Here is a 118,446-nt window from a genome sequence, read left to right on the forward strand (position 1 = left end):
GGCAATTTAAAAATATGTAAATGTTTTAAGTGATAGTACAGTACATTTGAAAATTTTTGTTGCCAAACTAAGAATTCCTAATTTCCTCCATAAATTCTGCTACATTTCCCTCTACGTAGGTTATAAGTTTTGGAAAAATTACTAGAATTGAGTAAAACATAAGCATGGTGAAAAAATTTAATCATTTTCAAATCTTGTAAGAAGACTTTTAATATTTCATTATTTGAAAGAAAATGTTTTTTGGAGAAATTTGTTGTTTGTCAGTGCTGCTTTACCATAACTTTATTTCTGCTCAAAACTGTAATTTTATCATAGGGATAACAAAGGGATAACCAGGTAGATATTCACAAAAGTTTGTTGCACGTTTTGTTGCACTTCCAATACGTACGACATTGTGTCAGTGTCGTGTAGTAGTCTCTGGTAGTCCAACAACCATATATTTTTGATAAAGAACCTTTGACTTGTGAGTCCTGGAAAATTAAAAAGTCTTATGTTTGAATGTCAGTAAATAATTGTTAGGGTACTGTACCTGGATTATCCCTTTGATTACCACATGTAAACCTAGGAAAAAGAAAGCTGAAATGAAAAAAAAAACTCACAGTCCGTAGTGTTTGCAATCTGAATACTCCATTCCTAAAATTGAATGAGTTATGAATAGGAAAAGATAACAAATCAACAAGTTCTGATAACTGATGTTACTTACAAGATTTTCCATCTTCTCTTGCCTCTCAAATCAAAACAAAAGACAACCAAAAATGAGCCAACGAATTTTGCATATGCAGAGAACCATGAAGAAAAGCCACATATATATACACAAAGAAGAGACTCATCAAATAAGAAACAAGAAACAAAACATCTATTCAAATAAAAATTTCCACTAGAAGTCAGCCATTTTTCTTCCAATCACTCACTCCTCAAAAATCAAAACAACACGATCTGCGACTTTGACGGAAGTTTTCATTTCTCATTTCACGAATTTCTCAAAGTTCATTCATTTCTACAACGCCGAAATCTGGCGTTGTAAGATTGGGGCTTCAGCTTAGCCGTTTTTTCCTTCCTGGGGTTTCGCTCCAGTCGGGCTTTCAGCCCTCGCCGCCGACAAAATTTCTTCCTACGCTTACCTAACTCCTACGCTCACTTTTCCCGCGTGATACCGTTCCAGCCCGACTGGCGTGCCAGTCTAAGGCCCACTACGCTGCGCTGCTGGGCCAACAAGATGCAAATGAGATTTTACCCTTTGTGTGATCGGAGTATTTTCAATCAATTCGCTTTTCTTTTGCTCAAGCCAGATCTTTCGTTTCCTATGACAACCTTCGACAAATGTTCTTGGTAATAGCCACGTTAACTCTTTATAACTGTAAATTTTCATCAAATCAATAGGTTCTTGACTTCTTGGGTATCTATGAATGTTTAACTCTTGGAATACGATTTTATTTTCTTCAGGATTTCGCGATGCCGTTTAATTTTTTCTAGTCCGTTTTCGAGCAATTTCATGGGGTTGATACCATTTTCTCGGCAATAATTTTCGATTCTCTCATTGAAATGTTTGTTAGCAGCTGCATTGGTATCCTGAGAGGGCTTTTCCAGAAATAGTCCGTGCCCCCCCCCCCTGTTGAGGATATCGGATATCCAGGGAGTTAATGATTTTTGTTTAAAAGTGGATATCCAGGGGGTAAAGTGTCTTTTCAAGTAAAAAATACAATATCTAGGGTAAGCATCTTTATATCCAGGTGGTTGAGCATATTTTTAAGAGTAGATATCCAGGGGGGTTCGATGCTTCAAAAAACCAATATCCTCAACAGTAGGGTAAATTTTTTTCTGGAAAAACCCATTTGAAGCCACTTATTCCCTACATAAGTTGCGTGACTTGGTGTGGTTTTGATTCAAAGTTTGAATATGATTGAAAGTGTCAGTATTGTTGCATGGCATGACATCTATATTAGTGGTAGTCCAACGTGCGCAACGCACTGGGCTCAACTTCAGTGCCCAATTGTAGAACCCCAGATATTCACCCAAGGAACAAGTGTGCCAAATTTCAGCCAAATCCAAGCATTTTTGAAGTCTCCAGGCTGCCCTAAAGTTTTTGTGACAGACAGACACACGGCATTGTCAGATTGTAGCTCAACTGAAGTTGAGAATAACAGTGTAATAATAAGCCAAAATGTATGAGCGATTCATAGCGGCCCATGTGTCCGCAAGATTGCCTGCGAATTTGTTAAAAGAAACTTTGTACATACTTACAAGACGGAATCATATATCATATTCGAATGGTATAAAATTCGAAAAATAAACATACGATATTTTCATCTGTGACTGTGATAATGTGTCCATTTTCCTTCTGAATCCTTAGTTTCTTGTTACGCCTGTAATGAAGCCTGTTTAAACGCTTGGAAAACATTCTCAGGAATAATTCCATCCAATTTTGTATACACTCCCGAGCGTTCCGATCCCAGAATGTTGGCGAATTCCCAAGTTGGATCAGTCTTCTGAGCATTTTGATTTGAATTCGAACTTTCTATATTTTCGTCTATCATAGTGCTGGATGTTGGCGAAAATTGTTTATCATTTTCATTGTTAGTAATATCGTCATCGAACTTTCGCTTTCCAGATGAAGATGGTGTTTTTTCTGTTGTAACTTCCATATTGTCTATGTATTTTCTAGGTGCTGTAATGCATTTTTTTTATTTTCCACTGTAACATAAAAAGACACGTCTATTTAATAAGTAGTACACCTTTTTACGGTTAGCTGCTTCGTATAAAAAGTCACCAAAATTTCAAGTGAACAAACCATCTTATTGGCTAAAAGCAAAAGTCCAAAAGCAAATGTCCAGAGTAAGAGCACAGAAAGCACATTTTCCTCATACTCTGCACATTTTTTTGTTTACATCTTTGTTTTAAGCCAATGGGATGATTTGTTTACTCGAAATTTTGGTGACTTTTTATACAAAACGGCTATAAACCGGAAAAAAGGTGTATTGACAAAAACAAAGGAAGAAGTAGTGATTAGAACAGTGGAGACTAATGTCAAGACAAATTGTACAAACGTTTAGAACATAATAGTATAATATAATAGCAGTGGGTTTTAAAAAGAATCGCCAAATGACAGTACTTGAATGGGACAAAATTTCGCAGATTTTGCGGAATAGGATGTCATCCGCGAAATTAAGTCCCAATGGAAATTTAGAAAGGCCTTATTCGTGAACATATCCAACATATCCAACATTGACATCCTGAAATATCAGTATTAGCAGATTTAATTTACCTTGTCTTTATACTTCTCTTTGAAAAATGTGACATTGATTTCAATGCAATGAAAGATTCAACAATGTGATTGGATATTATACCAGAGAGATTAGTCCTCGAATATCTGTGGGTACTAGATTGCTGGCCTTGATGAGCTCTGCTGTTTTGTTTATTTATGGCCTTTGTTGTGATGAAGCGGTAAGAAAGCTTGACTTGACAGAAATGAGTCTAGATTATACTTTAAGGGCAGAAAGTTTCGCGAAGTCAAAAAGTTGCGAAATTTAGCGAATTTAAGTTTCGCAAATTATGGTTTTAGCCGAAAACAGATATAAAACTTTTGCGAATTCATATAAAATTTACCTTTTTTGGTAACAAAAACTCATAAAACACGCAAAAATTTAGCAAACAGTGCAAAACTGAGCAGGAAAAATTATTATTTAACTTTTTTTCAATTTAACTTACACGTTTTTCAGGTTTACTTTCTTACCTGGCAGAAACTTTCGCGAAAAAGGATCAAAATTGCGAAAAACGCGAAAGTTTCTGCCCGCGAAAGTAAACATTTGGCTTCATTTCCACATCTCTTAACGATTCTGGTTCTTCTTGTTTCAAACTGATTTGGAAATAATCTCTCTTCGATAAGTGACTTGAATCTTAATGAGTGTATTGCAAACAGGGGGGGGTCAATCAGTTAGTACAAGACATCATGCCTACTAAGTGATTCTTTGGAGGAAAGAGGCCACACCACCACCCTTTGACAGTTAGTATGAAATATACTAAGTGATTTCAAAGGAAATTCACTAAGGACCACCCCTTAAAACCTATCAAACGAGAGTGTGATATTTACTTTTTGTCAAACCATGTTCCCAAAATCAGAACCAGTTACATTTTCATTATTATTTTAATTTTCATTATCATTTTTGTTTTCGTTTTTGTTTTCGGTTTTATTTTCGTTTTTATTTTTATCCATTTCCTTTGTCTTATTTTTTTCAAATATCATAAACTTCTAATATCGGACTCTCGCAGAGGTTTGGCAAAAGCAAAACATTCGAACATTTCTAAGAAAAAGATGCATATTAGACAAAATAATCATTTCATTAAAAATTATCACTACAACATCAAGCTTTATTCCAACACCGTGTCTATTCTACTAATAACACAAATATCAAACCAATAAGTGTGACATCATTTAAACACAAAACTTTTCTTAAGTACAGGGAATTACCCTACGAACATTAGGGGAAAATCAACTGACTTTTTCTTTTATTTATCAATCTATAGTTAGGGATTCCCCTGATATAGTGTTTAACTAAAGGGTAATACCAAACAAACTCCAAAGGGGAAGACTTAAATGTCTTAGGTTCTTTGATTTCTCTTATGGAGGGGGATTTCCCTGATTGCTTTTAGTATTTATTTTTAATATTTTTCTAGAAAAGGTAAAAAAGTAGCACTTAGTATTCATTTGTACTAACTGTTTTCCTAGATTTTTTACTTGACACCACCCTAGCAGTCACTTAGTACCATCAAGTACTAACTGATTTTTGAAAATTTTGTAGGTATACCACCACGGTACTAACCGGCATGATGTCTTGTACTAACTGCTTGACCCCCCCCCCTGTTGCAAAGCATTTATAAGAATTTCTGATTCATCGTGGTTACTTTCAACATCAATATTTTGTTCATGCTTAATTTCAATTGGTTGTTTGATAAGGGAGGTTTTCACTTGAATCGTTTCGATGAGAGCTGTTATCAAACTGTTGTTTTAGCTCATCGATTGTTCCTTGAAGCGATTTTTTTTCGCAATTTCAATCGAAGTATCGAGTACTTGGAATCCTCGAATTGATTTTCGGCATTTTGTTAAAGAATCATCGAATCTCTGACTCGCAACTTTGACGGAAACATGCAACATTTCTGTAGCATTTTTAATTGATTCATCAAGTTTTTGTTGGAGTATTTCACCTGAGCCAATATTGGTTATTTTTCTTGTTTTTCTTTTTACCTTTTTCCCTATAAAGAAGATATGATGTTTAAAAAATTACATCGAATGTATAGTATTCCAACTCAAAAGTAATTAAAGCGCGGTTGTATTAAAGGTTTGTTCCAAAGGAGCCAATCCAGCATCACAATCAAGCAATCAACTTGACCTTTTCCAGACGAGAGAAATGCACTTTTGGAAAAAATAAATAAATATTTTTGACGACGTCTTGCGCACGCGAGACGATTGTTTTAGAGGTACGGTGCCCCCAAATAGACCTATTTTACTCAAAATTGTATGCTCTTTCTAACAGTAGCTGAACGAGCTCTTGGGAAAGCTTGGTTATCGAGATATATCCATTTAAAATTTGGTCTCTAGTTTAGGCCAGCCGGTGGCCCACTCGTCCAGAAAGGGTTAAGAGAAAACACCACAAGTATTCCAGTTGATAAATAATACTAAATAAAAATAATAAAGCACTATCATAAAATATATTAAATGTAATTCGAACTTTGATATATACATGTTTCTTGATGGGATGGTTTGACTTTGGAATTATTTGCTTTTGACTAACATGCCGTTTCTTTCTTGCCTCCTGACATTGCTGAATAAATGACTTTGGTACAATGTCCTTCATTTCAGCATCAGTATACATTATCATTAAATTAATCGGTTCTTTACTCCTTGGGAATGTATGTAAATTGATTCCTGACCCAATGAGGACGTCTTTCGCCAATTTCATACATCCATTTAAATCGTCTTTAAGATCAGTTTCACTTTCGTTTTCGAGAAGTTTCATAGGAGGGGCCCCCCAGCGGTTTGCGTGAATGCGTGAATGGGCTGTTTTGGTTGCGTGAATGCGTGAAAATCGAAAAAAATTGCGTGAAAGCGTGAATTGAAAAAACTTGCGTGAACGTGAAAATTCATATTTCTATTGCGTGTATGCGTGAATCTGCCCTGTTTTTTGCGTGAACGCGTGAATTTTTCCTTTTCACAAAGGTGCACACCTATTCCAAATTCAAGGGATGCCAGGTGAAGGTGTACAAAAAAATCAGCAACTTTCAAATTCTCTATTTTATAAGACGATTCATGATTTAGATGCGCTTTCTAGCAATCTAGACACCTTAAATTCCCAGATTTTTTCGCTTGGGCCAAACATGTATTGGCCCTCGAATCTTAAATAACTCTAATTTGCCCCCTCGAAAGTGTTTGTTTAAGATAAAACCATGGTTATGCATGATGAGTGATCCAGGGCCAGGGCCAGAGTCACTGGGGCAGGAGGCGGCCATGACTTCACCACGTTTTTGCAAATAAAAAGAAACTTATTTCAAAGAAATTTTTACCCATGATGTAGACTTTCGATAACCTGATTTCTTGGCAAAATTAGTCTGAAATGGAGTCGTATCAAACCCTGGTCGTATTTAAGCACATCAGAGGGTTAAAATAGAAATTTTCTCCTGTCGGCGCAAAACATGGTTGCGCCTCCTTAGTCACTATGTTTTCGGCCCCTCCACGTTAGGAAATTAATTCGTGAGCCCTGATTAAAACCTTTCTTTTTAATGTTCATTCTTTTACCTCATTTTACAAGCTATCAAGCGATCGTACCTTGCCTCTAACGAATTTAGACTACATTCTTTTTCAATTGTGTTAAAGAGAGCATTTTTAGCCAAACGCGAGTGACAGAAATGCAAAAATTTCCTCTCTGCGTAAACCATGGTTGCGCCTCCTTACCCCTGAGCTAAGCATCACGGTGTCATACTCGAGTTTGTTGGACCTACCTCCGGGTGCCCCGGTGGAGGTCCTATAAATTAACCCACGTTCGTTCGTTCGTTCGTTCGTTCGTTCGTTCGTTCGTTCGTTCGTTCGTTCGTTCGTCTGTTACCAGCTTTTCTCAGGATTGGCTCATTAGTTTTTTTTGATTTTTGGCACAATGATGCAAAATGGTAATGCCCAAAATGTGACGGAGCCCGATTTTCGAAAAAAATTCATTTCCGGCCGAAAATGCCGGAAATATGCCGGAAAAACCGGTTTTTTGGCATTTTCTCAAGATTTCATCTTTAATTTTTTCTGATTTTTTGCAAAAAGATGCGTATTAGCAATGCTCAAAAAGAGTGTGATTATTTGCGTGCCTTGCGTGCCCTCGTGGGTCTCGTGGGTTACGTGGCTCGTGCCCTCGTGGCTTACGTGGGTCTCGTGTCTTCGTGGGTAACTCGTGGGTCCAAAAATAATTTAGGTGGGTATCTCGTGGGTGCAAAAAAAAAAATACGTGGGTCCGAAAAAGATTTCCGTGGGTATTTCGTGGGTCCAGAAAAATATTACGTGGGTATCTCGTGGGTCCAAAAAAAAATACGTGGGTATCTCGTGGGTGCAAAAAAAAGTTACGTGGGTATCTCGTGGGTCGAAAAAAAAATTACGTGGGTATCTCGTGGTTCCAAAAAATTTACGTGGGTATCTCGTGGGTCCAAAAAAATTATGCGATTAGTCCTTAAAATTTGACATTAAATTTTTACGAATTTTACGTGAAGAAGCTTGTTTTAAGCTTACAAAAACCTAAAGAACATAACCGATAGCGCTTGATCTAAATTTGTTTTTTTTATTATCTTGATCCAGAGGCTTTTTTTCTTTCGATAATTTAATTTAGTAGGATTATACTGCAGATTGTTTTCCTCGGTGGATGGAGGCCTTACAGTACTCCACGTAAACACAAAATTTTAGAAGTTTGCTAGGATTAGATCCCGTGATTTTGGGTCTTCTTAATAATTCGTCGGGATTTAATTTCGCGAATCACAATATAATAATTTGAATGTTTTGAAAATTAGTCAAGACAATGAAATGGGAAATCTCTCTTGAAAAAGAAAGAAAGTTTCCCATAATACAATAACGCTATCGAGTGTGTGCAAATTTCAAAGTGGGATGAGTAGTGGACAAAACGATTAAAACTCAAAAATAGAAATATATTAACTTTATCACTATCAGTAATTTTTTGTGGGGGAAATTCAATCCCTCCAAAATTTTATCCCATTAAAGAAGACGAATTTACGTCTCTTGTAATAAAAGATATACGTTACGATTGTACACACTTTTGTAGGAAAACAGTCTCTCATGAAAAGTCTTACAAACTCTAAAGTACTTAAATAACTGCATAAGGTTTTTTTTCGGCGCGAGTCTATACCGAGTCTATACACAGAGTCTTGGCGCAATTTTTTGGACCCACGAGATTAGTACCCACGTAAATTTTTTGGACCCACGAGATACCCACGTAACTTTTTTTTGCACCCACGAGATACCCACGTAAATTTTTTTTGGACCCACGTAATACTTTTCTGGACCCACGAAATACCCACGGAAATTTTTTTTGGACCCACGTATTTTTTTTTTGCACCCACGAGATACCCACCTAAATTTTTTTTGGACCCACGAGATACCCACGTAATTTTTTTCTGGACCCACGAAGGCACGAGACCCACGTAACCCACGAGGGCACGAGCCACGTAACCCACGAGACCCACGAGGGCACGCAAGGCACGCAAATAATCACACTCGCTCAAAACATGGCCGAGTTCGATTTTTGAGAAAAATTTCTTCTGGTGGAAAATTGTCGTATAATTTGTAACCCGGTATATACTTATGTTAGTTGCCTACTCGGCGCACTTTGTACTTATGCACGTGTTTATACTTGAAAGACCAGTTCATGATTATACTTTATACAACATGGTCCATACCGAACTGGATTGAACTCGTTTTTTAAATTTTACAAATTGAAATGCCACTTGGGGCATTTGTGTTTTGGTTGTTGGAAGAGATATAGAAAACATACAACAACAACAAATAAGAAAACAAATTTTGATTATTTGATTATTTGGTTATTGAGTTATTGATTTAAAATGGCTGAGAAAAATTCAAAGAGACAGCGTGCTGGACTTGTCTCGTATGTTAAGAAATTATTAGAAGGAGATATCAAAGAGATTATGACTACTGAACAGTCAAAGTTAGTGAATGACAAAATTGAATATCTCGTTGTTTTGAAAAACACTGTCAAAGAAAAATTGAAAAGTATCATGGAGTTATACCAAGAAATTGCAGATGAAGAAACCGAGGATGATGATTACAATTTGATTATGAATGACGCATTGGATTACGAAGTCAAAACAAACTACGAAATACGTAAGATTGAGAATTTTGTTACCAAATTTTCTAGGGGAAAGAGCACTGGTGGGGGGTCTTCAAATGTCGAGCTTTCTACTCCTGTAAGTTCTGTCCAATCTGTCGCAAAAGCAAAAACAAACGTGAAACTTCCGACTTTGAAAATCAAACAATTTTCTGGGAATCCTGCTGATTACCAGTCATTCATAGAATCGTTTAACGTTGCTGTTCACAATGAAAAAAGCATCCCAGATGTACAAAAACTTAATTATTTGTTGGGTTACCTCGAAGGAGAGGCAGAAAATTTATTGAAGGGATTTCATTTATCGAGCGAAAACTATTCAAAAGCTCTAGAACTGTTAAAAGAGCGTTTCGGCAACAAAGAAAAACTTATATCGTTTCATATGGGGAAAATTATTGAACTTGAATCGGTATCTAATATCAATGATTTGAAAGCTCTACGAAACCTTTACGACACCGTTGAAACTCAGCTACGAAATTTAGAAACCTTTGAAATGAAAAATGAAGAATATGGGCCACTTTTGATCCCACTTTTGATGAATAAGATGCCTGGAGAAATGCAACTTATTATCTCAAGAAACATTTCGAATGAACAAAAATTTGATTTATTAACACTTTTAAAAACATTCAAAAATGAGCTTGTAGCTCGCGAAAAAATCTCTTCAAGTTGTTTACAAGAGAGTAAATTTACTGGAAGTTCATTGTTAGGTCACACACAAAGATCTAATCGTCATGACAACGCCTCCTCAAAAAATCTCTCTACGAAGACAAGTGAGCGAAAACAATGCATCTTTTGTAAACGAAATCACAAAGAACAATATTGTGATATAGTAGAGAATAAAGAAATCAGAAAGTCTATAATAATAAAGGAAAGACGTTGCTTTTGTTGCTTCAAGATCGGCCATTCATCAAAACAATGCCGAACGAATATGAAATGTTTTGTGTGTAAAGGAAAACACCACGTCTCGATTTGTACAAACAATGAACAGGATAAAAACATTGAAACTCTCACGAAAGAAAAAGAGAAAGACAGTTCAAATAAAAAGGAGGGAAACGATGAAAGTGTTTCGTGTGTAGCTGGGTCAAAGAATAATAATGTATTTTTACAAACTGCTACTGCTACCGTTTCGAGTAAAACGAAAGAACAGAAAATGAGAATTCTTTTTGATTTGGGGTCACAGATTACGTATATTACACCGAAAGCTGCTGAAAGACTCGAGCTAAATGAACCCATCGCGACTAAAGATATATGTATTAAAAGTTTTAATGATAACTCTACAAACAAAACTCTGAACGTTTTCGAAGTTACCGTGAAAGGAAAAAATTGTGAAATTCCAGTGACTGCTTTGTGCAACGAAATTTGCCACCCACTGAAGAATCAGAATATTGAAAGTGTTTATGAAATTCCTGAGTTTGCTTCGTTAGATTTTGCAGATTCGAATCCAAAGAACTCTCCGTTAGTCGTTGACATGCTGATTGGTGCTGATAATTATTGGAGATTTTTCAACGACCACAAAGTCAAAAATTCCAAAGGAACTTTGGTTGCTATTGATACAAAGCTAGGCTATGTTTTGTCCGGCTCTATTAACAAAAATCCGTTAGAATCAAACGTTTTGACCACGCATGTTCTAGAGTGCCAGTATGAGATACGCGAACCGAACACAGATTTACAAAAAACTTTGAACAAATTTTGGGACTGTGAAAATGTCCAAGAATCGAATGACGAAATTAAATCTACTGCTATTGAAAATTTCGAAAATGATATTTCTTTTAATGATGAGGCTAAACGTTATAAGGTCTCCCTACCATTTCTCGAACAGTACGAAATTTTGAATGATAATTTTGAAACCAGTAAACGTCGACTCAGATCAGTGCTTCTGAAACATTTCAAATCGAATGAGGAACTTTTGAAAACTTATGATTTTATTATCAAAGAACAGATTGAACTTGGTGTGATTGAAGAAGTTCCAACTTCAACCACTCCAGAGAAAGCTTTTTACTTACCGCATCGTCCTGTTTGCAGAGACGACCGTATAACTACAAAGGTCAGAATGGTTTTCGATGCTAGCTCTACAACTTACGGTCCTTCTTTAAATGACTGTTTAGATCCAGGACCTTCGCTCACAACGTCATTATTTGGCATTCTACTCCGTTTTCGTGCTAAGAACATTGGTTTAGTCGCAGACATCGAAAAAGCTTTTTGGCAAATCATGCTGAACGAGAAAGATCGTGATTTTGTTCGTTTTTTATGGTTGAAAGACACCAATGATATTGATTTTCAGAACTTTGATAACAATCAACTCGTTACTTATCGTATTTGTCGCGTTTTATTTGGAGTTACTTCTTCACCGTTTCTATTAAATGGAACACTGAGATACCATATTAATAAGATAAAAGATACGTCAGTTCGTGACCTGCTACTCCGCTCCTTACACGTCGACGACCTTACGACAAGTCTAGACACTGAAGCTGAAGCCTGTGAATTTTATACGTCCTGTAAAGAACATTTTGCTGAAGCCAATTTCAATCTTCGTAAAGCTCAATCGAACTGTGAATCGCTCGAACGAAATCTGAAAAAACTTTTTACAGGAGAGAATCAAGTCCTCGACAAATGTGACCTCACTAAAGTGCTCGGCCTCCCTTGGAACAAAGGTAATGATAAGTTCTTTCTTAATTTCCAAAACTCTTTACACTCAGCTGAATTTTCGTTACCTACAAAGAGAAATGTTATTCAATTTACGTCGTCAATTTTCGATCCTCTCGGACTTATAAATCCTCTTATCGTGAAATTGAAAATTTTATTCCAAGATATTTGTATTTCCAACACTGATTGGGATGAGACTATTCCCACTGAATTAATTTCTGTCTGGCAGCAAATTTTACTTGATTTGAAGGAAATTAAAGATATTAGTTTTCTGAGACCGTATTGTTATACTACAAATGATGATCCAGTCGTTTCTCGTGAACTTCATGGATTCAGTGATGCTTCAAAAAGAGCATATGGTTGTTGTGTTTATCTAAGAACTGAATTTGATTCTGGTCTTGTAAGCACATCGTTAGTTACAGGCAAATCTCGTATTGCACCCATAAAGGGTAGTACTGTCCCCAAATTAGAACTGTGTGGGGCTCAAATTTTAACTATCATCATCAATCAAGTGAAGTCTGAACTGAAAGATACACTTTTTATTGAGAAAATTTATGCTTGGATAGACTCCACCGTCGCTTACTGTTGGCTCAAAAACGAAAATAAAGTTTACAAACAATTTGTTCAAAATCGAGTAAATGAGATAAGAGGGAAATCAAAAACTTTTGTTTGGAAACTAATTGACACTTTACAAAATTCTGCTGATGATGTAACCCGGGGTTTATTGTTATCTCAAATTGTACAAAATAAGAGGTGGTTGAATGGCCCCGAATTTTTATCTCTCTCCCAAGAACACTGGCCAGACCTAAAGCCAGGTGATAACTTTTCGAAACAAAATGAACATTCTACTACAGAAACTGTTAATCTGTTTGTTGGAACTGAATTTGAATTCTCTGACCTTGATGATGAAGAGAAAGTTACTTGTTTAGCTACTAACACTGCATTTAATCTCGTTTTATTTAACAGTTACAATATTGTTCGTGAGTATCCTGATCCAGATTCGTGTGAAATACCACAATCTGATGAAAGTCATACAATTTTTAGTGATGGGGTCGAGGTCCCGAATTTACTGGGAATCCTCGATCCAAGAAGATTCGGTTCGTTATCCCGTTTATTTCGGGTGACGGCCAAAGTTTTAAAATTCGTGAGAAACTTAAAACATAGTGTTCAAAACACTAGGCACGATGCCGAAGAATCAATCAATCATCTAGTGAACGCAAAGAAGCTGTGGATCCTTGAAGTACAAAAAGAATACCAATCACCGCGATACGAACAATTGAAACGAAGTCTGGACGTTTTTACAGACGCTAATGGTATTTTACGATGCAAAGGACGGCTAGGAAACGCACCCCTTCCGTTCGACACGAAATTTCCAATTCTTATACCACGTGATTCGAGATTAGCTGAACTGATTGTACTCGAATGTCACCAAACCGTTGGACATAACAAAACGAAAGATACCTTAAACGAAATTCGCTCACAATATTGGATTCCAAAAGGCAGACAACTCGTCAAGAAACTGATAAACTCGTGTTTAGTTTGTCGATTATTCGAGGGTAAGCGATGTATTTACCCTGACCAACCCAAGTTACCATCAGAACGTGTCGATCAAAGTTACGCGTTTGAGAATATCGGTATAGACTACGCTGGTCCGGTATTCGTTCGAAACAATTTTGGTGATCAGAAAACTCTTTACAAATCGTGGATTGCTTTGATAACTTGTTACTCTACGCGAGCTGTATACCTTGATCTCGCTACAAGCTACGATTCAGACGCTCTAATTCGTATTTTAGAACGTTTCTTCAACAGATATAACGCTCCGAAAGTTATTAACTCTGATAATGGTTCGAATTTCACCTCTAATGCTACACAAGATTTTGCAAAATCTCGTTTTATCCGTTGGAAATTTAACATTGAGGCTGCTCCCTGGAGTGGTGGAGTGTTCGAGAGACTGGTTCAGTCTACCAAACGTGTCTTACGCAAATCTCTAAGAAAGGAGATACTGACGTGTGATGAACTTTCCACACTACTTAAACGTATTGAGAATATTCTAAACAATCGTCCGTTAACGCATATTTATGATTCCGAAATCACACAGCCATTGACCCCAAACCATCTGATTTACGGGAGGAAGATTGAGACTTCCGTAAAGAACACGGACGAGAACGAGAACGACAATGAAATAAACTGTGGCGCTATAAAGCGTGCCTTGTCATACTTTTGGGAACAATGGAAAAGTGAATACCTTACAAGTCTACGCGAGAGGAATGTTAAACCCAATCGCAACATGAGAACTGAAACTCTAAATGTTGGAGACGTTTGTCTCATTGATGACCAAGGACCAAGGGTCAAATGGAAGATGGGAAAGATCGAAGAACTCATCAAAGGTAAAGACAACAAAGTACGTGGCGCTGTCGTTAAGACAATGAATGGACAGTTAAAGCGCCCTATCAATAAACTCGTTATTATTCACAGTAACAAAACTGATGAACTTGATTATGCGGGTATCACTTTTGTGCCCAACGCATTAGAAGATATACAGTCCTCTTAAATCGTGTTTTGTTTATATTTTGATAGATTTATGACATTTATTTGATAGTCTATATGGACTTATGAAACTATATTTCTTATGATATTTTTAGGGTCTCTCACTTCTGTGGGGGAGTGTCGTATAATTTGTAACCCGGTATATACTTATGTTAGTTGCCTACTCGGCGCACTTTGTACTTATGCACGTGTTTATACTTGAAAGACCAGTTCATGATTATACTTTATACAACAAAATGCCGAAAATCGCCGTTTTTGCAGATTTTCATTGATGATTATTTCCAATTTTTTTCACACAAAAACATTATTGATAACAATGCTCACCATCAAGCATGATTCAATTGTCAATAAAACTGATTTTTGCGACCAGAACTTTCTATTTATTTTTTCCTTTCAACCCTTTCCTCTCCCCCCCATCAACAATCAATGATGAATTTTTTGCGTTATGCATTTTCGCTAAACGTTGTATTTTCTGACTGATTTTTTTCTTTTTTCTCCTCGCATTGCTATCTAACTTTCATCATCAGGTAGGTCCATTCAGCATCTAGCTTGTTTGACCTATTTTTGATAATGTTTCACCAATTTTTTGTACAAAAATTCGCCTGCGGCGCATATCTTTTCACTTACTATCGCGATACGTTAACTGTAGAAGCTTCACCTTTTCTAAACGATCGTGACAAGTTAGAAGAATCAAATATTTTGCGTGATGGCAAAGTTGAAAAATTACGTAACGCTTTCTATTTGGGGGCTTCTTATGACGCTACTAAACACGGTGTTTTATAGTCAGGTCTACAGGAAAAAATCACTACTGAGTTAAGTTTTTCTCAAGTGCATGACCAGATCCGGTCGAATAATATCTCGAGTACAGCCTTGTCATACTTTTTTATGCAAATCGAACGTTTTACTCCATAACGGCGGAAATTACGTAAATTACGTAACTTAGCGAAATGTGCAAGACCTCTATTTTTGACATTTTCCCCGATTTTTTCCGAAAATCTCCCCGATTTCCCAAAAAATTGGGTTTGTGTGAATTTCGAGAAAAATTTGCGTGAATGCGTGAATTGCGAACAATTTTTGCGTGAATGCGTGAAATTTGGGTCCGCTGGGGGGGCCTCATAGGATCAATGTTGTTTTCAACACAATATTGTTCAATCAATTCGTTGAAAAGTTTGTTAGATATTTGAAACATCTGAATACGAAAAAAAAGTCATGTAAGCTTATTTTGTCACTTGAAGGAAAATTCTTTTTGGTGGTCTTTTCTCACTAGCAGGAGCTGTTTTTGACTTTCCTCCGGAAGCCATACAAGGTGGTTAAATGTGAACCGAACATCCAAACCTTGACCCTTATATCAACTAACTTTCATTGAAAAGGTGATTTGCTACAAGACTGACCTTTAGAATGATAAAGCAAAGTGGAAAACCGTATCTACAAGAGTGCACATACCGAGTGCCCATTTTTGGCTATACAGCCCCTGGAAACCAAAACAGAACTTTTAACTTTAGACCTTTTCCTTTGTGACTGGTTTCCACATGTTACAAAAAGTGCTGCATATTTATCGTGAACGAACTGTAAATTGTCTTTTCCATAAGATATTTTTCAATCACTCATGAAGACAATCAATAAACCAAAGCCACATAAATTTGAACCCTATGTGATTTTGAGTTTCTGAAAAATAGCAGGCAACCTTCATAACAATCAAGTTTAAACATGTTCAAAAGTATGGCTTAATTATTAGCAGGAAATTCGAAAACCGTTTCCAGTTTCCGTTAAAAGTAATGAGATAAACTTATAAACTCAACAAGCGTTTTACGTTAAGTTTCTCGACTTCAGATGGGGCGTTCTTTAATTCTCTCTCCAAGTTTTTATCTAGAAAATCACGTTGTTCTCCTTGAAAAGCAACAATTGCACTGTCAGGTACAATACCACATAGTTCTTTCAATTGATAATACCCCATTGTTTCAAGAGGTCTTTGGCTTCGTAAAAGCTCCTTCGGGTCGACATCGATAGTCTGTGTTGCGTTGATTAAATCCATAGTCTGCTGGCAGGATAATGAACTTGTTTCAGTTTCGTCGCGTCTTACGGTTGGCATTATTCGTAGAGATTTTCCTCCGCTTATAAAGCTTGTAAAGCTTTTTGTATAGCCTACAGGTTGAATATCAGACAAGAAATCGTGATGATAAGAAGATGTTATGTCAATTTGATGCATGAGAGGTTGGTGGTAGCGTAAAGGCGTGTTAAACTCATCGCAATTTACATTTGAAGTCATGATTGTATCAGTGTCTTGTATTAATGGTTGTGCAATGATTCCACGTTCAATGTTTGTGTAGCCGCCAGATTGGAAAATCGGTCCCAGAATTCCTTAAACACTCAGAGCTTAATTGCTTTTGGTTATTATTATTAATTTGGTGATTTTGAGCCGGTGTGCTTCTTTTTCCTTTTGTTCTTTTTGTTTTCGTTGACTGATTTCAAGTTGATGACATGGTTGGTGTAATATTCTTCTATCAGTTCGTTGAAATATTTGAATGATTCGCATGAAACTCTCTAAAAGTTAAAGGTGTGGTGCTCAATAAAAAAAACAGGAAAATATAAACAGAAAAATATCTCAAGCCTAACTTTTCTAAATAAACCAAATGTTTCATAAATTTAAATTCAACTTTCAAATTTAAAAACAATGAAGATAAAACAAGAAAATCAAAAACTCCAAAAAAAGTCAAAAGTATTTTCCCAAACAGCTAAATAGAAGCTTTAAATTAGAAAAAAGGTTTCTGACCCTTTTATTTAGTAATGGGCGTTTTCTCAACCAATTCTTCCATCTTTTGACGGTACCAATCCATTCGTTTATTTTCACAATCTGCGATGAACTTTTTCGGACAAACGCATTTCAGTTCAGCTCTGCTATAAATTTTCATCAAATCAATAGGTTCATGAGTTCTTGGATATTTAAGCAGATCTAGCTTTTGTTTTTCAATTCGATTTTTCTCCCGATTTTCAAGAAACATCTTTTCTCTTCCATTTTCGAGAAGTCTTAAAGGATCGATACCATTTTCCCGACAGTAATTTTCCACCATTTCGTTGAAAAACTTGTTGCATTGATAGCTTGATTTTTGAGGAAGATCATGGAAAAATTTATACTTTCGGCTGAGTGCATTCTCTGCCGGGGGGGACGGACACTCAAGGTAAATGACCTACCGTACGTGCGGCCCTTAAGGGTCTTTTTCCAAGCTTCCCAGTGCACTGTAAGGTCGAAATGAGCAAAAATGAGAAAAAGTGCACTCTAAGGGTGCAAAATTTGAGAAAATATCACCATATTTCACCTGAAAATGGTCAAAAACTTTCAAGAAAATACACCGTATAAGGATCGATTTTTCGACCAAATTCGCTCAGAATGTACTACATTTTTTCTGAACTGTAAGGGTCCTATTTCAAAGGGCTTATTTTGGTCCGCACGAACGGTCGTTTTTGAATCAAGACCCCCCCCCCCGGGTTTTCTGCATATCTTGATAACACCTAGCTCCTTTGATTGACCCCTATTTTGGCTAAAAAAGGTTTCTAAGGCGCTAAAATGAAAGGATTTTCTTTGGCTGTAAAATACCATACTTTACTCCCGACCTTTTTAACATATGTGTTAGCACGAAGGTCCCAGGCCCCCTAAATAGAGCGAAATTTTCACTAGCAATATTTCACTTGGGTTAATCAGGCTGTCTAATATATCTTCATAGTAGGTTGCTAAAATCTTTATATAACGTAACGATTTTTTTTTCGTTTTCAAAAATGCCAACTTCAAATCGAATCAAATCAAATCTCAGACTGGCTTCTGTTGGCTTAGCAACACCAAAAAAGGTTAAGTTAAGTTTTTAAATTAAGTCCTCATTCGAATTCACGGCAGCCGGAACAAAAATATGCGGCAGGAAAAGGCTATAAGAAAAACTATTGGAGAGAAAGAATGTGTATCTTACTAAATTTGTATCTATATTGGAGGGATCTTTTGAATTCTTCGTTCCTCTCTTCAACTGGCGATATTTCTGGTTCTTTTCCTTTTTAAGAGCGTCGACCACATTTTCTGGTACAATTCCATGAAGTTCATATTTGGTATACATGCCCATTGACTTTAAAGGTCTTTCCGATCGCAAAACGTTGGTAAATTTCCGAGACTTTTTGGGGCCATTTTGACATGAGTCCGAAATATCTAATTTTGAAATGTTTGTTTCTTCAACACCTTCGTTGACAATACAAGTTGAAGTGGATTTATCAGAGCTCTTCTCATTTTCACTGGGAACACTTACTACCAATTTCGTTTCATCCAATTTCAGAATTTTCGAAGTTTTCACGTCTCTGTTAGTCGAATTGGATACTTCATTGAAATATCGTTTCCCAGTTGAAGTTGGCATTTCCTGACTTGCACCTTGATATTCTCGTATGTTTTCTTTGATTCTTCATTTATTTTTATCTTGCTAAAAGTAAATAAATCATTTGGTTTATCCATTTGGATAGAGATATAATAACTCTTGAGGCTGAATACTGGAAGAAAAAAAGTTGAAGAATTTATGAAATTACGCGTGAGCAGTGGGGTCTTCACGAAAATTCAATACAAATTTGACAGCAATGGAAACAAGTTTGGAATATAGAAAGACTCGAATAAGAGAAGTGTGGATAAGCGAGAGTGCATTGTATCTTACATATGTATCAAAATCTAGCAGCAAATCTACCTTATTACATGAATATTAGGAGACGTGAAATTAACACGAATTGAAAATTTTCGTGTTAATAAAAACACCGAAGAAGGCTCACTCTAAAGTTTACATCTGCTCATTCGAGTTAAGTAACTTGATGTGTGTTAATTTCAAGGCCGTTATACTTCCATAGTAATTCATGTAATAAAGTAGTTTGTTTCGAAGTTATCCAAATGATAAGAAAATAACATATGAAGATACAGTTGACGCTCTCTAATTCGATCTTCAAGGGGAATTGGACTTTCATCGAATAAGGGAGCTTTGACGTATAAGGGAGCCTATCGAATAGTAAAACATCATCGAGAGCATCAGCTGTACAACTAATTACACTCAAAAAATGTTTTCAGTAAAAATTGGAAAAGCGATCACTTGTATCAGCCTCGTCTTCAAAAGCCAACGAATCATCTTCATCAAATCTTTCATTCTCTCCAAAATCTTCATTTGCTTCGTTATATCCATGAAAACCATCATATCCTGCTAAACTTTCATTGGCAACTGGTTGTTTCTTCCCCTTTCTTTTTTGTTGTTTTTTATCGAAAACATGTTTCCTTTTTTCAGCCCAAGATTTCTCACGATTTGAAATCATTTGGTTCATATCGATGTTATAATGTTGACAATATTCTTCGATCAGTTCGTTAAAATATTTGTACGATTCGCACAATATTTTCTAGAAAGTAAAATCAAATAACGTATTACTTCGATTCGAATGGGCGTTTATTAAAATTTTTTTTAGAAGGGGGCGTTTATAAAATAATTTAAAACCAAGGTCACTTTAACAGTGTGAATTATCGTCAACTAGAAATTTGTACGGGTCTCAATTTCATAGTTCATTTCGAAATGCTTGGAAAACCGTGAAATTATTACCTTTTTTTGATATTGTGAGTTTTGAACTTAATGAGGGGTGTTTTTTGGATTCAACGCGATACGCTATTGGAACATAGACCCAACATAGAGGTATAAAGAAACAGGAGAAGTATGCTATTGTAACCAAGCTCGCCCTACGATTAAACAAGCAACATGCTGAATGGACCTACCTAATAATTGTACAAAAATTCAGAATGGAAAAATAAAGCTTGTGTGTTGAATAATGTAAAATGGTAAAAAGGAATTTCCCCAAATACGAAAATCACTTAAACCATTCAGGCCGAAAAAACCTTTTAAGCTGTTTTTGGCCCAAATTTGCCCAAATATATTTTTTTTCGAAAAATCGGGCTCCGTCACATTTTAGGCATTGCCATTTTGCATCATTGTGCAGAAAATCAGAAAAAAATAATGAGTCAACTTTGAGAAAAGCTATATTTTCTTATTTTGTTAAAGAGAATTTCCCCAAAATACGAAAATCCGTCTTTTAAGGCGAATAAGAATTTTCCGGGAAAAACCACTTCAGCCATTCTTTAGAGAATCTTGCCCTCCATCTTTGTACAAAAAATCAGAAAAAAGTTTTTGGCCCAAATTTGCCCAAATAAATATTTTTTCGAAAATCGGGCTCCGACACATTTTAGGCATTGCCATTTTGCATCATTGTGCGAAAAATCAGAAAAAAATTATGAGTCAACATTGAGAAAAGCTATATTTTCTTATTTGGTTAAAGGGAATTTCCCCAAAATACGAAAATCCGTCTTTTAAGGCGAATAAGAATTTTCCAAGAAAAACCACTTCAGCCATTCTTTAGAGAATCTTGCCCTCCATCTTTGTACAAAAAATCAGAAAAAAGTTTTTGGCCCAAATTTGCCCAAATAAATATTTTTTCGAAAATCGGGCTCCGACACATTTTAGGCATTGCCATTTTGCATCATTGTGCGAAAAATCAGAAAAAAATTATGAGTCAACATTGAGAAAAGCTATATCTTCTTATTTGGTTAAAGGGAATTTCCCCAAAATACGAAAATCCGTCTTTTAAGGCGAATAAGAATTTTCCAAGAAAAACCACTTCAGCCATTCTTTAGAGAATCTTGCCCTCCATTTTTGTACAAAAAATCAGAAAAAAGTAATGACAGGATTTTGCACAAAGTCCAAAAAACCCTATTTTTAGGCAGTTTTTGGCCCAAATTTGCCCAAATATATTTTTTTTCGAAAATCGGGCTCCGTCACATTTTAGGCATTGCCATTTTGCATCATTGTGCAAAAAATCAGAAAAAAATAATGAGTCAACATTGAGAAAAGCTATATTTTCTTATTTTGTTAAAGAGAATTTCCCCAAAATACGAAAATCCGTTTTTTAAGGCGAATAAGAATTTTCCGGGAAAAACCACTTCAGCCATTCTTTAGAGAATCTTGCCCTCCATCTTTGTACAAAAAATCAGAAAAAAGTAATGACAGGATTTTGCACAAAGTCCAAAAAACCCTATTTTTAGGCAGTTTTTGGCCCAAATTTGCCCAAATAATTTTTTTCTCAAAAGATCGGGCTCCGTCACGTTCTGGGCATTGCCATTTTGCATCATTGTGCAAAAAATCAGAAAAAACTAATGAGCCAATCCTGAGAAAAGCTGGTAACAGACGAACGAACGAACGAACGAACGAACGAACGAACGAACGAACGAACGAACGAACGAACGAACGAACGAACGAACGAACGAACGAACGAACGAACGAACGAACGAACGAACGAACGAACGAACGAACGAACGAACGAACGAACGAACGAACGAACGAACGAACGAACGAACGAACGAACGAACGAACGAACGAACGAACGGACGGACGGACGGACGGACATGGGTTAATTTATAGAACCTCCGCCGGGGTACCCGGAGGTAGGTCAAAAAAGTTACGATGTATGCATGCTCGATGAGCTCTTTTATCCATAGATGAAATCTTATTGGCTCATTTAAGCTTTAGACATTAGATGAGACGAGATTCATTGTTTCTGACATCAGTGTAAGAAAATATTTGGACTAAAAAAGGCCTGTAAACTTGGCAATCCTTCATCAAATGAACAGATTTTTCGATCAATGTTTTCTTTAAGGTGAACTTTATTGCTTGATACTTTCCTCCAAAATTCTCCAGCGACTTTATGTCTACAAATTGAGTCTGAAATCGTGTGTGCTTAAAAAAAACTTTTCATTTTCTGGCTTGAGAAAATATCTTTTCAAAACAAAATTGAACAGATAGCGAAATGAAACATAAAATTATCTAATTTTCGTATATTAAAAGGCTAGAATCTTCAATACTGATTATTAGAATGTTCAGAGCAAACTTGAGTTCTACTAAAAAGTCTTATTTCATCGGGCGAGCTTAGAATTTCTTTTGATAATTTTATAAAAGAAATCAAAAGACTTTAACGACCAATTACCGACACATTCAACTCCTGCTTTTCTTTATACCTCTATGATTGGAACCTTATTTTGTCTTCTCATTATTATTCAAGTTAGGGCTGTAGCAACGGATCAAAATCATTTTGTATATTAAAAGGATACAATCATTATCGTATATCTAAGTTTTCCTTCATATTATACTTCCTTACAGCTACCTGTTTCAAATAATGACCCCTTCTAGATGGGAAGCGTTTATTCGAAAGGGTGTTTCTTTGGGAGGGGGGGGTTCTTTAATGAATTTTCCTCAAAAGGAGGGGCGTTTATTCGAGGGGCATTATTTTGAAGTAAAACGTTCTCCAAAGTGTGATGGTTTGTCAGCGCATTTAGATAAATTCTTTTGAGAGTGGATTCTGCGTTGGAAGCAAAAAAGTTTTAACGGCGAAAAAGAATGCAGTTATATTATTATTTAATTTTTCCAAGGGAAAAAATTTGCACACTCAAAGTGAATGGACTTTTTTAAGTCAATAAATATCAAAATCGCAATCCAACAGAATCCAAATCAATAAAATCACAAATAACAAAGTTTTGACTTTTCTGTCATATATAGGATTTTTTTTGAAGCTGGGGTAGATGGGGAAGGGTTGAAAAATACTATATATTTTAAATTCGAATACTCTTTTTGTATAAGAACCTGTAAATTTTTAATGAGGCTCAGCTGTTCTTATTTCTTTTGGCGATTTGAGACTCAGAAATTTGGTTCTTATGTTCTTATTTATATGGTGAAATTGTGGTATATTGGGATTTATACCCAATTTTACTACTTTGACCCCAAAATTGCTTGAAATTGAGTAATTCCGGGCTCCGCATTGTACTTGCATTGTTCTTATATTTTGGCGATTTTGAGCCTTATTGTTCTTATAAGAGAAAAAGAGAGTAGACATTTTTTTAGTTGATAGCAGCTATCAAGAGCTGCTCTTTCCTAGAGTTTTTGATGGTCGATTTTACAGCCGGTTGCAATGGATTAAAAAAATGTCAATCTTTTTGTGAAGGTGGCTATAAATTACAAAGTTTCGAGCCAACCAGGGGCTAAACAAAAATTGCATTGCAATAAACCGTGAAAAAAATTAACAGCGTTAGCCTTCACTTAATTAATTAGCGTAAAAATATTATTTTGCTTACATGTGTAGTTATAGGGTTGTGCTTCTGAACTGCTTTCTTTTGATCTTGTTTGAATTTTTCGCGTTTCCTTTGGCAATCTTTGAACACATCGATCGGTATCGTATCTTTCATTTCTAAATCTCTGTACAATTGCATAAAATGAAGTGGTTCTTTACTTCTCGGCAGTCTATTCCAATCAATCCCAGACCCCACATGAACATCTTTGGCCAGTTGCATACATCCATTGGGATGCTTCTTTGGATCGATTTCGCTTTCGTTTTCGAGAAGTTTCATTGGGTCGATGTTGTTTTCAACACAATATTGTTCAACTAATTCGTTGAAGAGTCTGTTGGCTATTTCAACCATCTAGATAGAGACAGAAAAGGTTGATTTGACTTTTACGGAGCAACAATATGTGCCAATCACATTTTTTGACACAAAAGATTAAGTGGAATCACTGATCAGTAAACAAATTAATAAGAAGAGGGTAGTAATTGTATAAAAGAATGTAATTGAATGAAAAGTTTGTCCTTTCTATTAATTAAAGGTTTTTAAATAGTCGAACGTGCGCAACGCACTGGGCTCAACTTCAGTGGCTTCAAATCATTCATAGGCCCAATTGTAAACCCCCAGATATTCACCCAATGAACAAGTGTGCCAAATCCCAACCAAATCCGATCATTTTGGAGGCCTGTAGACTGCTCCAAAGCTTTAGCCTCGTTTTGGCGAAAAACTCGTTCCCAGAACCCAAAAATCAAAATTTTTAAAAAATACAAAAAGCTCCCCCAGATATTCACCCAAGGAACAAGTGTGCAAAATTTCAGCCAAATCGAACAATTTTTGAAGTCTCCAGGCTGCCCCAAAGTTTTAGCCTCGTTTTGGCGAAAAACTCTTGCCCAGACCCCAAAAATCAAAATTTTCAAAAAATGAAAAAAACACCCCCAGATATTCACCCAAGGAACAAGTGTGCAAAATTTCAGCCAAATCGAACAATTTTTGAAGTCTCCAGGCTGCCCCAAAGTTTTAGCCTCGTTTTGGCGAAAAACTCGTGCCCAGGCCCCAAAAATCAAAATTTTCAAAAAATGAAAAATACACCCCCAGATAATCATCCAAGGAACAAGTGTGCCAAATTTCAGCCAAATCGAACAATTTTTGAAGTCTCCAGGCTGCCACAAAGTTTTGGGACATACACACAGACAGACACAAAGACACACACATTCTCAGATTCTAACTCAACTGAAGTTGAGAATAAGAGTGATAACGTTTGCTTATTCGTCAATTTTAATGTAATGACGTGGATGTGGAACAAGATTGATCAGAAAGAGGAAAAGAAAAACAATTTTTTGCTTAAGCGAGGCCAAATTTAGTTGGTTGTTTTACGGGCCAAGCTACCCAAAAATGAGGGTCGGTCGGTCGGCCAAAAAATAAAAATAAAAGTAGAATTTCATCTATAAAATCTCCTAAAAAGGTAGGGAAATCTTAACAAAAAATGCAAAATAGAAAATAAAAAGGCACAGAAAGTCTGAATTTATGGATAAATTGAAAAATTAAATTCTCGGTCTCGCCTTATAAAAGCATAATTTAACAATAGCAAGACACTGTCCTGATATGAAATATGTGTCTATTATAAAACGGGAACACTTATGTAAAAACAAAACCTTTAAGGGCAGTTAGTAGTAGTACTAGGTTTTTCTCTGTAATAAATTTCTTGCTCGTTGGAATCGGAAACCCCGTTTTATCTAAAGGCACTTACTTAACGTGCATATATCTCTAAAAAAATAGTTGAAAAATATTTCAAAGTACCCATGTATCAAATTTAAAACGTCACTGATTCCTTCCTCTTTTGAATCGATTTTTTTTTTTCAACGGTACTAATTAACAATAAATGGTCGTAGAAAAAGCGAGAAATGAAACAAAAATTTAGTGAATGGACCTGAATGGACTAGTCGTCACGGATAATTACAGTCCATTTCACGGTCGAAATGGATCATGGGTAATCCGGACCGCCGCACTATTACAAAAACTTTCTGTTGGTTTAAGCTTTTGGATGTTTTTGCGTCTAGCCAAGGGGAAGCCGTTATGGAGGCACAATTAGTCCTCAGATTACCCATGATTCATTTCGACTGTAAAAACGGCCAATGACGAGTGTTCTGTTGTTACATATTTATTTTTTTTAAGAAACTAGTTTTATTCTTCAAAAATCGGCCTTTTGAGCCTTAAATGTTTCTTACATGTTTATAAACTTTGTCAAGCTTTAAAGGACGCATGTCGTTAATACAATAGTCTAATAAACTTTCCTATCTTCTATAGTGATTTTCTGACTTTCTCAAATGTTTCTAGCTGTTATGTCAGTATTTTTCTGGAACTTCATGTTTCTTAGTTTTCAAGCATTCTGAGCCTCATGTTTCTTAAAAGTGTGTTTCCCAGCTGACACGCAACGTTGTTTCAGCATTTATCTAACGTTCACAACGTCCACATAACGTTGAATGAACGTTGAATGAACGTTGAAACAACGTTGTGTGACAGCTGAGTTCTTAAAAAAAAACGTGTACCTTTCGTCTTGCAATCTTTTTCTCGGCTCCCTTCGAGGCTTTCTTCAATTCTTTCCTCAAGTTCTTCTCTAAAAACTTTCGCTGCTCGTATTGAAAAGCGACAATAACACTTTCAGGCACAATACCAGATAATTCTTCAAGCTGATAAAATGTCATTATTTCAAGAGGTCTTTGGCTTCGTAAAACTTTATCTGAATTAAGATTTATATTTATAGCCTGATTCATGGTCTGTTGGCTGATTAAAGGTTTTGTGTCGAGTTCGTGGCAATTAGCATTCGAGGTGGAAGGCATATCAAGGTTCTTTGATGTCTGACCGGAGCTTCTCTCAAAACACTTGAAACCTTCTGTTTGAGAATCCGATGTAAAATCGTGGCTAAAATTTCCAGTAAAAGATGTAGAGTTTGCTGCAGAAGCAGAGGAGCTTGAATATTTTGGTTTATCATTATTTTGGTGGCTTCTCATTGTCTTCTTATCCTTTCTGTTGTTTTTATCTTCGATGAACGATTTCAAATCAATGTCATGTTGGGTGCAATAAGTCTCAATCATTTCGTTGAAATATTTGAATGATTCGCATGACACTCTCTAAAAAATATTAAGAACATCATTAGGTACAAAATGAAAACTATGTAATAAAAAAAACTTCTGAACCTAACGTTTGAACCAATTGGGGTTAAGAGATCAAAAGGCGTACTCTCAAGCCAAGCCAACATTTCCATTTATAAAGTGTATAAGAGGGTCGAAAATCGAAAATTTCGCCATAGTTACATACCCTCTGGCCTTATACACGCTCTTTTATAAGAATAGTGTTTTTCCATTTCATCATGGATATTCTTAGCTTTTTGGGGAAAATACTCCTAAACTATCATTACGGTATTCTTAGGTTAGGATCCAAATTCAACTTAAATTTTACATGTAATACATACATAAAGAATAAAATTGCATTTTTGTGAAAGTTTTGAGCCTTATTTGGAAATAAATAGCAATTTACAGTTGAAAATGCTCTGAAAAAGGCATTCTTAGGTTCTGCTGCCAAACCCTATGATGGTGATATTCTTAGCATTATTCTTAATTCTTTCGGGCCGAGTTCATCATGAATATTCTTATAAAGTATATTCTTATATAAGAAAAGCGCGTAGTCACTATATTTATATTTTCATTTCTTACCCTTTCAGTAATTGGAGTTTTGTCAGTCAATTCGTCAGCCTTTTGACGGTACCAAGCCAATCTTTTATTCTCACAATCTGCGATGAACTTTTTCGGACAAGCCCATTTAAATTCAGCTCTACTATACATTTTCATCAAATCAATAGGGACTTGACTTCTTGGATATTTATGCAGATCTAATGTGATATTATCGATTCTATTGTCACGATTTTTTTTTTCTCGTCCGTTTTCGAGCAGTGTCAATGGATCGATACCATTTTGTCGGCAATGATTTTCGATCGATTCGTTGAAGATTTTGTTGGATAGGTTATTTTTCTAAAATAAGATTTAAACTAGAAGTTCAAACAAAGTTAAAATTTCTGACGATTCATTACCAGCTTATCAAGGTGGCGGAGGGGCTGGGCTATTCATAGTTCAGAAAGGGTCACTAATCCCCCCCTATCCTGAGCTACCCATTACCCTAGGTTCTCCCCATTTTAAAATTTTGATGCTACCCCTTTTAAAATCCTAACATGATTCTACCGGTGAAAAAGGAAAGGCTGAAGGCATTGCATTGTATTTGTAAATCAAAAATTAAAAATCAAACTTCGAATTTGGGAAAACATAAAAAACACACCACTGACAGCCTATAAACCCTCCCCCTTTTTAGATGAACTAAGGGAATACGATCTTCAAGATGTATTTTGACATAAAAAAATCTTCTTAGATTTCACCGGGAAATTTAGCACTTGGATAGGATCAGACTTTAAGAAGGATACAAAATTTTGGTTGAAATAAATTTTGAAAATTAGAATAAATCTTACTTCTTTCCAATCAGATTTGTCTTTTGACTTCGATTCTTTTCTAGTTTTACGTAAAGTCAAACTCTTTTCCCTTTTAAAAGCCGCAACAACATTTTCTGGTATAATTCCATGCAGTTCATACCCCTTGTACATCCCCATTGAATGCAAAGGTCGTTGTGATCGTAAAACGCTGCCATACTCCGAAGCTGGATGAGATTTAACATTTTCAGCCGAAGGCAAATCGTCCACTTTTGATATGTCCGTTTTTTCTGTACTTTCGTCAAATGATACAGAATTGATTTTGTTCGATTCTGATATATTCACAATTTCAGTACTGTCATTGGTACTATTTGCTTCAATAGTTTCGTCCCTCTTCGAAACTTTTGGTTCATTTTCTTCTTCTTTCATAAAATCCTCATTGAGTTTTCGTTTTCCAACTAAAGTTGATGTTTCTCCTGCCGCAACTTTATTTAAATTGTCATCCATTTTTTATTAAATTTCCACTTTAGATTTAATTATAATCTAAAACAACAAAATCACAATTTATAGAGCAATTATTCACAAGGCCTTACTAGATTACTTCGCAAACTTTGGTATTCGGTGTCCCAGAAAAAGTCCCCCTCTTTGAAATGAATTTTCTCGAGTTCTATATGAACTTCTAAATAATCATTTCTTTACATTCAAAAGAGGAAGGATAAACTTAAATTTTAAGGGGTCATTTGTCGAATTTAGTCAAGTAGATAAAAAGTAATGGTAAAAAAAAGCGAAAAATGAGGGTATTTAAGTTTATCCTTCTTCTTTCTAAAGCAAAAGAATTTATTCTTTATAACAGTTATAGAGCTCGTTTCACTTCAAAGAGGGGGAATTTTTTCTGGGACACCCGGTATAAATAAGGTTCGCGCGGCGAACCACTGCATTTCAAATTTGATTTTAAGTATTCTAGGCTACTACTAAGGCTACTAAGTTCAATCTTATCAGATCATCACATTGGAGCAGAAAGTGGTGCTAACAGAATGGATGATTACTTCTCAATACGAAGTTTCCAACGATAAAACATTTAACAATTTCTCGATTGCGTTTGTGAAGAATTATACGTTTCTATATTTAATACAAAAACGTTGTTCTGAGTAGATATATTTATACAATTTGTTAAAAACAATTACTTTAATAGGACAAATTTTCGCGGTTCAGCTCATTCACGAAATATTCCGATGGTAGTAAAAGATCGAACGGAAATGCTCTGTCCAAAATGTGATAAGTTTAGTTCAGATAGTGGCATATTCTTTAGCTAGTAATATAATCGATAGGTATAATGGATAATCATTGAAATCGATTAAATAATTGGCAAATTATAAAGATGATCGACCCTTTAAGACTTTGCGTCCCCGATGAGTGTCCCCAGGGCAAAAAAGCAAAAAAAAGTCGATGTCGTCCAATTCTAATGAAATTACGGATATAACACAATTAAATGGTGTAGAATTGAATGGCAATATTGTTTTTTGTGTATTTGGGTCTTATAGGGGGTAAAATTGGGGATTTTGGGCCCAATTCTGGGCTTTTGGGGCAAAAAATGACCCAAAAATCAAGTTTCTCCAATTTCGATGAAATTTTCCACCTTTATCCAATTTTTCATGTAGAATACGAAAATGAAACTTAAAATTCTTTAAAAGTCCCGAAATACCCTCAAAAAGGGGGCTTTTGGGGGCAAATCTGGGCTTTTGGGGCAAAATATGACCCAAAAATCAAGTTTCTCCAACTTCGATGAAATTTTCCACTTTTATCCAATTTTTCATGTAGAATACGAAACTGTCGAACGTGCTAACCGCACTGGCTCAACTTCAGTATCTTTGAAATCATTCGTAGGCCCAATTGTAAACTTAATGACTTAAGAAAAATTATAGCATTTTGGGTTTTAGCCTCGTTTTGGTAAAAAACTCGTCCCCAGGCCCCAAAAGTTAAAATTTTGAAAAAATGAAAAAAACACCCCCAGGGATTTGCCCAAGGATCAAGTGTGCAAAATTTCAGCCAAATCGGACCATTTTTGAAGTCTCCAGCCTGCCCCAAAGTTTTAGCCTCGTTTTGGCGAAAAACTCATCCCCAGGCCCCAAAAATCAAACTTTTGAAAAAATGAAAAAAACACCCCCAGGGATTTGCCCAAGGATCAAGTGTGCAAAATTTCAGCCCAATCGGACCATTTTTGAAGTCTCCAGCCTGCCCCAAAGTTTTAGCCTCGTTTTGGCGAAAAACTCGTCCCCAGGCCCCAAAAATCAAAATTTTGAAAAAATGAAAAAAACACCCCCAGAGATTTGCCCAAGGATCAAGTGTGCAAAATTTCAGCCCAATCGGACCATTTTTGAAGTCTCCAGCCTGCCCCAAAGTTTTAGCCTCGTTTTGGCGAAAAACTCATCCCCAGGCCCCAAAAATTAAAATTTTGAAAAAATGAAAAAAACACCCCCAGGGATTTGCCCAAGGATCAAGTGTGCAAAATTTCAGCCCAATCGGACCATTTTTGAAGTCTCCAGCTTGCCCCAAAGTTTTGGTGACAGACACACACACACACAGACACACAGACATTCTCAGATTCTAGCTCAACTGAAGTTGAGAAATGAAACTCAAAATTATTCGAAAGCTCTGAAATACCCTCAAAGAGAGGGTTTTCGCCCCCCAACTTTTTCCTGTAAAATATGAAAATCATTTTTTCCGGTGTGTTCTGAGAGCATGTTTCAGCTAGAAATTTTAATTTATTCTGATCAGAACTTCGAAAATCCCCAATCAGCTAAAAATAATGTGTTCTGGTGAGACAGGGGTATAATTAAGTTCATCTAACCTGTTCTTGTTGTCTAGTTAACCCTAGAAAGCTATGTAACATAATTTGATTGAACAGAGAAGTATGAAATAATATTGATGAAAATGATAGTTAAATTCCTATCACACATAAAAAACAACTTTACAACAATACCAGTTAATAGTCATATATCAATCATTTTCTTTAGTGTCATACTTTGATACGAATGTAGATTATAATTTAAATAACATTTTAATGGTCATTCTGTATATATTTTTCGTGTAAACAATATTTCGACCTACTTGGTGCAGGTCTTCGTCAGGTCTAAACAATACAAACGGTTGAAGGCGCTACCTTGACTTTTTTTGACGTCAAAAAAGTCAATGTAGTGTCTTCTCCCTAATGTGCGAGAGCATTGGCTTCCAAAACCTAGATGTCACATACTGACCATCGTCTAAATTAAGACCATGGTCACTATGTGGCGCCGTCTGACGGAATTGGATTTCCAATGCCTCTCGCACTTTTCTATCAAATTTGTTCTCTTCAGTCTTTAAAAGCCTAGCTTCGTTCCAATTAAGTCCTTGGGTACAGTCTTTAGCATGGTTAGTTATACCCGAAATGTCCCATTTTTCATCTTCAACGTTCTTTTTGTGTTGGCTGATACGTGTGGATATCTTTAACCCGGTCTCGCCAACATATCTTTTACCACATTCGCATTCTATCATATACACACCAGGGTGACTGTTAGGTGGTAGTCGGCTTTTGTTCATTTTAAAGACTGAAGAGAACAAATTTGATAGAAAAGTGCGAGAGGCATTGGAAATCCAATTCCGTCAGACGGCGCCACATAGTGACCATGGTCTTAATTTAGACGATGGTCAGTATGTGACATCTAGGTTTTGGAAGCCAATGCTCTCGCACATTAGGGAGAAGACACTACATTGACTTTTTTGACGTCAAAAAAAGTCAAGGTAGCGCCTTCAACCGTTTGTATTGTTTAGACCTGACGAAGACCTGCACCAAGTAGGTCGAAATATTGTTTACACGAAAAATATATACAGAATGACCATTAAAATGTTATTTAAATTATATCAATCATATATTCCGTATATATATACTATACTAATAATACACTAATGAAAAGTAATAGAAACTTTTCAAACAATAAATCATTTGTAAGGAAAATGCACCAAAAGTAACAGTTATGAAAATCAACTACAAGTTATGTATTTAGAAATTATATACAAAAGTGTATGATAGAAAATCGTTGTATAAACCGATGATACAGAGAATCTCAATCTTTGTCAAATGAAAACACTCTCATGTACGCGTTTTTTGACGCCAATAGTGAGTGCACTTTGGCTTGAGCATGGACATTATTTAGTTCTATAGACCAATATCGTTCTAAACCAAAAATCTCACCCTGATATTCTCATAGAATCTATTCCTTTAAAACCAAAAGGTGAATAGAAACGATAAATTACTTTAAAAGCTTTAACGAAATAGGATTCTCAATATCAAATTCAAACGTCATCTTGAGACTGGCTGCTCGCAACATCAAATTCTCGCTTTTTGTGGTATTCATTCCAACAATCTCGTTGATCAAATGAGCAAAGAGCAAGTGGTTCGTTCGGTTGTGAGCACTTTTTATGAAGATTTACAGTCCAGGCACACGAGGGCCTCTAAACCGATCTATCGTCTACAATTACAAAGATCTTGATTCGTAGCGCAATGGATGTTCCATCCATGCCTTGGTTAGTTCTTCTTTGAACGCTTTGATGCAAGTAGCACTTGTCACATTTTGTGCGGGTTTTTGCTCCACAAATCCGGCAGCGCAATCTTTGCTCTTTATTTGGAGCGTCGTCTTTTGTGAGCTTAGCTTCTGAATGTCGACCTTGAATATGAATTAGTGTAATTGTTTAAATATTCACTTTTTCTAAATAATGTGACACGATCATACTAAAACACTATTTGACAAGCTAAACAGATCCAAAATACAGATTAAAAATCTAAAAAGTAATTATGTGACTGTAGTTTAAACAAGCAAGAGGGAAAGATGAAACCTTTTAACGCTTTTCAGGAATTTAGGAGAAACTAATTTTTTTATTACTTTTACCTTTACGAGGTGATAACACGCTCATTGCAACTTTTCTTCTTTTTGAGACATTTGATGATGGGTTTCGTAACAGTTTGTCTTTATTATTGTGCATTCTGCATTTTGCGTACCAGTTACGAATAACAGCAAATCTGAACTCGCTGCTCGAATATAGCCGTTGCTTTTCCGTGATGGAATGAAGATTTTTCCAGATTGTGAAGGTATTGCACAATGCGTATGTCTCAATTAACGAATCAAGCACTCGGCTCTGTTTGCGAACACTACGACACTCGCTGTTGTAGTATGCTTGATGTTGGTTTGTACGGTCAACCATCCCATAAATCTGGCGATACAAAACCACTGAGGGTGTAGTCTGAATGGCCTGTCCGTTCACCTCAATTGAAGACCAGTTTTCCCTGGCAGAATCAACATCATTGTCAAGGAAGCAAACTGCATTATTATCGTTCCAATATGTCAAATTCAAATTTTCGTGATGCAGGGACTGTGAGTATCCTCTGACAAAGGATTTGGTATTCTTTAGAAATGAGCTGTGTTTCTTTGGAAGATGGGCCGTATTTCCACGAACAGTAGCAATGATTCTGGTGTTCCATATGCTAACTGCATCTTTCAAAAGTTGAATAGTTGGAAATCCACTATCCATCACCACAAGTCTTCCCATATGTTTTAACCCCTCTAAAAGTTGCTCAACGGTGTTGTAATTTTTTCCAGAGCCCGTGTTTGTGAACGTTTGCTTGCCGACCTTTACCAAGTGGTTGTATGTGTAATATCCACCAAGTTCTCCCTGATCAGCAATTTTATTGACGGTCCACCCCATTCTTATCTTAAATTTGTTTCGTTTACTCTTGCTGCAGATACGCCCCTCATCAATACACATTTTAAATCCAGGAGACCAAAGCGTTTGCGATTTACGTTTTATCATATCTACCCCCGCCTGGATGTTTTGTAGAGGATGATAATTTAATTTACAGTAATATATGACTCAGGTCTATCGACCTCTATGAAATAATCATGCTTAACATTTTACAATCTTACAGTTGTAGGCGCACGGTGGGCCTTTTAACCAGTCGTCTTTACAATATTTCATTTTCAGTAACACGTTTGTTACAGATCTTCTTAAAGTAGAGTTTTGTCCGAGGACTTCCTCTAACCTTATATATCCAGCTGCCATTCATTTGTAATTTTGTTTTCTCCTTAGCCTTTCTATGCCATTCTTTAATAGTTTCGCGTTCTTTCTTCGAGAAATCGTCTGTAACTCTAAATTCGTCTTTCTCTAATTTGTGGACTGATGCCAGAATCTGACGTTTCTCTTCTTCGTTCTTTAGCACGACTTTCAAGGGTCGCCATCTTTTTGTTTTGAACATTTCGTCCTTCCGAGCTCCTATTCTTTCTGCGTTGACGATGTTTACCTTTAATCCCATTTGGTTTTGTACAACTTCTTCAACATAATCCTTATCACCTACACGTTGCCATCTTTTTGTTTTGAACATTTCGTCCTTCCGAGCTCCTATTCTTTCTGCGTTGACGATGTTTACCTTTAATCCCATTTGGTTTTGTACAACTTCTTCAACATAGTCCTTATCACCTACACGTTGCTCTTCTAGGTTTTCATGTTTGTTCTCTCCGAGGTTGTGAACAATGATATTGTACTTTGTTAAGTTTAACCATCGTTCTTCTTCTTTCTCTTCTTTGATGAAATTCTTGATCGTTACCTCTTGTTTCTTAAGCTCATCTTTAGTAATGCTAGCGTATGTCTGTTGTTGCTTTGATTCTATATCGTAGTCTTTTTTCTTTAGCTCATCTTTAGCGATGCTAGCGTATGTCTGTTGTTGTTTGGATCCTTTAACGACATCGTGTTTGTTTACAAGATCGACGATCTTCTTCTCCAGTCTATCCAGTCTAGCGAAAACACATTGCTCATCTTGATCTTTCTCTTTACCTTCAGTATTTGTTGCCTTGTTATTGGGGGAAAGACTTGGTGTAAGAAGTTACATATTGCAGACATTTATCTTATGGGTTCTTTATCACGTATGAGAAGTATATTATTAAGGAGATAATAAATGTGTTATAGTTATATAGTGTTATATAGTGTGTACTAGTGTTCTATGCGTTCTAGTGTTCTATACGTTCTAGTGTTCTATACGTTCTAGTGTTCTATACGTTCTAGTGTTCTATACGTTCTAGTGTTCTATACGTTCTAGTGTTCTATACGTTCTAGTGTTCTATACGTTCTAGTGTTCTATACGTTCTAATGTTCTATGCGTTCTAGTGTTCTGTGCGTTCTAATGTTCTATGCGTTCTAGTGTTCTATGTGTTCTAGTGTTCTATGTGTTCTAGTGTTCTATACGTTCTAGTGTTCTATACGTTCTAGTGTTCTAGTGTTCTATGCGTTCTAGTGTTCTATGCGTTCTAGTGTTCTATACGTTCTAGTGTTCTATGCGTTCTAGTGTTCTATACGTTCTAGTGTTCTATGCGTTCTATACGTTCTAGTGTTCTATGCGTTCTAGTGTTCTAAACGTTCTAGTGTTCTATGCGTTCTAGTGTTCTATGCGTTCTAGTGTTCTATACGTTCTAGTGTTCTATACGTTCTAGTGTTCTATGCGTTCTATGCGTTCTAGTGTTCTATGCGTTCTAGTGTTCTATACGTTCTAGTGTTCTATGCGTTCTATGTGTTATAGTGTTCTATGCGTTCTATGCGTTCTAGTGTTCTATGTGTTCTAGTGTTCTATAAGTTCTAGTGTTCTATACGTTCTAATGTTCTATGCGTTCTAGTGTTCTGTGCGTTCTAATGTTCTATACGTTCTAGTGTTCTATGTGTTCTAGTGTTCTATGCGTTCTTTGCGTTCTAGTGTTCTATGTGTTCTAGTGTTCTATAAGTTCTAGTGTTCTATACGTTCTAGTGTTCTATGCGTTCTAGTGTTCTATGCGTTCTAGTGTTCTATACGTTCTAGTGTTCTATGCGTTCTAGTGTTCTATACGTTCTAGTGTTCTATACGTTCTAGTGTTCTATACGTTCTAGTGTTCTATGCGTTCTATGTGTTCTATGCGTTCTAGTGTTCTATACGTTCTAGTGTTCTATACGTTCTAGTGTTCTATACGTTCTAGTGTTCTATGTGTTCTAGTGTTCTATACGTTCTAGTGTTCTATACGTTCTAGTGTTCTATACGTTCTAGTGTTCTATGCGTTCTAGTGTTCTATACGTTCTAGTGTTCTATGTGTTCTAGTGTTCTATACGTTCTAGTGTTCTATGCGTTCTATTGTTCTATACGTTCTAGTGTTCTATGTGTTCTAGTGTTCTATACGTTCTAGTGTTCTATGTGTTCTAGTGTTCTATACGTTCTAGTGTTCTATACGTTCTAGTGTTCTATACGTTCTATACGTTCTATACGTTCTAGTGTTCTATGCGTTCTAGTGTTCTATACGTTCTAGTGTTCTATACGTTCTAGTGTTCTATGCGTTCTAGTGTTCTATGCGTTCTAGTGTTCTATACGTTCTAGTGTTCTATACGTTCTAGTGTTCTATACGTTCTAGTGTTCTATACGTTCTATACGTTCTAGTGTTCTATGCGTTCTAGTGTTCTATACGTTCTAGTGTTCTATACGTTCTAGTGTTCTATACGTTCTAGTGTTCTATACGTTCTAGTGTTCTATACGTTCTAGTGTTCTATACGTTCTAGTGTTCTATACGTTCTATACGTTCTAGTGTTCTATACGTTCTAGTGTTCTATACGTTCTAGTGTTCTATGCGTTCTAGTGTTCTATACGTTCTAGTGTTCTAGTGTTCTATGCGTTCTAGTGTTCTATACGTTCTATACGTTCTAGTGTTCTATACGTTCTAGTGTTCTATACGTTCTAGTGTTCTATGCGTTCTAGTGTTCTATACGTTCTAGTGTTCTATGTGTTCTAGTGTTCTATACGTTCTAGTGTTCTATGCGTTCTATTGTTCTATACGTTCTAGTGTTCTATGTGTTCTAGTGTTCTATACGTTCTAGTGTTCTATGTGTTCTAGTGTTCTATACGTTCTAGTGTTCTATACGTTCTAGTGTTCTATACGTTCTATACGTTCTAGTGTTCTATGCGTTCTAGTGTTCTATACGTTCTAGTGTTCTATACGTTCTAGTGTTCTATGCGTTCTAGTGTTCTATGCGTTCTAGTGTTCTATACGTTCTAGTGTTCTATACGTTCTAGTGTTCTATACGTTCTAGTGTTCTATACGTTCTATACGTTCTAGTGTTCTATGCGTTCTAGTGTTCTATACGTTCTAGTGTTCTATACGTTCTAGTGTTCTATACGTTCTAGTGTTCTATGCGTTCTAGTGTTCTATGCGTTCTAGTGTTCTATATGTTCTAGTGTTCTATACGTTCTAGTGTTCTTAAAAAAAACTAATTAAAAAAATGGTTTTTTCTCATTCTCAGCTTCAGCATGTTTCTTAGATGTTTCATAGTTTTTAGGCATTCTGAGCCTCCTGTTTCTTAAAAGTGTGTTTCTTAAAAAAAAACGTGTACTCTATGAGGTTATTAACATGAGACAATGTTTCCGGCATTAAGTATAGAAAATCCGACTAAAAAGTTTAAAAGTTTAACCTCAAAGTGTAGACCATTTTCTGAGTCTGGAGACCATACTCTGTTACAAAAATATTTCTATCCTGTCAAAATCCCAACAACTTCACTAAAATACAGAGTATGGAATTATTGACTCAATTCAAATCACTTCAAATCACAAAAGAAAAAACCGTTGTCTTTTCAAAACAATTTAAAAGCTCGCGCCACTTCTTGAAACAATAGAGCTGTTTGACGTCATACTTTTGTTTATCAAATCATAACAATAAAATATTAGCCAATCAAATTCTGCGATTGATTCTTGCATCTTGTATAATTCCCGGCTACTATACTGTGTCTATACTTTGATATTTTTTTGAAACCACACAGACAGAGAAGTCGGGTCTCCCAGCTATTTCTGAGAGTGCGGAATTCTAACGTTCATTACTTTATTATGAAATCTTTGAACTTCAAGAAGTATATTTTTTTAGGCAGCAAAAAAATCATTTCAGGCCAGTAAGACGATTTGAAAATGTTAATAAAGCGCATTTTTTTGTTTTTCAACTGCAATTATGTCGAATTTTGAGTCCAAAAAGTATTTCGAAGATTTGTAAGATAATTTCGTTCCTCAGCAGTACTTTTTTGGACTTTTTCGGCATTCATAAAACCCATGAATATAAAATTAGACGGAATTGTGACGGGTGTTATGTAACTATGATGTATTTATTTTTATTTTTTGCGGCAATGCAGATGGCTTCTAAGAAACAATAAATGTTAAATGTTATTATTATTCCTATGTCGATGTTCTACTTGCGATGTTCTACTTGCGATGGTCTACTTGCGATGGTCTACTTGCGATGGTCTACTTGCGAGGCAGAATATGTTGTCAATTGCGTGTCAGCAAAGATAATATAAAAGCTGCTTTTATACTTTTTTCATTTGTCGTTGCTGTTCCAGAAATTTTCTCTTTTTGTCGGTATGGAAAAAGTTAGTTAAGGGAACAAATTTTTCGCGGTTTTTGTCAAAAGAATTAGTCTCCGCTAAATTCTTCAGGTCAAGGCTTGAAAACCGCGAAAATTATTTCACGAGTCAAAACACCAACATGGACAACTATCTCAGTGAATATTGAGTTTATATCGGGTTTATTTCTTCTAATCTAATCTTTTTTCCTTTGGTCTTATATTCTAGAAACCACAAAATAACAAAAATATTACCGAATCCGCCAAAATTTCTTTCCCTGATAAGACCGAGAGAAAATACTAGAGCGGAATAAATAAACCATGATATACTTCCTACGTTTTCACTTTTTTTCGCGGTCTTCAAGGCTTGAAGAATTTCACGGGAACTAAATTGTGTACCGGAAATAAAAGTACTCTTAAAATGTAGTTAATTCTGCAAAAGATAAAAGTTTTCGGGTGTCGCTGCGCTCACATTGATTTATTCCCTTAAACAGTTCTCAACTTCAGTTGAGCTGTAATTTGAGAATCTCTGTCTGTGTGCCTGATTGTCTGTCCGAAAACTAGACAAGCAGGCTTCAAAAATTGTCCGATTCGGTGGAATTTGGTACACTTGTTCCTTCGGTCAATAATAATAATATACCTGGACGGGGGTGTTTTTTGGGTGAAAATTATTTTTTTGAGCCTGGGGACTAGCTTTCGCGAAAGGAGGCTAAAACTTTGGGGCAAGCTGGAACCCTCAATGCTAAAAGTAAATCTTTTGCTGCCTAATACTAAAAATTTGAAATATTACGATTGAGCCTTCGAATAATTGGAAAATACTGAAGCCCAGTGCGGTGGCGCACGTTATTGTTAGTGTTATTCATAATTTTTTTTTTCCGAAAACAGGCTTTTCACAGGGGGGCAAATTAATATATACGTCCCCCGTTTATTCGGTACCTGTTAAGTAAAAAATAAAAGAAAACGTTTTGAGTTTTGGGATGACGTCATCATATAAACAATAAAAATCTACTGAAGTAAACAGGTTGCAACAAATTTTTAAAGTATACTACTATAGATTTACACTTGTAATAAATGTAACCTTTGAAGAAAATCAATTATATTTGGTAGGCTGGAAGCTCCGAATAGGCATAGTGAACGAATCTTTGGCACTTCCTACACTGCAAGACATCGTTATCCCGTATTATTTCATTTATAAAGCATTTATTTGGGGTGCAGGATCCATATTTTGATGAAATTTCCGTGTTAAGATTTTCAGAAGTTTTCGCCATTTTGTTGCATTGTCAAGAGCACAACCGTACAGATTTTATTTGACGTCAAAAATGATAAGATGCCGATGATCTCTCAGGTAGATTATATGCATCTGTCACCCGAAAATGTTTCAATAATGATTTAAATTTAATAAAAGTCATGACCTTTTTTACTTCCGTTTGTGATTTTTAAGTATCACTACTCCCGGCCCACTTTTTCTGGGGGTAGCGTATCAGAGATAGATGCCATTTCAAAGCAAAAAAACCACGAATCAAGGATCGTCCTTTTTCAGTTTTTTCAATAACACCAATTTCTTTTGTATACACCGGGTCATTACGACCATGTGCATTGGTACAGTCAATACATTTGTTAATGAACTCATCATCAAGAATCTTTTCAACAAGGTCATTTGGCTGTACATCAGTGTCAAATTCCATACTTGGCTTTCCAAACTCAGTAAGGTGCTTCATCGCTCTCAACACCTTCAGAATCATAATCACATTCATCATCATTATCACTCAACTCATTTTCATCACCACTGGAGAAAAAATCACTTTCATACTCGGATTCATTCTCGCTGGAACTCGACATGTTTACAGCTATTTTGCAAGTGATTTTCAATACTGCAATATTTGCATTCATTACCATGGAAACAGTATGCACCAAGTTGGACTTTTAAACCAAAATCTGGAAAAATTGGCAATCAAACTAAAATTTCCAAAAATCTTCATTTCCTAAAACATTATCAGAAAACCCAACAGTGCCAGACAATTTCAAAAAGTATAAAAAGAAGCATAACCCAAAAATAAATATTTCCTTGGATTTTTAATCCAAGGAAATGTTTATTTTTGGGTTATGCTTCTTTTTATCAGAAAACATTCACACATTTATAACATCTTCTGTCTATTTTCATAAATAGCTCAGCACTTCCAGCCAATAACAGTGCTTTCTATAGGAATAAAAATCTTTAAACTTGTTTATCTCGAAAACTAGGGGGTTTACGAAAAAATGTTATATAACTATTTCAGTCCATAGAATTTGTTTGGAAACAGCAAAAATACTGTAGTAACCTTGGGACTAAAAGCAGGTTGAATTAGAACAAGCTACATGCTGAATGGACCTACCTGAAGATTGATGTAATAAGACAATTGGAAAATGAGAACAATGGTATGAAAATGCAGAATAATACGAGAACAACTCGAGAAATTCATGGAGTCCGGCGATTCTCGGCTGTTCTGGCGATTTTCCTGTACCAAAATCAGTTTCATTGAAAATTGAACCATGCTTAATCGTGGACATCCTTACAAATGATGTTTTTGTTTGAAAAAAACAAAGACATGAAACGAAAAAATCCAATGAAAATCTGCAAAAACGGAAATTTCCGGCTTTTTTGGCCGGAAAAATTATTTTCTCAAAAATCAAACTCGGTCATGTTTTGAGCATTGCAATAAATCAGAGGAAGATAAGGATGAAAATTCAAGAAAATGTCAGAAAAACGGTTTTTCCGGCATATTTCCGGCATTTTCGGCCGGAAAAAAATGTTCTTCGAAAATCGGGCTCCGTCACATTTTAGGTATTGTCCTTTTGCATCAGTGTGCAAAATTTCATAAAAAAATATAAAGTACAGCTCGAGAAATTCAAGAAATACTGTCTTTCCGGCGAAAATAGGTTGTTCTGGCGATTTTTGAATAGTTCCGGCTTCAAAAATCAATTTCATTAAAAATTGGAACATACTCGACGGTGGGTATTGCTATTAATAATTGTGACCCCCCAAGCGATTTGGAGTACATTAAAAATAATACCGGTCTTGGTGCGGACAGATCGATAAAATGTGCGGCAAAAAAGCGGCGAAACGATTTACCGTGCGGTAAAATGATAGCTTTGTATCGGCCAGAAATCATTCAAAAATCTTTTCTAAAAATCCATTCAAACGCACTCGATCGGTCACTAAAGAGCACCATTTGAATAAGTGCGGTATTCAGTGCGGTCATGGTGCGGACATTTTGCCGTTCGAAACGTTTGCCGGCAAACGAGAAATCATAACAAACAGCATACATTTTACGGAATGGTTTTTTACATGACTGTTCGCCGATTTTATAACGTTCGGCAAAATAAACAAAATTGAACTCAAGAATTCACATGTGAGCATCGAACATCGAACATCGCAAGTTCTTTTTGTGTGTCCAGAAACAAATTGTTGTTTTGCTTGCTTGAACTGGAGGCTGAAATTCTTACGGCAACTGAATGAAATATAAACAAACGGCGGGGACCGCACCATCGTCCGATTTAGTCGGCGGGGACCGCACCATCGTCCGCTTTAGTTGGCGTTTTGTACGCACGGACCATACGGTACTGTGCGGTCTTCTGGCCGCTTTTTTAAACTTTTACACGCACAATTAACCAGTCGGAAAGCGGCACGAGCACGACCGCACCAAGACCGGTCTCGTTTTTAATGTACTCCAAATCGTTTGGAGGGTCACAATTTTTTAGAATGAAAAAACAACCAATTATAAGGAAAAAGTCCAATGAAAATCCAGAAAAACGGCGATTTCCGGCATATTTCCGGCATATTCGGCCGGAAAAAATTTTTTCTCAAAAATCGGACTCTGCCATGTTTTGGGCATTGTTAATACGCATCTTTGTGCAAAAAATCAGAAAATACTAATGAGAAAATCTCGAGAAAATGCCAAAAACCAGTTTTTCCGGCATATTTCCGGCATTTTCGGTCGGAAAAAAATGTTTTTCGAAAATCGGGCTCTGTCACATTTTAGGTATTGCCATTTTGCATCAGCGTGCAAAATTTCATAAAAAAATATAAAGTACAGCTCGAGAAATTCAAGAAATACTGTCTTTCCGGCGAAAATAGGTTGTTCCGGCGATTTTTGAATAGTTCCGGCTTTAAAAATCAATTTCATTAAAAATTGGAACATACTCGACGGTGGGTATTGCTATTAATAATTTTTTAGAATGAAAAAACAACCAATTATAAGGAAAAAGTCCAATGAAAATCCAGAAAAACGGCGATTTCCGGCATATTTCCGGCATTTTCGGCCGGAAAAAATTTTTTCTCAAAAATCGGACTCGGCCATGTTTTGGGCATTGTTAATACGCATCTTTGAGCAAAAAATCAGAAAAAACTAATGACAGAATCTCGAGAAAGTGCCAAAAAACCAGTTTTTCCGGGATATTTCCGGCATTTTCGGCCGGAAAAATTTTTTTTTCCGAAAATCGGGCTCCGTCACATTTTTGGCATTGCCATTTTGCATCATTGTGCAAAAAATCAGAAAAAACTAATGAGCCAATCCCGAGAAAAGCTGGCAACAGACGAACGAACGAACGGACGGACATGGGTTAATTTAAAGGACCTCCACCGGGGTACCCGGAGGTAGGTCCAAAAATTGGACTCTCTGATTATTATTTCTTATTACTGACAGCCTAATGTTTAGACAAAAAAACATTTTACGGGTGCAAGTTTGGGGTTAATTTTGAGTGTAATTTTGAATTATTCAATAAAAATGTTTGCAAATTCACGTTTCATTAAAATTAAAGAAGCTCGACTTTTGGGTCTTGTTTAAACCCTGAAAAGAGGAAAATTGGACCATAAACCCATTTTTTGCCCCAAAAGCCCAGAATCGGGCCCAAAACCCCCTTTTTGAGGGCATTTCTGGACTTTTGAAGAATTTTGAGTTTCATATTCGTGTTCTACATGAAAAATTGGATAAAAGTGAAAAGTTTCATCGAAATTGGAGAAACTTAATTTTTGGGTCATTTTTTGCCCCAAAAGCCCAGAATTGGGGTTTTTGAGGGTATTTCAGGACTTTTGAAGAATTTTGAGTTTCATATTCGTGTCTTCTACATGAAAAATTGGATAAAAGTGGAAAGTTTCATCGAAATTGGAGAAACTTCATTTTTGGGTCATTTTTTGCCCCAAAAGCCCAGAATTGGGCCCAAAATAAAATCCCCAATTTTACCCCCTGTAAGACCCAAATACACAAAAAACAATATCGCCATTCAATTCTACACCATTTAATTGCGTTATATTCGTAATTTCATTAGAATTGGACAACGTCAACTTTTTTTTGCTTTTTTGCGCTGGGGACACTCACCGGGGACGCAAAGTCTTAAAGGGTTAAACCATTTCATGTTCAATCGATTGTTAATTCGATTGATGATCAATGGATACTCAAGATTTTGGAATAGGCTTGATTACCTATCCATTGTCGGAACCAATCAATATCTAAACCATCGATTGGTCATTGTTTTCAATGAAAAAATGTATCGATTGTATTGTTTCGAGTGGGAGAGTCTGGTTTGACCAGGGTTTGACTGTTTGATTTAACTTCGAAAACATTGACAAGAGAATGTCTGGTATACACATCTCTACTAATGCATAAATGCCTTTGATAGGATATTCCCTCCTCTATCAGTTCCATCAATATGCCAAAAACATTTTATTTAACCACCTTCACTTCAAGATAGGCCACTATAGAATAAACTTCCTTTTATAGGATGAACCATATTCATGTGGCTTTCAGCCTTGCAATCCATCACAGAGCCTATTTGAGATATTTTACTAACTAGCCCAGAGAAAAATTTTAAACCTTTATTATTTGAATGCATGCCTTTTTAATACTCAAATATAAAAAAATTAAATTTTTTTAACTTGGTCATTCAGTTAGTCACGCTAGGAAATCTAGCTTTCAGAAAAAACAACATCAGTCATCTACAGGATGTATTCGCAACAACAAGGATGAAAGTTACCTGAATCAAGTTCGCAAGACAATTAATTAAAACTTGAAAGTTTGAAACAAAATAAAAGTTGAAAGTTTGAAACAAAATAAAACGTGCAGAGCAGCCAAAATCAACCAACAAAAATTTGTCATTCAATTCCCGAGACGGCGCTTCAATTTTTAAGGCCTAGTTTATACGCTAAAGTAAAAAGAATTCCGCACATGTTAATGGGTCAGTGTTTGAGGTCCGGCTAAATTTCTGGGAAATAGCCTATCCGGCAGTGCGCGGATCTAGGTTGGTTCCGTCTCCTCCGTAGATCTTTTTCTTGGGAAGTTGATCTTCAAATTAGTTCTCAAGGTTGGCTTGGCTCAAATTTTAGGCAATTTCTCATAGTTTTTTGAGAACGTTAGTTTCATTTAAAAGTGCCGGGTTATTTTTCCATGAACCCCAAGCCAAATCGCGTATTACGAACAACCTCTAAATTGCCGAGTACAGGAGAAAAAAAATCGAAATTCAAAATGACGGCCAAGCCCACGCTGATAACTATCAAAAATCTTCGTTTTTCAATCAGCTATTGCAGCTCAATAAATCAATGAAATAATTTGAAATAAAAAGTTAACAAACCTTGAACCTTTCATGAATCCAAATAAATAAAAGTATTCATCTAAAGTGAAGATTACATTTCAAAATAAAACGATTTCCAAACCAACCTAAAGTCAGTGTCTGCCAACTAAAAATTTCTCTGCGGGGTCACTGGCAAGGAGTTACGACTTCAGATTTTAGATTCCAATTCTAGTATAGGCTGCAACTACACTGCCAAAATATGATCTGTATTACAAATACTTCCAAATGGGTCCATAAGTTTAGAAAATGATATTATCATCTAGCATGGGGGTTTTGTTTTTAAAAACAAAGTTCAAAATAAAATTGTTAATGAACTTGTTACTTAAAATATCACTTACTTACATAATTTATTTATGATATAACACCCCTTTCTTAAATAAATGGCCTCTTTAAGTCTTTTATGTTTGCCGCAAGAAGGGAGAAAAATTGAACTTGACCCCCAGTTTTTTCTCTCTTTTTCTAGCCATTTCCCGCGTGTTAGTGTAGACACAACTTTAATCCGGGGAGATGAAGCGTTTTCATTGATCTAAAATCACGAATGGTCACAGGCTATATTTTAAAAAGGTAGGACAGCGTCCATTGATGGCAAAAAAGGGCACTTTTGCAGTGTTTTACCACAAAAATGACTGTTTTTACCAAAATTTTAGTGATTTCAAGAGGGGCAGCGTCCGATAAGCGGACGCTAAAAGGGCCTAAAAAATGGTCTGGGTCACGTGACCAGAATTTTTATCCAGGGAAATGCCATGGCGACTATGTTTTGCTTTAGTGAGATTGACCATTTTGTTGTTTTGATTTGAGCGGGCGAAATTTCTGTACAAACCAAAATATGGCTTCGTTGGAATACCGGTTGAAACACTTGTGGTAGCCACATGAATATGGTTCATCCTATAAAAGGAAATTCATTCTATGGTGGCCTATCTTAAGTGAAGGTGGTTGAACAAAATGTTTTTGGCATATTGATGGAACTGTCTATTGAAATCTATACATACGGAGGTCAATTAATGGATATCAAGTTAGCCATTCCAGGGTCAAATTGAAACTATTCTGGTGGCAATTAAACCTAGTTCATCCTGTAGAGCTTCAAAAAAGAAAAAAAACGAAGGGTCATACACCTCCTAATGATAAGTGGTTCCGGAGATATTGAGATTTTGGTTCTGCTAAAATAGCACCTTTTTAGACATTTGAGGTTGACAATTTAGTCCAGAAATGGCATATAAAATGGCACCAAAATATACACTTTTTGATGGTTTTCCAATTTCAAAATCCAATAAAAAAATCCAGATATCTTCATTTTGACTGCAGACTTTTATCAAATTCTTTTTGTAAGGGCTTGCTAACACTTCTTGATTGAATAAAAAAGTTACTTTCAGAAAGTTCTCGAAAACTCTAAAAATCGACCTATCAAATTTTTACTTTAAATTTGGCAATCACAATAGCCTTTACATGATTAAGATCATTTTTCATTAACTAAATACATACATTTCGAAACTGAAGGGTCGAAAGGGTTTAAAATCTTCATCAAAATCAATTTAATTTAGTTTACCAAAATTTTCCTCAGATTTTTGGTTCTAGACTGGGTAAAGTCTATGTAAGGCTGGATCTACCTCGAAGCCCATATTTGATGTATTTTTATGAATCCTTACCAGATTTTTTGGCTTTTTTCGACGAGTTTTCTTCCTTTCATTGAAATTCAACCTTCCTTTAAATAACAAAAGGTCATTTAGACAGCTAATTATCATTTTTAATGACTGAAACGAAAATACTGGATATATCATGTAATTATTTAATAGGTCGATTTTTAACGTTTTTGAGCACTTTCCGAAAGTAACTTCTTTATTCAATTGAGCATAACTTTTGATCTAATGAATCGAATTCAATAAATGACCCAACAAAATTTAAGTTTATCTTTCTTCTTTCCAATGAACTAGAAATGGTTCTTTTAAAATTTTTAGACTTCCAGAAAAATAGTTTTAAAGAGAGAAACTTTTTTGTGGCTCACCCGTTATCTTTGTAATCAAAGCGCTGTGGAGGAAAAATTCCCCATGGCATATAAATAACTGTTTTAGGCTAAAAAAGGGTCAATTTTTTCATTGGTACCACTCTCTATAATTCTAGCCCTCATTTTCAGGCTGAAAATGCTTGCCAAAGTATGAAAGTAAAAAATAATAACTTTAATGAAAGAATTAATTTTAGAGCCTAGTACCATTGGATTTCTCAGGTATTTTCTGATAAATATGGAAAGTTTCACTGTCTGAACATTTTTTCCTCCGCAGCGCTTTGAAATCAAAGATGAGTTGTGAATTTTTTTGTGTCCCGCAGATCTAATTCTTCTAAAAATATAATGGCCTTAGTTGGAACGAGTTTTTAGACAAAAGTGTAGAATATTACACCTGCATATTATTATATATGGTTGGAAAGCTAAAAGAAAGCTCTAAATTACTCAAAAATAATTCATTTTATAGCTCAACTACACAAAGAACAATTCGTCGCATCAAAATAAGAAAGCCTTAAGTCCATTTTTTCAAAAATTGAATTATGACCATACCGATGCTTTACATCCCATTTTTTATCGAATTTTTGGCTTAAATCCATCAAAAACCAACCCAAAGTGGCCTAATTTTAAGTTTTTTGAAAAATAAGAATTTTTATTTTTGAAATTTTCTCAAGTTAAGAAAGTCTTAAGTCCATTGTCATTTTAGTTGGACTTTAGGACCTTTTAGATTAAGGTTTTAGTTAAAGAGTTCAAAAAAGTTAAGAAAGTTTAAAGCAAGAAAGTCTTAAGTCCATTTTGGAGTTAAGACACTTTTTCACTGGAAATTGTTCAAATTTTCAGTTTTAATCAAGGAAATTTACATAGAAAAAAAGGTTTAAGTCCATTCTCGAAAAACATGCTATGAAGAAGCATTCATATCTCCGCAATGGTATAAGTGACAATGTTGGTACTTTAGAACTTGAAAGATCTTTCTTCATTTATATTCATATCAAAAAAGCAGCTAGCTAGCCCAACATGGTCAAAAATGGCAGCCATTTCAAACCTTTAAACTTGATTTTCTCAAAACTACAAAAATGGACTTAAGGCTTTCTTATTTTGATGCGACGAATTGCTTGTCAAAGTTGGACCTAAAATTGAAGATTTTCATGAGCGTCAAATAAAAAACAAGCAAACTCGGAATGGCTAATCAAGTAGTTATATTTGATTGGTTTCGTATAATTTTTAATAGGGAAAAAGATCACAAGCAACAAGTGGTCGATGTCAGGGAAGCCTGGAAGAGTTGATTGATGGTTTATCAATCAGCTATTAGGTAATCAAGGTATATATATAATAATATACCGCAATTACATTTGATTTGATTGGTTATCATCATCCAGACCCAATCAATCGAACTTGTTGAACCAATCGAACAATCGAACTAATCGAACTCCATCGGACAATTAAAGTTTGATTTAATCAAACTCTAAGATTTTTTAAAAGATTGTGAGTGTTTGATAAAGCTCGATCAATGGGTTTCGGTTCGATCAGTTTGATAAGCCAATTTGTTTGACAAGTTTGTGCTGCTCCGCTACCGTATATTAGGTTCTTTTCAAAGCCAAATTCGGGAATGTAAATCGAGAAATTACTTCCGATAACGGATTACACACTTTTCCTGCATCCTTTTAGCGCCAGAGGCGGTTTGTTGGGGCGTAGTACTCCGTCACTACTCGGCCGCGCGCGAAATCGCAACATAGGGGCTACGGACTTTACTCCGGATAGACAAATATCCGTGTACAATAAACGATAAGCTGTTTTAAGTCCGGGAACTGTCGAAATGGCGTGTCAGGATAAAGTTTTTGCAAGCAAGGGAAGATGAGGATTTAATATCATCGAACTTATCAAAGTTTTTACTGACCGAACTAATCAAACTGCTATTGATTATTTCAGAAATTGTGAGTGTTCAATTAGGTTTGATTAATTTTTTTAATCGAGCTTTAATTGTTTGATGGTGTTCGACAAGTGCGATTGATCGGGTCTGGCATCATCAGTGAGGATCTTATCGCGATTCTCAGATTTACGGAAAACACCAGCTTTTTGCTGATTTTTGCCTCGATTGCCCAAAACCCGTAACCTTTTTAGCTTGAGGGAAGAAAAAAATTAGAGTTTTTGTTTTTATTTTCAGGTATGCCGCCAAACATTGACGTCATCGTGTATGGATTTAGCATGAACAATAGGACCGACAGACTCGACAAAAAAAGGAACAAACAATAAGACGACCCGAGAATCTTACGATGAGGGCGTTTTGTCTCCGCCTGATATCACGCCCACAGAAGACGCTGTTTAAAAAGTGGGGGTAAAAATAGTAAGTACTAGCTTTTGTAAGTGTTTATTTTGCGAAAATATAAAACCATTTTCTATAATATGGTCTACAAATAGACCTTTTCGCCTTTCCGCCCGCCATCTTGAATTGTATGCAAAAATACAGGAACGAAAATGCTGTGGTTGGATTTAGTTAGAATGTATGCAAAACATATGCAAGTTTACACAAAGATTAAAAAGACAACAAAGCATCTTATAAATAAATATTATAATCATTAGAACAATAAAAGATGGAATTTCTTAATCCAAAAGGAAATATTTACAGAACAACAAAAGCCTTTTAGGAATTTGTTCTTAAAGACATTGCATATTCTGTTCTCATGCCATTAAAAAATTCCATGAAGACGGAGTACACACATCAAACTTTCAAAACACGCAAACTGAAAGCAGTAATTATGACGTCACACATTATCAATGTTTTGATTTGATCATTTGGCGGCTCTATTCCCAGGAGAATAATTTGCCGTCAGCCGAATAAGGATTGTTTTTTACCTTCGCGGGTGATTTTTCAGTTTGAGTTTCTGTCTAATGTTATGGTCTTTTGAAGTGCTTGTTCTAAGAGATGAGTGAATATAATTGTTTTTAGTTTTCAAGAGAAGCAAATTTAATCTTTCTTCTACAAGATTACACTTTAATATAATGCCAATTATGCATGTAAGTTTTATATTAATATATACTTTCTTTTTGCATATGTATTGCATAATTTCTAAGGGAATTTCACCACGGCAATTCGGCCACCATAATTTTTGCATACAATAGACCTTTTTTTAAAGAGGCAGCCATGTTTGAATAATTATGTAGTCCAGCATAAAAACAATGATACAGCCATACATAATTACTGTATCATGTATATTTTAAAAATTATGCATGGCTATATCATTGTTTTTATGCTGGACTACATAATTATTCAACATGGCTGCCTCTTTAAAAAAAGGTCTATTCAATATATGGCGGATGGAAAGGCGAAAAGGTCTATTAGCATTTCTAGAATTTTGTTAATGGAAACTTAAATATATAATGAAGAAAAAAACAAACCATTTCAAGTTTATTTATATGTTTAATCCCCGGAAAAATTATGTATTACCTATTACATAACTCTACATTTCCCGACTCGCTAACTCCCAGAGGAATTCCGATTGTAAACCCGATTGGTTAATTTCGCATTCGGAACATCTTCATAATGGCAGATAATTTAGAAGTGTCTAGTGGAAAGGTTGTGTGAAATTTTTGATGTCAGTATTAATTTTGTTGGTTGATGGCTTGTTGAATCTGGCAAGAAAAAAGTAAACAGGTACCGTGAGATTGGGTAACTTGCATCAGTGGAGGCAAATACAAAGTTAAATCAAAACAAAAATGGTAGAGGAGCTGCGATCGGAGCTGCGTAGTTGTATTTTAATGACCTGCCAGGTATTTCATTTGAGGGCTATGCATGTTAGCCTCCAGTGATGCAAGTTACCCAATCTCACGGTATAGCTTTTTCTAACCAAGGATCTGAGGGATTCCAGCAACACTGACATGGCACATATGGGTGAATATGTGGAAAAATGTTGTCAACAGAGAGATAGAGAGAGAGAGAGAGAGAGAGTAGTTTGCATGAGTGCAATCAAAAGATGAAAATGGTTGTTCCAATCCATAAACTTTATAATAAATTAGAGAAGAAACTGAGTTACAAACCTTGAAAATAAACACTCATGAAGACATCTTTCTGTAAGCGTGCAGCAGTCGCCATGTGCCCATGTGCCATGTTGTTTACGCATAAAATGAAAAGCACCCGGATCCAGTAACTGCATGTAGGTATTTGAAAGAACGTTCGAAGGGCTAGAGTTCATCGACAGATTAAATCTAGCAATTCCTTTGTTTACGATTGATATTTTTTTCGAAATTTAGCGGTAAATTTTAGTTTCAATCTGTCATTTGTGTAAAAACCAGGCGAGCACCTCAAGGCCGCGCAACTTTGGTAGGATTTGTTGGTTTCCAACCTCGTTCCCCTGCGCATTATCAGCTTTTTGATGCTTACTGATAGCACTAGATAATACCCTGGCATTGGCTGGTTTTCGAACGCGTAAGATTACGTAATTCAAAAACAAAACGTCAGATTTCATTTGGCAAGCTGAGCTCCAAACACTGAGTGATATCGCAAGATCAGAACCACACCTCGCCTACTGTGCATTCGTTGGTGAGTATGTTAGCAAGTTCACCTACTACCTACGTGTGATGCCCGGAATTGAGGAATATCTGAAGCCCCTCGATGAAGTTATTGACAAACATTTCATTCCTTCAATTACTGAAAACCATCACTGCAGCACCGAAGAAAGACTACTCTTGTCACTACCGGTGCGTATGGGAGGATTGGCCATACCCATCTTATCATCTCTGGCGAAGGAAGAATTTCAAAACTCCAGAGAACTTACAATGAAGTTCTCCCAAGACATCATCGAACAGAAACCAGTGTACGAAGTTGACAACAGGGCAGCAAAGTCTGAGATCAAGAGAAACGGAAAGAAGGAAGAACAATCATCCTCGAAAATCTCCGCAGAGAAATGACACGTCAAGAGCTGAAAGCGAACGATCTTGCTCAAGCAAAAGGTGCATCCAATTGGTTGACCACTGTACCCCTGAAATCTGAAAATTTCAACCTATCAAAAAGAGAGTTCTCCGACGCAATTGCCGTCCGATACAGATGGAACATGAAGCACCTACCATCGACATGTGCATGTGGCAAGTCGTTCTCTGTCGAGCATGCACTTTCCTGCCCTAAAGGAGGTTTCATCTACCAACGGCACAACACTTTGAGGGATACAATTGCTCAAATGTTGAATCAAGTGACACATGATGTCGCTATCGAACCAATGTTGGAGCCGATCACTGGCGAACGCTTAAACAAAGGTGCGATCACGACAGACAACGCGAGAGCTGACATCAGTGCTGGAGGCTTTTGGGTTCGTGGACAACGAGCATTTTTTTATGTAAAGGTATTCAACGCCTATGCTCTGAGATACACAGCCCAAAGTCTCAAAAGCGCTTTTGCGTCAAACGAACGGGAAAAAAAGAGAAACTACAACGAACGAATTTTCAAAGTTGATCATGGATCATTCACTCCGTTGATATTTTCCATGAATGGTGGAATGGGTGTAGAGGCTGAGCACTTCTTTGGAGCGCTAGCTAATCTACTAGCTGATAAGACAGATTCTCACGCGTCTCAAACCAAAAATTGGATCAGAACAAAAATTTCGTTTGCTTTAACGAGATCAGTCGTAACATGTATTCGCGGCACACGAACACTAAAACCAAACCTTAGGTTTGATGAGATTGATTTATTAAATAATAATATTTTGAAATGTTAGCTTTTCATAGATTTTAGTACTTAACTTTTTCACCGTATTGACCATTGCTTTTGTTTATGCTTTTGAGTTTGGCATGACCCGCTAGGTTGTGCTATTTCGACAGTTTTTCGATTCAGTTTTCAGTTTTGTTTTTGTCGTGATTTCAATTTTTTTTCTTTGTTTAACTTTGAATTTCCTAGCTCTACGTATTCTAAGCAATTTATATATTGTAACGTTTTAATTTAATATTTAATTACTATTAAAGAATATTTCTCCAGATTTCATTTGTTCCTGGGTTTGAAACCATTGCATTGCAGTTTAACTTTGTAACGTCAGATTTTTTTATGACGTATTGTTTTGAGAAGTTCCCCCTCTGAGAGGGGGAACTCGCATCAGCCAACACCAGGGTATTCTCTGGCGTCAATCAGTAACGTAAATAAAGCCTGGGATACACGGGGACGAGGTTGGTTGGTTTCAAATCCACCAAGGAGATTCGATTCCAGCCCTTCAGGCTTATACTTCATTGCTTATACTTCATTGGCATTGAATTGACAGTCAAGAACACCTTCAAATTAGCCTATCATAGGCTATTTAGCCGAAAATCGATAAAAACCTCGATTTCTGACAAAATAGAATAGTCGCGTCTTCTCTAAAGAATACATGGTTTCTCATTGTCAGTCAGTAGACTAGCAAGCGTGTCTGTCTTTCCTTGGACACAGCAACGCGGGAATAGTGCTTATAATAAAGAGTTCTTATAAAAAATAGAAATTGTCTCGGGAGAGTGGATTGGGAAGACATTTTTCAGTGAACATATATAGAAATAGATCCCATTGCAACATGCAAGTTTAATCTGCAGCGAAATAAAACGACGTGGTTTACCAGTCTACATTGTCAGAGAAATGCTCATTACAAATTTTGACTTTGGGTCAATTTTGGTTTAGGAAATATTCCACTTTTTGGTATGCGCAGGGTAAGAAAATCGGGCTTTTTGTTGATTCAGCCAAACCGCCTGGAAAATAGACGTGACTATTTATATTTCGTCAGAAATCGAGGTTTTTATCGATTTCGGCTAAATAGCCTATATAAAATAGTCTAAATAGCCTATGATAGGCTAATCAACCTATGATAGGCTAATCAACCTATGATAGGCTAATTTGGAGGTGTTCTTGACTGATGGACATCCGTTACGTCAGTCATTAGAGATTCAGAGCAACCAGCGTACTTCGATGAAGATTCGTATTTTTTTGGGTTGTCATTCAGGCTAAAAATTTTCACGGGCTAGATTCATCATCAGGCCTGACATACTCTCTCAGCCTCGATTCGTCAAGATTTTCCGTGCTCTTGTGTCCACCGCGATGGGAAAAATAAATTCTAAAATAGTAAGACTGAATCTTGTGTTTCTCTGTGTTCTTGTGTCCCTACGATAGGAAAAATAATTCTAAAATAGTAAGACTAAATCTTGTGTTCTCTGTGTTCTTGTGTCCCCACGATAAGAAAAATAAATTCTAAAATAGTAAGACTGAATCTTGTGTCCTCTGTGTTCTTGTGTCCACCACGATGGGAAAAATAAATTCTAACTAATTCTTGCGAGCAGCAAATATCCTAAAATCTTTTAATTTTGGCGGAAACTTATTTTGGCGAATAGTGATTTTTTTTAATTTTGGCGGGAACTAATTTTGGCGAATGACAGCCTAAATTTGTTCTATTTTGCCTTATTTTGAGCAATTTTGATGAATTTCAGGGGTTATTTAGGCAAGGAAACAAAAAAATTTAATTTGGCGAGAACTTATTTTGGCGAGTGAGCAAAATATTTAATATTGGTGGGAACTAATTTTGGCGAATTTCGTCTAAATTCGCCAAATCCGTCAAAATTAGTTCCCACCAAAATAAGTTCCCTTAAGGGACATTTAAAAAAAATAATAAAGAGCCCTAAATATATCTAAGTTTTCGTTTTTCTAAACGAAATCTAATTATAGTGCGGCTTATTAAAGATGCTGTTTAATTTCTGTTTTAGGATCTTTAGTGCAGCGATAGAATGTAATTTTCTTCTATCTAATTTTTAATGCGGTACGGTAGGGAACGTCAACGGTTCAAAGTAATTTATTTCCTCCTATTATTAGTGCGGCACCTCCAACATCGGCCGCACTAAATTAGAAGAATGACGGTAGTATTTTTGTAGCATATTTTGGTGTAGATTAAAGAAATTGCTTGTCGTATGGAGCTTGTAAAGCCGTTAAAGCCTTCAGATGTTCTTCGGCATGTATAGGCGTTGATGTTTGATGTCAGTAAACAATTTAATTTATTTAAATCTGCAAAATCCGTGAAAAATAAATAATTCCCGTGAAAATTTATATCCCATATCTACCAAATATCTTTTAATTTTTCTAGACACAAGAACACAGAGAACACAAGATTTGGATTTGAGAATTATGTAATTGATAAAACCGGACAAAAGAACACAGAGAACACAAGATTGGATTTGGGAATTCTGTAATTGATAAAACTGGACACAAGAACACAGAGAACACAATATTGGATTTAGGAGTTCTGTAATTGATAAAACCGGACACAAGAACACAGAGAACACAAGATTGGATTTGGGAACTCTGTAATTGATAAAATCGGACATAAGAACACAGAGAACACAAGATTTGGATTTGGAAATTCTGCAATTGATAAAACCGGACACAAGAACACAAGATTGGATTTGGGAATTCTGTAATTGATAAAATCGGACACAAGAACACAGAGAACACAAGATTTGGATTTGGGAATTCTGTAATTGATAAAACCGGACACAAGAACACGGAGAACACAAGATTTGGATTCGGGAATTCTGCGAAAATGGGGCTGGCAGGAGGGCTTCACCCTCTTGCATAATAACCCACGAAGAATATAATTAGGACTCGACGTGTTAAAGTTAGTCAATTTTCTGTACTTTTTAATAATAAATATTTGCCATAATAAAGCTCGAAACAGCTTAAGCGCTTAAGTAAACAGCTGGCACACAACGTTGTTTCAACGTTCATCTAACGTTATATGGATGTTGTGAGCGTTAGATAAACGTTGAAAAACGTTGTGTGCCAGCTGGGTAGTTTAAATTTAATTAAAAACATGACTGCATGGTAGTATCTTAATTTGTTTTGTTTTAAATTTGAAAAACACTTCCTTTAAATTGCAATATTTTCCTAAAGGTAGCCTACTATTCAAGCCGAACTAGTAAATAAAAAACGACATAGATTCCACGATAAGCGTTTATTTATTTCAACAACATGAAAACCTTAAGACATCTCCCGTATAATATTAATAAATTTTAGTTTAGGGTTTTAAGTTAAGGTTTTAATACAATATATCGTATATTCAATATAGGTGAAATTAAGAATATAACACGACATCTAATGGAGGAATGATATTGAATTTTTTCTTATGAGCGGAATTGAAAATGAAGAAGTTTGAAAGATCAAAATTCTTTTTGCTCTGCTTTCTTACGCTTTATATTCAATACATCGGTGCTAAATTTTATTCAACACATTCGATCAAGCAACCAGACACCAATTGTTTGGTAAAATTTTTGGAATCAAAAAGGAACTCACTGACTGAGTGTATCTCACGATGTCGAATAAAAGGACGAAGAAATTTGATGGTTGACTACAGATGTTATTGTGTACCTCATGATGAAAAAATTGAGGAGAATTGCAAGATTGTTGAATCTGAGCCAGGAGAATCTGGTGGTAACAGCTATCTTTACCAATGTAAGTACAATGTATCATTGTATGTTTTTTTTTTCTCAAATGTTAAAAATGTTTCAAATCTGCCAAAACTAGATTTTTTGCTTCGCAAAAATTACCTCTAAAGCTCTAAGGCGAATAATAAATGATTTGAGTGCTCAAATTTCATAATTTCGAAATTTTTCGTTTTTTGGAGAGATTTGAGTAGTTATAGAGACTCGTTTATAAAGACTTTATATTCAGCTCAAAGCTCAAGAAAATGAGTTCAAGTTATGGAGAGACTCAAGCTTTAGAGCTTCGGGGTCATAGATAGAAGCAGTTGACGAGCTATCTTTTTTCAAAATATATGTTGACATTTTCCAAGAGACATTTTTCTTCTTAAAAGTGGCCAAAAATCATTTTCTAGGGGAGCAGATTTTCTTTAAAGTATATATGTTGGCCAATTCTAATAGCTGATGACGTCATTTCTGGCCAACATTTCCATTTTTCTAGGAGAAGGCGAATAATTTAAAATATCTAGCTGGGTGTACAGATATGATTTTCTCGGACAGGATGAACAGATATCTTAAAAATAACAAATAGTCAAATCCTTAACTGTTCTCATACTTTTGTCAGAGTGAATTTTTCAAGGTGATGGATCCAATTTTATAGGAGAGACTACCTGTGTTTTTGGGTTTTTGGAACAACGGATCGATATTTCTAGAAATGATATTTTTTCAATATTTGACCAACATATCAAAATTTCCAGCTCGACTATGCCTTGTGCCAATAGATGTTTAAAAAAAGGTCTTCGCCTTTGGCATAGAAAGTCATTCGTGGATTTGTATTTCAGCTTCGATTCATGGTCCGTGGGAATTGATTACTAATCAGTCGATTTGTTATGGTTCTCGCGATGACAGCTTTGCAAAATTCAACTTACCAAGAGATGGGTACATTGCAAGTTTTCGCATGGTTCATATCAGTGGCTATGTTGGATGTCACTACAATAATGGTGGTTATTGGGGATGTAACAATTATTTCGATGCCAATGCTATCATGACTGTTATCACTGGTAATTTTTGTTACTTAACTAAAGAGGTTCTTGGGAAAAAAAGTTAAGAATTAATTTTTGTAGAGGGCTTGTTCCCACTGTCGATTTTTAGTTATTGATTTTTTAACTATAACGGTGGAATTCCTTGGCGAGTTCACCTCAGCCACTGAAATCAAGACTTACCTCCAAAAGTTTTTACAACAGAATATACTAACAAACGATAAATGTGAGGTATATTCTGGTTTATAGAACAACCCCCAGCCCCCGGAAATATGAGCCCAAAATCCGTCCCCAGTGGAGGTAAACCCCTCAGATTTCGCCCCCATTGGAAAAATTGAAGTATCAATATTCCCACTGTAGAGTTTTAGATGTAAATTTGCAGTCCCCACTGGAATTTTTGTATTGAAAACAATAGAAATCAATATCCCCAGTCATGAAATAAAAGGGATTTTCTACCCTCACTGAAGAATTCTCCCTCAATTTCATCTCCACCATTTTCACTGGGTCAGTGAGACAGGGGTGTTATAGAGTAGTGAAGAAAAGAGGACCAATAGAATTGTTAGAAGAGGGGATTAATTATTAAATATGTTGTTTTACGATGATAGGAAGAAGTTCATTGAACCGAAAATATACAACAGAGACATAATGGATAAACTGAAATATGCTCCTTATCACTCCCTGTCAAAGGTTTGAATTCTTAATCCCTGAATCCCCAAATCCCCGAATTAAAAACACTAAAGGTCAAAGCAAAGGTTACTTTTAAGCACGTCGTGTCGCCCCGCCTTCTGTGGTTGTTGTTCCAATATGACATGAGCAAGTTTTAAATTTTGGTTCGTATAAGACTGTAAGAATGCAAGGGATAATTGAACAACTCAAAAACTTGTTTGCAATTTGTAGATATGTACATTAATGCCATTTTGATTTAGGATTTAACTTTTCTAAAACACAAAAAGCCTACATTGATTTTTTTCCTAGAACAGACCAACAGTTTTTCCAATATAATTTCGAAGCCTTTTATGGAATTTGATTAAGGTGAATTTTCGGGGCTATCAGATATTTCTTTAGGTTACCACAGAACTCGAATTAAAACTTGGAAATAAGTCGAACGACGTTAACCCTTAGAATACGAATGTCGTAATTTTATGGTTTGAAAAGATCGTTTAACCTGATACTCCGTCTTTCGATCATAACTCCTGACCACTTGAGTTTTGAGGAAAATAACCCAGTTCTATTTTATATAGCTGAGAAAGAAAGCTTTCTAACGATATAAAAGTTGATATCCTAGCCTTCTTTTCGGACCCAGAAATAGCCTTAGAAAAATATATAAATTTGGAATAAAAACTAATAATTTTTTTGGCTTTTTCAAACTTTGGTGTGCACGCTAAAGTTCCTTAACCCTATTCGTCTTAGGTGGGGGAGGGTTATTTTCATACCAACCGAAAACTTTTAGTAATAGTTCCTGATAATGTTTGCTTTGTCAACGAAATCTTGTGATTTTCATATAACATCAATATAAAACACATTTCAACCCCTAATTATTGATTTTCAGACCTTAGTGCATGATGACATTTTTGATAAAGTGTCATGAAAATATGACACATTTTTGCATAATTGCACTTTATTGCACTTTAAACACTTTAAATATATCATTTAAATAGATATTTAAGAATAATTTGAAGAGAAAAGTCATTTTTATCTATTAATCCCATTCTCTGCTTAAAATTTTGCGATTTTCAATTTTTTGCACCAAAAGTGTCAATTTTCTATTTCTTCTCGCATCAGCATGATAAGTGATGCCATCAAAGAAAATTATTTTGTCAATTTTTTCTATTCATATAGTAAGGATCCCGTGTATTAAATTTCATGCAAAATGGACAATTAGATCATAAGTTAAGGGGTGGATACAAAATTAGCCCCCCCCCCTTGAACCACCCCTAAAAGACTTGGCTAAATAGGGTTAATCTCCCAGGATAGGATAGACTAGAGTCTACTCTTGCTGAGCTTTTTCAAATTTTGATGACGCTCATTCCAGTAGAGTAGATTATAAGGCTTTGTAATTTCGATTTCTCACAGGACTCAAAATGACACATTTTTCCATTGAGTTAAGTTTTGAAATGCTTCCTTGGGATCCGGTTCATAGCGTTTAAATTCAAAACAAGTGATACTTTTATGGACCTACCTGGTTATGCATTTAACACATATACAATTGATATCTACATAAGCGTGACCATTAAACAATCATTCAAAACACAAATACACGTTTTTTTTTTTATAAGAACGTCAAAAATTTTCGAAGCCTTCGGATGTTCTTAGTTTTTTGGATTTGAAGCCTAAAAATGTTCTTAAGATGTTCTTATTTTCAGCATTTTTTGAGCATTTTGATGTAATTTCTTAAGAAAATGCATGTTTTTAAGTCTCCAAAGCCTTAGAATGTTCTTAGAATGTTCTTAAATTTTTGGGCTTCGAAGCCTTATGTTCTTATATAGTTTGTTCTTATAAAAAAAAACGTGTAGTGACGATCTATTAAAATTAGTCGTTTGTTTCTTATAAAAAAACACGTTTAGAAACCAAAATTTCATGCTCTTGAAATATTCTTTCATATTCAAGACTTCGAGAGCAAAAAAACATCTCTTTTTAGCTGAAATTTACCCAAAAATTTTCTTTCGAAGAATCGAGCTCCGTCACATTCGAGGGTTTATAGTTATGCATCTTTGTGCAAAAAATCATGAAGAATAAAAGAGCCAATCTCGAGAAAAGCTAATACCTAAGTAATTGATAGTGTGCTTATAAAAAATATCGAATTTGGCCAGCTTTTCTATAAAAACATGTCTAAACACATATATAAACAAAGTAAGCCCTCGTGAGCAAAAAAAAACATCTATCTAATAAAAAAAATTGAGTAATTTGACTAAGAACATTGATGGATGCTTATTAATAGTGATTCTTATAGATAAACATGCGTTTTTTGAGCCAATAAAATTTTTTTGCAAAAATTCGCTTAAACCATCTTTTACCTACGATGGTACCCTACTTTCATGCAAAAAATCAGAAAAAATTAACTACCTAATTTTTCACAAAGTCCAAAAAACCCGTTTTTTAGCCGTTTTTTAGCCGTTTTTTGGCCCAAATTTGCCCCCCAAATTTTTTTTTTGAAAATCGGGCTCCGTCACATTCGAGGGTTTATAGTTATGTATCTTTGTGCAAAAAATCAGAAAAAACTAACGAGCCAATCATGAGGAAAGCTAATAACAAACGAACGAACAGACGAACGGACAAAGGTTAATTTATAGGACCTCCACCGGGGTAGGTCCAACAAGGTAGTAGTTGTCCGCTTTATCATTTGTTAAAAGGCCTATTGCTTAGGGGTACAAAAGTAAGATCATAAAAATCCAGATATTATTTTTTGAATGAATTGCATTTTTCAGAATCTAATCATGAACCTTGGAGAGCCTTACAAAGTACACAAAGGTCAAGAACTACAAGTTTGGTACGGAAATGACGTGTTGGATAACTGGGAAGGTAATTGTGTATCTGGTATCAAGCATTGTATAGATGTTTTTGTGAGTTACCATTGACTAAATTGGATCAATCAAGTATTTACAAAACCTCACTATGAAGTTCGGATCTTTTAATTTAGTAAAGAAAAACACTTAAATTATCCAAACTTATTCACTTATTCACCACGCCGTTAACACAGCACCTCTGAAAATTTTGCCACTGCAATATTTAGAATAAGATACAATGAATACTAAAGTAATGTTGAAGATGAGCTGTTATATACACGTGAGAGGACCATCAGTGTATGCATGAATATCCAACATTCAAAGCTTACTATTATCATAGAACTCATTGCAGAAGGACAAGTAACTTCAAACATTGGAAGAGCCCCCCCCCCCAGCAGTTTGCGTGATGGCGTGATTGGGACTTTTTTCTTGCGTGAAGGCGTGATTAGAGATTTTTTTGACGTGATGGCGTGATCAAGATTTTGGCGTGATGCGTGATAGGGCAAGAATTTGAGGCGTGATGCGTGATTTGGGCTATTTTTCGCTATTTTTTGCGTGATGACAGATTTTAGCGATTTTCGTGATGCATGATGGAGAAAATATTTTTGCGTGATGGCGTGATTAGGGGTGCCGCTGGGGGGGGCCTCTTGGAACATCCGCGAATTATTTAGAGAGTGTTTTAATTACCTGATTCATCTTTTATGGAGATTAATTACTCTTCTAACATAAGTGAACCTCTCTGCTGTATCCGAGACTGTATACTTCTTGAGACTTTAACAGTTACTAGAGCTGTTTCTTCAAATCATGAAAATGCACTGCAACAGTAGTTGACAAAATGCGCACTGTAAAGCTAAGGGCACAAAATTGGGGAAAAAGCGAATTTTGGTTGGTGCCTTGTTAGAATGGAAATATGGGGAAAACGCAAATAACACCCCTGTGTCACAGACACGGTGGACCACCCACCCCGGTGGAAAAAATACCCTACATTTTCAACCCCACTGGGAAATTGCCCTATGATTCTATCCCCATTGAAAATTGAATGGGAAAAATTGGACTCCAAAACCATCCAGACTGGAATTTTTGAGCTGGAAACAATAGATTTTCTATCCCCATTGGGATTTCGATAGACATTTTCGGAAATTTTCATCCCCACTGAGGGAAAAGGTTCCACCGGGGCACTGAGACAGGGGTGTCAAATAAGTTTTCGAAATTTTTCAAAAGCCAATTTTAAAGGTGCACGTACACCGCTACTGTATAATAAGACAAAACTAGCGAACGAGCTGACAAGATGACAAAGCGACAAATCACCCGTTGTGCACATAGAGGAGTACCAAAAATATGAAAAATAGTTATTATAATGTGTTATTTTAATCTATTTTTTGCATACGTTGAATATAGTGACCTCCCTGTTTGAAAGCTTGACAAGATGTTTCTGTGTTATTTTTAAAAGAATTTGTCCGAATATAAATATTCTCAGTTAAAGTTAATTTTCTGTACTTTTAATAATTAAAATTTGCCATATTGAAGCTCAAAATTTGTTTTAATAAATTAGAGTTTAGTATAAAACGCCATAGCTTCCATAAGTGCTCTTGCAGCTAAAGACCCTTATTTTTGTGTTTTTGGAACCCTTTGAAAGATTTAGAAATTCTGAAAAATGGACCCGTGTCGCTCGCACAATTTTTTGCCTAGTAAATAAAATTGATATCATATCAATCTAAATAAGTTTGAGTTTATCGATCCAGTGATATTCATATTGGAAGTTTGTCGTGGCTTGGATCACGAGATTTACGATTACGATAAACTTCCAATATGATCATTCTATCAGTGAAAATTTTATAATATTATTTTAATCTTTTGTTATTACTAAAACACAATATTATTATCAATGTAAATAGTCAATAAATTTATGTATTCACCAAAAGAAACTTTTATCTTTGTTAAAATTGGAAAAACTTGGCAGATTATTTAAGTACGATTGAACTTGGGTAACTCAAATCTCCTAAGTGAAAGTTTTACGAAGTGCAATGTTTGCCACTTGGAAAGACGGTTTTGAAGAATTTAAAACAACAATACTGAAGTATTGGTATAGTGGGGTCGTTCAGAATAATTTACGGGAAAACAATATGATCTAGCTGAAACTTTCTCCAGACCTTCTCTATAGGATGGTTATACCTCAGGAAAAATTCCCCTAAAATCCCACTGGTGGAACATCCCTTTCTTGGGACATTTCTTTTTTCCTCAGGCAAAACCCAAAGGGCGAAATTTTTTGAAAATTTCAAACTCATTTTAAGACATTATCAAGTATACCATTCGAAAGCTCTCGAAAAACTATATAGAAGACTTTTAAACGGGTATAGCCGATTTCATTACCTAACTCAAGATAATTCACGCAGAAGATGCTATTTATGGTCAATTTTATGCAAAAAGACTAGTTTTAAAAATAAAAATCCATTTAAAGTATTGTCATGTCGTCCTTAGTGGCAAAAAGCATACTTTTGAAGCTTAAAAATACATCTGAAAACGTATTTGAATAACTTGAAAACACTGAAAGTTTTTAGAGGTAATCCTGGTCGAAAGGTTTTAGTTCTATCTTTCAAAAAGAAGTGTAATGGAAGAATCCGAGCCTCTATCTGAACTTACTTAAATTTCATGATCAGATAGGAGTTTTTCAGACGAAGAAAAAGGCGAATGCAGAATGAACTTGAGACTAGTAAAGTTCCCTGAGATAAAGTTTCTCTTACAATCACCATGCTAAATAAAGTATCCTTGTGATTTACAAGGCGAAATCTAACTGAAAATCCCAAGAAAATGAGTCCTATTTATACAAAATCATAGTCCTAAACCTAAATAAATGCATTTGACATTAAAATTGCAATTATGCAAAAAATGTGTCATCTTTTATTGACAACTACTTGTCAAATGTCATCATGCTCAAGGTGTAAAAATAATTAGGGGTTGAAATGTGTTTCATATTGATGCTATATAAAAGTTGGGAAAAGTCAAAAAATACAAAGTACAAAAAGTACAAAAAATAGCCCCCCCCCTTAATACGAATATGGTTAAGGAACCTCTGCAAAATTTTATCCGTATTTTCAAAGGATTCCTGTATACCTTAAGGGAAGAAATTTTCGCGAGAAGAAATTTTCGCGGAATTTAATTTCGCGAATCAGAGTTTCAAAATGGCAAATTTCGCGGAATTTAATTTCGCGAATGAGCCGATTTCAAAAGTTTCACGGAATTTAATTTCGCGGTTGAGGGAATTATTTGTCTACGAAAAGCCCTATTTTGCCCTAAAAAGACCAATTTTAGGGGTGATTTTTTTAATTGTGAGAATATTTGTGTTTCGCGGAATTTAATTTCGCGGTTTAACCATTTTGGTGTGTTTCGCGGAATTTAATTTCGCGAATTATGCCAAAATTCGCGAAATTAAATTCCGCGAAAATTTCTTCCGCGAAAATTTCTTCTCGCGAAAATTTCTTCCCTTAAGGTACTAATTATGAAATACAATGAAAATAAAAAGTAATTATTATAAAACGTAATTTTGACACTTAAATTTTTGATCAATTAAAAAATTATACTTTCCGACTGAAAACGAAATGAAATTTAAATATGAAACAAATATTATTTTCGTTACTGTTTTTTTCCATTCATATCCATTCATTTCCATTGATATCGAAATGTGGATATTGTTTGTCTTTTCTATCCTTTCTTTAATTATTTATTATATGATAGGATAGCAAGATTGTGTTGCAATGCCACAATGGTTGTTTCGATTTCGTGAGACTTTCATATATCCATCGTCACCCCAGCCAGTTCCCCAACTGTAAAAAAAGATAGGAAAGACCTGATAAGCGAACTCAATTTAAAATCAATGTCTCTTAAATGTATCCGATGCAAAATTCTGAAAATGATAGCTGACTCATCACAAATTACAAAAGAACTTGGGTGTGCAGAGAAATTATTTTGTTTTAAAATGCTGAGTGAGCAAAAGATAGAAAAATCGGACTATATAAATTCAAAATATTATATTTCAGAACCTTTTGCCTTTCAAGCATAAAAATTTAGGGAAAAAATCCAGAAGGTAAGTCTCCAAGAATAGGATGACGTCAGCACTTTTTGATTGGATAAATGTTGATGTTATGCCTTACAAATATAATCGTCGAAACTAACCTATTTTTGATAATCCAATAATCAGAACCACCTTCACTACCAAAGCCGACAGCAATTACTGCGTGATTGATTGAAAAGGGATCACAGTTCGGGTCATAAAAAACTCCGCTCGAATAAAGTTGGAATGAAAGATGACCAGCATCAACGCAAACTGAAATTGGACCATGGTCATTTAAAGCAGCGACTTGTTCCGTTTCATCCGCAAAGGGAATATCTTCATAACCTGATATTGTGACATTAGCTTTGGAATGATCATATCTGCAATTATTGTCCTGAAAAATAAAACGAGTATATAATCATAATTAAAACCGTGAGTTGTTGTAATTCCGTCAGTCATTTACAGAGATTGGAAATAGAACACACTTCTTATACTGTAACTCATTTGAGAACCAATTGTCTACAGTATATGGCCCCCAAAACGGAGACGGCCCCCAAAACGGAGGTTTTCATTAAAATGAAGATTCTGACTTGTAGATTTATCAGAATTAAACGATTTTTGTTTATTTTGAAACAATGATGGTTATACTTAAAAATGAGCATGTTTTTGCTGGTTTGAGACAGATTCAAAATAACATATTTGCGTCTAAAAGAAATATTTTAACGCCAAAATTAGATAAAAATTGCATATAACTCACTCTAGCTCCTTGGGGTATAGGAAACTTTCTATACCTAATGCCGTTCAGAAAATGCAAATACATCTGTGACTTTAGAGGCTGGGTAAAAGATATAGCATCTTGAAGGTCAACCAGTATTTTGGAGCCCTAGAATCAGCATTGACAAAACCGAAAATTCTAAATATGAGAAAAAGCAAAAAACTTGGAATTCTATTCCTATCACCTTGAGTTAATAGTTTATAACAAAAAATTAGCATTGTATATAAAATTTTTCGCTGAATCAGCAAAAACGGCAAATTCTGTCATTTTTTTGCAAAACATAGGAGAAAAATATCTTTAAAGCTTAATATTTTCAGTCTCAGTTAAGCTTTTTTTCTAAAATTTTCACAGCTTATTCCATACATGAATGGAACTATTTTCAAAAGAGATTTGTTTTCAAATCAAAAAATTGATTAAGACGTTGTTAGATCAAAATTGTCAAGTTTCGACTTTGCAATATCGAAAATCTTGAAATATTTCATAAAAATCATAAATTTTACATCCATCGGGTCGTAAATTTAAGGGGAAATACAAATATGTTCATAGTTTTTCCCCCTATTACCACTGGGCTTAATAATTTGATTTTAACTACACCTCCGTTTTGGGGGCCCCAAACCTGCATTTTGACAACCAGGGGTATACTGTAAAAATTTTATCAAATAAATTTATGCCCAAAACCCTCTAAATCATATTTCAAAACTATGGTCAAAATTTTGTATTCATATCTTAAAGATATCTCGAGAAATCGCTAAAATTTCAAACCTCCGTTTTGGGGGCCATTAGAAAAAAGCTACCTATCTTTAAGTGATTGAAAAGTATTGTTGAAATTGAAAATTTTGAAAAAGAACTTCCAGGAAATAAAGTAGAGATGTTAAAGGTTTTCATGCAGCAAAAATTTTTGTAAAATCTGTTTTCCTCTAGATTTGAGAGAAATTTCAAATTTGATCGCCGTTTTGGGGGCCACATACTGTAATTATCATAGCAACGTTTCCAGAACAAAGGCAGTGAAGTAATTCATGAAAAAAGTTGGTATTGAAAGTTACTTACAATAGCTTCATACGGATATTGATGTTCCGATTCAAGTCCATCAGTTTCTTCTTTGACATAATTATATGCCCATTGAACAACACCGCCATTACATCCACTATTTTCTGTTGTACAGTCGACTAGTTGCTGTTCACTTAATGGAATTAATGGACCGTGTTTGATAGCATAATGAGATTCAATCGTCCCAGTCTGTTTATAAGAAGAAATTTACCTTTTAAAAGAACTAATTTTCGTTTCACGGTGGTCAAAATAGGCTTTTTTATTACCACTTACTTAATTACTTAAATCCATTATCCTGTTCTTTATCATTCTTATAGCCTTAGAATAATTTTTTTTGCCCTAAATATTTTTCAAACTATTTTCCAAAAAAAATCAAAAAATTTTTTGAAAAAAAAGTCATCACGTGACCGAAAAATACGTCATCAAAATTTAAACGAAAATTTAAAGTTGGTATTATGCTTAAAGCAACATTTCCAAACGATAGATCTTGACGAGTAGTGCTTAAAAATGGGGTCACTTTTAATTTCAGCTTTTGATTAACTCAAGAAATTTAGAATTAAAGGTATGACCATATATGGTAAAAAAACGAATTGCAGAGTTTAAACTGTATGTTCCCGATATACTTAAAAACTGAAAACTGACATGAAGGAAGTTATGGTTAAAAGGAAATTTTCTATCTTAAGACTTAGGGAATTAAGGCCTGTAATTTTCTGCTAGGTCTGATTTTTTACCAAAGACGGGGGTAAAAATGAGGGTTTCCCGTTTTTGAAAATCGGAAAATCGGGAAATCTGAAAATTTTCAAGACGAAAATTTTTCTTTTATTATTTTGAAGTTACGTACCAAGTTTGAAGGCATTTTGATGATTCTACAAGGCTCTGTAAACCTAAACATAATTCGCTGTGTGACGTCACAGGCTTAGTCTATGTGGGCAAAATATAGCTACTTTTTACCACCGTGTTTTCCAAAAAAAAAATCGAAAAATTGTATTTTGCGGGACCTAATTTACGTGATTTACTTGATTCTGAATTTTTAGCAGGAATTAAATTCCACGTTCTAGCTAAATTTAATTGCCCAAGAAAAATTTTCCTTCTTTATTCTTTGATTACCTTCGGAAAAACATGTTTCAGAAGAAAAAAGCCTGAAATTATTTGCTTTGAAATCTGTTATCGATTTTCCCTTAAGGCAGTTTTTCAATTACAGTACTCTCATTTTTTGTGCTTTGCAAATAAATTCAAAATGTTTGTTCTGAAGACAATTCAAGCATCTTAAGATTCTTTCCCAAATATTTTTTTTTTTTCTTGAAATAACACTTTTAAGTGTCATTTCTTGCGAATTAAAATGGCCCTTTACAGTTTTGCCTATGACGCCACTTTTTGGCCCATAAAACATTTTTCCACCATTTAACTCGCATTCCCCATCTCCCAAAAGTTACTAAATACATTATTCTTTAAAATAGAAAAAAAATTATATTTTGTGGTCACAGATTCTAAGAATTGGTGGGCCTCTACACTGCTAATTCATCGGCTCTGGACAAAATACCACAATACGAATTTGTTTCGAATTATTTTCTCTGAATTCCCAATTCCTTCTAATAAATACTCAACTTCCTATACCCTATTTTAAGGACTTATCTACGATGTAACTGTAATCACGCCTGATAGTCAAATTTCCTAAAAATATCGTTTCTCAAAGTCCTCAAAACTGCAAAATTAAGGTGCAAAAGAATACAAAATTTGACCGAATCTGCTTTAATTTTCAAAAAAATGTAGCCTTTTTAAAAACTCAATCAATCAAAAGACTTCTAAAACTTGCTTGCGACTTGTAATCAATTATCTGAGAGAATGATATAGACCTGCATTCTGGGGGTCACCACTGTATTTTGCGGGAATTAATTTTTGCAGTTTCGAGCTCGTAAATTTTTAAGCGGGCTCATTTTTGCGGGTTTGGAAAAGAAAAACCGCGAAAAAACGTGAAAATTAGTTCCCGCGAAAATGATTTCCTTTAGTTTAAGGCATATATTTTCCATGTAAAAATATGGGGACATTGGTATGGAATATATTTAAGATTATTATCCGACGCGCGTAAATAGCGACGTTTGATTGGCTTCTTTGCTGTCCAATATTTTTGAATATATAGCTTCCATGGAGGCTACATATTTCAAAAATTGACGTCACACAACGAGTTCAATGACAATTGAGCATCTTCTTTTTGACGTTACGTCACAAAATAAAAATAAGACTTTTGAATAAAAAGCTACCAAGAAACCAGATTAACGGTCTTATAAATTGGAATTATGCTTGGAAACGAGAAATATTTTAGCGATGAACGGATAATAAACCATTTATTTGGACGCAGTCTCATCCAATATGCAAAAATATTGGGCTACGAGAAAAGATATTGAACTCGGCGAAGCCTCGTCCAATATCTTTTCTCGCACGCCCAATATTTTTGCATATTGGATTCGACTTTGTCCAATAACTGCTTAATATTATGGTGTTTTGCGAACTGACTTTCCGAACTAAACGATTGCACATCCCTATATTCTTCACTTGCCTATATACCCCAGGGTTTTCGCCCAAGAAGCACTAACTTCAAAAACTTCCTAAAAATGAAGGTTTTCTAGTTCCCCTTGTGCAATTTGTCTCGCCCTAGCGCCCCGAATCTTTGAACCTGCTCTCACATGTAAACATAAAAATGACCTGAGAACAAAACAGATATCGATTTTGAAATTGCATTCTTTCACCCTTTGGAACCTAAAATATTAATTTTATACCGTAGAAAACGCCCAACAGCTTCCACAGCTGCCTTGATCTTTAACGGGGGTAACTTTTCCTTCGTCTCTCCAGTCTTTTTCTACTGTTGTAGTTGACCTGCGTTTTCTTTGAGATGTACGTTGCTTGATGTCACGTGGTCTAACATAGGATTGCAGCTTGGAATTCAAGTAGAATTTTCTATATATAAAACCAAGAAATAAAATTAAAGTACGGTAAACACGGTAAAAAGAACGTAGTGATTACCTTATCCAGGGTGACCACTGATAATGGAAAAACTTGAAAATACTTGAATATACTGTAATAAAAGTTTGGTACTTATTGATTATTCTGGAAATTTGGAAAAAGTGGGTCTTTTTCCAGTATACACTTGGAAATGGTGTAAAAATACTTAAATACTAAAAATACTAGATTTCTATTCTTCAAACTCAAGTTTTCCAGGGCTCCATGCTGCTATGAGCGGGGGGTTTGTACTTTTACGGTGTGACGGGATTGGCCTTTTTTTAGTACGGTATTACGGGATTTGACGAATAAAGAGACGGGAAAACGGTATTTTAAAATCAGACGGTGACGGTATTTAGGCACATTTTTGCCCTGTACAAGCCGGTGTGACGGTGTTATTATTTTTTCAATTTTCGGGATTCCGGGATTCAGCAAAAATTTTGACGGGAAAACGGTATTTCGAACACCTACAACCCCCCCCTATGAGGCAATACAGAGATCATTTTCAAAAACTTTCTTCCCATGGTGGGGCCTCTGATAACGACTTAGAGTTATAGTTTGAAGCAATATTGAACAGGGGGCAGAGCTTAATGGGCTGTGAAAAAGGGTGGAGATTAAAGATTCACTCACTCTTTTAACAAGAAAGTTTCTTGCTTTAATCGGTTGTAACTTTGTATTGTACTGTCAGCTGGAGCTTAAAGCCAGCTGGCCGCCCCAGAAAGTGGTTCAACCAAGACCAATATCTCATAACGATCGACGATTAAACCTACGCAAATGCTGAAACATGCTGAAATTATATCTTATATAACGATCGACGATTAAACCGCCGCAAACTAACAAGGCAACAAACGTACAAATGACATACATACGGACCAAGGCCAATATCTGTTACCAGAATTAGAACTAACGACATTCCGTTCACAGCTATAAAAGCTGCAGAATTAAACAATGAAGACGGATATTGAAAGAGACATGAATAGTTGAAATTAAGAATATAAGTTTATCGATGATACGAAACCATAAACGGTTTTAATTTACTGATCTCTCCGCTTAGCCGTCTCCCCTCTTTTAGCCCAGTCTACAGTATACTAATGGAAATTTTGGCCAATCAAAAGAGGGTAAAATTGAATTATTCTTTTGGTTAGATCCAACCATGGTGGGTCTTCCAATCCTTGGTTTTCACAAAAATTATGAAAAGCATTGGGTATAAGTAGATTATTTTTGGGTCATACTCTATCCCAAAATCTTAAGAATTTTTTATCAATAGGAAACGCTTCTGGAAAAGCCCTGGAATTTGAATAAGTTCTGAGTGGTCATCCTGACTTGAGGAAGGCCAGTTTTAGCAGGGGTTACAGGGAGGTGACTAAAATTTTCTCTGACTAAGCTTTTACCGAAAAGGTATCAGCAGATGTAACAGAACTGAAAACTTTGGCCTGTGCATCTCTCATAAGTCATAATTTTCATAAATTTGAATCTTAACAAAGTCAAACCTGTATTCTTCATTTGTCAAATCACCAAATTTGTTCATCTTCAATTTCATTTTATTGTTCCCAGGCTCTTTATCTTGTTTTCGATTGAAATTCACAACATATTTTCCATTTTGTTTCCAAATTTGAAATCTTTCTTTTTCCTCTTTTTCATCTTTATATTTCTTCTCAAATTTTTGAGCCCAATTTTTCCAAGCTTTATCAGGGATTCTTAAATTGTAAGCTGCTGCTGGTGGATTTGCTGATTCAGCATCTTTGAAAACCCCACCTATACATCCAATCAAAATAGAGACCCATACCAATTTGAAAGAGATAGCTTCCATCGTTTTTCCTTGAGTAAGTTTCTTTGTACTGTGTGTGTCTTGCTTGCTTCCCAAGTCTTCTTGTTTTAGGCTTGGTGAAACTGTTTGATAATATTACTGAACCAACTTTCCTTTTATACAGATGAAGAAAACAATTTTTCAATGCTCTGCGGGGAAGTGTTCACAAAAGCCATTTCAACATATGTCGTATAGCATTTTCATCGCACGCCCTTTTTGAACTGTCTGTCCATATCTGGTATACATTTTTAGGACATTATTTTGGTCCAATGCCAAAATTTAATTACATATAATCTGATACAAAATGAGAAAAAAATTTAGATAAAGTTAAAACATAAAAATAGCTCTACTCGTAACAGCAGGCTAATACAGTTCAACTCATTATTTAACAATATATAATTTAAATGAAGCTGGATCCCGGAATCCCGAAAATTGAAAAAAATAATAACACCATCACACCGGTTTGTACAGGTTCAAATACCGGCACAATGACAAAAAATAAGGCCAAATACCGTCACTGTCTGATTTTAAAATACCGTCGTCCCGTCTTTTTTTCGTCAAATCCCGTAATACCGTACTAAAAAAGGGCCAAGACCCCCCCTAGCGGATTTTTGATGGTACCAATTGAATTTTTGCCTATTATTATTGATAAAGTGAAATTATTTGACAAAAATATTATTATAGTTATTGAATATAAATCCCTACGAACCAATCTCAAGAAGTATTATGATAATACAAAAGGATACAGTTAATGAATGTACTTTAATTTTAGTACTTTAATGGGATAAACTTTCGCGGGGATTAAATTTCGCGGTTGGGCATTCGCGTTTGGCACTATTGGGTGTCAATACTTTCATGATTTTGTGAATTTCACGGTCAAATCATACATGTTGGTTGTTGAAATACACATAATTTGCGCCTTTTTGATGCAAGTAACTATTCAAAAAGTATTTATTTGACATTTTGAGTTTTGTTTAGAAATATTTCGCGGATGAGGCCCTTTCAAATTTCCAATGAGATTTAATTTCGCGGATTTTCGCGGATGACACCCAAATCCGCGAAATTTAATCCCCGCGAAAGTTTATCCCATTAATGTATATTTAATCTCGAAGAGCGTTTAAATAACGTTTTAGCCAATTGGATCTTTATAAGGGAGACAGGAGTGTATAAGAATAACTGACTTGAATATTTACATGTTTTCTTATAATTAAATCAAAGATAGTGAATGACCTCTAGCTTGATACTTATTAAAGGAAGAAATTTTGGCGGAAAGAAAATTTGGCGGATTTGGCGGATTTAGCCAAATTCCGCCAAATTAAGTTCCCGCCAAAATTTATTTTTTCCTCCATCCGCCAAATTAAATTCCCGCAAAATTTAATTTATTTCACGCATTCCCCAAATTCATGCTATTTCAAGCCTTAAAACAGTTTTTTTTTCTTATTCAATAACGCTTCTGGCCAAAAATATCCAGCTACCCGCCAAATTAAATTCCCTCTGAAAAAACTTTTTCGGTCATCCGCCAAATTAAATTCCCGCCAAAATTTCTTCCTTTAAGGTATATGGGGCAAAGAAAATATTTACTTTAATGCAAATATTTCTTTTAGATGACAGATACATCGAAAGACTTTAGGTAAATATAAAGCAAAGACTTATGCGTTAGCATTCAAATTTCACTAAACTTATAATATATAGATTTTGAACATGCGAAGGAGAGTCAGGGCCCGGAAGTTCTAGTATTTAGAAATCTGTTCAATTAAGTCTAGAATTCCTTTCTAATTGCATGTATGTAATTGCAGAACTCTTTCCAAATATTAAGAGACACTTATTTTTTGATTGCGTTTCCAAAGTAACCTAATTAACAAATCAACAAACAGACACAAAATCAGAGTTAACAAATCACGGAACAATATTTTTTAAAACTTGTTTCCTTTTTTTTTTAAATCGACCCTATAAAAAGAAAACCCGAAATTTGGACCACATCCAGGTAAAAGTGTAACAAGAAAATAAGATTTAGAAAGAAAAAAGGTTGATTTTTGTAACAGTGAAATCTATTAAGTGAAAATATTTAATTTATCTATTAAAATATCAAAAAGAAACTTTACGATTGAGGAATCATCAATTATAAGTCTGAATACACAATTCTCAAGCAACGTTCATGAAGGTGATATTTAATCGATGTTCCAATTTCCTATAATGAAACATCCAAACCAATGGGCAATAGCTGAGTTGGCTTTTTAAAAAAGCATTTACGATCTTAATTCTTTTTTCAAGGCTCATGAAACCAGCAATTCTTGCAAACGCACTGATCTTCTCGCCTGCTTTATTGCACAATATGGAGATGTGCGTTTCAAAGGTTAAACAATTATCGAAAGTTACACCTAATATCTTTGCAGTCTCACAATTTTGTACTATTTCATTTTGTATATTTAGGTAAAGGTCTTCACTTGCGATGTTTGCTATTAAAACTGACTTTTGCGAGAATATCAAATGAATACCGTCAACAGCCCCTATCTTTTCACTTTCCTGCCTAACTTTTCCCTCGGTTTTTTCCTCTAATATTCTGGTCCTCAATTTGTTTACAGTTGTCATTTCATTTGTTATGGTTTTTGTTGCACGCTTGTTTCACTTTCGTTTTTTAAAAGTATTTATTTTAAAAATTCGGTTAAAGTACACTGGAAATTCATGTTTGGCAGCGAAGTGAAAAGATAGGGCTGTTGATGGTAGGTATCAAATATCAAATATCAACCAACTGCAACTTAATACGATACATTTGTACTTACAGTAAGTAAACAAGCAAAAACTATTAGTGCATTTTAAATGCTCCAATCTATCAGTCCACTTTAGCAAGTTTGGTTGAATCACTTGAGATGGGTAAGGGCAGTGATGACTTTAACCATAGAGGTTTTCCCGGAATTTTTCTCTCCAACCAAAATGGGCTTTTCAGTTTTCATTGGTAGCTAGCCGGGCAATAAACACTGGTAAAACTTGATCAAGAATGTCGTAGGTTTTAGTCAAGTATTAATACTTTTTGAGACGCATTCACCAAAATAATTAACTTTCATGTTTCGGTTGTATTCTTTGTAGATTCTTGGTGAGAACTTTCAAAAGTCGTCGGGCTTATATGGGCAAGGAATGAACTGCATGCTAGATCATTTGAAAAATTTACCATCCGTTGTCTCGATGATGTCGGAGTCGAAGTACAATTGGGGGATCAGCTAGAATAAAGAAGAAAATAAAGCTCCAAATAACAAAATATTGAACACGGTATTATTTAAAGAAAGATTGTGTTGTTAAAGGGGATATCGAAAAGAGATTTTTATTTGAACATCACTATACATGTCTGTTTAAATTTGACATACTTACCATGCAGTCTGATTTTGAAAACATCCGAGATAACTGGAATGTGTGTCTTGCAAATTTCCCTATATGAATTGTGATATCAAGGACGGTTTCAATGTAGGCGTCTGCAGTGACATATGTTCATAAGCGTATGTAGCTGTAAAAATACAAAATAAAACTATGAACCTAGGCTACCAATTAATTCGGCATTGAAAGCGGCCGGAAAATTGGATTTTTATAAGCGACTTAATAAGTCAAAATTACACTTACCACCAGAACTTATGACATAAAATGATCCTTTGTAAAAAGCATGTTTCGCATTGCGCACTGCTTTTCGAACTTCTTCGAGTGCCCTTCCGAAATCACAGTCTGGCTTCCGAATTATGGCATCCACTTTCAAATCAATTTTGCTCCATTGTCCCAGGGATAAAAAAGTGAGATTTCACTTTTATTGGTAGAAAGAAAAATGGGGTGGAGACACGAGAAAGCGTTTCAGGTTGGTGGGATGGAGCATGTTGCATTGCACCAACGCGAAAAAAACGAAAGCCTTTACGATGGTTAAGTCTGGTGTTTTATGTTGGTAACCTTTTTCACTTTGCTTGAACTTGCAAAGAATGCATAGAGCTGGGTTCAGTCGCTTTATTAAGAATAAACAAAATCACGACCAAGTGACCAATATTACGAAATGCAGGGGGGTCATGCAGTTACCATGACAGTTAAAAATCTTAAATACCGTTATTCCGAAGTGGAGTAAGTGTACATTTTTTCACTTTTTGAAAAATTAATTTTCCCAAATTAACGCAGAAAATTTGAAATATTTCGAAGAAAAAATTATTTTTTGAGGTAAATAATATCTGTAAATCTTCCTCATCTCAATGTATTCTGTCAAACCTATGAGAAAAAAATTTGTGAATGTTTTCAAAGTCATTTAAACCCCGGGGTACTAAGGTGGGCGAATGAGGGGTATATGCGGGACCTCCGACCCTTAGAGAGACTGATTTTTGCTGAAAAGGCGACCCTTGTTAGAGAGACTTTTTGAATTTTTTTTTCGATTTTTGAAAAAAGTCATACCCTTAGAGAGACCTTATTACAATTTTTTTTTGGTTTTTGAAAAAAGTCATACCCTTAAAATGAGACTTTATTACAATTTTTTTTCTGGAAATCATAAAATTTCCTAAAAATCCTGAATTTTCCGACCCTTAGAGAGACTAATTTAAAACTTTCTAATTTTTCCGGCCCTTAGAGAACCTTTGAAAGATGAAAAAATCGACCCTTACCGTCTGCACATACCCATCATACATTTTTGCCTAAGTACCCCCCTCCCCCGGGATTTAAACTTACTCCAACCGTTCTTAAACACAGATTTTGAGGAGTATGTATAACTTTACATATCTAGAAAATCAGTAAATTACCCGTTTTATGGTACAGTGTAACATTTTTTGAGCAACGAAAACAGTTACTCGACAGCGGGTTAAGTAGTGGTGAGACTGGTGGTGATGTGACAAAGATTTTCCCAATATGGCAGTTATTATTCACCAAAGTGTCATGGAGCAACTGTACGACCCCTTGAACACTTACACAATTATCAGATACTTTTCCAACAAAAAATTAATTTTTCTTTAACAATTTTTACCAAATTTTCCAGTGGGGCTTGGGTCCCAGCGGATCTGTGACACAGGGGTGTAGTCATCATTCCGATACACAGTCCATTTTATAAAGTCAATAACTTTTCAAACTTACAGCTATCTCTTTTCAGTTTCACATTGTGCACAAATGAATTCAATTCGTTGGCAGCATTGGTAGTAGATCCATCGATTTTTTGATGTAGTAAATATTCATAACATTTGACTTTTTATTCTTTAATTATTTTCTTTTTTTTTACTGGAAAAAGAAAAATAGATACATGAAAAATGGCTCGTTTTTTAGATCTGAGTAAGGTCAGTTAGATCTTTTGCCAAGTTTTTTAGCAACCCGATCGGTTAAAAATGTACATAGCAAAAGGATTTATTAGTGTGATCGTAAAAGGTAATTTAAGGGATGTTCACCTAAAACAATTGTCTAAAACTTCCTAAACTTCCTTAAAAAGACACTACTTCCAAATCTTTTCGGTCGCACTTAGAATATGTTTGGAAAGATATTAATTGTGGCGAGACTAATTTAATTTGTTGTTCTACGGGCCCGACCGACCCTATTTTTGCTAAAATCAAAAAAGTAATAATATTGAATTTCCACTAAAATATATTTTACACACTATAGTTATTTGTAAGAATCAAATTTGAATAAAGCTAAAAATTAATTCAAGAAATTGAAAAATTTAGAAAATTAATCAAGCATTCCATACACTAAGATTTTATTATGATTTTCATCGAAGATAAAAAAAGTGAATTTTTGATCCAGATATTTTTTGAAAAACATTTTTGGTACTTTACCAACCCTGCTAAATGAAAAATTTATTCTTATTTTACCGACCGACCGACCCATATTTTGCTAACGATCTGCCAGTAGAACAACAAATTAAATTGGTCTCGCCTAATAAAACTTTGAAATTTTACTATTATTAAACTCAACTTTAGAGATTTTTCGTTTAATATTTTTTTGGCTTTTAGAAGGGGCGTTTAATAGAAGGGGACGTTTATTAGGTAATTTCTAACCAAGGCCACTTAATTAAGTGAATCTTAGGTATGTAGAAAGGAGTAAATGTCAGTTCGAATATTGAAAAAATTATTGTCGTATATCTAAGTTTTCTTTTATATTATACTTCTTTACAGCTACCTGTTTCAAATAAACGCCCCTCCTAAAAGGGAGTCATTCATTCGAAGGGGACGTTTAATTAAGTGGGGCGTTCTCCAAAAATTTTCCTCAAAGGTGTTTAAAAGAAGAGGGCGTTTATTCGAAGTAATACGGTATATTTGCTTAACGACAGCAGGGGGGGTCGATACTAAGTTGTAAGAGCCAGTGTGGGGTGGTCTGATAGGTAAGTAGAAAACAACTTAGTACATGGTACTAAGTGGTGGTCCTAATTGAAAAAAACATTTTTGCAACTTTGTATCAAGGGACTAATGGTGGTCTCAATACCAAATATGAGGCATCAAGTTAGTATCTGGTACTCAAAATCCTGCAAAATCACAAAAAATGTTCTTTCACTTTCTCTTGACTTATCCAATTTTTGAGAAAATGCAAGAAAATGAGTTGAAGAGAAAGCTTTTTGATCAGGTAATATCCTACTCTATCAGCTCTTTACTTTAGTAATTTTATTTCAATTTCAGGATGTTATTTTTGCCCCTGATGAAATTTGAAACTTCCAGCAAGGCCAGAAGAGATTTTAACTTAATAGTATACTTTATAAGTTCTTGGGATTTTTTTGGGATGGTTGTTACATTTTTACCTTTGGATGAGCAGTTTTAAAAATATTCTTAGCTTTTCTCCTAGCTATTCTTATTTCTCATTTTTTCGAGACTAAATTCGCCAAAATTAGTTCCCACCAAAATTAAATATTTTGCTCACTCGCAAAAATAAGTTCTCGCCAAAACTTTTTGGTATTTTGCCTAAATAACTTCTTGAGTTCACAAAAAAAAACTTCAAATAATGCAGAATAGAACAGATTTACGCTGTTATTCGTCAAAATTAGTTCGCTAAAATTAAAAAAAATTCTAGTTCTTTAGATTTCTTTGACAAGCTTGTTATAAATTTGTTTTTATTTGATACTTTATTTCTTTTGATTTAAAAATAATTGGCTTGAAAGTGATATTTGACTTGACCTAACTTGACAAGAATTTTTCCTGAGATATTAAGGGTGTTACAGAGAGTGGTGTGGTATGTTTTTTTTTAATACAGTGTTGTAAAGTTTTTTAGAAAATTTAAAGGAGGTGTACCAGAAAGTACCATTACTAAGAATTAAAGGGTGGTATACCTATTTGAGAGGGAAATCAACTAAGTACAGGGTACTTAACGGTGGTGTGTCATTTCTCAATGGTGATATCAAGATTGCACCGGCGGTACAAAGGGGTGGTATAATTATTTTAAGAGGCAAACTAAACTTAGTACCAGGGTACTAAGTGGTGGTGGTCTCAGATAAATTTCAAAAAACAAGAAAGTACAACTTTTCGGCACTGGTCCAGTACCACAACTTGGTACCCCCCCCCTCCTGACGACAATAATTATATTGGAAACCGAGAGGGAAAGATGGTTGGATGTTATCATACGGTTGAATATTCATCACCAATAGGCCCATAATATTTAATGTCAATTTCAAAATCGGCATCTTCGAAGTTTTCCTCAAAATAATCAACCGTTTTAATTCTCATTCCTTTCATAATTTCTCGAAATTCCGGAATATTCACTTTCGTTAAATCTAAAGCTTCCAGATAAACCAGATTGACAGGTAATGTCTTGAACCACGAAAACTCTTCAACTGACAGCTTGTAATTGACGTCATAATTTGTTTCTATGGAGAATTCCTTCAAGTACTTCATACGATGTAGTATATCTACCATACTTTTTATGTTCCATTTTTCCACGGCAAAATTCCAAGTACTTATTGTTGTAAAAGGTAGATCAATGAGCTTCTCCATAGGTGGTAAGTTGCCTTTTTCAAAGTCTCCATGACCGAATGAGATATCTTTCAAATATTTCATTTGTCGAAATAAATCAGCAAATTTCAACAAAGTGGGAACATCGTTCTCAATTCTCAAGCTGCGACTTTCAATTTTGGTAACTCTAATGTTTAATTTAACCATTAGCTCAATATCCTTCAAAGTATACAAATAACTGCCGTCTTCATAAATAGGCTCCTTCAAGACCACCTTACACTTTCCTAAATGAGCAACCGTGCGAATGAAATCCTCAACATTTTCTTCGTTAACAAAAATACAATCTACCACAAGAAAAGAAATCGAAAATTTGTCAGCAAACATTTTGAATTGGTCAAAAGTCCAACGATGTTGGGTATATCGAAAACAATCATGATTAATAATCATTCTTTCAACATTGATGGACTTCATACATTCATACAACTGCATTATTTCCCCATTGTTGGTCATTTTGAAAGCGTTTGTGTTGACAACCACTGGTAGTTGTGTAATGAATCTTAGTTGAGATTGCTGAGCAGTTACAGCCTTTTCATAGTAGTTGACTGTGTCTATATGTAGGAGTTTCAAATGAGGTAGCATTGCGACTAATTCCAGCCATGAGCAACATGAGAGCTGCCGAGTATGTATTTCTCGTATGGGAAAACGCGAGATTTGCTGTACAAAATCCATATCTTTGTTGTGTCTGTTGAATCTGGGCTTTGACCACATCCGTTGGAGAGCGAGAGTACGAAGTTTCTTCGAAGTGAAAGATATTTGTTTGGCACTTTTTATATCAAGGTACGAAATGATGTTGCTGATTAGTTCATTTGGTAAATTATCCATCTTTTATATATTCTTACTTTAAGCCCTGAAAATAAAAACAGAAAGTCATCGAATCCAAAAAGAGCAAAACCAACATACATATCCCCAAATTTTGCAGAATTTGTACTTCTTTACACAATCCAATCCAATCCACCTTAAAATACCCCAGAGGCCGCTAATAACTCTAAACTGTAAAGGCTTGGGGACACTTGCTCAAAATTGATTTGAATCAATTTGCTACATTGTCCCAGGGACAAAAGTGAGATTTCACTTTTATTGGTAGAAAGAAAAATGGGATGGAGACACGAGAAAGCGTTTCAGGTTGGTGGGATGGAGCATGTTGCATTGCACCAACGTGAAAAAAACTTTTCGTGTCCCCAAGCCTTTACAGTGATTAAGTCTGGTGTTTTATGTTGGCAATCTTTTTTATTTTACTTGAGCTCGCAACGAATGCATAGAGCTGGGTTCAGTCGCTTTATTAAGAATAAACAAAATCACGACCAAGTGACCAATATTGCGAAATGCAGGGGGGTCATGCAGTTACCATGACAGTTATTAGCGAGTTTATATATTTGCGCTTTTGAGGACGGTAAAGTGACTGAAGCGATTTGGAATAACCCGTAATTCTGCCCCGCAAAATCGAGGACGGTAAAAGTGCTGATTTACCGTCGTCCTCAGTTGGTCATGATCTAGTCAAATTAGAACCTTACCGTCTCCGTCGCTGAAAACACACATACATAAACTCGGTATTAACGAGATTATGTATCGTAGATTTCTACGGCTACGGTTGCGGGGCTGCCCATACGGGTCGTCACCAAAGGCGACATGTCGTTGTCTACTTTGCTCTGTACGGGAAAAACACCAAAACACCGTCTAAGCAAAGTTGACACAATGCCGTATGTCAAATATCGAACTTGCTTTCACCCGCCATTACTTGCCTTACTCGCCATTTCACTGGCCACTTTAGCCGTAGCCGTAGAGAATTCCAGATACATAATCTCGCTATTATGTGGTGGTGTGACAACTAAAAATCCTAAGGGCTAATACACTACACAATATATTGTCAGACAATATATTGATGGTATACTGCTGAACGCCAATAATATATTGAAAAGCTGTCCGCAATATATTGTCAGCATAATTTGCAATATTCCAACAATATAGGGGGATTGTTTACAGAAAGAAAAATCCTTTTTACAATAGAGCACCTGTTGTTTACTCCGTACATTACAGTCCATAACTTTTATTGACGAATATTGCTCACTAATATTGTGTAGTCTAAGTAGCTCTTTAAATACAGTTATTCCAAAGTGGAGTAAGTGTACATTTTTTTTCACTTTTTGAAAATTTTTCCTAATTTAACACAGAAAATGTAAAATATTTTGAAAAAATATATTTTTTTTGGGAAAATAATATCTCCAAATCTTCCTCATCTCAAATGAAATTTTCTGTCAAACCTACGAGACAAAATGTATAACTTTACGTATCTAGAAAATCAGTAAATTACCCATTTTATGGGATAGTGTAACCCTTTTTGAGCAACGAAAACAATTACTCGACAGTAGAGTAAGTAGTGGTGGGGAGTGGCGGTGATGTGACAAAGATTTTCCCAATATGGCAGTTATTCACCATAGTGCCATGTTGTCATGCATCTGCACGACCCAGATACTTTTCAAAAAAAAATTAATCTTTCTTTAAAAATTTAAAACAATTTTTGAGATTAACTTAGAAAAGTTTTTCAAAATGTGAAAGAATGTGCAATTTTCAATGGGACTTATAAATAAACAAGAAGCCTGTTGGCTTGAAGGCCCAGCGAAAAGTAACGTGTTGATAAAGAGCGTGCAAAACAGCACGACATGTTTGACCCTGTTGACATGGATCAAAGTGAAGACAGGGAAAATTTTTCCAAAATCGCCGCTGTACTTCTCTAGACGCTTGAAATTTTATTGAATGGTCTCCTACCAACCGGCGCAGGTTCACCCGGTTGAATACTCTCAGGTACCGTGAGATTGGGTAACTTGCATCAGTGGAGGCTAACATAACATGCATAACATGCATAGCCCTCAAATGAAAGACCTGGCTGGTCATTAAAATACAACTACGTAGCTCCGCTCGCAGCTCTACTCTTCCATTTTGGTTTTGATTTAATTTTGTATTTTAATGACCAGCCAGGTCTTTCATTTGAGGGCTATGCATGTTAGCCTCCACTGATGCAAGTTACCCAATCTCACGGTACCTAATAGTTGGGGGGTTTGGAATAAGCGGGGTGAGGTTGGAAAAATCTCAAAACTTAATAAGCGGGGGGGGGGGGGGGGGGGTGGAATAAAAATGTCCTAGGTGGAAAATTTCCATAAATTATGCGCGCCCATAGAAAAATATTTTAAAAAACCCGCGAATATATAGTGGGGGGCGTACGAGGTTTTGAATTACCGCCATCCCGACCATTTTTTTGAAAATTACCGTTATCTCGTCCAAAATTTTCGAAAATACCGGTCCCGCTGTTTTTCCCATAAAATTCTAAGGACTAGAAGTAAAAAAATCGGCAAAATGGAATAGGATGTGTATGAGGTAGATCACTATTTTCGTATTTTGTTTCGATTGCGAAAATTTACATTACATTTACTACCTTTCTAAAGAAAAAAATGCACCGGGTGTCCCAGAAAAAAGTCCGGACGTTTGATACGATCCTTCATCCAGAGTATTTTCGATGTTGTGGGTTCCGGATTCAGCTATTCTTTCAACGTTTTCTTCATCATCATCGTCATTTGAAGCATCAAATTGGTCGGGTTGCTCGATTGTTTCTGCATCTTGATCAGATGCACCTGTGACCTTTTGGCCATTGTCAGATGTGCTTGTTTCGTCTGGGGTCCCATACTCTTTGGTAGACACGATGACTTCGCTGATCTTGCGATCTTGCTTGAGTAGAGATAATGTGGCAAAGTTACCATCTTCGCCATAGTCGTTTCTTGGAGTACAGTTCTCTGACGTACAGCTCTCGTGTAACTATTAGCCCAAGTTTGCAAACGATTTTCGTTTTTTTTTATTGATAGAAACTGAGGGTATCTTTTTTGGAAGAATGGGAAAAAGTGAAATTGAAACTGCCTTCAGGAGGTGGATACCAACTACCTTTTCGACTTGTAACGTTTCAAATAAGGTTTTTTTATGAAATGGTGTAAGATCCTTATTTTTTTGGGAGTTTTTCGCGTTTTTTTACCTTTTTGCTGACTCCTGTGACAAGCTTTTTTTATAGTCCGAAAATTTTATGTACCATCTACGTATGACTTTACCGAAATACCGTTGTTTTTTATAACAATTATCTCATCCCGGACGAAAAATCAGGTGTTTTACCGTCACCGTGAATCTTGCAAAATACCGTTTCCCGAACACTTTTTATCGTTTTTACCGCTTCCCGGCCCTAAATTAGGCCTTATCCCGAGTACCGCCAGATCGTACGCCCCCCATTATATAGTGAGTGGGCGCTTTTTAACCAATTAGGTGCACTCACATATTCAGGGAGAAATATCCCTGCAGGCGTGTTAGTTGGACCAGACAGTAAACCAGAAAAATAATATTTAAAAAACTAGACGATAAAATAGTTTACGGTCTGCATATCAAGGCTAATAAAATTCATGAGATTTAATGTGAGTTAACAGTTAATGTGAGTGATAGATCCAGAAATGACCATTTTCACTGTTCATGCATTGTAACCATGAAAAATGTTTCAATCTAGTTAAAATTTACCCATGAGCTGCATTTTAGTGTCAATTAACAGATTCCAGAATCAGTTTATACTTTAAATAATTATGTGAGTCGAGTTTGAAAAATCAAGCCACCAATCGTTTAATGCGACAGATCCAGAAATGACCATTTTATTTAATATATGTGTAGAATCATGAAAAAAGTCCCAATCTTGTTCAAATTTACACATGAGCTGCATTTTAGTCTCCATTAACATGATTCCATAATCAGCTTATTTGAAATAATTCTGTGTCGAGTTTGACAAATCAAGCCACCAATCGTCAAACGAGACAGATCCAGAAATAACCATTTTCACGCGTAGCATCATGGAAAAAGTTCCAATCTTGTTCCAATTTACACATGGGCTCCATTTTAGTGTCCATTACCAAATTCCAGAATCAGTTTACTTGAAATAATTATGTGTTGAGTTTGAAAATCATACCACGTCCCACCACTGCTGACCACTGTTGTCTTGTTAACAGCCTTAACAGCGACAGATCCAGAAGTGACTGTTTTCTTATGTAGCATCAAGAAAAAAGTTCCAATCTTATTCAATTTTACACATGAGCTGCATTTCAGTTTATTTATTTCTATATCAGAAGCCATTATTTCCTAAAAATTTATAAAGTCTTTTTGAAAACAAGAAACTAAAAATGAAAGTGATTTAAGGTAGAATTTTCACTCATAAAACTTTATGAAAACTTGAGCAAAGACTATAAGGTATGGCAGAATGTTGAAAAAAGGTTTATAAAGAAAAATAATTACAAAATTTCTTTGGTTTGAAAGTCTCTTGACCACTAAAGCAAAGAAAATGTTCAAGAAAGTATGAATCAACCTCCTCGCTTCGACTGCCATTGTGGCGTTGTGGTATAGTGGACATCAACCTTGATTCCTGTACAGGCGACCAAGGTTCGATTCCCACTCACAACGGTTCACTTGGCAAGTGAACAAACCTTCGCCCGGGTCAACCCATACCATGTGAGGGGAATTGGGTAGTCAGTTCAAGGTGCTGACGGGATGCTTACTCAAAGCATCTATAGTTGCGAAAATGGGCTCCCAGAGCCTTCTGTAACTCAACCATAATAGATAGATAGATAGCCATCTTGTTTTGTTTTTAAAATTGTTTTAAAGAAGCGCAGAATCAGAAAATATATCTTTTATAGCCAGTATCCGACTTTAGCAAGCTTTTCCCTCTCCAGACGGCAAAATTAAAAAGTGTGGTACTGGTTTTAAGCGCCGTTTCTACCAAAACGGACAGACAGATACACGGACGGAAAAGTGCTAATGAAAGGCCCTATTGCTAGCGCTGGGCCAATAAACCCTAATTTAGTGTTGTATACTGTAAAACTATCGAAGTCGAGAAAAAAATGGAATTTTCTGAATGGCATCAGAAATTCTGACCTGATTGTCATCAAAAATCATTAGAAAGTAAAGTTTAGTCACCAATAGAACTCAGTCTTAACCAACGACATCCACTCTAAGAAGAAATTTTTGCAATACACTCTTATGAATTACAAAATAATTATCGTTGGTCATATTACGAAATCCTAAATCCTAAATCCTAAATAACAAATTCAAATTATCCTGTAATATTGGAATTCTTCCCTAAATTTAGGTGGTTGTTGCACAAATTAGATTCCACCGTTTATATTCGGATGAAAGAGTGTTAATTTAAGCTTTGAGGAGCAAACACCAAAAAATAATACCTCCCTTGATTCAATACTTGTTTTTTTAGCATAATGCTAATAAATGATAATAATAGCATATCCAGGTTCAAACCTTGGAAAAAGGTAACCATTGGCTAAGAATTTTACAGGAATCCAAAAAAACGTGTGTCATCCAAATTGAAAAGCAAAGAATTCAATTAAATTTGCTAAAACTATCGATGTCTACTGTACTAGCCGGTTGGTAAAGCTTTCTTATTAATAAAAAAGGTTTTATTTTTTATTTTTTTTTAACAGCATAATAAAGAAAAAATATCAATAAACATTAACAAGAACAACTGTCAAGAAAATTAGTAAATGACACATGGTTTCCACATTAAAGTCAATTAGTGTACAGTTATCATGAAGAAAAGTGTTAGTGGTTCAGCCCGGGGAGGGGGGTACTTAGGCAAATGAAGGGTGCGGGTATGTGCCGCCCTTAAGGGTACCTTTTGGACCTTCAAAGTCCCTGTAAGGGTCGTAAAAATTAATTTATCTAATTTCAGTCTCCCTAAGGGTTACAAAAAATATCAAATATTTATCTTTAAAACGGCTGAGGCACCTAAAATTCAAAAAATGTTGTTTTATTTTCTCTTCGATTTTGACCCTAAAATTAGCATTTTCAAAAATCGGGCGGCACTCCCCGTCATTTCGCAAATCTAGTACCCTCCCTGGGTTTAGAAACACGAATCAAAACACACGCATCATACTACGCATCCATTATCCTAAATCTAACTGGCTGTCTTTTAATATGAACATGACGATGAGAAGGAGAATCAATTCAATGAAATAACCAGTCACTCCAATAAATGGAAAACCAATATGCGTAAAAATGAGCCCACCAACGCTGGGGGCTATAGCTCGCATTAAACCGCGTAACATAAAAATGATGCCGAGAGCTGACCCAGTGTCCTCATCAGAAGCTATCTTGGTAATGATGACCATGAAAATGATATGTGCCAATGTTCCACCAATTAATAACGGGACTATGGTCAAAACGAGCATATAAACCTTACTCGCAACTGAAAGATATAGAAAACCAACGATATTGAGTGATAGACTAATTTTAATCAGGTAAGAATCCTTATAACGCTTTGTTAGAAAACCAACCAAAAAGCCTTGGCAAAACATGACGGTTACTCCAATAAAGGATAGCAAGATTCCATTAACTGAAGCGTCTAGCCTGTAGAAGTCCATCACTGCCATACTAAATGTACTGAATATCAGGCTGGACGCGAAAGATACGGCAACCTCCAGCCCGATTACGATCGCCATACTGGGAAGGCATACGACATGCCAGAATCTGCGAAGATTAGTACAACCTGAAGGTTTGGGTTCACAATCGCGTGTACTTGATGCTACTGTTTCTTGTATTATGGGTTTTTCGCAATAAATTTCATCCTTTGGGTCGGAAGAATTTGTTCTTTCAGCACTAGACTCTTCGAAATTTTGACGGCTCTTATCGTGGGTAGCCTCTTCTTGAGGTACTTTAGTACTACAGCGATCTTTTAGATTTTCATCATATTTATCTCTCTGTTCAGGAGAATTTCTCTTGTTGTCATCAACACCAACGTCTATATGAGAACATTCCCCCAACTTTTCAGTATGGTGTAGATCTTTAGAATCACTTGAAGTTTCCTGAATAGTATCATCTCCAGACGTGGTAGTATTGTTCTCAAGAAGAAATCCGGTTAATCTATCTTGATCGCGCTGAAGCTTAATGGACTTTGTGTCATTTGGTATGAAGAATAGAATGACAAGAATTGAAGCTATGTTTGCCATACTGGACATCAAAGGAGAGATTCTAGGGCTGAAGTTTTTGGTAACGAGACCACCAAAAAACGTACCGCTTATCATTCCTAAAAGATAAAAACAAATTGAACAAGTGATACTTTTATGGACCTACCTGGTTATGCATTTAACACATTTATAATTGATATCTACGTGACCATTAATCATTCAGAACACAAATAGTGACAATCTATTAAAATTAGTCGTTTATTCCTTATAAAAAAACGTTTAGAGACCAAAATTTCATGCTCTTGAAATATTCTTTATATTTAAGACTTCAAGAGCAAAAAAAAACATCTAACTCATCAAAAAATTGAGTAATTTGACTAAGAACATTGATGTATGAAAAACCTGCTTGAGCCATCGTTTACCTAATTTCATGCAAAAAATCAGAAAAAAAAAATGATCCAATATTTCACAAAGTCCAAAAAACCCTTTTTTCGGCCGTTTTTTAGTTGAAATTTACCCCGAAAATTTTTTTTCCGAAAATCGAGCTCCGTCACATTCGAGAGTTTATAGTTATGCATCTTTGTGCAAAAAATCATAAAGAATGAAAGAGCCGATCTCGAGAAAAGCTAATACTTAAGTAATTGTTAATGTGCTTATAAAAAAATATCGAATTTGGTCAGTTTTTTTATAAAAACACGTCAAGCAACCAAAATTTCCTGTCTAAACACACATACTCTTCAAAAGTAAGCCCTCAATAGCAAAAGTAAGCCCTCAATAGCAAAAAAAACATCCATCTCATAAAAAAATTGAGTAATTTGACTAAGAACATTGATGTATGCCTATTAATGGTGATTCTTATAGATAAAAATGTGTTTTTTGAGCCAACAAAATTTTTTTGCAAATAATCTGCTTGAGCCATCTTTTACCTATGATGGTACCCTACTTTCATGAAAAAAAAATTGGATAAAATCAATGATCCAATTTTTCACAAAGTCCAAAAAAACCGTTTCTTAGCTGTTTTTTGGCCTAAATTTGCCCAAAAACATTTTTTTTTCGAAAATCCGGCTCTGTAACATTCGAGTCGAGGGTTTATAGTTATGCTTTTCATTCCTAAAAGATAAAAACAAATTGAAAAAGTCGAAACCCTTAGTAAAGCCATTCAAGCTGACTTAAATATAGCTTGCAAAAACAATGCTAAAACAACAAATTAAATTCAGTCCTTTTAAATCAGCTAAACCTATTAAAATTAGGGATAATAAGCTAAATTAAAAACATCGCATCTCTGTAGTTCTCTTTAATTTCTATGGGAGTAGGTTAAAAATAACCATTGGTCCAAACGAAAAACATCTCACCTAAACCATGAAATAGCCCAAGCTTTCCAATAACGTCAGCACGATCTTTTCCATCAGTCAAATGGGTGATTACCATATATTGACTTTGCAGACTGTGCATAAAAAGTGCCGGCACACGAGACAAAAACAACAATGGTATACTATTCACAATAGATAGGGAGCCATAACAGAAAACAGCTGCTGCTTCTGATACTAAATACCAAACTTTGATTCCACAGCGATCAGCAAGGAGACCAAATATCGGCGACGTCACCAATTGGTATAAAGCAAACGACGACTCCAAGAAACCATACGTTGTAGGATTAACACCAAGGGTCCTTGTTAAATATGGTAGAATCCCTTGTTGTGCCCAAAAAGAGAATGACACAAAATACCCCAAAGCGAATATTGCAAAGAATATTTTCTTGGTGTGTTGATCAGTGTTTGGCGGTATCAAATAATCGAACACTTTCATAATTCTTTACTGCGAAAATTGATCTTCTTTTAAAGTTTGGAGACAAGAATCAATGCATCTGGATTTCATTCTCCAATATGTCTATACACCTACTGATTAATTCAATTAAGCAGCGAAGTAAATCGCTGTTTAAAGCCAGGTAAGAAAAATTATTAGCTTCAATGTGAAATTGTGAAATAATGTGATTTGGAATTTTGCAGATTTCTACCAGCTTGCAAGATTTCTATGGAAATGTTAGATTCTTCAGTTGCTATGCTCCGGTATCTAAGAAAACATCCGAAACATCTCACTTTCTGAATTTGTTCTAAGATATTTCAACATTGTTTGGTAAACTTATTTATTAGTTTAACCTTATTATTGACAATGTTATTATTATGAGATTAAAAAAAAATAAAACCTAGTTTTTAAAAATAGATTGCGAAAATAAATGTCGGGAATCGATAAAAAGGAAAAACTCCTGAAACAGCCGACTGCGAAATGAGAATTAGAAAAGGAAAATAATTATGATGAAAGTACATTCGTTTTAAGTGTGCACTAATGTTTGTTTTCCTGGCCGTTCTTCAGCGTTTATATTCTAACAAATTATATTCATCCTTTAGTGCCAGAAACTTCATGGTACTGAGATACTCCTAATCCTCCTGATCTCAGATACAATTAAATTTTTCACATAGAATTATTGCATAGAATATTAGAAGTTTTAGAAGGTTGCCTGTTGAAAAAAAGCAAAGCAAAATTGTAAAATGTTTTTTTTTTCAAGGTAAAAACCTAATTCTATCAGACTATCAATGAAAAAAAACTATTTCGATTCGATTTAAAAAGACTCAAAATTTCATACTTACCCCTTACCTGAAAAAAAAAGAAATTACCTGCAATACCTATGAACTTTACAAACTTCTCTTCACAGTAATGATAAAGGACCAGATAAAAATAACGCCACGGCGAAGGATACCATCAAACCGGCCTAACGACTCTAATACCATCAACAAATTCGCTATCTCATTACATTTGTAAACAATGAACGTTACACACACGTGTTGTGTTCGAAATGTCTGTAATTTACTGTGATCAGGAGATTCAGTCTTCTCTCCAACAATTAGAGTTCACCATCCTCAATTTTTATGACTTTTAAGTACTTTTTTCTTAAATCGTTTTCAGCAATAGAAGTTGAAGATGAAAAAAGTTTTCATTTATTTTTCCATCAACTATCGCTTCTATTTGCTGTTGATTCTTCCTGGAGCATGCAGTCTCTATTAACCAAAGTATGATATGTCGATTTTTCTATACAACTGTATTCTAGTCTCTTTCAAAGCTCACTGGAGGATCTTGACTACTTAGAGTCTTCCCCAGGTATAAATTAGTGGATTCAGTGTTTACCAGTGGTGATTCAAAAATTCAATGTTTGGCAAAGTTATACATTTTGAAATTTCTTCCGAAAATGTAGATCGTTTAGCAATGCCAATCAATGTTTTGAGGAAGTGTCTTGATTTTTTGATAAGATTCTTCAAATTGAATCCGATCATTATTCATTGAGTCATCGAATTTTTGATTTGTAACTTTGATGGAAACATACAGCGTTTTTCAATTGAATTATCTCAACCGAAGCCATATTAACTATTTTTCTTTTATAAATACCTAAATGAAAGAAAGAAAGATCGTGGTATATGAATAACGTTTTCATGAGACAAAAAGTCTAATTAATGCGAATGATTTTTCAAAGGGAAACATTAGTTCTTAGGTTGCTCTTAAACAGTATTAAATTGATGTAGTGAGATTTTAGACGAAAATGTATACAAATTAAATGGGTCCAGCGAAAGTGGGCCATAAATTCTGATATTCATGACGTAAAAAACACACGAAAAAAACCGGGCGTTTGGCCGCCAGTTCCATTGTTTAAATTAAAAAATAGTGGCAAAAACCCGGTGTTTTTCAGGTTCCGTACTGAGGCCTCCTGTAAAAGATTACATCATGAATATCAAGAATAGGGAAATTATAATAATATTTTGAATTCTATAATTCGATTTACTGTACTTTTGAAAATAAAACTATCCATATAGGTATATATAGGTTGTTACTCAAAAAAAATAAAAAATCAACCAAAAAAAATTAAACTATATGCTTTTAAAAATTTCACAATGGGCTCTTCCAGAAAAAAATTGTATATGGGGGGTGGAGGATATAACAATTTTTAGTGACTTTTGACCCCCCGGAGAACGGGTTTCAACCCCCCCGGACAAGCATCAGCTGACCCCCCAGACAACCGAAATTACCCCCGGACAGAGCAAAATTACCCCCCGGAAAAGGTAAATTTTGACGAATTTTTGCTACCCCCGGACAATATATCCTCCACCCGGTGTGTACGAACATTTTCTGGAAGAGCCCAATACATAAAACAAAAACATTATTTAAAACCATGATTGGAAACGATTAGCATCAGAATCCGCCTGTTCTTTTTCAGTTTTCCTCGATTTTCGTTCCCGAGGTATATATTGTGCAGAGTCTTTTGGTTCATCTTTAGAGCTACGTTCTCGGCTGTGATGACGTTTTCCTTCTCTAGATGAGCAGGATGATGATTTTGATGTGCTTTCAGACCTTCTTGGAGACCTCTCCTTTTTGGAAGAGGACTTTTCTCTCTTGGGCGATTTGTCCCGTTTCTCTGTAGTTGAACGTCGTCTGGGTGAACTGTCTTTTCTTCTAGTACTAGAAGTGTTACGTCTTGTTGGCGATCGGTCACGTCTTTTCGGTGACTTACTTACACGTTTTCCTGAAGAGCTTTCGCTTTTTCTAGGTGACTCATCTCTTCTCGCAGAAGACTTATCCCGAGTTTTGGATGACCTTTTGAGTGACTTTTCCTGATTTTTAGAAGAGTCTTCTGATGATCTTTTAGGCGACTTTGAGCGTTTAGCAGACGAGCTTTCTGACGAACTTATGGGTGCCTTTTGGCGTTTGGCGGATACGCTTTCTGATCTTGCAGTCGACTTCTCCTGTCTTGGAGATTCTTTGGGTGTATCACCAATAGACAACGTAATATCTGATACATCATGTGCTTCTTCATTGACAACAGAACTACTATACGGCTCTGGAGAAAGTATTTCCTCCTTAAGATCGGCAAGAAAACCACCGAAAAACTGGTGGCCAAAAAAACTCTGTTTGTCACTTCCATCATTTTCGTCATCTTCAACACGTTCTTCATCATCAATAAAACAATCCTCGTCATCGACATCCATATCGTCCTCAGAGAGTGGCTCTTCCTTAAACTCATCAGGTAAAGCATTACTAGCCCCATTCACGTTCATATCTAATATAACATTCATGAGATCGTGAGGTTTCAAGCCGCTCAATCTTTTGCAAATCCACCTAAGGTCGGCTTTTTTACGCGTCATTCGTCGGTTTTCAATAAATCGTTCCATGTTGATATTGTTTTCTGAACAATACTTCTCGACCAGCTCGTTGAAATATTTATTAGCACCTCTCGTCTCCTCCTATAACATCCGTGGGGTATTAGAAACAATGAGGAATACAATTAAATTTTATGACAGGTTGGCCGCTGGATGACCCATCTAGGCTTTCCCACGAAATCATTAAAAAAATACAACACATACATTTTTCTTTTTTTTTTTACAAACAGTAGCAGCTTTTAAGAAATCATAAAAAAAAAATTTTGTGGACGCTATTCTTAGATGAAAACCGACCTCTCATAATTCAAGACACAGAAAAGAAGAAAGCTGTTATTTTAATGAAAGATTAAGCCTCCATAACTGATATACCAACAGTGAAAAAAAGAGTGTTTAAAAGACCATAGTGAGCACCCCCTCCTGGATTCTGCTGTGGCGGCTTCAAAGATTTTCAAAACTTAAGCGGGTAAGTGGGTAGGCTATGCAAGTGGAGTTGACCTTTTTTCAGGTGGGGGTTGATGGGTAAATACCCACTATGAAAAATGTAAAGTAAGATTTCCCAGCAGTTACAGGGAGAGAGAGAAATCGACCAGACCGTAACGAAAACGATATGTTATAATATTCCCACTCCCTGATAAACTAAAGATAAAACTGTAATCAAACCTTTTTCGTTGCTTTCTTTTTGTCTCCCGATAGCCGCATGGATTCGTAGAAATACGCATCCCGCTTCCGTCGGCATTCAACGATAACTTCACGTGGAATGATGCCAATCATTTCGTTATTCGAATACATTTTCATCTTCCTCCCTCCGTGATTCACTTGACTTCTTGGAAAGATATTACAGAGCGGCTCCTTTTGCTTTCCAGCAAATCGGTCATTCTGTTTAGCCACTTCTTTGTTGTTGATTGTAATTGATTGAGTGCCTGACATAGATTGGTCGTTGGAGCTCGGATGACAACTTGATTTAGATTGATCACGTGACCTCGGCTGATTGTGCGACGTAGATTGCTCATTAAAGCTTGGTTGATCACGTGATTTTGATTGCTCACGTGACCTCGGTTGATCACGGGACGTTGATTGATCACGTGACCTCGGTTGATCACGGGACGTTGATTGATCACGTGATCTTGGCTGATCGCACGACAATGATTGATCACATGAACTTGGTTGATCGCGCGACGTCGATTGGTCACGTGACCTCGGTTGATCATGCGATGATGATTGGTCACGTGATTTTGATTGATCACGTGAAGATAATTGATCATGTGACCTCGGTTGGTCCTCTTTCTTGTCTTTACTCTTGCAATTTTCTGAGTTTGGTCCATCATCCCTCTTGTCAGATTTTTCAGCGTTCTTAGAAGATTTTTCACCGCTTTGTTTGATCTCCTCTTTGTCTTTGGAAGCATGTTTCGGTTTGTTGTCTATTTTCTTGTCCTCTGCTCGAGATCGTTTACTGCTGCTACTACTGCTATGCTTGCGGTCCTCTGCAGAACTACGCTTCCTATCTTTGATCTTTGCGTCCCTCCTACTCTTTCGTTCGTTGTCAAAGAGGGAGGAAATCTTGATGTCGTTTTGCACGCAATAATGTTCAACCAGCTTGTTAAAATAAATCATCGAACTTAGTTCCAGCTCCTACAATGAGAAAGATGCGAAGGAATTATTAAAACAACATGATACATCGCTGTTGTTGAAATCGAATATTCGAACCCTTGTACGGATGATTCCTTGCGAGCCTACTATTTCCAACATAGTGATGTTTGCATTCGTATATTTCATAATCAAACCTGAAAAACCTGACGAGTAAACCAATACTTACTTTACGGACATCTTTTTGGATATCTCTTTTCTTAATTTTATGTTCTTTCATTTCCTTTTCGAAAAACTCCGTTCTACGTTTTCGGTACTCGCGAAGAACATCATTTGGTATAATGCCAGCAGTTTCGCTATCTCTGTATTCCCTCTTTGAAAGAGATCGTTTGCTGAGTCGATCTGGATCTTTGCTTAACAGTAAGTTTCTTACATCCAAAGGATCTGATTGACGCTTGATTGTCAAGGAAATGCTTTCAACCATTTGGTCTAAACACTGTTGGATTTCACTGACATTGCTAGTAAAGGTTGGAGAAGACGAAGACTCGACTTTTGCGACACTGGTATCGCCAGAAGAATTTGCAGCATTTGAGTTAGCTGATTCTGAAGTTGCTCCATCCGTTGATTGAGCGGAACCATCTGCTTCAGTTAGATCGATAAAGACCATTGCTTCATTGATTCCTCGTTCATCACTTTTGTTACTTTCCTTTTGATTTGATGCACCATTTCTCGAAGCACTTCTCAACTTTTTGTAATTGTGTAGAATATCGTCATTTGTTCTCGATTCTTTCTCTTTAGCTCTTCTAAGATCGCTGATAGCTTTACGTGTACTACCTGACGAACTAGGACGGACCTTAGATGAAATACTGCTGCCACTATCAAGTAGAGCATAGTGGTAAGACTTCTTAATGATACGGTGGAAGACAGGAATGGGAATACCTTCAGATTGACAATGTTTCCTCCACGACTGGTAAAAGTAAATGTTGGCAATCAAGTTGCATGCAGCCTGGAGAGAAAAGAATAAAGAAAAAAATATATAAAACAAAGAAAGGAAAAAAGAAATAACAATATTTATTCTGTTGAAAAAAATATTTTTCATTCACGAGTTTTTCGATTTTGGGGGGTCACACAAATATCATCAAAACATTTCGTATAAAAGTTCCGATGTAAATTGATAACGTTTGCCTCCCAAGGCCTTTTACCACTAAATTTGACGAATTCTTGCCGGTGGCATTACTTTACCCATTACCCAGGAAGATGGGGGGGAATCAGATTTTGGTGCCAGGGGGGAAGTGAAATTTGATGGGGCTTGATGGGGGGAGAAAGGCGACTAGGGGGTATATTCAGTCCTCTACCTAGTGGGGGGGGGGTAATAGGATAAATACAGACCTTGCTGGTGTGTTTGGGCATTCAGGCTTATGAGCCTGTCTTTCTAGGGATTTTGAGTCTTTTTTTTGCTATAGTAGCTTGCGAATTGAGGCAAGTCTGGATCATCCCTTATACAATACGGCTAGGGGGATTTCCCAATTGGGGGAGCACGAATTTTAAAGACAGGTGGGGGGGGGGAAGGCCAGATGGGGGATTTAGCTCTTATTAGGGGGACCAAAAAGCTGGAGGACGCCATGCACTTGATATATTGCTTATGATGTGACAAAGCTTATTGATTACAAATGTAATAAATATTGTGGCGTCATATTATCCGGAAGACGTTGAAAAAGAGGGCTTAGATTTATTCATATTTTTGTACGGAGGAGGGGTCGTGAGACAGACTCTAGTTTATAAAACTCAAACCTTTTTCTTGTCAGTGATCTTTGGTGTATTTTCTTGGTCATTCTTGACTCCATGGGCATTCCCCAGTACCTTGTTCGAATACCTAAGAAAAAAAGTCATATCGACATTATAGCACATTTATGATAAATAAGCTAGATGCTGAATGGACCTACCTGATGATAAAGTTAGATAGCAATCAGTCAGAAAATATAGCGTTTAGCGAAAATGCATAACGCGATAAATTTATCATTGATTGTTGATGGGGGGAGAGGGAAGGGTTGTAGGAAAAAAATAAATAGAAAGTTCTGGTCGCAAATATCAGTTTTATTGACAATTGAATCATGCTTGATGGTGAACGTCGGCTTTCAGGTCGGCATTGCCGAATGCCGACCTGGATTCACAGGGCTGTGAGCATTGTTATTAATAATGTTTTTGTGTGAAAAACATAGAAATACAAGGAAAAAAATCTAATGAAAATCTGCAAAAACGGCGATTTCCGGCATTTTCAACCGGAAAAAAAAATATCTCAAAAATCGAAGTCAGCCATGTTTTGATCATTGCGAATACGCATCTTTCTGCAAAAAAATCTGAAAAAAATAAAGGTGAAAATTCGAGAAAATGTAAAAAAAACGTTTTTTCCGGCATATTTCCGGCATTTTCGGCCGGAAAAAATGTTTTTCGAAAATCGGGCTCCGTCACATTTTAGGTTGCATCAGTGTGCAAAATTTCATAAAAAAATATAAAGTACAGCTCGAGAAATTCAAGAAATACTGTCTTTCCGTCGAAAATAGGTTGTTCCGGTGATTTCTAAATAGTTCCGGCTTCAAAAATCAATTTTATTGAGAATTGAAACATGCTTGATGGTGGGCATTGCTATTAATAATGTTTTTGAATGAAACAACAACCAATTATAAGGAAAAAGTCAGATGAAAATCCAAAAAACGGCGATTTCCGGCATATTTCCCGCATTTTCGGCCGGAAAAGATTTTGCTAATACAGATCTTTGTGCAAAAAATCTGAAACAACTAATGATGAAATCTCAAGAAAATGCCGGTTTTCCGGCATATTTCCGGCATTTTCGGCCGGAAATAATTTTTTTCAAAAATCGGGCTAAGTCACATTTCGGGCATTACCATTTTGCATCATTGTGCCAAATATCAGAAAAAACTTATGAGCCAATCTCGAGAAAAGCTGGTAACAGACGGGCGGACGGACGGACGGACGGACAGACAGACGAATGGACGGACAAAGGTTAGGCTGCATGCGCATCCCCAAATAATTTTGATATAGGGGATGCGAATCGGGCTCTGATATCGCTTCCGAGAAAATTACCGAATAGCTATGTATTTTGCAGAATTTTGGCGACTTGTATTTTTCAAAAAACTCGATGTGTATTGTTTGAGTTATTTGATGACGTAAATAGAAATCAAATAAAGATTCAAATAAAAAGAACATATGGCTAGAAATCTCTCTTTCTCCTCTATTTCTTTTTGTTTATCGAAATTAATTGAATTAGCAAACAAAACTCTCAAGATAACAAAAGACGACAAACTGTTAATCAAAGTTCTCTATCATTCAACTCTTTTTTTGGTTAGCAGTTTTTTTGCTAAGTTCGGAACGGTTTTGTGAGCCTGATTCGCATCCCCTATATCAAAACTTATCAGAGGGGATGCGTGCAGCCTAGACAAAGGTTAATTTATAGGACCTCCAGGTAGGTCCAAAAAAGGGGAAATAGTTCATACAAAGAAGCCCCCTGGATATCCGTAAAATGACCTTATATTTCATTAACCCCTTGGGTATTCAATTCTTTATGTTTTAACACCCTCTGAATGTCCAATATCCTCCAAAATGAGGCAGCAAGACAAGGTATGATCCTTCAGAAATGAAAATTATATGAAAACATACCTTGTTCTCTCCCGTTCCAATGTATTGTATACTGCTCTATTACCACGTAGTAAGTCATACATTTCGCTGAAACTGTACTTGCGATACTTGTGTTCATCTGGTATCTCATTAAACTCGGGGTCTGGTTCATCTTTACGGTAATCACACTTTGGTTTCGTTTGTAAAGACAATCTAAGGGATTTTCCTTTATCGTCAGAGTGACTGTCTTTCCGTTCTTTCTTTATCCTTGAATCGTGTCGATCAGACTTTGCATCATTGTCTCTAATGCTTGAACTGTTTGAGCATCTATCAGGCTTCCCTTTGTCGGTTTTATCAGCTTTAGCAGAATAATCCACCTTAGGTTTTACACTTTCTTTGTTATTGGGTCTGTTATTTCTCTTTGAATCGTTCATGAAATCACCGATCGCGTAGTTGTGTATCTGGAGGAAAGCTTTGATGAGGTCTCCGTAATATCTGTCAGCTACCATCGTGACTTTTTTCTATAAAAGGAAAAATGATGTTAGAACAAAGATTTCTTGTTATATATCCTGATCAACCTTAACTTCTATAAGACATCCCACTTTCCCCGTGTCTATTCTAATTGGGAATTAAAGTTGGGCAGAAAGTTGGCTGTCTAAACTCAATGGATTGCCATCTTTTGACGTCAAAGCAATGACCTCTTTCGATATTATTTTCCGAGTTAAGATTTCAACAACCAAATTTCTGCCAACTCTTTGCCTACTTAAACAATTAGAATAGGCAGGTCAGAAAGTCGGCCCTCTAAACTAGAACTTAGTGTTGTGCGAAGGAAGCGGTACGTTGAAATTATCAATAGTGTGATTGCATTAGTGGGATTTAAAATTGTAAAAATACAAATCATTCAATATTAAAATATGCATCTGCAATAAAAAGCTATTAATGGATAAAAAAAAACTAGGATTCGAAAAAACTTTTCTCTATCCTTGTCTGTAGTTTTCTTTCAGGCACAATAGAACAGAATAATGATTCGGGCCCAAGAAATATGAATAAAACATAAATAAACAAATCAAACCATATTTTCCACTGATTCGCTTAAGGTTAGATCACTCTTGGCATGATCTCTTGTCAATTCACTAAGCAATTGAGCGCGAACATTTTGACATTCCAAGAAGATTTCTTCTGACATGATGTCATAGAGGTATCTCTTGTAGAACCTCAATTTGTGGACTTCCCTTGGGTCAACATCGGCAGTATCATCAAGCGTTGGCCATGGTACCAGTGCTTTTGCATCATTGACAGTTACTTTACAACCTAACGTGCTCAGATCGACATTTTGCTGACCACAATACGCTACAATGAGCCGGGCAAAATATTGTTTGGTAATGTATGTAGCTTGTTTCTAAAATAATTAAATATTTTATGTTACAATTTCATACTCTTTTTTTTAATATCACCAGTAAAAATGACAAATCTCATTTTAAAGGGACAAAACTGACAAACAAATAATTTGGACGGATTAATGTCATAGTAGTATGTCAAATTTCCGAAGTGGTCTGTAGTGTAGTGGCATAAAATCCTGTAGTTTATAGACTGATTTTGATTTTGAAACCAGCGAAAAGCTATTTTCAAAACCTTTCCAAAACGCATTCGGTTTATTTTAAATCAAGTGGTTAGGAGCTATGTGGTCAAAAGTTTGAGGATTAACATACCTACCTATATTAATCCAAGCGCTGCCTTAAAATAACAATCAAAAGCGCCAAAATCGCAATAAATTCTGATATTGCTGCGGTAAAACGCCTTTTTTTTGCGATTTTGGTGCTTTTGGATTGTTAAGGGAATAATTGGATTGTTATAGGTGATAACGGTAGTATTTTGACCCAATTCAGACGTATTATGTATTTTTCAGAGTATCAAAGTCTGGTTAATGTTAAAAGGGCAGAAAATGAAAACTATCATCTAGCTAAAATAAATGTTTCTTACCAGCCCCAAATCTTTATCTTGCTGTCGTAACTTATCAATATGTTTGGCTTTCTCATCCCAAAGCTTTCTATACTTATCATATGGCATGACATGCGCCACATCCACGAAAAACAGGTTGCCATATTGATCTAAAGACGGATCACGGATCTTCTCGTACTCCAATAATTTCCCGCGTTTCAATTTTTCGTATGCTCGGTCAGATTTCCTTAACTTGCTAATGTTTATGTTGTGTAGATGACAATAATCTTCCACCAGCCCGTTGAAATACTTTTTGCTGTAGTTGGCTATATGACTTGCCTGTAAATAAATGAAAAAGAACGTAAAAGAATAAAAGTAATAAAAAAACTCATTGTATGCTCGAGGTTTTCAGAGATAGAATGAAATTGACTTCGATCTTCTTTTCCAGACAAGAGGTATGGTTATACCCCAGTATTTCAACAAATTCAACTGCCTGTGTGTTTCCAGGGAGTTCTATGATTCAAATTTACAGGTTCCCTTAATCACACATAATGGCATAGTTGACTAAGGTAAAAAACCAACACTCTGATATAATACATACTTGTAATTAGCAACAATATTGCTTTTGGATTTAAAAGCTTACCCCGTAGCGCTGAAGTTCTACCGGTAGTGACTTTACGTGTGCAATCCGCTGATGTTGTAGATCTGCAAATGCTTTCTTTTTGATGAAAGGCTTCAGGTCTTTAACATCGTACGCCTTTACAAAATAATTGCAGTGTGGAATCTCTTCTTCAGGGGTCTTGTGAATGGGAATGTGAGACACATTTCCAACAACAAAACTTTTCTTTCCTGGATCCTCAACTCTGTTTTTGTTTTCATCTACTTTTAACTGATCACGTGTTAGCACATGGACCAATGAGAATGAAAAATATTCATGTGGATCTTTCAGTTTTTGTCGGTACATTGAAGCACCTGAATGTACGTCAAAAGGTGTAAGGACTTGCGGAGTAGTAAAATGTGACTGGTAATAAGTTGTTTTCTTTGGTTCACCAATCCGTTCATCTAGCAAAGGTGGAGAACCTCTTTGATAGAAGTGTGGCTTTTGTGGTTGAGTGTTCAGAGTTTCAAATTGGGCATTGGGTCTTCTTTGTGGTTGAGCGTTCAGAGATGCAAATTGGGTCTCAGGCCTTCTTTGTAGTTGAGTGTTTAGAGTTGCAAACTTTGTATCAGGTTGTCTTTGTGAGGGTGTGTTCGAAGTTGCAAATTGTGCATCAGGTCTTCTTTCTGGTTGAGTGTTGGGAGTTGGAAATTTTGCATTGTGTCTTCTTTGTGAGGGAGGATTCGAGGTTGCAAATTGCACATCAGGCCTCCTTTGTGGTTGAATTTTAGGAGTTGTGCGAGGATCATTTTGGTTAAGTTCTTCACACCAAGCCAAATTTTGATCTACTTCATAGTGAGAATGTGTAACTGGAGGTTTTGTGAATGACTTTTCATGATATATTGGACTTTGTATAGGAGCAGTGGTTGCAAAAGGGCTTCCAAATTGTTGAGTTCTATTTACATTTGATGTTTGTTTGTCGTGGTAACCAATGGGCTGTTTTTGTTGATAGTCTTTTTGACCTTGATGCTCTTTCTGAATTTGTGTTGAACGAAATTGTTGAAGGTATTGCTTATATTGTTGCATGTCACTCTCTTCATTTTGGTGATAGTCATCTCTTGGTTCATTTTCGGATGTGTCTTCAGAAGAATTTGTAAAATGTTTAGATTGGTTTCCTCTGTATGTTTCCTTTGGTTGAAATTCTTGTTGTTTGTTTAGCTGGGAATTCCAATGGCTTTTGCGTGTAGTGTTTACAGGATTTTCAGGCTTCAAATGAACGTTTGAGTATTGACAATTATTGGCATTGTATGCTTTATTTGGTTGAATGCCTACTGGTTGGTGAATTTCAGTTATTTCATGTTTCCTTTGATTGTGGTATGTTTCCTGACTTTCACAAGGATTTGTTGGTTGTTGGTTAGCATTAAAAATGTCTTTATGAAAGTTTCGTTGATTTTGATAAGTGCCATCTGGACCAGTGTGTAACGGTTCATTAGGTGTTGAAGCATTTGAAAGGTGAGGTTGGTTTTTATGTTGATTTTGATAAGTGCCATCTGGATCAGGGTATGATGGTTCATTGGGTGTTGAAGCATTTGAAAAGTCAAGATGGTTTTGATGTTGATTTTGATAAGTGCCATCTGGACCAGGGTATGACGGTGCATTGGGTGTTGAAGCATTTGAAAAGTGAGGTTGGTTTTGGTGTTCATGATGCTGAGAAGAATAATCTTGATACATTTCTTGGTTTGATCCATGTCTTTGAGAATATTGAAGTTGGTTATCAACCTGGTTATGTTTAGATTCTCCTTCTTGGCCATGCTTTGTTGAGAAATTTGATGAATGATTGTAATGGCTTTCCTTGTTGCAGGTTAGATTTGAGTGATGATTCTCACCAGCTTCATTGTGTGGTACTGATTGATTTTGATAGGCATCACCTTGGCCTATATTATTCATTGGTATATTTTGTGCTTGATTAGTTTGGTATGAATTTTTTGATTGGTTGATATTTGAAGGATCTTGATAGTTTGGATAAGGGATTTGAGATGCAGAAGATGTTTCATAGTAGTATGCTTCATTTTGATTTTGAATGTTTATGTTCTGTGATTGGTAAGCCTCGCCATAGTTCTTTGAGTTCATATTTGATTCCTGCAAAAGATCAGCATTTTGCTGATTTCCCCATTGATAAGAATCAATGTTTGAGTGGGTTGAATATTGCATTGTATTTCGCTCATCTGGAAAAAGGTGCTGAGTCTGGTTTCTATGCACCTCATGGCTATTTGATAATTTATTGGATGCTCCCTGTCTCCGAGGATCAAAGGGTTTATGTTGCATCATGGTACCAAATAACACCAGATTTATTCTAAAACAAATCGGGATAATTTTGAAATCAAAGAAAACTGTAAGTTATTAAAATAGCCAAGCAAGCTTACCGCTCGCTAATGCTTCTCGCTCGATGTCTTTATAATAGCCATTGAGCTCGAAGCGGGAGCGTTCACCCCAATTTAAAGGGACAGGATTTTTATAATTCATCACAGGAAAATACGTTAATTATTTGCAAAATTAAAATGGTGTATGGTAGTGGAGTTAACATGCGTTATAGAGGGAGGCGAAGACAAGAAAAATAAATGTTACAAACCTGAAACCTGAAACCTGACTTTATGAATCACCTTACTTCAAATGAAATATGCTCCTCATTTCACAGAATTACAGTTTTTATTACAGGCTCTGCTTTTTTTGGCAGTTTGAGCCTTGATTGTTTTATCCGGTTCTTATTTATAGAAAGAAATTGCGGTATTTATTGCTTTATAACCAATTTTTGCTACTTTGACCCCTTATAAAAAAAGTGTATGCAAATTGCTGGGTCATCAAACTACTTTTTTTGAAGAATGAAGAATACCAAAAACATTGCAAAAACAAAATGGCTGTCTAAAGGGTGGTTGTTTGCACATAGGCTAGCTTTTTATTGACAGTTTTGAGGTTTTGTTGAACAAGGTTTCACTCAAAGAAAGTGTCAAACAAGCTGTACATTTTATTTTCTAGGTGAAGAAGACTAAAATTTTAGAACATTGTATGTTGAGGTGTTTTTTATTTGTTCTAAAATTTTGAGTCATGATACCTTAGACCTGCAAATTTTTGTGTGCCATGAGTTTCCCTATCAGCCTGTATCAGCAATACCGACCTTTTTTCTCAACTCTAAAGAAGGGTGTCTGAATTTCGAGGGGTGTCAATATTAGACTAACTTAAGATACCATGTCTAGGATTTTACAGTTGAGATCAATAACTTGAGATCATTAACCGAACCCTCGTTTCTTACAGGACATCAAAGAGACTTATGGCTAAATCTTCATAATGCACAGAGACAAAGAGAATTTTTTGAAACTTTTCAATTCTTTGCCTGAGCTCAAGCCTACATGTTTCAGATTACGAAACACATAGTCTATACCACAGGGCCACAATGGCTGCTGATTTTCGGAAATTCAAGATTGTTTATAAAGTCACATATAGTAAATATGGGTGAAAAGACCTCACAAGCTAACTATTATGATTGTCTTTCCTCCAAGAAGGAAATACCATAGAGAGGCAATTCGGCCACCATAATTTTTGCATACAATTCAATATGGCAGATGGAAAGGCAAAAAGGTCTACACAACAGATAAATCAAGTGCAAATGATGCCCATTACTGTAATTGTACATGCCCAGACGATCTCAATGGAACGGAATCAGCGATCAAACCAATCGAACCAAATCGAATGCAATCGACCGATTGAAATTCGATAGACCTTATTTCAAAGAGGCCACCCTGTTGAATAATTATGTAGTCCAGCAGAAAAACAATGATAAAACCATGCATAATTATTACAATATGCATGATACAGTAATTAAATTAGTAACTAAATCCGACAGCCCTGCCTAAATCCGACAGCCCTGCCTAAATCCGACCCCCCCCAAATAACTGCTATGAAAAAAAATTCTATGTTTACAAACATTCCCTCTCCAAGTTGAACAATAAACTATATATATTGCAAGAACTCTCGAAACAAAACATCTAACAAGATGACTAAAATGTCAAGATGTCAATTAATGTGATAAAGAAAGTGTGAGTTGTAAAAATAATTACCTCTATTATTCTGAATCTGTACTTAAAATGTTAACAATTTGATAATAAAAAATTGTTTTGTATAAGAAAGCAATTAATGTTTCGGTTCAATTGGTTCAGTGTATCAAATCTCTCAGTTTAGTTGACACTTTGGAATCTTCATTGCGTCACATTGAAAGGTTTGTTTTTATTTTAATTTGTATCTTTGAAAGACCCCATCGGATTTAGGAAGGGCTGTCGGATTTAGGACCACTCCAGTACATAATTATTCAACAGGACGTCCTCTTTGAAAAAAGGTCTATTGTCGAATGCAATCGAATCTCAATATCGAACGTCGAAATTCTGGGCAATATTCGATTGGTTCGATTGTTGTTTCACTTGTTCAATCGTCAATTCCGTTCGATTGAGATCGTCTGGCTTTATTCTTGCAGCTTCCCAACATCCAAGCTCTCAAACATCACAAGCCGAATAAAATTAATTTCGATTTCTCGATCGAACGCAATCGAACATCAATCGAACGCAATCGAATATCAATCGAATCTGAAAATTGCGGTAATATTCAATTGAGATTCGATTGCGTTCGACAATCGAATTTCAATCGGTCAATTGTGTTCGATTTGGTTCGACTAGGGTTCGATCGTCAATTCCGTTCGATTGAGATCGTCTGGACATGCTGCTGGATTTTAAAAAGTGGACCCTATCAGTCTGGGAAATCCTCTCAATTGCACGCTTATGTTCCGAGGCCGAAAGCGCCTATAATTTCTCTATAATTTCAGGTCACAATCACAAGGACCCTGCCGACGCACCGGACTGTCCGGTGGCAAAAAGTATCCTTTCGCTACACCAGACGCAATAAGTCCGGTGTCAGTCCGGTGTTGCATACAGGGAATTTTGGACACCGGACATTTATGAAACAAAAAATTAGAAACACCGGACTCACCGGACTGGTGTCATGTCCGGTGTTTTGATTGTCCGGTGGATAAAGTACGACTTTCTTAAGTCCGGTATAGAGATTGTCCGGTGGTTAAAAAAATTCTCATTTTACACCGGACTTTCGCGTGTCCGGTGTTCGTTAAGTCCGGTGCGTCGGCAGGGTCCTCAATCACACAGGACAGATGCAAACTTCCTCGTAAAAATTGAGAAGAAAAATAAGAATTTATCCGTAACTTACTTTACTATGTGAATGAACTAAAATGAAGCATTTAATGTTGATAATTGTTGATTGTGTATTGAAATTGTTTTCTCAAAATGTTTTCTGCAGTGCTGCTGAAAGCACGTTACTTGGAAATGGCTTTCAAGTCAACGAGGTGGCACTGAGCGCTGAGGTCTGCGACGTCGGCGTGCCGCGAACCAATAAACAAGAGCCTGCCATACGACGACTGTCGTGGGTAGATTGTAAATGACTCTCCAGGATTTTTTCTACTTTCTCTATTTCCTATCTCCCATTCTATCTCCTCGTCTTTTCTATTTTCTGACTTTCTGAGACTTGTTTTCTGATGATTTCTACTAACTTTTCTACTAATATTTCGAACTTTCTCCAAGTATCGACCCGACCGGGATTCGAACCCATCAAATGAAAGAATCTCTGATCAGAAACCCAGTGCGCTATCCGTTGAGCCACACTCGCATAGCAGAATACAAAATTTGTAAATACTTATAGAATGACAAAAAAGACGGGGGTAATGTTATTGTAATATGGGTAAAAGTACCCCTTTTTTAACCTGACTGAAATTCGAGCCGTTACTAGCAACCCTGCGGGGCCCAAAGCGCCGAGTATGCACCCGGCACAGTGACAAGCCGTTACTAGCAACCCTGACCCTACCTAACTGATAATAACAGAACCCCCGTCTAAATGGAACCACCATACCCCCGTCTAAACGTTTCCGCAGACTGAAAAAATTTTCGCCTTGGTAGTCATTTACAATCTACCCGAAATCTAAGAGGTCGGTCTAAAGGGGGGGATAGAAAGCATGAGTTTATACACAAAATCATTAAAAAAGGAATAGTTTAGGAGAGGCGTAATAAATTCGGGTGGAGTAAGCAGTGGCGGAGATGTTTTACGTTTTGTTCCAAAACTCTACCGCCACTTTTTTCCCGTAAACCATCTGACGCCCTAATTCTTTCCCGCGTTCACTGACCTTAAACATTAAAGACCCGAAGAGGCCAAGAGGCTAGAGTAAAAATAAAACTTTTGGATGAGGGGAATGGAAATGAAACTGCTTAATTTCCCATCTATATAAACGCCGGATCAAAATCTATCGCTTTATTTTAAAAAATCCAGTCCTAAAAAACAATAGAACCGCTAGATGTAATCCGTCGTCATGATTGCGGCGCGTTCTAGGTAACGTTTTTCGCGTGTATTAAATTTCGCGATTCGCTAAATTGGGCATTTTTAAAAAGTGGGAATACATGTTTTTTTTTTTATATAAGCAAGTGTACGCCCCTTGGTCAGGCTCGTGTATGCTTAAGTTCTCAAAGCATCCAGGCATAGTTTATGCTTATCATATGCTTAAGAATTATGCTTATGATTCACCCCGACCCAAGTTTTTAATGAAATTTCAGAAATTTTGTAAAAATTTGTTCAGATTTTGGGAGCAGTGGAATGTAGCTAGCCGTGGAATGTCTTACTTTTTACTTGACCTCTACCAAACTTTTTTAAACAGATTAAAATGACCACTTGAAAAATATTTTAGGCTGACATATATGCTCATGTTATGCTTAGGAATTCTGCAAATCTGAGCCTTCTACCAAAAATAGTAACAAAACTAGTGACAAAAATAGTAACTAGGTGTAACAAGTAAAAGTATTTTCGATTTTCGACCTATTTTGAAAAATTTCGCGTGTATTTAATTAATCGATTTTGGAATTTTTTTTAATTCAAACGATATTAAATTTCACGAAATTTGGCCTAAAAAATCGCGGAATTAAGTACCCGCGAAATTTTGTAACATACGCGAAATTTAATAACAATAAAGTAAAAGTCTTTGCTTAGTTACAGTAAAGCCCGAAGACTAGATGCCGTGCTTTTAAGCTTTTCCAAGCAAAAGAAATTGAATATCGCAAAAAATATAGTTTATTAGTTGCTATTGTTTTCGAAAATCCACGAAGCTTCTGATTGGTCAAGAGCTGATATTCTATTGTAATGTCACGTGACCTCAGTAGATTTCCTACCGAAACACGGCACACTCTTCAGAGCACGGCGTCTAGTAGCGAGTACCTCGCCAGAAACGTCTAGTTAAGACATCTAGCCCTTCGGGCTTTACAAATCTGTGGGAGAAAGGACCTCGCAACAACAAAAAATCGAATACAAAACAACAAAGAACGAACAAATTCATACTTAAGTACTATACCACGTTGTTTTGCTTGTATTACACTTGCTTTCCACTGCCACTTTTCTATCTTAGTGGAAAAAAGATCAGAGCTCTGGGAAGTTGAAAAATGAGCTTCCAAAAGTTAGACAGTTTCGTAAGAAAAAGATTTTGCAAGATTCTCCGTGCCTTAAAAAGGCGCTTTCTAATCTCATACTGGTTATCCCAGGAAAAATAGCGGAGAGGTATGGCTGAAGCTTAGCCATGGTTTTCTATTTTTTTCGTGGTTTCCTTTTTTTTTTGTGGTTTCCAGGCTTATGTTCTGGAAATTTTTTCAATTTAATAGGCGTATTATTAAGCCCGGGGGTACCAAGGTTAAGAGCGACCAGGTGTGTGCCGTCCGATTTTCGACCCTTTTAGCCATAGACTAAAAAGTGGGAAAAATTTCTTACTTTTCGACCCCTGATTTGACTGAGTAAATGGTCTCATTAATGGTCTCAAATAATCGTAATGATCTCATACTAGGTTTCAAATGGTCTCATAGGTCTTGAATAGACTCGATGATCCGAACGAAATGAAAAGTGGCGGCGGTATTCATAAGTTCGTTTACATGTTTTTTTATAAGAATAACACTTATTATTAAGCATAGGAAGCATATATGTCAGCCTGAAATATTTTTCAAGTTGTCATTTTTTATCTGTTAAAAAAAGTTTGGTGGAGGTCAAGTGAAGAATAGACACGGCTATTCCACTACCAAAATCTGGACAAATTTTTACAAAATTTCTGAAATTTCATCAAAAATTTGGCTCGGGGTGAATTATAAGCATGATTCATAAGCATATAATAAGCATAAGCTATGCATGGATGCTTTGAGAACTTAAGCATATACGAGCCTGACCAAGGGGCTTACACTTGCTTATAAAAAAATATTTACTGCGCTCCGAACCCCACCGCCGCTATATTTACGTGTTACGAATTTGTCGAAAAAAGACAAAGAAAAGCTATCAAAGAATTTCAATGGCACTGATTGCTCTGCAAACAGCACAAATTTTGTCTGATCTTTTTTTTTTTTCCCCGACCCTGTATGGGTTCGGGTTGTAATTTTCCAAGAGACTAAACCATTCTCAATCCAGAAAAGAAATAGTCTGCCTTTTAACATTTTCCATTTGCATTGTCAGTTGCTTAGAAATTCTTACAGCGCGCCATTGAAATAATACAGTAAATTAAAACACCAAAATCATAAACCACAAAATATCTTGATCATCTCATAAAATCAGGTCGATTTCACCATTTTTTTGATTGTCTTTTTATCAAAACGTTGTTGGATTTTCCTCTTGCGTTCCTCATGGAAAACACTTTTCGAATTTCGTTCCGGATGGAAAAGGATAATGTACACTTTATAAAGATAAATCAGTGCAAAATTGACGAAATTTAACGTTCCTGCTGCTATAATGATTGTGATTTCACGGACCAAGTGTTTTGTTTGTAAAAAGTATATGGAAGTTGTGGCAATGAGGAGAATGACTGAGAAAAATGATGAATAGATCACGTGTGTGTTCTCTTTAAAATATGAAGGTAAGCTACGTGCTCTGTATCCTTGTATACAGTTTAAGAAGACTAGGAAGAGGATGAAAAAGAGCTGAGTCAGCACCACGTCATTATTATTGCATGTTTGTTCTTTAACCAATCGGTAATTGTCATATTTAAAGATGGCATCGGGAGGATCATTTTGATTGGTGAATGAAACAGCGAGTAGAACGCCATCAACCAATATAACAACAAGAATAATAAGCCATTCAAGAGAGTTTGTTAACAACTTCTGGCTGGTTGAAACCCGAACTTTCATTGCAAATACAAGAAAAAGTTTTTGTGTTTTGGATAAATTAACGGTTAATATGATAGATAATGAAATGCCGATGACTATAGGACGAGCATAACACGTCGATTGGTGGAAAGTGCCAATAAACATCACTGGTAGGGTTATGGTTAGAATCAGGTGGAAAAGTAGTTGCAGGACTGTCATTTCCTTGTTTGACGATAATACGATAGGTGTTGTCCGGTAGTAAATGAAAATGACCGAAGTTGCAAAAACCATTATGAAAATAAGACCTGAAAATGCAAGCCATGAAATAGGTATTGGGTCAGCGCTATTCAAATAGCTTAATGTGTAAGGATCAAAACATTTAGTCCTGTCTTTATTAACTCGATTTGGTTTATCACATTTTGCACATTGTTTATTTCCAATGGATGTTTTATAAAAACCTTTTCCGCATTTTTTGCAGTGCCAACCATATGAAGCACTCCAGTTAACATTTTTAAAATATCCATGCTGTAGCTCTTGGCCAGGTTTACAGATCGGTATTGAATCATTACATTTTTTACAATCTCTCAAAGCTTCCATTGGGTTAAAATAAAATTGAGTTTTCAAATAATCCAATGTTAAAACGTCTGGATAAAATAAATCTTTGCCTTGCTCTAAAGCAGCTATGTACGTTTCTCTCTCTGACAAAATAGAATTTATAACGAGTTGTCGTCTTGGTTCAGGTATTTTACTCCATGTTTCGAAAGTCATGATGGCGCCTCGTTGAAAAGTTGGGTCGTATTTTATAATTTCGTAATAAGCTAGAAAACCAAAGAATTGTAACTGGTCTCGAAACTGTTTATGGCGTTTAAATCCATTCCAAACTAAGGCAGAATTCATTAATGTATAACTCGCTTCGTGTACATATTGCATGAACGTATTGATACCGAAAGCTCCTGGAAAGTTAATCAATGCTCCATTAGAATATGACAATTCTTGATTTCGGCTATCATCATATAAAAGTTCTTTAGATAGTTGGACAAATCCAAAATAAAAAGGGCTTCCTGCGTAAAGCTGGATACTGCCGGCGGTAACTTTGAACTCGCCAATCAAATCTGCGGGTCCGTCAAGCATGATGAAGTTATAGCGTTCAGTTTTTAGTTCTTTTAGTATCTGGGTCACATTATCTTTGCGTAGGTTGACAGTCAACTCACTGAAACAACTTTGTGGATGGTGTGTGACGTAAAAACAAAAAGCTGAAGGTGACAAAAACTCCTTTTCACAACGTCTTCTCAACGAGCCAGAACCACGTGTTTTAGTTCGGTTACCGTACAAAAATCCTTTACTTACAGCATCCCCGTCACTATTGGCAACATTCAAAGATAAAATAATGACGTTATCGATTCGTAATTGCTTCATAAATTTTTTGATGACAGTTTCATGGGAACCTTGACCTAGACTTAATTGATCACTGTAAAAAGATAATGGGTGTTCTAGATAATAGCTTGGATACATTTTCTCCTCGGTAACGCTGACCACAACCACATCTCTGACCAATAATATGGAACTCACAATCCTGGTCAATGCAAAGGATAAATAAGTGAAAACGAACATTTTGCTTCGTTTAGCAAATTTTATTCCATTCTTGCCTTTACATATACCAGACATTTCGACTTTATCGTCATCAGGATCAATAATACCAAATAGCACATCATACAAGAGTGAAACGTCTTCTTGAATATCCTTGATACATAATTTGAGTACATCGTGCTGACTTGGTTTGTATAGTTTCAACATTCGCTGCGCATTGATTTGAGCATTCTGACATTGATACTGTCCTGTACAATTAGTCAATGAAAACAAACCGTATAAATAAGTACCGACATTTCCAGATACACTTCTGACTAAAACAGTAGAGCAGATCAACAAAATGATTAAAACAAATTTCATTTCGCTCATTAACACAGCTAAACATTGAATTTTAAGATGTATGAGTATAACGTTATACAAAATTCAATAACATTTGTTAATTTTTGTTACGAGTTTCCTCTTGTGCGTTCATTCGTCAGCGATTCATTGTCAGAATACCAAGAATTAGCTCAACAAGCATTTTATACAAGGATAAAAAAAATCCTTAAAACCACGATAATGATCTAATTGTTTTTCGTGATGATTCACCTTATCAACAATCTAAACATCTCATGAAACTAATATGTACGTCCTTCAGCAGTCCAGTTTCGTAATAACTTAAATATGTGTAATTAAGTAGGAGTTCAGTTTATTATTAGCTAAAGTATCTTAAATAAACATTTTCCTTCGCACACCTTACATTTCTTTGTTCATTTCCATGACTTTTTCAAGAAGTTTTCGCACAGGGCGACTACATATAATTTCTTCGATGGATAGGAAAGCTGATAAGGAAATCTGTACGTCGTTTAAACGTAGAATTATATTTTGATAAGCAATTAGCAGGATGCATTATTTTAAAGCACTATCTTCTTTATCCTATCTCTTATTCAAAGCTAAAGGGAAAATTGGTCGAATTGGACAGCTACGAGGTGCCATTGAGTTACCGATATGTCAGGCGGGAAGTTTGTTGCACATTCTTCCTTCGCAAGCCCCCAATACGGCGACAAATAAGAGGATTGTTCTCTTACAGTCATTCTATTGGTGGGAAATCTAAGGTAAAGAACACCCCTGCCTCACAGCCCTGGTGAAACTTTTTTCCTCAGTGGGGATAAAAATTCCTAGTGAAGTCCCAATTGGGATAAAAATTCTATTGTTCCATGGTTAAAAAATCCAGTGGGGATGCTTTTGGAGTGCAATTTTTAAACATTGAATTTTAAGTGGGGGATGAAATCAAAGTCCATTTCCCAGTTGGGCTGAAATTTCAAGGTATTTTCCCACCGGGGACGAATTCTTTAGCCAAATTTTCCAGTTGGGCTGGGGTCCCATCGGGTCTGTGACACAGGGATGTTAAAGAGGACGGTGACACGTGATTCCCACATGGATTCCTTTGGTTGAGATATAATGATAAGTTATAATGGTATAACTATTTAAGGTAAAAAATTACATGACGAAATATATAAAGACTCAAGTGAGTCACGAAAGAAACTTGCTGACTAAACCAGCAAGCTGACCGAAACTGAGGTCGTGTTCAGACCTGAAAGTTTATGTTTAAGGTTTAAGTAATACTTTGTTGATAAGGGAATTCAATTATAATCACTTTTCTTTTGTCATCACCGATTGGTGATCTCGAGAAATCTCCTTTCCTAACTTGAAATCATGTCATCTTCTCTCTTGAGATACTTTGAAACAAAAAAGATTTCAGGGAATCTCTCTGCAAAACAGTAATTCGTGTTCGTTGAAGTCATTACTGCTAGAGATGCTCCGAGCGTCTCTAAGTCATAAATTTTACGTTCTTTTTTTATTCATTTACAAAAGGAGCATGCTTTTCACTTGCGAATTCTGATTTCGTCTATTCAGAAAACTGTAACGAAATCGTAAAAACTTTTTTTTTTAAACCAGAGGGTGATTCCTTTTTAAACTTTGGTTTAACTAATGAGGAGCGTCCCGTTAAATACAAAAGGAATATAAAAGAAACATGTAGACCTAATTGCTTTAAACCTTGGTCTGAACACGACCTGAAAGGTTATCAATATAAATCTTAAGCATGCTTTTAAAAAAGGAGAGCAAAACACAAAGGACTCCCCAAAAGAGAATTACAAAATTGCTGACAAACTGTCATGTTGTACATGTATGACTACAAAGGTTTTCTTATAATTATCAAACGCAGCACGAGGAAGTAAGTACAACAAGTAATACTTTAATGGACCTACCTATTTATAAAACGAATAATTAGAATTTAATGGAAGTAATGTATAATTTTAAATTTCGATTTATATATCTATTGGAACGGAGAAAGCAATTAAGAAACGCATCGATGTTTAACGGTGAACAAAAAAAAATATTTCGACAAACGGTTTTCGACACCTTTTCGGCAGTACTAATGTGCATCTATGTGCAAAAAATCGCAAAAAACTAATGAGAAAATCTCGAGAAAATCTCAAAAAACCGCTTTTTTCGGGACATTTCCGGTTCTAGCGGCCGGAAAAATTTCTTTTTTCGAAATTGGGCTCTGTCACATTTTGGGCATTGCCATTTTACATCATTGTGCAAAAAATCATGAAAATCTGTCGAGTATAAGTTGAAAAAATGAAGGAAAACCGTTTTACGCCGGTTTTCGGCTGTTCCGGCGATTTTTAACGAGTTCCGGATTCAAAGGATGATTTTTTTGGAAATCAAACGATGCTAAGTTTTGGGCATCATCATAACAAAGAACATTTTTCTGTAAAGAAACAATTAAATAAGTTGAAAAAATGTGACGGAAATGTGAAAAAAACGACGATTTCCGGCACATTTCCGGTTCTACAGACCGGAAAAAATTTTTTTTCGGCAAACGGTTTTCGACACCTTTTCGGCAGTACTAATGTGCATCTATGTGCAAAAAATCGCAAAAAACTAATGATAAAATCTCGAGAAAATCTCAAAAAACCACTTTTTTCGGGACATTTCCGGTTCTACCGGCCGGAAAATTTTTTTTTTCGAAAATCGGGCTCCGTCACATTCGAGGGTTTATAGTAATGCACCTTTGTGCAAAAAATCAGAAAAATTGAATGAGCCAATCTCGAGAAAAGTTGGTAACTAACGAACGAACGAACTAACTAACTAACTAACTAACGAACACGGGTTAATTTATAGGACCTCCACCCCACCGGGGTAGGTCCAAAAATGAAATGAACCTAATTGGCATCAAAACGTCATTAATTATCAGCATGTCATCAAGTGTGGATATTCTAGTTCCTGTTTTTTTCATTTGACATGAATTCTAAGAAATTCTCATCGAAATTCAACACAACAATATAATCACAAGAAAAAGCGGAAAATCGACACAACAATTAATAGTCGAAAAAGTTTTCTTCTTATTTCATGAGCAAAATAGAAAATCTTCGAGGAAAAAGATCCGATGAAAAAGTCATTTGTTTTCTTCAAAGGAAAAAAGTAAAGAAAATATACATCTGTTTTAAAATGAAACAAAGGCGCGGTTGTTAAAAAATGATGCGTAAAATATGTGAAATATTGAATATTCTCCGTGCTGGCACAATCTTTCTTAAAATTTCCCTTGCTTTTGCAATGTTCTATATTTGTCTTTAAGATTAACGTTGGTTCTTGAATCGTGAAATTCATAATGCTTGGCAATCTTAGCCCATTTACCAACACCGTAACGTTTTATACCTTTTAACAGATTCTTAACTTCTCTCTTAGAAAAACGAACTCGAGATTCGCGAGTTTTGTTTTCCCATGACTTTCCTTGGTTTAACAATCTGAATTGTCCTTCAAACTGACATTTGTCCTAGATGGATGAAAGTTGTACTCTTCTAGGATTTTTGACCAGTTACCAGCCCCGTGTACCTTAACACCATCCAGCAAGTGTTGTTCTTCGCTTTTGGTGAATCGAATTCTTCTTGTAAGATCGATGCTGAAGTTTTGAATTGAATTATCGATACTTTGAGCAGTTGTGACATCAGATTGACCTAATTAGGAAACAATTAAATTTTGATTACTACATGATTTTTTTTTATAAGCATAACGCTTATAAGCATATGAAGGCTCAGATTTGCAGAATTCCTAAGCATAACATGAGCATATATGTCAGCCTAAAATATTTTTCAAGTTGTCATTTTTTATCTGTTTAAAAAAGTTTGGTAGAGGTCAAGTAAAAAATAAGAAATTCCACGGCTAGCTACATTCCACTGCTCCCAAAATCTGAACAAATTTTTACAAAATTTCTGAAATTTCATTAAAAACTTGGCTCGGGGTGAATCATAAGCATAATTCTTAAGCATATAATAAGCATAAACTATGCCTGGATGCTTTGAGAACTTAAGCATACACCAGCCTGACCAAGGGGCATACACTTGCTTATAAAAAAAACACATGTACGACAAACAGCCTAAAAAAACTTCCTCAACCGGCCTACCACTATTTTGGGGACAAAAGGCTCACAAAGGGTGCTGTGTACTAAATTTTAGCTGATAAGCAGTTATTAAAAATACGTATTAACTTCAAAGGGTGATGGTATATACTTTTGGACTCAAAAAGCACTAACTACTAGGGATAGTAATCACGATCCCCTGGTTCTTTGAGTTATTTTATGGGTCCCATCTTTTTGATATTGTATTCGACAAATTTATTCAAACCTTCCGCAAAACCTGTCTATTCTAAGACAAGAAATTTAACAAGGAAGAAAAAACTATTTTTAGACTTATCGAGCTTACTATCTTTCTTAGAGGTTTTTGTGGTTGTTTCTGAACATTTTTTGGTAGATACGTCACTCTTTGATGACTTTGATGACTTTGATGATGATGATTTTTCATCATTCTGAACAGGTTTCTTGTTCGTATCTTTTGAACCCTCATCCAATGTACGTTTTCTACTAAAAAACGATAAAAATACGTGTTACTTTTTCAAGCCTGAGAAACGAGTTCTTTCTAAATACTCAATTAAAAACCTCCTCGTGGGAAATTTATGCTATTGGAAAGATTACAACATATATGAAAGAAAATTTATACCTAGGGATACTCATTGTAGAAACACTGGAATATGTGGAGTTTTCGTCAGCAGATGTATTTTTCTTGGAACTTCCAAAGGGAAATTGGCCTTTAAACACAACATCTTGGATGAGACTATAAAAGAGAATTTAAACGATAAGTATGTAACAAATAATAACAAAATCAGTAGCGTGGTAGCAGGGGGCAACTTCGTCACTTGATTTTCGTCACGATGATGACTTTAAGCCGACAAACATTCTACCGATAAATGATATCATTTCTTATGAAGAATTTTTTTTGAAAATAGAAACGTACCGATATCGCTCAAGTGCAGGCAGATCGTCTCTGTAGAAATAAAAGAGAAATTTTCAATATCATTTTTCATACAAAGGAGTTACTTGTGTACTTAGTTTGGGGCATTTTTGGTAGCTACACTTTTTTATATAGGAATATCAAAAAATTTTGAAGCCTTCAGATATTTTGTAACTTTTTTAGTTTGAAGTGTTCAAATGTTCTTAAAATGTTTTGCGAGTATTTTGTGCTATCTAAGACATTGGATGTTTTAGTTTCCACAAATGTTAATTATTAATTTGTTCTTGATATTTAGGTCTTTCATTGGGCGGTTAGCCAGTTCTGAAAATCATCAGCGGCCGTATTAATTTGGTGGATATAGCCTAAACCGACAAATCCGTCAAATTTAATCCCCGTCAAAATTGGTAATTCTAATTAAATTACAGTGGGAATAAAATATATTTATACAATGTTGTATCTTAACTATAAATATGAATAATTATTAGTATACCCTTTAAATTTCAATCAATTTGGGTACTGCATGTGACAAGATCGAAAAAAAAATCTTACAGGAATCGAAGTGCTTGTTTTGGTGAGCTGAACATCCCTTGGTTGATTCCAAGCTTTATTTTTTTAATTGGATTATTTTTTATCTCACTGTAAACGAATAAGGTTATATTGGTAAAAAAATATTAATAAATTTGAGACAATCAGGGTCATAAGAATACGATCGAATTCATGCTTCTTATAGATACTTCTATACTACCTGCGCCTTTGTAGAGTTTTGCAATTTAGACTAGGTCAATCGTGATTAGAAACAAGATCTACAAGAACACTATATGAAAAATATATATAACATCGTTAAAAAGAAATTTGTTTTAAATATTTAGGGTTCGAATCTGTCAAAACCAAACTGGAAGTTTATTTTCGAACTTCTTTACAGGTAGTGTTAAAATGACGAGAAATTGATAGTAGCAGAGAAATTTCTTGAAAGTTGCATATTAATATTTATGACGTTATACCAGAAATTACAGATGTTACATATGTTCAAATTATGGGCCGTCCACATAGTACGTACGCACTAAATTGTCGAAAATCGAGTGCCCCCTGCCCCCTGTACGCACACGTATGCAAATGGCTTTACACTTCTGGTAAGTAAGTACTTTTTCATTCACCCCCTCGAATTCAAATCGCTTGGTTCGGACCTTTATTTCATACATGGAACTCAATGTTTATTAAGAAACTTTTTCTCTTCCTTGATGCGTATGAGAAGCGTAAAAGTCGACAAAAAAACAAGCATTTTCTCTGCGTACGTACATTTTCCTTTGACCCCTCCCCTTCCCCTGTACGCAAGCATACGCTTTTGAGAAGAACCCCCCCCCCCTTCCCCCCTTAGTGCGTACGTACTATGTGGACGGCCCCTTAGCCTATCGTCGGTTGTTTAGTCAGTTAAATTTAGACGATTAAACAACCGGTCATCGATTGAAACTGGAATTGAAAAAAAAACTATACATAGTCTCGTCGTTATTTCTTCTTGAACTCTAAGAACATTATATTAACAAACATTATATTGTACACGTGTTTGACAAAGTAATTAACATGATAAGAATCCGATGATAAAACCGCACCGTTTAAGGTATTTCAAACATAGATAAGGTCATCTTGTATAT

At 35.7% G+C, this 118,446-nt stretch overlaps 9 protein-coding genes and 1 long non-coding RNA gene across 13 annotated transcripts; 2 read left to right on the forward strand and 8 right to left on the reverse strand.

The window, feature by feature from the left end:
• Nucleotides 1-9,096: 9,096 nt before the first annotated feature.
• On the forward strand, nucleotides 9,097-14,571 carry LOC136803934 (uncharacterized). Its single transcript, XM_067060655.1, has one exon. The coding sequence runs from the start codon at nucleotides 9,097-9,099 to the stop codon at nucleotides 14,569-14,571; it is 5,475 nt and encodes a 1,824-aa protein (XP_066916756.1).
• A 4,647-nt stretch (nucleotides 14,572-19,218) lies between these two features.
• Nucleotides 19,219-28,730, reverse strand: LOC136803978 (uncharacterized). The gene is made up of 5 exons (XM_067060709.1): nucleotides 28,229-28,730; nucleotides 27,426-27,740; nucleotides 26,262-26,843; nucleotides 23,731-24,075; nucleotides 19,219-19,964 (listed from the first exon to the last, which is right to left on the reverse strand). Exons 1-5 carry the CDS (start codon nucleotides 28,691-28,693, stop codon nucleotides 19,641-19,643), a joined length of 2,031 nt encoding a protein of 676 aa, XP_066916810.1. The 5' UTR covers nucleotides 28,694-28,730; the 3' UTR covers nucleotides 19,219-19,640.
• Nucleotides 28,731-32,636: 3,906 nt separating this feature from the next.
• On the reverse strand, nucleotides 32,637-34,046 carry LOC136804039 (uncharacterized). Its single transcript, XM_067060780.1, has 2 exons — nucleotides 33,109-34,046; nucleotides 32,637-32,886 (listed from the first exon to the last, which is right to left on the reverse strand). The coding sequence occupies exons 1-2, from the start codon at nucleotides 34,025-34,027 to the stop codon at nucleotides 32,675-32,677; spliced, it is 1,131 nt and encodes a 376-aa protein (XP_066916881.1). The 5' UTR covers nucleotides 34,028-34,046; the 3' UTR covers nucleotides 32,637-32,674.
• A 22,104-nt stretch (nucleotides 34,047-56,150) lies between these two features.
• Nucleotides 56,151-61,520, forward strand: LOC136803979 (uncharacterized). 2 transcript variants are annotated; one of them, XM_067060710.1, is made up of 3 exons: nucleotides 56,151-56,630; nucleotides 57,439-57,657; nucleotides 61,062-61,520. In XM_067060710.1, exons 1-3 carry the CDS (start codon nucleotides 56,321-56,323, stop codon nucleotides 61,133-61,135), a joined length of 603 nt encoding a protein of 200 aa, XP_066916811.1. In that variant the 5' UTR covers nucleotides 56,151-56,320; the 3' UTR covers nucleotides 61,136-61,520. The 2 variants fall into 2 exon arrangements, 1 of the variants encoding a protein (XP_066916811.1); XR_010846225.1 differs by lacking the exons at nucleotides 56,151-56,630; nucleotides 57,439-57,657 and adding an exon at nucleotides 58,234-58,323 and having other exon boundaries at nucleotides 61,062-61,138.
• A 3,183-nt stretch (nucleotides 61,521-64,703) lies between these two features.
• LOC136804028 (digestive cysteine proteinase 2-like) lies at nucleotides 64,704-72,330 on the reverse strand. The gene is made up of 5 exons (XM_067060770.1): nucleotides 71,494-72,330; nucleotides 69,784-69,961; nucleotides 67,010-67,198; nucleotides 65,310-65,581; nucleotides 64,704-64,960 (listed from the first exon to the last, which is right to left on the reverse strand). Exons 1-5 carry the CDS (start codon nucleotides 71,811-71,813, stop codon nucleotides 64,861-64,863), a joined length of 1,059 nt encoding a protein of 352 aa, XP_066916871.1. The 5' UTR covers nucleotides 71,814-72,330; the 3' UTR covers nucleotides 64,704-64,860.
• Nucleotides 72,331-73,859: 1,529 nt separating this feature from the next.
• LOC136804029 (uncharacterized) lies at nucleotides 73,860-77,026 on the reverse strand. Its single transcript, XR_010846228.1, has 3 exons — nucleotides 76,890-77,026; nucleotides 75,174-75,306; nucleotides 73,860-75,025 (listed from the first exon to the last, which is right to left on the reverse strand). It is a non-coding gene; the product is annotated as an uncharacterized lncRNA (long non-coding RNA).
• A 9,553-nt stretch (nucleotides 77,027-86,579) lies between these two features.
• Nucleotides 86,580-89,785, reverse strand: LOC136804026 (solute carrier family 22 member 18-like). Its single transcript, XM_067060768.1, has 2 exons — nucleotides 89,073-89,785; nucleotides 86,580-87,839 (listed from the first exon to the last, which is right to left on the reverse strand). The coding sequence occupies exons 1-2, from the start codon at nucleotides 89,524-89,526 to the stop codon at nucleotides 86,701-86,703; spliced, it is 1,593 nt and encodes a 530-aa protein (XP_066916869.1). The 5' UTR covers nucleotides 89,527-89,785; the 3' UTR covers nucleotides 86,580-86,700.
• Nucleotides 89,786-91,539: 1,754 nt separating this feature from the next.
• On the reverse strand, nucleotides 91,540-104,166 carry LOC136803980 (uncharacterized). Of its 3 annotated transcripts, none has more exons than XM_067060713.1 (10): nucleotides 104,063-104,166; nucleotides 100,720-103,027; nucleotides 100,119-100,415; nucleotides 99,211-99,537; nucleotides 98,181-98,659; nucleotides 96,297-96,378; nucleotides 94,735-95,511; nucleotides 93,582-94,550; nucleotides 91,911-93,005; nucleotides 91,540-91,663 (listed from the first exon to the last, which is right to left on the reverse strand). In XM_067060713.1, the coding sequence occupies exons 2-9, from the start codon at nucleotides 103,000-103,002 to the stop codon at nucleotides 91,929-91,931; spliced, it is 6,291 nt and encodes a 2,096-aa protein (XP_066916814.1). In that variant the 5' UTR covers nucleotides 103,003-103,027; nucleotides 104,063-104,166; the 3' UTR covers nucleotides 91,540-91,663; nucleotides 91,911-91,928. The 3 variants fall into 3 exon arrangements, with proteins under 3 accessions (XP_066916814.1, XP_066916813.1, XP_066916812.1); XM_067060712.1 differs by having other exon boundaries at nucleotides 103,311-104,131; XM_067060711.1 differs by lacking the exon at nucleotides 104,063-104,166 and adding an exon at nucleotides 103,340-103,416.
• Nucleotides 104,167-109,088: 4,922 nt separating this feature from the next.
• On the reverse strand, nucleotides 109,089-111,954 carry LOC136803981 (uncharacterized). The gene has a single exon (XM_067060714.1). The coding sequence runs from the start codon at nucleotides 111,831-111,833 to the stop codon at nucleotides 109,347-109,349; it is 2,487 nt and encodes an 828-aa protein (XP_066916815.1). The 5' UTR covers nucleotides 111,834-111,954; the 3' UTR covers nucleotides 109,089-109,346.
• A 2,949-nt stretch (nucleotides 111,955-114,903) lies between these two features.
• On the reverse strand, nucleotides 114,904-117,428 carry LOC136804040 (uncharacterized). Its single transcript, XM_067060781.1, has 5 exons — nucleotides 117,347-117,428; nucleotides 116,801-116,830; nucleotides 116,507-116,620; nucleotides 116,213-116,370; nucleotides 114,904-115,468 (listed from the first exon to the last, which is right to left on the reverse strand). The coding sequence occupies exons 1-5, from the start codon at nucleotides 117,379-117,381 to the stop codon at nucleotides 115,251-115,253; spliced, it is 555 nt and encodes a 184-aa protein (XP_066916882.1). The 5' UTR covers nucleotides 117,382-117,428; the 3' UTR covers nucleotides 114,904-115,250.
• Between the last annotated feature and the right edge of the window lie 1,018 nt (nucleotides 117,429-118,446).

The sequence above is a fragment of the Clytia hemisphaerica genome, unplaced genomic scaffold, assembly GCF_902728285.1.
Source record: "Clytia hemisphaerica strain Z4C2 unplaced genomic scaffold, Clytia hemisphaerica genome assembly, whole genome shotgun sequence".
Taxonomy (NCBI): Eukaryota; Metazoa; Cnidaria; class Hydrozoa; order Leptothecata; family Clytiidae; genus Clytia; species Clytia hemisphaerica.

Excerpts from the sequence above, each read along its gene's own strand:
- LOC136803934 (XM_067060655.1), top strand. The coding sequence starts at position 9,097 with ATGGCTGAGAAAAATTCAAAGAGACAGCGTGCTGGACTTGTCTCGTAT.
- LOC136804040 (XM_067060781.1), bottom strand. The coding sequence starts at position 117,381 with ATGTTCAGCTCACCAAAACAAGCACTTCGATTCCT. Across the intron at positions 116,621-116,800 it reads CCTGCACTTGAGCGATATCG|TCTCATCCAAGATGTTGTGT; the intron begins GTACGTTTCTAT and ends TCTCTTTTATAG. Across the intron at positions 115,469-116,212 it reads AAAAACCTCTAAGAAAGATA|GTCAATCTGATGTCACAACT; the intron begins GTAAGCTCGATA and ends TTTCCTAATTAG.
- LOC136803980 (XM_067060711.1), bottom strand. The coding sequence starts at position 103,362 with ATGAGGAGCATATTTCATTTGAA. Across the intron at positions 103,028-103,339 it reads AGGAGCATATTTCATTTGAA|AATAAATCTGGTGTTATTTG; the intron begins GTAAGGTGATTC and ends GATTTGTTTTAG. Across the intron at positions 96,379-98,180 it reads TTGGAACGGGAGAGAACAAG|GTATTCGAACAAGGTACTGG; the intron begins GTATGTTTTCAT and ends TTTTTTTCTTAG.
- LOC136804026 (XM_067060768.1), bottom strand. The coding sequence starts at position 89,526 with ATGAAAGTGTTCGATTATTTGATACCGCCAAACACTGATCAACACACC. Across the intron at positions 87,840-89,072 it reads TGGGCTATTTCATGGTTTAG|GAATGATAAGCGGTACGTTT; the intron begins GTGAGATGTTTT and ends TTTATCTTTTAG.
- LOC136803981 (XM_067060714.1), bottom strand. The coding sequence starts at position 111,833 with ATGAGCGAAATGAAATTTGTTTTAATCATTTTGTTGATCTGCTCTACT.
- LOC136804039 (XM_067060780.1), bottom strand. The coding sequence starts at position 34,027 with ATGATAAAACGTAAATCGCAAACGCTTTGGTCTCCTGGATTTAAAATG. Across the intron at positions 32,887-33,108 it reads CGTGTTATCACCTCGTAAAG|GTCGACATTCAGAAGCTAAG; the intron begins GTAAAAGTAATA and ends TTCATATTCAAG.
- LOC136804028 (XM_067060770.1), bottom strand. The coding sequence starts at position 71,813 with ATGGAAGCTATCTCTTTCAAATTGGTATGGGTCTCTATTTTGATTGGA. Across the intron at positions 69,962-71,493 it reads TTGACAAATGAAGAATACAG|AAAATTCTACTTGAATTCCA; the intron begins GTTTGACTTTGT and ends TTTTATATATAG. Across the intron at positions 67,199-69,783 it reads GCTGTTGGGCGTTTTCTACG|ACTGGGACGATTGAATCTCA; the intron begins GTATAAAATTAA and ends TCTTATAAACAG.
- LOC136803978 (XM_067060709.1), bottom strand. The coding sequence starts at position 28,693 with ATGGATGACAATTTAAATAAAGTTGCGGCAGGAGAAACATCAACTTTA. Across the intron at positions 27,741-28,228 it reads ACAAATCTGATTGGAAAGAA|AAAAATAACCTATCCAACAA; the intron begins GTAAGATTTATT and ends ATCTTATTTTAG. Across the intron at positions 19,965-23,730 it reads ACAACCCTATAACTACACAT|AAAATATTGTGCGAATCGTA; the intron begins GTAAGCAAAATA and ends TTTACTTTCTAG.
- LOC136803979 (XM_067060710.1), top strand. The coding sequence starts at position 56,321 with ATGAAGAAGTTTGAAAGATCAAAATTCTTTTTGCTCTGCTTTCTTACG. Across the intron at positions 56,631-57,438 it reads TAACAGCTATCTTTACCAAT|CTTCGATTCATGGTCCGTGG; the intron begins GTAAGTACAATG and ends TTTGTATTTCAG. Across the intron at positions 57,658-61,061 it reads TATCATGACTGTTATCACTG|AATCTAATCATGAACCTTGG; the intron begins GTAATTTTTGTT and ends TGCATTTTTCAG.